Source organism: Pezoporus wallicus, unplaced genomic scaffold, assembly GCF_028554395.1.
Source record: "Pezoporus wallicus isolate ANWC-B61680 ecotype Strahan unplaced genomic scaffold, APGP_CSIRO_Pwel_v1 contig_3017, whole genome shotgun sequence".
NCBI classification, from domain to species: domain Eukaryota; kingdom Metazoa; phylum Chordata; class Aves; order Psittaciformes; family Psittacidae; genus Pezoporus; species Pezoporus wallicus.
The window spans coordinates 1,202,956-1,347,134 of NW_026638957.1; the positions used below are offsets into that span (position 1 = coordinate 1,202,956).

Below are 144,179 nucleotides of genomic sequence, written 5' to 3' on the forward strand. Positions count from 1 at the left end.
AGAAAATTCTATGCACTGTTCAGAACTCCTCCCAATTCAGCCTTTGGCTTGTAACAATTTCAGAGTTTGAAAAAAGGCACAAAAATTTGTTCAGATACAGAATTTATCAATGTTTTGGCATAAACCACATCAATTTAAGACAATAGTAATGGTTCTGCTATAAACAGACAAAGACAGGACATCTGAATTCTTGTTTTATTACTGTGTTAAAGAAAACAGATGCTTAGATAATAATTTTGCATACATTTGCATTAATCTGCCTGGCAAATGCCAGTGCCCAGGCGAACATGGGTTTTGCTGGTCTCCATTCAGAAAATAAAACCTATCCTTTTGTCTACTAGATTTCACCTGCAGTACTCAAATAGAGATTGAATCAGAAAGCACATAAGCATAGGGTTGGCTTTGAGCATATTTATTAAACCCTGTTTAAAAAAATTATAATGTTTTAAAATCTTCTAGCATTTTCTAACTGGAAATACTTTGCCAAATCAAAGATGTAGTTATCTTCATCATAGGTATTAGTTGTCAATACTAAAAATATACCCAAAGTAACATGGCTAGTAAGTATGGGAGGAGAGATTTATGTGTGAGAATAAGTCTGTGAACAGCCATTAGCAGAGTTCAATATTTTCTTTTTCATAGCTCAAATAGTCTCTCTGTTTTAGAATCCTGCCTGCAAAACAAGCACAACAATACTGTTCCACTTAGGGTGATGTGAGACTAAAACATTCATGAGGCACTTTCAGAACCTAAAATGAAAGGCACTATAAAATCACAAAGTGTTACGGCTGTATATTGGAAAGCACACACATTTAAAACTCTCAGACACTCTCCATTAAAGTTATTATTTTGAAAACAAAATACTAGTCTCATTAAGTAAAGCCAAGTAATTTTCACCCAAAGTGAGAACTGAACTTAAATTTCATTCAGTACCCACAGAGACTTTTAAATTTCAGAAAAAGTTCAAGAACATATTTTTATTAATTTCAGATGAGCCAGATGTAACCAGACTGAGGGCTTCCTCTGCAGATGCTTATATGTGTTCTCAGGTTTAGGAGGGTTTCTAGCAAGACTAGCTGCTTATAAAAATTTAAGCAAGTACATCCCTCTTTGCTAGATTCAGAGTCTAAAAAGTCATTTTTTACCATTTCTCTGAAACATTGCTCCAAACCTGTTAATGATAACAAACTCATGCTGACTTTAAAGCAAACAACTCATTCTCACTAGGGTTATGAATTATTTTCCTGCTGAAAAAATATTTCTAAATGCCCAAGATATTTTAGTTTCATAAGAATTCATCAAAAATTGTTTTTTCCAAAACATCAGAACAGGTATACTGAGGCAGCCAAGACAGACTATAAGACTGAAAAAGTGTGAAATTTACACTAGGTATCTGACTAATGTAAATTTTCATTAGGTGTCATGCTATCCAATCATTGTGAAATAATAAAAAATACCCAAAGAGTCCTACACTTTTTATCTCTGGGCTCTGATGACATGAACAAGCTGTTGGAGAAATACTGTCACCAGCAGCCCTTAGTAAAAAATTAGTTTTATTTAATACAGTTGGGTGCAGTTCACTCTATTGTAAATATAATGCAGAATATCACATGAGAGTCACTAAATTATATAACTGCTGATGCAAACCTGTACAGTACCCCTCATGGCCCCTCATAAATCTAGAATGTTTTGCTATTTCTTCCCCTTCTCAAGCATCCAAACTTGGATGTATTTCTTTTCAAATACTTTATTTAGTTGTATAGATCTTTTTCTCCACTGCTGTCAGTCAAGTTACCATTGGGTGAAGGCTCAGTTATGATCACTGTGATAGCAGGAAAGCAAAACCTGCAGACAATATTTGCCATCAGCAAGAGGTAGAGTTGAGCTGCCTGCTTGACAAGTGCTTCTTAAACATAGAAAAGGCAAAAAAGAACAAACACCATGTTTCAGACAATGTCTGTGTAGCTTAGATTTGAAAATAAAATGTGGGAGGCCATCACTCTCAACTGAAAACAGTTAAAGTTTTGTTATTTTTAATAAATGGCAATAAAACACATCATTAAATCCCTACCATGCAAAAAAAAAAAGAAAAATTTCCCACAAGGGTTGATGGCACATTCTGGAAAAAATTAATTGGGTTTTTCCCATCAAAAAATGTCAGTCCATCAAAAAATTCCAGAAATATTTCAATTTCCATGAACTTTGACCAAAAACACATGGAAGATTATAATGAATCAAGGCAAGGCAAAGGCTGCTAATAGCTCCATATTCTCATTGCAGAAACTTATTATGCCATCTCTTTTTCTCAAAGCAATGTTTTTCTTAGAATTTCTTCTTTTCTGATTGTTCTGGTACCCCATAGTCGCAGAGAACCCTCCTTAAGAGCTTGCTTCCCCTGACTCCTGAATGACTGCTTCATGATAAGGACCAGTCAGAGACCTCCTGCGAGGGGTAAGAGAAAGACATGGTTTCATTTCTCCGAGCTGTACAGTTCAGCCTAACAAATGTTTTGCAATGCGGGCCTGATCTGTTCTTGAGAGATTTTGTGACTCTGGCTCCTACAGATCCTAGCAGGTGACTCTGGGGCTTTGTTGGAAAGACACAGGGATTAACTGCAGTTGCATCAAAAGTAGATGAGTTCGGTGGTGGCACACAGCTGGGTCACAGATTCATGTCTTAGTGCTCCCAAAAACTACCTCTAGACCTCTGAACTTGGCTTTTTGTTCAAAGTATCTGAATGAGATGAATTTGGTTTTCAATACAGGCTCTGTTTAGTCATTCTCTCTCTATGTGGATCACCCCTGGTGTATCCCACAGAGCATTCCCTGTGGAAAATACCAGCAAGACTGAAATCTTACCCCTTTATTCTCAACTTTCTGTCTCTCTTTTTTGTCTGTTTATCTGTCACTTTGATCCTAATATACAACTGTGCTTAGACATCTTTTTTAGCAATTTGCCCAGGTTCTGCACTGTCTTGTCTCAGAAATTAAATCAGTAGAGGGAGAAAAAACATTTCTAAACAGATCTGTCTCTAATTACTGCATGACCACCTACTGCTTTCTTTGCATCTTCCCAATATTTTCAGGTTCAAGAAATGTACTGTCTTCTTCCCTATCTGTTGTGTTTTCAAAGGTATTAAAAACTTGTCATACAGTACCATATAACATTGCTGAAACTCTTATAGAAAACTTAATATGTTTAGTATTGAGAATTACAAGCAGATAATAAAATCAACAAAAATGAGCCCTCCAAACAACTGCCTTGCCACCTTAACAGGATTTCCAAGTACATGAGTAGGTATATTTCACCATAATTTTGTAAAATTGCACAAAATAGACATGGAAGAACATGAAACCATCTAATCTCTTCTTACATCAGTATCAACTATATCTAAACCATCCATCACCTTTTATTTGAGTACCTTACATTCCAGTTGTACCAATTTCATGTCACCTGAAACATACATTGATATAAAAATGCCAGTTCACTTTCTGGGTTTCTTCCCCTAACCCGCTTTCTCATTTGTTACTATTAAAGTAAATTCACAGCTGTTTGCCCTAAGTGCAGGGATATGATACCAGGTACTTTTAGTCAGCTGTGGTAAATTAAGGTATTTTTCTATGACACTCTAGATGACTGGGTTAGCAGAGTTGAATTGCCAGTTAAGAAACTGCTTTCTTGAAGACAAAAGAAGTTAATGCCTTGGAAAGCATTCTGCTTGGCTGAAAAACCTTGCTTATGAAAAGCAATTCTCCTTTTTGCTATGACTTAGAAGAGAGAAGCCTGAATTTAAGCTATGCTCTTTGAGAAGTATGTCAGTATTTTGACCGTATGTGAAACCTACTCATAAAATCTCTTGATCTCACAACCTTTACCAACATTTGATCAATGCTTATTCATCCTATCAAGACAGAATGAGACTCTCTCTCATCTTTCTCTCTGTACAAAAGATTTACATGTAGCCCTGTACAACTGTACTGTTTCCCAATTAATTTTGGGTTCTATTCCAAAACTGTCCTTTGGTAATGGTACTGTTGTGGAAAGAAAGAGGGGAAGTTTAGTAACGTAATTTCTAGTTTTTTAAATTACTTTTAGTAAAGTAATTTCTCCATCTGAGAAATGACCACTCTGCTTACTGCCTCTTACCTTTGTTCTGCTGTGATAAAATCCCAAAATGAAGCAATCTGCATCTTCATCAAAATTCCCTTCTGTTCTCAGCATCACTCTGCAAAACATTATTTTTTTTTGTTTTCAATCATTAGAGTTTGTCTTGATCTCTTATATTTTATTTGTTAGAAATGGTTGCTCTGTGAAGAGGGATGGATCCCACCTTTATACAAGATCAATCTGCCCTTACTCTTACCAATGTATCACATTCTGGCACCCTCATCATCCTTAAACCCAGTCCCAGTTGTCTGGGACTTACAGTGAAGCTCCCCAGCAGAGAAGAAAATAGCTACATGGAGTCTGAAAATGTTACTTAATTTATCTGTTTATGTGCATTTGTTAAATGAGGTAGTCACATAGCATATAAAGCTGCTTATGTATCTAGTCTATTGTCTGCCGTCAAGGGAGCATTTATTCCTCAGTGCTTGGCTTTTCAGTTAACTTTTATTGGGTTTTTTGCTAACATGCCCTTTTCCTGTATCTACCTCAGCCCCAAAACTTGCTTCGCTGAACTACCTCCGTAGCTGATGATGGAAAAAAGCTAATGGCAGACTTACCAGAAACAAATCTGAGACAGCGCTAGCAAGCAAACAAGACATGAAGCAAACAAACCAACCTTCCCCCTACATCCCCCCCCCCCCAAAAAAACAGAAAACAAACCCACCAAACTAAACCCAAACTAAACAAACCCAAAACCTTAAGAAACATCATTTCAGTCACTGGATGACACAACTTTGGTGAGCTGCTGGCTGCAGCTCTGCTCTATGCCAAAATACACATATTTCTTTCCTTGTTTATTAGTTCTGCTTTTTTTTTTTTCTGTGACAGTTTAAGACCAATTAAGGTCATATATTTTAATAATGACGATTTTAAAATCAATATACAATGCATGAATTCAGGTGGCCAAACCCAAATGCACTCTCAAAATGCTAACACTTAGGGAAATAGTCCAGAGGGGGGTTTTGCCATAATATTTATTATAGTAATACCGTAGATTCTGTTGGCAAAACCACTGCAGTGTCAGCATGTTCTGGAAAAAATAATAAAAAGAACTATAAATAAAATACATAAATTTAATTAAGGATTAAATCTTTAGGCAGAAAATCCTCCATAAAAGGGACTACAAATGTTTTTTTTTTGTTTTTTATCTCTGTAATGTATCCTACTTTTCCCTGCCATTTATATTTTATAAATCTTACTACTTATTTAGAAACATAGTAATGATTCAAAAGATGAAGAGATGGGTTTACAAACTTACTGTATACACAGCTATTCATCAAATAAGTAATCCAGTCCCTGCTATAATTCTACACAAAAGCACCACACAGTCAGTTAGGTCACAAAAGTGAATCCCCTACATTTTTTTTGGTTGCTGCTTTAGAAAGGATTATTTTATTTATTTTGAACACAAGATAACTTGTTATTCTTGGCATATACAAAGCATAATATTTAATAAACAAGATAGAAACACTTTAACATATATTATTGTTTTAATATGACTGCTTATAATTTTGAAATATTCCCCATTTGCCTGGACTGCCTTGTTTCAGTGTCAGTTTGTGTTGAGATAATTCTATTCTTTCATGCAAATTCCTGTGTAAGGCCTGTATGTACGTTTAGAACAGAGATACATGATCAAAGCTGTTGTTCCTACAGATATCCTTAAGTACCAAAATAGAGCTTTCGGATACATGGTGGAAAACTTTTAGGTTACTGTATTCCAATTTGAAACGTTTACTTTTCAGAAGTCAGCCTGTACTGCAGGCAGATCAACACAGAAGAGATATGTTTGGTGTCTCTGAACAGCATGGTCTATGAACCCAAGGTGAGTACAGGTTATATTTTTACCTAAGGCAGACAAAACACATTGCCCTCCAGAGATGTCTCTTTAGGCACGAAGGCTGTAGAGGACACAGAAATAATCATGGGCTGAGAGAGTAGCCCCAATTGTCAGTTTAAAAAAAAAAAACAAATAAAAAGACAGAGCAATTTATATTCTTATCCCAGTGTCAAAAGAGAGGTCAAGAGCAGCCTAAGAGAGACATGTATGATGCATATTTGCAACACCAGCCCACTGATGGATATTGACTTTGCTGTGGAAAATCTGAACCTGAGATTACCAGCTGAACAATAACAGTCATTCAGTGGTCTGGATTCACATTCTGATATCCATGGTGAGGTTAATCGTAGAATCATAGAATGGTTTGGCTTGGAAGTGACCTTAAAGGTCATCTGGTTCCAATCCCCCCTGCTATGGGCAGGGACACCCTCCACTACACCAGGTTGCTCAAAGCCCCACCCAACCTGACTTTGAACACTTCCAGTGATGGGGCATCCGCAGCTTCTCTGGGCAACCTGTTGCATTGTCTCACCACCCTCACAGTGAAGACTTTTTTCCCTAATATCTAATCCAAATCTACCTTCTTTTAGCTTGAAACCATTCCCCCTTGTCCTTTCCCTACATGCTCTTGTAAGAAATCCCTCTGCAAATTTCTTGTCGGCCCCTTAACGTATTGAAAGGCTGCAATAAGGTATCCCCAGAGCTCAGCATCCTCTAAGCATCAAGTAACACAGAGATTCCAGGGGGGCATTGCCTCACTGAGACTAGTCAGTAGGCAAGTTCTGGCAGCAGCAAGTGAACCTTATTTCATTGCTTGCCCTGAGGGAGATGACTAGTAATGTAAAAGCCCTGTGAAGTCATCATCTATTTCTCATAATCCATACTGATGGCTAGAGTCCAGAAGGACAACTGTGCATCTGAGACTGGTACTTTGTCATCAGGGCTGAAGCCTATGCTAGTGTGAGCTTGTCATGGTCCAGACACAGCTGAACATAAGAGCCTGGTATATGACAAGGCCAAATATTTGGCATAAGAGTCATCTTGAAGCGAGGCCTGGGCACAGGTTATACTTAGGCATGCAGGTGTGAGCATGATGTGTGTGAAAAATTTCACCTGTGTGAAAGGAGGCCATTAACTTTAGGGACTTTTGAAATCTTGATGGACACAGAATAAAAAAAAATGTTATAGATATGTCAAATAACTGATGGGTACTTGATTGCATAAGCAAAATAAAATGTCTAAAACAGGAGATGAATCCCAGCTATGAATCTTGGTCATATGAATCCCAATCTTATCACTGTAAATAAAAGACCAATTACTTCCTGAAAGGCCTATCTTAAGAGTTTTGTGGGTTTATACAAAAGAATTAAATATAAGACTTTAATATAAAAGAGTTTATAGTATTATTAATGAGATAATAAAAAAATAAAATGAGTAATGTGTTAATATGCACAGACAAGGTAATAAAGGTGTTTAAGTAGCCAATGTTCTTAAAAGATAGTGCAATCAGATTTTTGACATCATACATTTTGAAACAGGTCAAGTTTTATGCTAATGCATTGTGTTAATTTTAAAATGAAATTTACTATCTGACAGATAAAATAAGGTATCTTAAGTATATTATGGACTGCATAACCTTATATGACTAAGAACTGAATAACGGCACTTGATGTTTTTAGGAGCTAACAGTGCATTTTTGCAGGACAGGGAAGGAGCTAAGAGCAGTTTTCCCGAAATAAAGCTTCTGATATCTATCATTGCCCCAGCTCCTGCCAAGTCAAGGAGATTTGACGCATAAGAATCTGAAAAATTCAAATTATTACTTGATTTTCTCAACAGAGTGGGAAATTTTACATTATTTATTTCTCTTGTCCAAGTACACAGAACTTGCTCTACTAATTGCAATAAATTTAATAACTTCAGTTTAAATGTTTAGAGAGGCATACAAGTATTTAATGAATGTGTCGTTGACATTTTCCACCTAGCGGTCAACTGATCCTGTTCTCACTTGGTGAGAGAACGTACCCTGCAGTATATTTCTTGATGTTAGTCACTGCACTATGGCCAAGCTTCCCATAAATTAGTTCAGGAGCTGGAAGCAGCTTGCCAGCAACAGTGTGGAGCTCAGCACTAGCATACAGCCCAAACATTTGCCCTGCAGGGATGTTTTCCAGGTAAGATCCAGGCTGTCACAGCTCTTAGTATTGGAGCTAGTTAGCTGAAAATTAATCACTGCAGCTGTACTGTACCAGTGTTACTGGACACCTGTCCTGTTAGGAGGAGGTCCCTCTGTTCTTTTAGGAAGTACACAAATTGCATTAGTTCTGTGAAGAACTTCATTTTGGGAAAAGAATAAATAAAATTCTTCTGTGCTTTCACTCTGCTAATTTAGGGAGGTATGAGAGGAACATCCCATGTTAAAGGCTGAAGTAGAAAAAGTTGCAGGGGATGGTAGCTTCTCCCTCTGTTATTACATCCCCCTGTCTAGGCACTCTCCCTGACTACACTTCTATCTCCCCAGTCTTAACAATCCTTTGTGCTACCCCATGCCTGCTGTGCATAACATGCTCTCCTCCCTCCAAGCAATCAGCCCTCTCACACCAACTTCTCTGGCACTTGCCACCACTTTGCTCAGAATCTCTCATCAGCGAGCAGTAAGAAAGTGTCAAGTACAGCCAGATCCTTCAGACTGTTGCCCAGAGAAAGTGGCATTAGTTTTAGAACCAGTAAGTCCCATATCTTTAGTATCATTCTGATGCACAAACACATCATCCTTCACAAGAATATCTAGAGCACTGACCCTCTCATACTTTACCTTCACTCTTTGTTGTGCTATTCGGAGCTGTAAATATTTTATTTCTCAATAGAGCAAAAACATATCTTTGTCTCTGGCTAGGCTTTGTATAAAAGCAGTGTGTAATACCACACCTTGTGCAGAGCCTGGGCTAGTAAGCGCAGCATGAGAGTACCACTCATACATGATAAGAGGGAGCACCAGCAGGTGCTGAGGGCAGGCTGACACCGTACTGCCACATTTCACCAACACAGAAAAGCATCTGAGCAGGCATAGCTCTCAATGCTGATGTGCTACAGACAAATATCATAAACTTCAGTTAGATACTCTAAAGATAGGCTGCAGCTGAAGCAGAGATTTAAAATGCATAATTTTGTCTAACAGACCTAAATTGCATTCAGTAAGTACATTAGATACCTAGACCTGGACTTTAAAAGAACTCTCTCAACTAGTTTAGATTACTTTGTGTCCCCGGCACTGAGTTTTGCAGTTTGCATTCTGAAGTGCCTAACAGTTAGTAACAGCAATATTTGCCACAGATCATGCCATGTATGCTTGCACTATTACTGTTGTTTTCCTAATGAAGGCCTCGAGGAATGTGAGACCCCTATCTTTAGGCAGTCCATTCCAGTGCTTCACTACCTGTACTGTTTTGTTTTGATGGGTTTGGTTGTGGGTTTGTTTGGTGGTTTTTTTTTTCCTAATGGCTAACCTGGATTGTTCTTGTTGAAGTTTAGTACTTATCCCATGTATAGTGATGTTTATACCTTTTTGGATCTGATTTGCTTTGATTTTCTTTATCAGCAAAACCAAAATACCATATGAACTTGTGAAAAGTAGCAAATGCTTTTACATTTACAATCAGATATCTGAAAAACAAACAAACAAACCACTTTTGGCAGCATATAGGAGGTTTTAAATTTTCTGTGATGTCTGTAAAGGAATGTGTTTTCAACCCTGTTATCTCCCAGAAAAATCCCATACTTACAATCAGCTCTGCAGAAGCTGAACAGTGCACAATCTCTACAGGGGAGGTCTTTGCTCACTTTCTCTCTATCTACTGTTGGCAGAGCACAGACTGAAAAAGTCTTTCATATTTATAGTCATAGTCTTGGAAAAAAAAAAAAAAAAGCTATTTCACCTTTTATCCTAACAAAACAGAAATGCAAGTTATCACAACTGCTTTACACTCTTGCTTCTAGTCTAATGAGCTGCTGAAAAACATAGATGTGAATGATTAAGGAAAGAGGTAAATAGCTGATTGAAATAAGCACAGTATTGTTAAATTATATGTTGATACTCACCCAGTGACTAAAACCCACAGTTTTCTACTGTGTGGAAGAACACATTGAAGAAATTCAACTTAAAGTTCGTAAATATCTCTCTACTATGATTAAATGGCATGGATCAAGGAAATGTCATTTTATCAGACATGAGATGGACTGCATTCAATACAATTAAGTATTTACCTTTTCCTTCACCTTCATCATTAATATAACTCTCTGCCATGCTGAAATGGCAAGGTTATAAACATGCAATGGTAGAGTAACATGAGATGCATATATTTATCAAAGATATAGCACAGAAATCAATAGCATAGAGGATGAGGATCCTGGGAATTCTATGAGTGGATGCCGGAAACAGATTATCTGCAGCTATGCCAACATCCTCATGTCTGTTCTGTGACAGATTGTTTCAACACCGCTAAAGTGCTCCCTTTATTGCTTTTCCTCCTATAGCTATAATATAGGCATCTCTCAGGAGACCTTGTACACGTTCCACTTAAATATTTGAGTTTGTATCTATTGGAAAATATGTTTCCCACCCACTTGAAGTCACTTGGTTTTCAGATATGAGAACATCTGTTCTTCAGGAGATATGAACTCTCTCACCTCAAAGTCATTGCCAGTAATCTAATTCACTGGAGTACTCTGGCTATTAATTACCCCGTTAGGAAAAAGTACAACATTATGCATCTGAGAAAGCAAGCGAAGTAGTTGTGACTTATGTCATTCCTAAGACAAAAATAGTTCAAAGACTGAAAAATGAGAAACTGTCTTATCATTTCTGTGCAGTCAGAGAGTTATAGTCCTGTGAGTAATTAGGAAGAATTTAGTTCTTAGTATTTCTAAAATGCATAATAATAAAAATACTTTCTATTTAATTATTCTAAAATTGGAAACGCTACGCAAATTTTGCAATCAGGTGATGTGGTAAAACTTAAATTGCATCAACTCAATTTTTTTAAAAAAGAATAATTTTAAAGGTTTTGCTCAGTCTGGAATTTTTAAGATTTACTACTTTTTACATTAACTGAAAATTTCAAAGAAATGTTATTTTGACGAAAAACCTTGGATTTCTTCATTTTAAAAAACAATGAACATAGAGGCTGGGGCTATTTCAGAACTGTGTTTTTCTGGGCAAGAACAGTTAATTCATGAAAATGGCATTTCTTAAAAAGCAGCTTAAGTAAAACTAATTAACAATTTCAAAAAATAAAAATTATTCTCATTTAGCCATATCCCAGATGTATAAAAATCATAAAACCAAACCTGAAACTCTGCCAGGCACCCCAAAAGAACCATACAAAGGTAGTATGGGCAAACAAAGCACTTTAAGTATGACAACTGAAAACAAGACAAAAGACTGGAACAGTGAAAGCCAGCTTGGTGAACAAGCACATGAATTAGGTTAGCTGTTAAACCCACAGAGCACCCTAATCTATACTATTTTGGTGCTGTATAAAACTTATTTATTCAAAACATTCATGTAACTCCCCCATCTTTATGCAGAGTTTTGGAAAAAGATCCTTACTACTGAACTAAGAATGGGGAAACCTAGGCAAATGCTTTAAAAAATGTCAACCACAAGAGAGTAGTAAATATGCTTCTACTAAAAAGACGTCCATTAATTTTAATATGATTTTCTCATATGAAATGTTTACAGGATTCAGTCCAATGACTAAAGTGTAGCAAGTACAACCGTTGGTAATAATACTAAATTTGTTCTCTAATGTTATTGCACTATAAAGTAATTATTGGTGCATTTGATGTGGAAATGATTACTTACCTACCTTATCCAAAGTGTGTTCAAGTTTAGCTGGCCCAGTGGGCAGGTGTGGCTGTCCACATCAGCTACTGGAGCTGATGGGGTGCATCTAGGATTTTATATGCACCTGATTCCTCCGCCCGAATGGTCCACTTACAGTTGAGTGAACTGGGGATAATTCCAGCCTTATGCTGGAATTTTTACCACTGGATCAACATCATTCATACTTCTTGTAATCTCTAATTCTTCTTTTCTATGAACCAACATAAGTTTAGACTAATTGCTTGGGGGAGATGAATGACAAAAGAGGTTCAATGCTGTTTATTGGAAGGTTGGAGAACTAATGTATTGTTCTCTTGGTACTTTGGAACACAGCAAACCACTAAAAGCAAAATATTAGCTGTCTCCCCTTGTCTTCTGAGCCTTCAAACAAAAAAAAACACCACATAACTGATAACCAGACAGAAAGATCCAGATCTCTTTTTGCGTAGAGGCCAAGATAGCTTCAAGGCTCTACTTCAGCAGAAAGATACTGTGTTATCACCCAGGCCTGACTACACTCTTACTTAGTAAAACTAGAGATAATCCTATTGCCAGATACGGTCTGAGCAGTTAAGGATCTTCTGACAGGCCCAGAGGCATGAATTTGAATGCATCCAAGTTTTCTGATAAGTAAAATTTCTCATTCTTCTATGCACTTTCTCTTGGTTTCTGTGTGATAATATGATCATATTGTGATAAGTTACAGGCTCCAGAAGTACACTTAACAGAGTGGTTAGACAAGTAAAGAAACGGGTAACTGGTGTGCTTAGGAAGCAAGGGGAATGTGCAAAGTTTGGAAGTCCAAGGAAATAGTCCTGTTAACATCTTTCTTCGTCTTTCTATTAGGAACAGACAAAGGTCATGACATTGACCACTTCCAAAATCCCAGCTTTATAATCAAAACTTTGCAGAGAGTTATAGAGATAGAAATAATATATTCCTGTAAGTATAATGAACTTTGGGTTTTAATATTATTTGACCTACGATGTCTGCTCACTAGCATGAAGGATTAAATGGAAAGTTATTTTTTTCACCACAGTCTGTTTAAATGTTTGATCAGGCTTAATTTACCTCTTCACTTGATTGCACTTTCATAGCCCTTTCCCATCCACTTGTCAGCTCTGTGAAAGGTACTTCTCAGATTGCTAACATGAATGCAATTAAATCATATGGGGGAAAAATAAAAAAAAAAAAAAAACTCAACAAAAGAAAAGACCTTTCTATCATGCAATTGTGATTTAAATTTGTATGTCTCCAAATAGTTCCTTTGGTAAAGCTTTTTACAGTCCCCTGTGCAAGGCAGCTATCAGCTGTTAACAGGAGATAAATTAAAGAATGGAAAATTATAACACACGTTCCACCTGCACATTGGCTTTAACACAAACATCAATCATTCTCCAAGGTAATTAGTATGGTGCTGGCCTGCAGGGACCAGGCGAATGAAAAGGGTAAGATTTAATGCTCTATGCAACATGCATAAACACATGCACATCCACACACATGCACACACCCACAGCAAAGAATTTTTTCACTGCTAAAGAGCTTGCTGTAAAAGCTTCCTGTGAATGTGACAAATCTCTTGAGACAAATCTAAAAACTAAAGAGCAATATACTGATCACATTTATACAAAGCCAATCCCAGAATAACACTACTAATGTCCACACCATTCCTCAAAGTCCACACAGAAATAAATGAAATCTGAATCTGGCTTAAAGTCCTTGCCAAGTTCTCGGGTAACAATACTTTCTTGATTAAGCAACAGGCTGTGAAGAACAAGGAGCTATTGTCCAAGCAGCTGGCAGCAGACTGATTAATAATAGCAATAGTAGACATCTGAGACATGCTAAAAGTTATTGAATTAATTAAGCTAAATTCTGTTGCAACTTGAAATCACTAGGAGTCTTGCCACTGATCACTGTTTAGGCCAGCCTGCCATTGTTTCCCAAATAAAACAGGCAATAAAGCAGCAGTGCCAAAAAAACATTGAAAACCAAAATTGGACAGAACCTTAGGAAATACACTAGTTGTGAAACCATTTCATTTTAGAAGCTGAGGATTGATAGTAAAAATCCTAGTAGAAATCAGTGAAAAGACTTATTCCACAGTTCATCAGATACCCTTAACCTTAATACACCATTAGCTAATACAGTAATACATTAGTAACTGATGGGGTTTTGTCTTTGCAAACTGTTTTTGTTTGTTTTCAGCACACGTGCACCAAGAGTCAAACAAACAACTCTGTAATTCCACAGTCACAAAGGAAAAATAAAATAACTCTCATTATTGTAATTAAGCTTAAAACTTCTGAAAAATAGGTGCAGGCCATCACTTGGTAGCACATAAATGATTAAGAGGACATCAAGTAAATATTTTTCTACAGTTTTATTTCCTGTTCCCTCTTTTTTTTTTTCTTTCCTTTTTTTGTCATTCAACTGGATTCATAGATGGTTTCTGACCCTAAAACCCTATGATGCAGGGAACTTAACACACTTGAGATTATTATTGACATATTACTGTCTTTTAGCTTGCATCCTATGCTAATTCAGAAGAAAGATTAATGTAGCCATAAGGAAACTTGCAGTCAGCATACCCAGCACTTACAACTTGCAGCATGTGTGACAGCAGCACTAGAAATGCGTCTCTATGACCAGTGTTACAAGCTCATACTTGTGTGTTATTATTCAGCACTCAGTACAGAAAGCAGTAAGCGGAGTAGAGGACAAGGAAACTGGGACTGGAAAGTGCATGAAGGACAAGAGCTTGAAAAAGATTGGGTAAGATCAGTGTGAGTGTTGGCATGAAGAGGAAAATAGAGGTTTGACCTGTGTTTCAGACATGCATTGGCCTCGCTTGAGACCTGACTGCTGGAAAGGGTGAAACTGCACAAGGAGTTTGAAGCCTGGGACTGAGAAACATCATTGGCAAGGGTGCAACAGCAGTCCAGAGGACATAGCAACTGGATAAGGAGCTAGGAAAAAAGATAAGTGGGAACAGCTAAGCAGGAGCCTGGTTATAGTAACAGAGCAGGGAGAATGTGAATTATGATCACACACGTTGTTCTTCCTGGTTTCCTTCTTGTGGGAGCCAACAGCTTTGCAATTTATGCATCCTTTTAACCCCCTTGGAGGTCTAGTGAAAAGGAAACTGCATAAATGAGGTCAGCTTTGCCCTTCCTCCAGACCATAGGCTGTTACTAGTTTATTTTTTCCCCCATGCTGTGGATGACCCAGAAGAAATTACACCTATCCAAGAGTGGAGAACAGTGTCTAGCCTTTGCTGTTGGGCTTGATCATTTTTGCAAAGACATCGGTGATAAATTCAGAGATTCTAAGAGACATCAGACACAGTACATCTATACAGAAGTAGACTTTCTTGTTTAAAAGTAAAGCACAGGTGATAAGGAGACTGTGTAGGGATTTTTGTTTGTATTCCCTTTCAATTTTATGTTTCTGTTCTTGAAGAAAACTTTGGAAAATAGGAATTTATTCAGAGCCTGTCACAGAGCTGACAGTCTGCTGCTGCTATCAGGAGATACATCTTATTTTTGTTGAGCTGGTTTGACAGACACTTGTAAGGTTTCTCTGTTTTGTGTCTCAGCTCCAGGAGACATCCTTACAGAAACAGAGTGTTCTATATATTCCACTTGGGGCTCACAGATTATTACTATTTGTTTCTTATCCCAAACCATCAATACTTGGCAGTCTGTCCTGAGCCACACTGCTTACACTGCTTTCTCCTGTTTTCTAGCTGAGCTTTGCCCTATTATTAACTTCATTTTCCTTCACATAAAGCTGACTGGTGAGGCTCTTTGGGACACTGCTGTCAAAATGATTTTTCAGTAGAAAACACTGTTTCTGCAAAATTGAAAATTTTTGCTGGGAAATGGAATGAGTGCCCAGCACTCAGCAGACCTCAAGGGCCAAGGTAACTCATGGGATATATCACTCCAGAAATATATATCTGCATCCTAACTCAAGGCATCACTATTGCAAGAAGGCAAACACACAAAACCAAGGACCTACAGATGCGCAGATTATATTTCCGTGGGACTCTGCTGCATTCTCTGAACATGCAGCTCCAAGTAAAACCTTCATTAAGGTGAGACTTCCACACTTTTTAACAGAAGTTTTGGGGATGAATGAAAGGAATCTGCAATCGGACTTCAGTCCATTTGATTATATTTAAATAGCAGCAATACTGTGCCACTAAGCCTTGATATGTCCAAGGTGTGATAGCTCAAACTGTGTACTATGCAAGCATGGTCATATGACTTCAAATCAAAGCATGGCTTTGTCTTCCTTAGGTATCTTTTGTGAAACAAAACAACATTCACTAGTTAATTTTTTTAACCTGTTTTATGGTTAAACCAAATCCTTCAGTTTTTTCTGCAGGCATAAATTATCACTTTGTATGTCTGATTGGAGTCTGAAACATATTATGATATGTAGAGGGTCTCAAGCTCCAGGACCCTGTAAGAACTTGTTGTGGTTTATGTGCTTCAGAGGGTCAAACAGGGTCAAGGATAACCCAAGCAAAACCCTTCACTGCAGCCTCACTTCTGCTGACTCCCCTCTGACAGCACTGAATGTCACAGCAAGAAAGAGAATTACAGTCAACCTCCAGGACGTCCATGCCCTTTTGTAATCAAATCCTTAATTTCCACTGGTTTAACAGTGACCAAGGAGCCTCAGTCTATGTGCATGGAGACAGGCAGACAAGAGCCCATCTACAAAGGCAGCCAAGCCCCACGAGGGTGGCATGTTATTTTGTGCACAGCAGATAATCAAAGGAGATCATCCTATTTATTTCTCTTTCCCTGTTTAGACTGAGAGGTTTTCATAGCAGGGAGGTATTTTATTCATGTTGCATAAGCACAGGGTGTATTCAAGTCACTTTTCCTGCGTGTTACAGCAGTCATTTCATCCTCAAAGTTTCAGTCCTAAAGGAGGTCCTGTCAGGCTCAGGGACAAACCGCTATGTCAAGGAAGTTTGAACAACAGCTTCTCTTTTCTTATTACGGGCTGTTGCTGTATTTAATTCACAGGCGTGTTTTAAATAAATTATTAAAAAAAAAAAAAAGAGAGAGAAAAACAGTTTTGTTTCCAAAGGGTTAAAGAATTACATGATTTTCAGACTTTCATTCATTTGCTTTTGGTAAAATATAGAAACTTAGCTGATGGTTTCCTTGAGGGTATTTTCAAAGGCTAAGGCACCAGAATATTCCCCTGACACAGTCTGAGGAACATAAAAAGGAACAAAACCATGGCTGGAGCTGCCTGTTAGAACTATATGTCAAAAAATCTCCTTCAGCATCAAAAGTGTCCACCTCTTAATACTTCTCTTGGGTCGGACTGCACTCCCAAGCAGCCAGTCACATACAGCCTCTAGTTTTAGGAAGTGTATGACATTAGCAATGCAATCATATTTGCACTGAATTCAGGTTTACTGAGGAGGTCAGCTGGCAGTGCAGCTGCCCCTACACACTACCCCTACACACACGGGGGGACATACACTCTCTCTTGCATTCCCAGTGTGTCACACAACATAGTGATCACATGCACTGTTTCACCCAGCCTAGGCTAAACATAACTAACCCAACCACCAGAAGAAACAGAATTAACATTAAACAAAAAGTTACTCAAAGCCACTCCACCCAACTGGAAATGCTGCTGAACCTCCATTTTCCAAAAATGCAGGGTTTGCACAGTAGAAAGGTTGAGAAAGGCTTGGTCAAAGTGTTGTGGCACACCTATTGCTCCCCACCTTCTATACCTATGCCAAACACATGGCTTTTTTTACCTTTTGAACCTGAATTCAAAGTTTCTGTTGCCTTTCATGTTGTGGTTTTGGTTTGGGTTATTTTGGGGGGTTTGTATTCTTTTTTTCTTTCCTTTTTTTTTTGTGGGGTTTTTTTTGCTTGTTTGTTTTGTTTTTAGTTTGTTGGGTTTTTTTTATGAGACTGTATTTATGTCATTCATTTCCCAAAAATAAATTGTAGGCATGAATAAGATCTCTGTGTGGTGTGGGGTGGAAGAGCTCTTGCTAAACTTACGTCAGAAGCTGAAAGTGCTGTCAGGCAGGGAATGCTGGAAGAGATGTTATGTGCTGTCCTTCCTAAGAGCTGTTGAAATCCAGCCTGGTCCATCAGAGTCCTTCTCTGCCATGCCACAGATTTTCCACCCCACCCTATGAGAGGGGATGTGGTGCACTGGTCAGCAGCTGGTGATTCACAGTAGTCTCATCTCCTGTCCCTGAAAAAAACGAGCCTTGAGTTTCTCATATCCCCTGCACATATTCACAGATACTTTGATCATAATCTCATTGTACCTCTCCTTCACTGTAAACCACTCCATCTGTGAAAAGGGGATAACAATAAACCTTCACATTAGAGAATCGCTTAGAAACAAATTAATGATTATCTATGAAAAGTATGGTCAACATAAAGATGAACTGCCTTTAAAAAAACATTTAAAAATGAGTTTTTTCATTACTAGAGCAGAATGTAAATGAGTTTCAGGATTATGAAGAAAATGACACATAATGTTACATGACAAACAAGGAAGTAAAGTACTGAAAAGTACCCAGCATCACTCCATGGACTGAATGAGGCAGGGTTCCCACAGGAAAAAAGATACACTTCCATACATTAAAAAAGCATATTGTACTGCTCATACACACAAATGCGATATCTGGAGTACCCTGCTTCTGACTTCATAATTTTAAATCAGTACTTGTATATGGCAACCCTCTATAGCTTGCTAAAAAGCAAAAGAGGGAGAACTGCTTCTAAATATATTAAGAGCTTAAACATAGAGGAAAGAAAAACATCATGCATGGAACTGCAAAACAGAGCAGGACGTGGACTTTGTGAAGACAATGAACCTAAGGAAACCTCACAAACAGCTTCACAAGTAAATCAACCTTGTAATGATAGTCCATATATCATATCTGAGACTAAACCATTGTCATCAATAAGAAACTTTGCATTGACTTCAGAAGACCAGCCCTGAAAGTAGAGTAATAATCAGAAACTGAGTAAAAGCTGAAGAAAATTTCCTGCCAATGAGATCTACCAAGATAGAGATGATTAAAATTGTAGTGCTCCTTTGCTGAGGTTCTTGCACAAGTCACCCAATTCTTGTTCCACAAAACCATCATTCCTCTATAATTTAAAAACAATTGAAAATCTGCACAAGTCAGATCAGTTTGTATTAGTCAGAAGATGTACACAGTGAGACAGCAATATATCATAAATCCATTTAGTAGAGCACCCTTCAGGATGAGCTTTCTGCTCACTTCCACAAAATACAGTGTTGACAAGAACCTTAAAAATACAACTTACAGCTCTATTATAAGACATTGATTTTCAACTAGAGTCCTCAGAAATACCACTCAAATGTACTTTAAACTAGTTCATTATTGAAATGATGCACTGGCTACAACATTCCCTTAGATAGCTATTGTCATTAGTGGAACTGCTCTGACAGTCTTTCATGTAACTCTCAAGCACAGTTATCTTCAAATTCAGTAATGTAATAGAGAAACTTACCTCTTCTATGAGAGACAGGTAGAAAGAAAGAGAAAATTCTTCTCTCCTCCAGTCATTTCATCACTACAGTTACCCATGGAAACATGCCTTGCTTGGAAAGTCTGTAAAGTGGGGAATCTGTGGTTAGGTAGGATACCACTGAATTTATTAACACCATTTATTAGCAGCATGAGCTCTAACATAACCCTGAGAAGGCATCTTCTGGCTTTACACTTTCACTTGCATTGTATAGTCCATGTCCTCTACAGAGAACATGGGAAATTTGTCTCCAAATGGAGACAAGTTTTTCAGGAACTGAACTGATAGAATCATAGAATCATAGAATAGTTAGGGTTGGAAAGGACCTTAAGATCATCTAGTTCCAACCCCCATGCCGTGGGCAGGGACACCTTACGCTAAATCGTATCACCCAATGCACATTTTCCTTTCCACAATCCAATTCCTACAACTATGTAAATACAAAAAGTGGGAGACGGCAAGGTAACTGTACTTTCCGAATAAGAAATTAAATTACCATGTCATTGCATTGTAGGTCACTTTATGATGAAAGGCACAGATTTCCTCACAGATTCTTTGCATAACAAAGCTACAACATCCTAATTCCTTGTGTTTCTCTCACTGAAAGCGTCCACATCATTGTCTAAAGATAAAACATTTCTGACTAATTCTACCTCTCACCTTCATGGATGTAAAATACACAGTCCCTGAAGCTTACAATTGATTGGAGAATTAGGTCCTAAATCTGTAAGTCCTAAATCTGTATTCCTACACATACCGGCTGTGTAGGAATACCCGAATAGAAGGAAACAACAAATAGATTTTTCAGAATTATAACCCATATTGTCATGACCATAAAAGTTGGATTTACAGGGGGAAAAAGCAGCAAGAGGGATGGCAGGGCCTTATACATATAGTGCAGCCATCAACTCTATACCTGGCATTTGAACACATGCACAAATGCTTCCCATAATAAATAGGGGAAAAAATGCAAGTTCTTATTTAAGTCTCTGAATACCTAGTGGTCAATGTCTTTTAGATTGAGCAACCTGTTTCATTTTTACAACTGAAATGTGAGACTTCTACACCAAATATCTCCAGGAGCTTCCAAACATCCTCACTGTCCCATAAAGATAACACTGAACTTCCGTGGTGGCTTCCTTGTTGCTGCATCTATCTGTCAGCCTGGTCCTCAAAGCCCAAGTTTATCCTGTCAACAAATAAAGAAGAAAGAAGTAAAACAATTAGTAGGAGAGTTGTTTATGCATCATAGTCCAGAATTAAAAAGCAGGGGGAAATATTTCCTTCTCTTTCCCAACACGACACATATAGTAGAGTGTTTTGATGCCGCTCTGTACGTGCAGCTGTGTTCAATAGAGTGAAGCTCAATTCACTGAGATCAGGAACTGCTGCAGATCATGATTGAAGAGGCTGGCATGTGAAGATCTTAAATGTCAGACAGAAGCTAGCAGTCAGTCATCAAAAATGAGTACAAAAAATCATACCTTGAATTGCCTCTTACCCAGTAAGGCTTTGTATCAATCGAAAAACCAAATTTGTATCAATTTGTATCCCTCTTCCCAAAGCAATCCGATAATAGCCATCTAAATTGGACTCAGATAACATGATGGTATAAACACAGACACCTTCAGAACTGTGTCAATAGAAAGTCAACTGTCCTACCAGAACTATTATTCCCACAGACAGACACAAACATTAACTCCTAAAAGAAAAGCTACAGACAAACTTCAGCATCTAATTCATACTAAATTCACTGAATTGCTGATAGAAACTAGAAACCTTCTAGAAAGAAGGTTTACCTTTTAGTAAGACTTTCAACATTTTTTGACCCACCATGCTTGGTGCATTTGTATATGCACATGCATAAGCTCTGCAACTAAGTGTTTGCGTCACTTTTAGCTCTGGGAATCCAGAAAAAGGAGACTAGGCTTGCTTGGAAGCAATGTGTGGTCAAAGCGAGTCCACACACACATATAAATGTATTACACGCATCCACTGCTAACCCAAGAAGCCTTGTGCCACTAGCTATGTCAGTCATATGTCAATCATGCTGTTGTTAACAGAGCTTCTTCAACTGTGATGCTGAAATAGGTTAGCAAAGAATGCACCAACACCTTCATTACTTGGTTGCTTTAAATCAAGATTGCCTCTAGGAAGGGGAAAGAAAAAGCACACTGTAGTTTAAGTGCAGGTATCAATATTAAAATAGAAATTACTGGCTAAAATTTTGTGGCCTCCTACAGGTCAGATTAGATTATCATAAATGATCCCTTCTGGCCTTAAAAATCTATTAATTTTCAATTAAAATTAATTTAAATCAAACTCTGTCTTGTCCCTTTTATGCTGCTGCTTTTAAATGAGTTATCAGGATCTGTTGTGTAAAATATTCCAATAAGATCTTACAGAGTAACTTCTGAAGAGGGTGATATCTGTGGACAGGCCTAGAAACACCCTTTGTTTTTAAATTGTATTCACCTTATAAAAACTTTCCTGATTTAAGCCTCAATACTCATAAATCAGTAATCCTAATATTGCAACTATATACATGAAAGTGTCGAAGAAAAAATAAGCTGCTATGTGAAATTTCCCAGACCAGTTGCTACCAGAGGTTTCCAGTTTACTTGGCAGTGTACATTATTTCCTACTACTTGTCAATATCATAAGCAGAGAAAGGGTACTTCCTTGACTCTGAAGCCAAGCAAATCTCTTAGATTGTCTGTGGATTTGCTAAATAATACAAGGTTCCCAAAATCTCTTATCTGTGAAGTTAAACAAAGGCATATTTCTTAAACTAACACAAAGGCTACATTCCGTGTCACAGCAGAATAATAAGGCCAAAGAAATTGCAGGAACAATCATTTTGTACAGTATAGTGGAAATATCTCTTAGCATTTTGCCCTTTTTCCCACCCATCCTTCTCTATCCACAGTCATATTCAACTTTTTTGCACTTCCCACCCTGTCATCAGTTTTCCATGCCATCTGTAACTCGGCTTTCCCCTCAGATTTTCCCTCTGCTCTTTCTCATGATAGCTGACACAGGTCGAAACAGGAAGCCAATAAATTCTGGGGTTCTATCAGACTGTCAAACCCTCAGTACTTAACTGAATTTTAAATTGATTGACCACAGAATGGACAAAAAATCCATTAACATGTGCATAGTCCTTCTGGAAACAATGCTTCATCTAATCAGCTTTTTAGCAATTCAACTTACAACTGAATGACAGCCATTATGATAGCCACTGTGTAGTGAAAGAGCATTAGTAGCATTTACATTTATATTTTCTGATGCACTAGAGAATTTTTTAATTTCATTTCAATTCTCATTGTATGAGGTCTGATCAAAAGTAACAAACCTAAAAGAAAAGTGATTTAACTGTAGTGCTTGGTTATACTTCATTTTTAAAGGTTGTTTTCACTTTATTTTATATAACCGTTGTTTTGTTTGGGTTTTTTTAATGACAAATAGTAAGAGGGTTTCATTCAAAATCCTACTCAGCAACTTGATATGACTCACTACCAGTAAGTGAAGGAATTATGGGCTGCATTTATCTTTCCCTTTTTATCAGCCATGTGTTATGTTAAGAAACTCACTTATTCTGAGTGCTGTTGGCTCAACTTCTTTAGGAGCTGGCAATATTACATTCCAGTGATTGATCATTGTGTACTGCTGCAGTGCTACGACAAGGGGATGAATAGCGAATGAAGAAGTGTCTCTGGGAGAAGAAGTCCAAGATATATCCAGTTTAAGACTAATTACAATAGTGTTTCTCGCTGAAGACTCATGAAATATAGGCCAAGAGCATAAGGACCAGCAATCTGGTTGTTACAGATCACACAATACTGTCACTCACAAAAATGACATAAACCTCAACATCTATATAAAGTGGGTAAAATTATGTTAATTTTGTAACCAATTTAAGAAACAGAGATTAAGTAACTCAAGCAGGGTAATGCAGGAAGTCAATGGCTAATGCCAGGGTCCTCATTCTATGCTAAGTGCTCTTGGCCTAAAACACTATGAAGGCTCCAACCTAGTAGGAAATAAGACCTCCCATACCTTCTGCTCGCAAGCATGGTTTGAAGCAGCTTGTAACATGCATTCAGGTGTAAGAGTTGGTTCATATCAATTCCTTCCCCTGCTCCATAGCCAATGCAGAGGTCATGACCACTCCTTTCCTCTCAGTTCATTTTTCAGCTTCATAGTGATCTTCTTAGGAATTATTAAGTATAGTGGTACTATACATTTCAGAAGGGAGAAAGCTCATGGCTTTTTTCCACTGAAGGAACGTTGCACAGTCAAAAAACAAAGATAAGATTTCTGCAAGTTCTTGAACAAAACTTTACCGTTACACAGCAAAGCATTCTTGTCTGGTGAGGTAGAATCATGGAAAAAAAAGAATTAGTACTAGTGATCTACCAGTGGGAAGAGGGAACAGTTAGCAAATGGATTTAAAAGCTTACATCCAACACTTCGTGAGAAGTGAAATGTAAAAACAAGCAATAATGGATAACTGAACAGATGTGTTATTATCTTCATTAAAATACAACATTTCTCCAGGCGAATGGCTTTACTGGTTGATCAAGATAGGCACTTTGCTGTCAGAAGTGTGGTTGAAAACAAAACCTTCCAAACTAAGCTCATTTTAAGCTCAGTTCAGATTAAAGTCATCAGCAGGCTCAGAAGTTAACATAAACAGGATCCTCTGCTGCGAAAAAAAAACATCAAAATCTAAGGAGAGCAAATGCAGAGAAAACAAGCACTGGAGGAGGTGGTCCTAAGCCAGTAATTCTGAAGGAAGAATTTTACCTATTATCTCCATATAGGCACAGCATAAGTCTTCTAGGAGGATCCTCTGAAAGAAAATTTTTTCCAGTCAGCTCCAGTTTTACCTCTTGCAGCCCAGATGAGAGATTTGCAGTCAGGCTGTGGGGAATGAAAGCCAGGAAAAAAAAAATAAATACTTTGATTAAAAAAATATACTAGAATGTGGGAATTCTTTTCTAAAGGTTATCTCATTCCCAGAAACACGCTGATCCAACTGGATGTATTTACCCTCAGATTTTTCAAGAATTTGGACATGGACTGAAATTTTGGGCCATAGCTCATTTTGATTTCTAACCTGACCAAGGAATAATTTCAATCATTTTGTATTTCTCCACATTGCAAAAAGTTTCAGTAATAAGTTTTGAATGAGTTTTATCCACTTAATGATGTTTGCACTGTAACAGCATCCCAGGGCCAAACCTATCACTTCCCACTGAGTTATTAAGGGTGGGTAATGTTTCATCAAGACATCTTGTGTAACGTAACTATTTTTTCCTATTTATGTACACAGAAGGAGTCAGCTCATGGAGCTGTTAAATTGGATTTTAAATGCTTTGACAGATGTTACATTTTAAATGGGATTAACCTCTCTCTTCAACCTCAAAAGTCTGAACAAATTATTAAATATATCCTACACTGATACTGACAACAAACAGTTAGAATCCACCAGGTGAAAGCTTCAGTGCCGTAGCCTTAAGCAATGCACAGCTAGATGGAGCAGAGAAGAAAAATGGCATGGATAATTATAAAATATATTGATAGACTCAGCCAGGAACACTTAATGCTCCATTAAGAAGATACAAAGGCACACAGCAGCAAGCTCTGATGCACCAGGTGTAGCATGGGAAAACCAGAAAAGGGGTATTTCTCCAAGAGCAGAACCCCCAGGAAAGAAATCATCTTCTTCTCCCATAAGCTTGCGTTAAACTCCCAGACAGTCCTTTGGGAAATTTGTCTTTCCTACTCATCTAATTTTTCTCTCTAGTGACAGCAAAAGGAAACTCTGTGGAGGCAGCTTGTATTTAACATTGATATGAAAACAATACTACTTCTCTGCCAAACAGCCAAGGTTTCAAAGAGTTTTCATTGCACATAGAGAGAAGCTGTGGATATTTAATTATTTTAGATGGATCAAAGTTACATTTTACATTATCTTGTTGATGGGTTTTTGATGTAAAACAGTGCACTTCTCCAAAACATCCAGGTATTTATAGGATAGCTCAGCTGCATGGATTTGTGAGAACTTCCAAACTTAGGTTTATGTCGTAAGCAACAAGATACCGGTCACGCTGACAGTGACAAAAAGAATTGGCTGGATGGCTGCATACAGAGAGTTACAGTTAATGTTACAGTCCAAATGTAACAAGGGTAACAAGGGATGCCCCTCAGGAGTTCGTGTTATGACTGACCCTGTTTGACATCTTTGTTGGTGACATGGACAGTGGGATGTTTTGCCGATGACACCAAGCTGTGTGGTTCAGTTGATATGCTGGAGGGAAGGAATGCCATCCAGAGGGACCTTGACACACTTGCGAGATGGGCCAATGGCAACCTCATGAAGTTCAACAATGTGGAGTGCAAGGTCCTACACCTGGGCCAGAGCAATCCCAGGCACAGCTACAGGTTGGGCAGAGAAAAGATTCAGAGCAGGCCTGCAGAGAAGGACTTGGGGGTGTAGGTCAATGAGAAAATGAACATGAGCAGGCAGTGTGCGCTTGCAGCCCAGAAAGCCAACCGTATCCTGGGCTGCATCAAAAGGAGCGTGACCAGCAGGTCGAAGGAGGTGATCCTGCCCCTCTACTCTGCTCTTGTGAGACCTCACCTGGAGTATTGTGTGCAGTTCTGGTGTCCTCAACATAAAAAGGACATGGAACTGTTGGAACAAGTCCAGAGGAGGGCCACGAGGATGATCAGGGGACTGGAGCACCTCCTGTATGAAGACAGGCTGAGAAAGTTGGGGCTGTTCAGCCTGGAGAAGAGAAGGCTGCGTGGAGCCCTCATAGCAGCCTTCCAGTATCTGAAGGGGATCTGAACAAGGATGCTGGGGAGGACTGTAGCAATAGAACAAGGGGCAATCGGTTTAAACTTACTTAAACAGGGGAAGTTTAGATTGGATATAAGGAGGAAATTCTTTTCTGTTAGGGTGGTGAGGCACTGGATTGGGTTGCCCAGGGAGGCTGTGAATGCTCCATTCCTGGCAGTGTTCAAGACCAGGTTGGACGAGGCCTTGGGTGATATGGTTTAGTGTGAGGTGTCCCTGCCCACGGCAGGGGCGTTGGAACTTGATGATCTTAAGGTCCTTTCCAACCCTAACCATTCTATGAGTCCATGATTCTATGACAAGGGTTGATAGTTCACTCTTCTGCTGTGGTCTGACTCAAATTCCACATCAGAAATTTTCTTGAGAAAACAATTCAGTAAAACTTCATGTATTTGTATTAAGAACTTCAATTTTTCACTGAGTTCTCTAACAAAAGATATTTTGCTGAAAATGTTCTGCTCAGGTCTTCCCATAGGCTGAAAATATCTTCATTTATAATAGCCACAAGAATAATCTCTGCCCTCACTAACATCCATGCCTCTGCCATTTCCAGACAAGTTAGTACAAAGCAGGGCAAAGGCTATCACAGCCTTCAAAATCCTGCTCCATGCCTGCCTGCCTTTCTTTCTACTGCTGCTAAAGAGAATTGTATTTCAAGAGCTGTGTTTCTTTAAAGTATGTTGAAATTCCCTTCTTAAAAACAACAGAATAACCTTTGAGAGAAATAAATGCAGAACATAACCTCTGTGTCACTGCTGTTAGCATCCTATTTTATTTTGAGCTTCTCAAGCTTTGTCCTCTCTTCCCTCCTCCTGCCTAGAAAAGGTGCTGCACTTTTCCCACCCTTACTGACAGCCTCACAAGAGGTGGTCTGTGTTTATCTCTGTTTTAAAAATGGCAAGCAGGCAGGCACAGGGAAAAAAAAAACCAAACCAAACCAAACACAAAACAACCATAAAGCCAGCATTCCTGAAATACCCAGGCACAACACAGGTCCTTTCATAGCTAGCTTCACTAGCAACATCCTCCTTATGAGAAGGGTGTAGGATAAGCTCAGAAAACAAATGTCCACAAGCACAAAAGCTGCACACACTGCATGGCCCCACCACTGGAAGTCTCAGAAGATCAGGAGGTGCCTGAGCCCGGCAGATTTGACTGGCACCCCTACCAGGAGGGCCATTAGGCAGAAAGCAGAAAAGGAGAGAGGTCCTTATCTACCAGTGCAAGGAAGGAAAGAGCTGGAAAAGATACAGGGTTACCCTGGATCCAGCAGAATGCAGGAACAACAGGAGTCCCCTGAGCATGGGTGCATTTGTCACGCCTACCTGCCTGCCAATATCCAGGTAGTAAGACCCTGTCACTTCAAATCTGCCCACAATTTCATATCTGTGAGCAATGTTCTTTAGCAACAGTGGCTTTTGGCTTTAGAGACAGCCTTCACGGCTGGGTGAAAATCAGGCAAGAGGCATCAAAATACTGCAAGTGGAGATCTTGTCTTTGAGCATGAAAACTACACATCCAGCCAAGAATTTCTTTCATGTCTTTTGCTAGCACTCAGAAAATAAAGTAACTTGCAGTGAGAGGATGCAGTCACTCCACTAGCTCAAAGTAGTCCATCCCTATGATCTACAACAAGACATTTATGCAAGTTTTATAGAAACCAGGTGATATCAAATATTAACTGCTCAACATTGTGAAAAATGAAAACAACTATTTCACACTGTTTCAGGAACTTCTCATCAGAAATTCTTCTGGTGATGTTCACATTCCTCTTGGCAGTCTGCCACAATAGGTGATACAGTGGAGGATATTCATGAATGTCTGGAGAAAAAAAAAAGCAAATCTTAACTTCAAAATGTATTTGATTGCAAAACTGAATTTGTTTCATGTTCAAACTTCCTAGTAGTGTTTTCTGTGAAGAGCATAGCATTAGCTATTAAAATGCCACATTTTGAAAATATCTACAGGTGATATAGAAAGGGATGAAATATTTTTTTTCTGATGGAAGAAAAAGTTAAGGTTATCTAATTAAAAAAAAAAAATCATATCTGATTGTATCATAGTGTAGATGACTTACTAGCCAATTTGGATTTTAAGATTCAGCTCCAGCCTAGGAGTAAAAATTCCCAGTGAGTAGTCACAAGCTATTTATGCGTAGATATTTGTTTTTATGAAAGATTTAAGAAATCCTAATAGTCAAATCCATTTAAAGTAGCAGTCGCCTATAAAAAATATATGAGACAGGAAAAGGGTCTTAATTTGGAAAATAAACTGTTCATTGTGAACTGTTTCTCCAGACGAAATTTCCATTTTGAATAACTGATTTCATTCTTTCCCACTCTCCCATGCTCTTTTCTTCTCCCCCTGCAAAGAAGAAATGTTTTATTCCTTTTTGCACAAGAAAATATATGACAAGACCGTTTATTACCTGACATGTACCAATTTGAAAATAAAACAAAGGAATGTACTCTTAAAACAATAAATTTCCACTATGTTTACCCTGTGCATAAACAAACAGAGCTGGAGTTTGCAAGAAATATTAAAGTTAATTTAAATTGCAAATCTGACCTTATTAAAATGGCGTTTCAGAGAGCTATAAACAGTGTGTGAGCTAGTAATGCAGCCAAAATAACAGAACACATTCTCAACTAACATTATAATTAAAGTATAAAAATATTGGTTTTGCAGTTCTGAAAATCTCGGAAGGGGAGGAGAAATGGGGAAAATGTCTTACAGAAAGCTCAAGGATTTTGGAAAAAGATTGTTCCTATTGGATGTTTCCTTTAAGAATTCTTGGGACATTTACTCTTTCAAACTCAAAATAGATTTTGATGAACATCTTGAAAACTTTATTAAGCACTTACTAATTTAATGTCTTTTGAATAATTTTCTCCTACAGCTACTACATCGCCTCTTAATGTCTGAAGCACAACTATTAAGATTAACTGCATTTTCTGTGAGAATAAAAATGAAGCAATTAAGACTGTGCTTGTATATGCAATGTATGTGGAGAGCTAATAAATTTCAAAATTAAAAGCCAACAGATAAGCTGGGCTGGTTGTTTGGTTTACAGAAAATCTATACCTGAAGGTCTATTTAAACCAGTGTATTGTTAGCAAGCAAATTGTTTCCTATTACTTAGGAAAATAGTACAGGCTGTAGAAGACCAGGGAAATTAGATGGAGCTAAGGTGATGTTCAACAGGTTACTTCAACCCCCCAGAAATCTTATATGATTATGGTACAGCATGCATGGCTCTCAGTAAGTATAAAGTATATATACTGGAGACCAGTAATGAGTAGCGTCCCTCAGAGATCAGTGTTGGGACAGGTCTTGTTCAACATCTTTGTCGCTGACATGGACAGTGGGATTGAGTGCACCCTCAGCAAGTTTGCCGATGACACCAAGCTGTGTGGTTCGGTTGATACCCTGGAGTGAAGGAATGCCATCCAGAGGGACCTTGACACACTTGTGAGGTGGGCTGATGCCAACATCATGAAGTTTAACCATGACAAGTGCAAGGTCCTACACCTGGGTCGGAGCAATCCCAGGCACAGCTACAGGTTGGGCAAAGAAGAGATTCAGAGCAGCCCTGCGGAGAAGGACTTGGGGGTGTTGGTTGATGAGAAAATGAACATGAGCCGGCTTCAGTGTGCACTTGCAGCCCAGAAAGCCAACCGTATCCTGGGCTGCATCAAAAGGAGTGTGACCAGCAGGTTGAAGGAGGTGATCCTGCCCCTCTACTCTGCTCTTGTGAGACCTCACCTGGAGTAATGCGTGCAGTTCTGGTGTCCTCAACATAAAAAGGACATGGAACTGTTGGAACACGTCCAGAGGAGGGCCACGAGAAGGATCAGGGGACTGGAGCAGCTCCTGTAGGAAGAGAGCCTGAGGAAGTTGGGTCTGTTCAGCCTGGAGAAGGCTGCGTGGAGACCTCATAGCAGCCTTCCAGTATCTGAAGGGGCCTATAGGGATGCTGGGGAGGGACTCTTCATTAGAGACTGTAGTGCTAGGACAAGGGGTAACGGGTTAAAACTTAAACAGGGGAAGTTTAGATTGGATATAAGGAGGAAATTCTTTCCTGTTAGGGTGGTGAGGCACTGGAATGGGTTGCCCAGGGAGGTTGTGAATGCTCCATCCCTGGCAGTGTTCAAGACCAGGTTGGATGAGGCCTTGGGTGATACGGTTTTGTGTGAGGTGTCTCTGCTGACGGCAGGGGGGTTGGAACTTGATGATCTGAAGGTCCTTTCCAACCCTAACTATTCTATAATTCTACAAAGGAGTGACACCTCTCTGTGTGTAGGTGATCTCTGATTACAAATGTATTTTTTCACTCATGCCCATGTCAGAATGGTTTGTTTGTAAATTTATTTTGTTGAAGTTGGTTTAAGATAAATTTATGTTAATATAATTACTTATGTGTATTGTGAAGAGTACATTTTCATTTGGACTCAGTGTATCCAAAGAGAAAATTGTCAAGGACTATTCTGCTGGTAGAAAAGGAGTAAGCCAAATACTAAAATGGACAGTGATCATCTAAGGTTACTTTAGGCAGTGTTACAAAGCAGAGGTTCTGTTTCTTTGAGTACCTATGTGGGGACTGTTAATATTTTGTAAGACCAGATTTCATTGTCAGTTGCTTTCCCATTTAAATGGAGCATGCAGAGAGTGAATAGCAGTATACAGAGTCAAGGTGCTGTTTCTTGTGGCTTCTCAAGCACAAAACCTCCTAAAACTTTCCAAAAACCTCCTAAAACTCTCCAACAAGCAGACACACACATTTCTTCAGTGTCTAGAGTTGTGCCTGAAGAGCACTACTTAGCTTCTGATAAAAACTTCTTTGGTCCTTCCTTACAGTAGCAAGAGCAGCACAGCAACTCTTTGCAGGGCTTTCGTGTCAGACTGGTGCCTAGTATGAGCATACATGGGTACTCATGCCCACTTCTGGGCTTTGAGCCAGTTTCTGGATCTCCAGGGAGGAGGACTTGTATGAGACTTCTCCCTTTCACTGCCTCTGCTTGCAATGAAAATGTCAGTGCTTTCCACACCAGCACAGACTAAGTGCCAATGCAAAACAGGAAAAGATGAAACAGAAAAAGATAACCAAACTATTGTGTATCTTGAAATAAGTTATCAGACCTAGCACAGATTCTGGATTAGATTTGTGGCAGGTCTATCTGTTTGCAAAGGAAGTTCCAAAATACTTTATGTGCTGCAGGAATCTGAACAACAGGAATCTGAACAACAGTAACCAAAATTATTCTTGTGGATTATTCTTTTTACAGGGTACTTATTCCGGCTAAAACCATCCCTGCTTCAATCATCAGCTCTGTTTACCACTGAACTAGAAAATGAGACATTTCTCTCTAAAACAAAGAGGCAGAATAGAGCAGGAAGGCACACATGCCTTAGCTATAGGACTGCAAAGGTATTAAGTAAAACTAAGGTGTTGTTTTCCCCAGGATGCTTCTGGGTTTAAGCTTCCAATCCCCCATCAACCACGTGCAAAACCTGGAAACTTGGGGTTTTAAGATTATATGGATATGATGAAGGTGTATTTGCTTTCTCAAGTTCCTGTATACAGAACTTGGATCTATTTCAACTGAGACTGGAGCCTGATTTCTCAGCATGAGGCTCCAACTGAATCATGAGCTGCAGAGCACAGGCCTGTAGTCAATACTGCCCTATGGTTCCTCTGGCCTGCTTTTCAGACCCCTTAACCTACACCCTCTTCTACCTCAACTATAATTATGCAACAAAGTGTTGGCCTAAAGACCAATGGGCTATCAGGCTGCAACAACCTTTTGGTTAATTCTGGGATAAAATCAGCAGGGATCACAATTTGGTGAAATGCATCATCTGCATAACTATAATAAGATCAAACGAAGTTACTGAGTGCTAGCAGTGAATTCAAAAATCCAAGTAACCACTGCGTGACAAAGAAGCTAAGACTCCTGGCCTAGTTCTTTATGCTATAAAGTCTGCTTGGGTATTCCTTCCTGTCTGGAAGAGTCTTCAATTTCCATTGGCATCTGAACAAATACAGCCTCCTTTTTAGAACAAGGATAAAGCAAAAGAAATGATAATTTAAAACAGACACCTCCCTTCCCCCAACCCTTTGGCTGAGAAAAGAGAGAGCAGCAGATGCACACCAGTGCCAGACATGCAGGATTGCAAGCCATGTGGGGATAGATCCAGGGACTGACATGGAGAGGAACTGAAAAGGGAGCCGAAGCCTCAGCCAAGGAAAAACTACCTGCATCATTATTATGGGGGAAATGCAGCCTAAGAGAGTATTTTCTATACTACAGCAGATGGAATGACTGTTATGGAAGATCCTGTGGTTTGGAGGATGACATTTATATGAGAAGCAGTCATACATCTTTAGCTCCCTTTCGTTTATACATTTTGGTTTTTGCTGTGTGTTACTGAATGAATGTGAAGCCCAAGCAGGACCATTAAACATACACCCAGCATTAATGCCACCTTTTTAAATGGAGAAAAAAAAAACAAAATTCGAAATCAGGACTGTAGGTGTGGCAGATATGACTACATAAATCAGCCTGTAGTCTGTCACACCAAGTAGGTTCTCAGAGACTTAAAGTGATATCAGCATTATCCAGACAGCTCTGATTACAAGTCTTGGAATCTGTATGAAGTAGATCTGCCTTAGTGACAGCAACACTCAGCTTCTGCATTCATGGCACACTGTAAATATGATGAGGTCTGAGAAGAAAGACCACCTTTTTAATGCTAATATCTAAATTCTAGTTCAGCTTAGCGATAGAGTTGATCTTATTCTAGGCTGGGGAATTTTTCACGTGGGAAAAAGTGAAGATAGACTTTCCTGGGCTGGTAACTTCCATTGATTGTTTCCATTAGTCAGTGTGAAAAAGTCAGCCAAACAGCAACAAAAGATTTCCTTTTCATGGTTTTCCTGCAGCTGAAAAATTACTCCTCCTTCCAAGCAGGATGTCCAGCAGATTGAAAAACCGTATAAGGTTTCCCTCAATCACAGATAACATTTGTGTAACTATCAGAGCAGACAGCCCAACAGTTTTCTGACTCACTACAGACTATGGAATAGGAGTACTCACATCATGAGTTGGGTCATGTGAGTTAGGCCATATGATGGTTATCAGTGAGGTCATGAAGAAGGAAAAGGGAAGATGCTGAAGTCAGGCTCTCAGAGGTAAGAGACTCCTGAACAGTGATTTCATTTGCAGGCTCACATCTGCCCCTCTTCCATATGAGTGTCTTCCCTGATTCCCAGATCTAAGGTTCTTCCCAGGCTCTGTTGCCCAGCTCCATGCTGAACCTACACCAGATTTTTGCCCCACCTTCATTTAAAGCAGAGAGCTGCCCCACAGCACCACTGTCTGGAGAGTAACAGTGCTCACACATGCCAATCGCACTGCATAGCGATGACTAGAGCACAGTTTATGAGAATAGCAAATAGGTGACTAATCAGTCACTTGAAAGAAATACAAGGCAATGGAGAATGCTCAGAGAGACTCAGAACTGAAGCTTAAAACCATAACTGCTTGTGCCCTGGGCATGGAAAATGAATTATTGCCTTCCTCTTTGCAGAAATCTTTTATGTATATTAAAAGATCAAACAGGCACACATTCATTTTTTTCCTCACAACCCATGTTTCTCTAGGCTGTTGATTATTCCCATTGCTCTTCCCTTCAATTACATCTACATATTTCTTTGCAAACATACAACTTACACTAATAATAGTCATTATATGGCATGACTGAACCCTCCAAAATGAAGACAGTATAGCTCTCAAAACAGACTGAATTTGTAACTTAGACTTCAACTTTTAAGGGAGGGAATTGCTTCTACTGTCAATAACTATAATAATATGTAACAAACCTGTCTGGACTTGTTTCTAGAGCCATAATATAAAATGATTTATCTGAAGCAGAGAGACATGAGAACTCCGAAAAGAAGGAAAAATGTGAAATATAACTCAAAGCCAGATTAGAACAGAATATTTCAGTTGGAAGGGACATACAACAATCATCAAGTCCAACTGTCTGCCCACTTCAGGGCTGACCAAAAGTTAAAGCAAATTATTAAGGACACTGTCAAAATACCTCTTACACACTGACAGGCTTGGGACATCAACGACCTGAATTACAGGACCAATGGCACCCATAGTTTAGACAGATGATACAAGATCTGTCTGCAAGAAGAAATGCCCCCCTAAAACAGGATGTCTGTACAGCCACTGGGCTGGGTGGGCTCACCACTCTGGAAATAAAGGAGCTCATTGTCTGAATCCGAAGTGGTACAAGGCTGGCATACAGATGTCCCTGAAGATACATTTAAATTCTGTCTTCAATGCATAAGGCTGTTACGACATCCTCTATTCAAAACATTTCCACAGAAGGCACTGACTGGCTCAGAGGCAAGATGAGTGAAACCTGCTGTATGCTTTGCCTTGCATACTAACACTGCTTCTGAGACAAAACACTGCAAGCACTGTAACTATCAAAACAGATATCTCTAGGCACTTCTCACAGCATGTGCTGTCTGTCCTACTAGCTTGTTTGTATTTGCAGAGACCCAGAGGAGAAAGGGAAATGCTGTGTTTCCCTCCCTCCTAGATTTTATAATAATAGTAATTCACTATGAGTATGTACAAGCACACAGGCTAGAAAAACTCTGCATGTTAATCCCTGCAGAGAATTTAATTTTTCATTTATATTATAAATTGAACTATACTCTTGATTCTTATTAAGTTACAAATCATCTACTGACACACTTCTTCCCAATTCTCCCAACTCCTTCATGCTGCTCGAGACTGACTGATGCCAGAACTGAAGGGGAAGACAAAAATCAAACTTCCAAAATGAACTCAGAAATTATATTGCATTGCTGCAAAGCACATTCTGCAAAGAGCACTGAAAGTAATTTCAAGCACTAGCAACAACAACAAAAAAATACTAAATCGCAAGCCCTGTGACTAGCAAAGCAAAATGTGATAGTTCAAGGATGGTTTGGGGTAAGAAAAGTGCTGGAAGAGTAATGGAAGTTGACTTAGACAAGTGCTAACAATAGGCAAATAGAGTTACTGTTTGATTAATAAAGCAATAGCTCAGACCCTGAAATAAAGCCAAGCTGCCACACACTCATTTTGTGGAGAAAAACTGACTCAGGTAATAGCCTCAGGTGGCTGGAGAGTTCAGTGAGGAGTAGGACTCCAGGACGGACTAACCTGGAGGGCTACCTAGAAATGATCCCTCAGAGTCAGCTCAGATTTGGTGGTCAACAAGAGGATGAGTAGGACATGGGGTTTGTCTTCATAAGAACTAGGCAACGAAAGGTTAGTATTACTGCTTTAACAGAGGGAGAGGTAACAGCTGGGGGGTTGACATTTCTTAGTATAGGGCCAGACAGAAAGCTTCCTTTGGTAGAACCACTGGGAATTTAAAGCATCAAGAGCTGAATGTCTTACAAGACCACGAGGCAAATATTTGAAAGAATAATGATACAATAAACATGGCATTTTATAGCCTCAGCTAATGAGCAGGCTTCAGCACCTACAGCTCTAACATAATTGAAAAGCAGAGCATTACTTAACCTATTTCTCATCAATGTAGGTGTTTCATCCTCAAGGCTCAGTTCAATCTCCTTCACCAGTGATCTGCCAAGAGTATTTCCCCCTTTGCTAGGGTGGTGAATTCTGCCTTCTGTAAAAAGCAGGACTATTAATTGGAACAGCTCTCTCTGGAATTTGCTTCTGTTCTTTGTTTCGATGGGTAAACACCAGGTCCCACTGCCTTTTTCCTCTCTCTTCTGTGGCAATGTCAAATGCATGCACTTTTTTTACAAGATCTAACAAAAGTAAAAAATATTTTCATGCAAGTTTTGCAGTAATCCTCTTTAGAATAAAAATAGATAAAAAGGTAGAATAGGCAGGTTAAAGAAGATGCCAGAAGAACAAGGAGTCAGTCTGATGCAATATACTTGCTACAGCTTGATATGATCTCATTCTGAAGTGCTGTTCATCTCAAAACTCTTCCTCAAGTCTGCTTGAGTTGCCGATGCTCGACCTATCTTTTTGATTAATTCTACAAATAGCTCATTAATCAAAGCTGACCTAATTTTCCAAAGTACTCAAGATTTCCCTATTACTGATATCACAGGGCAGAACAGAAGCTGCTGGCTGCTCTGTTCATGTAAAAGGGGCTTCAACAACACTCTTGAGAAAGTGTCCTGGAAGTCAAAATCCTGAAAATGAGGAACTCTTCATTAGAGAATCATACCTTACCACCTCAGTTCTGCCTGTTCTTAGGACTGTTTGAACTCCTCTCATCCCTTCCTTATCCTCCAGGGGAATCTCCAATCAAACCAGAAAACCTAATTTTGACATTCCCAGCATTGACAGAGGTGGAAAAGAAATGTAGGGGAATTTTTATTTATTTATTTTTTTCTTGATAAAAGCCTTCTGAGTTGTTTCTGCCCTTAAAGATAGGGAAAAGAGGAGAAATCTGATTCTGCAGGTCACCCTTACAGTGCTGACTAAATAGTAGGCACAAGGGTGTCAGTGACCATTTTATGAAGATGGTTTTCTGCTGACCACCTCAGCATAAGTTGTGCTAGCACAGAACTAGTGTTTACAGCTCTAAGTCCATTACAAAGGCTGAAGGGGCTTAGATGAAGGAAGAAAGGAACACATTTTCTTGGATTCATGTCTACAGGGGGGCAGTGGTTTAAAGATTCCTGCGGTAAACAGAAGTCAAACTCTAATCCTCTTTCACTTGTCTCTGTAGCAGGAGTAGAAGGCTCTGCAGGCAGCAGAAGTGCTTACATGGGAAAGGCAGGCAATGAGGCTGACAGCCCTCGGCTGTATCTGTGCATCCCAGGCAGGGAGCCAGGACATTCACAAAGGAAAATCAAGGCAGCAAATAACAGATCTGTTGCTCCAGGCTGGACAGACCTAGTTCTGTTCTGCAGAAACCTTGCCTCCAGCTCCTATGGCAACAGGATAAGAAGGATGCAGAAGTGGACACTGTTTTTTTCCTCTGTGTTCCATCACCTGCAATGCCATGAAGAAAGCAAGTGAGATTGTTTCATCCTGAAATGGGTGGGTTGTTTCTGTAGTTTGGAACAAAACATCATAAAGCAGTTACTGCATATCACACCTGTAATCCAAGTACTCCGTATGAAATAGTTCCTGCTTCACTACATCTGCTGCTGAAACAGTCACACCACAGAGGAACAGCAATACAGACGACGACTGTGTATCAGTAATCAGAAGCCAGTACATGTAGGCAGAGCACAGTGCACATTATTACAGGTTATAGGGCTGACTGCCTTAGTGTTGCAAAGCCTGACACTGCCTAATTAAGTACTATGAATAATCAGGCCTTACCTCATACCACATCTAAAAGCAGTTATTGAGGAAGCACCATGCACCCTAACATCACTGTGTACCTTTGGCTGATACATGGGCCAGTGAGTAAAATCTCCACCTGAGTGGCCTGCAGCATCCTGGGTTTCCCTCAGAGGTTTCCTGGCCAAGTTCTGGCTTGCTTATTGTTGTGGTTTAAACCCAGTCAGCCACATAGTTTCTACTTCACCCCCCACCTCTTTTTTTCCTTCCCACCCCCGCCCCCTCCACCCTCCCAGAGGGATGGGGAGGAGAATAGAAAGAATGTAACTCCCACAGGTTGAGATAAGAACAGTCCAGTAACTAAGGTATAACACAAATCACTACTGCTGCTACCACCAATAATAATGATAAGGGAAATAACAAGGGAAGAGAATACAACACCACCCACCGAAACGAGCCTGGCCCAGAAGAGAGCCAATGCCCTTCCGGGTAACTCCCAGTTACCTCCCCAGGCATGACATGCTGTGGTATGGAATGCCTCTTTGGCTAGTTTGGGTCAGGTGTCCTGTCTCTGCTTCCTCCCGGCTTCCCCTCCTCCCTGGCAGAGCATGAGACTCAGGAAGTCCTTGGTCAGAGTAAACATTACTGAGCAACAACTAAAAACATTGGTGTTATCAGCACTGTTCCCAGGCTGAAAGTCAAAACCACAGCACTGCACCAGCTACTAAGAAGGAGAAAAATTGACTGCTATTGCTGAACCCAGGACACTTAGGAAGACTGACAAGCTCAGGGTTCCTGGGTGCTGCTGCTCAGGGCATACTCTGAGATAATCAAAGACACTTGGCTTCACCCTCAGCTGCGTCCATAAGCTGTTGCAGGAGGAACTGTTTGTGTAGTACTATGCAAGGAAAGTTGTATTATTGCCATCTAGGGAAAAATTACAGTCTCTTAAATATACATTGTTATTTTGGGAGGGTTTGGGTTTTTTTGTGATTAGCATAGTGGCCCAAAGAGCCCAGCCACCTGCACTGAGCAAAGTGCACTCCAGGAAGCATACTGCCCCAAAGAACCAGTTCCTAGGAAAGTAAAGATGAAGACGAGGTGCTGAAAATACAGCTACATCTGCAGAACTGAGGCAAAAGGGGGTTACTAACTCTCATTCAGGAAGCCTGGCCAAGACCAGCTGCTTTGAGACCTCAGTCTAACAGCTAAAACACAACACGTTCTTCCATTGTAAGCCCAGCCCTGACTAACTTTTAGATTGATTTTGAGCCTTTCATTTCCCTTCACTTTCAGTGCTAAAAGTAATACTGATTATCCCAGGAGGAGGAGAACATTTCTTTTTCTCTCTGAGGTGCCATGGCAATTAACATGGGTATAACTTTTTAGGAAGCTACAGAAATGGAAGGCACTGTAGAAGTTCAAAGCAATATTATTATATGGTTCAGAAAATGATGCAATATGCTGACAGAAATTACTCAGTATAGTGCTTAATAAACTTACAGCCAGCATAATAAAAATTCTGTCAGTAATAAACTCCTTTCCCAGGTGACTGCAGGCCCGTGTTGCCAAAAATTATCACCCAATTGCAGATCCTATATCACTCCACATTTATAGTCAATAAAATGGTACCCCAATGACATTGGCAGACATTTTATTTATTTCCTAGAGTAATGAAATATACAAATAATTGACCTTAGAATTCTTGGGCTTACTCCTAAATTGACATGTTAAAAAAGTAATAAGACTTTATGCACACTTAGATGGATGCATTTGTATCCAAGCGAGTAAGCCATCAAGCTGTGGACCTACTTGAACAATATCTTAGAGGTAACTTTCATTCCCCTTTACAGTTCTCTTCCTTGCTGCCCCAGATGTTACTTACACTATGCCTCATTGCAAAATCATCTGGGCAACCTGTTCTTATGTGCCTGTTTGGCTTGCAAGCCAACCAACACTCGTCCAGAGGCCTTAAATGTAGTACAAAACAACAATAAAGTATTAGTGGATATTTGTTCATTTCTAGCATGATGTCAGCTTTTCCTATTACTTTAACGAGTAGCCATGAGTGATGCATTTGTGCATGCAAGTGATTGCGGAAAATAATCATGCCACCACAATGCCAATGGCCAGTAATGTCCGTAGGACCATTTGGAAAGGCCTTTGATTTATTTCTTGTTAGGCATAAATGACCTGGTCATCGATTATCTGGTCAAAAACATCATCTTGTCCACTCAGCTGTGAGCGCTTTCCAAAAGGAGAACAACACAGCAGAGAATGATTTGTAAATAACAGAGTGAAAGCTGTTCACGTAAACAGATCAATGGACAAATGCATAGAGAAAACAGGGCCTATTGACAGATTAGGCATATAAAGAAGTGATTAGAATTCATTAAATGAGTATTACCAGTTTACCAGCTTTAAATATCACGCACAGCAGATGCTGAATTTCAGAAGACATGCCTCAGTAATCTGAACACAGTGTGTTTGAAATATTTGCATGCCCTGATTTGAATCCAGGCATCCACACAACCTTTTGTCCCTTTATGGATGATAGGCCACATATCGGGATGTTTACTGATGATAAGATTTAGAAAGCAGACTTCCCTGACAGGGCGATAGCGATCACATATTAGCTTTTCATTAAAGGAAAAGAATTTGTCAACAGTGTCCTTGGTCAATCTTCTCAAGTCCTGCATGCTATGCATGACTCGCCTTTCTGTTTGTTGCAAAGCTGTGGATGGTGACATTTATTTTATGCTTACCACATATTTCTGTTTCTGTGCAGTCCCTTGTCTTCTCATGCTGATCTGAAATCTTAGTGCAGAACCATGAAAGTTACAGATTCTGCATTTCCCTTTCATTTACCAGACTACACTATAACTAAACACCACTAACAAAGTGTCAGCTTGTCTTTCCCTTATGAACTGAAAAACAACCCATAAGCATGTTCATCTGAACTCTAAAATACAACCCATGGTCAAAACAACGGAAGTTTTAGGGATGGAGGAGTGGGAAGGGGAGAGGGGAACCCCTAGGACTGCCTTATGCCAGGGTTAGGTTTTCTAGTCTCTTCAATTAATTTCTATTCCAAAGGCTGCTGAAGCTGTGTGACTTCCAGAAAGATCACCGCAGGGCATGACAATAGACAGCTCATCACATCGATGGGTGGGACATCCAGATTTAAGAGAAAACTGCTGTCTGCACCAGAAGATTCAAGCACAATGGGGTAGATGGTGCTGACACTACCCATAACTAGCCAAAGCTTAGTGACAGAGTGTTTCTGGTCAAACAGTATCAGCAGGAAGTGCAGCTCATTACAGAATGCCAACTGTGCATCTAGAAAGATGCTATCATCAATGCTACAGCTCTCGATCTTTACCTGAATCCTACAGAAAGATTTAAGCATCATCCTGATGAGATTCTTGTCTTTGCATATGTTATGAGAGAGCACTCACAACTTGGAACTGATTCAGAAAAAAATTGTTGCATAAAATATACCAAGTCTAAGGCCAGCCTGGTTCCTTTTGCACTAAACATTTGCTTATGGATTCTTAAAAAAAAAAAAAAAAGCACACAAAGAAAAAGAGCACTGAGCAAGTCATTTGGCAAAGGAAATGAAAAAGCACTTCCTTCTTCATCAACACAATAATGTCTCAAGAATGATGCAGGTTTATTGTACTGTGGGAAATGTCAAAATTCTTTTGATATATTTACAGTGTATTACCCTGTGTTATGTCTTCTAAGGATGTGATGACTAAATGCTACAAGGTCTTCTCAGAAATGTAGCATAGACCTAATAAATACATATAAAATCCAGCATTTCTTTGACATTTATTGACTTTCAGAGGCTCATGGAATATGAAAGACAGGAATTTAAAGCAATATTGCCTTGTGTAGTTGAAAGGTAAAAGATGGAAGGACTTTTTGTACCCGTAGTCTAAGATACAAAGATAATACAAAAAGCTGAAGGTGGGAGAAAAGGAAGTAGCTGACCATGCTCTGAAGCCAGAGATAATATGGGTACCGATCTCCTATTCAGAGAGCCCATCAGTTAAACGTTATTTGTCAGAGTGAACTGGGATTGGTGTTTAACAGTCGCCATAAAAGAAATTAGAATTTAAGGTTGAGCACAGTTCAAGATGCCTTATGTCACAGTGCCTTTGCTGAGATTTCTCCCTTGTCCACTCTGCTGGGATATGGATACTGCTAGAAGCATTCAACACAGAACCAGGAAAAAGAGTTTCACTCCAACATTACTCCACCCCTGTGCCCTCAGACAGTGGTGAATTGGAAACAGATTTTGTCATTATTCAAGTATTTAGTCTTTTTACAAGATGCTTCAAGATGTGGTTTATAAAGATAATCAGTTTGGACAAGAAGGAATGTATTGAAGAAGATTTGATGAAGCAAAACTAACATTATTGGTGATGGCTGGCCCAATGTTGTGAAGATATCAAAATCTGTGCTGTTTTCTTAAAATGTATTGTGGCTCTAAGCAACACATTGAATTGAAAAACTATAAATGTAAATATTTTATATGCCTGTGTATGTACATGTCAGGAAAGCAGCAGAATATAAAGACAATGGAATAGGTCAAACTTCAATTCAGCTATCATGCATGCAGAGCTTGATTTACTGTTTTTAATAGGGTGTCTTCTCTATGCTGGAGCTGTCTTAAGCATCATTAAATTACTGAAATTTGTTGCAAGCTAAGAACGTACATATGTTTTTACAACAGTTTACCTCAAATACCATAACTCATCTGACAGCAATTGTAAAACACTATAAGATGAGGCTGAGTCCAGAGTGAACCATCATGTACGCCCCCACCCCAAAATAGCAAACAACCTTCACATTAGGGAAAAACAGAATGACAGTTTAATTTCCAGGATTAAATCAGAGAGAACAAAGGTCTGAATATTTTTATTTCAAATTCAGACCCACCAACCTGGCTGCCAGACTGCGTGTTGCTCTGAAGTATGAACTCCTCTTTCCTCTATCTGAAAAATGCTGATTTGCTCTGGGGTGGTAATATATCCTTTTAAGATCAGCATTAGGAAGGACTGCCCATATCTACTGTAAGCCATGACGTATGCACAGGAAGCACTGAAGTCAAGCTTGAAATCACTTGTTTTGATGCTTTTGGTTGAATCAAAGACAAGGAGACATGCCAGATACACCAAGTGGATTCAAGAAAGGAACATACTGAAAAAGGCTCTTCTTTTTCCAGGAAAGTTATTAGACCTCTTATCCCATTTTTGCATATTTTTTGTGAACAGTAGGTCTAGTGTGGCTTCTCAGTCTTAATTCCCTTAGAGTTAAAATCCTGATTTGTATGTAATCAATGGAATCTCAGAGAAAGATGTCACTCAAGCAACAATTGATACATTTCTTTTCCTTATAACCGTAATTACGAACATCACTGCCTTGATATTTTTTCTCCTCCCCTTGAAACCACAGGCACAGGTGACAGATACCCTGTCTCACGCACTGAGCACAAGACAATGAGATGGCTTTGAAAGTTGCCCATCGGTGGGACTTTCTCTATTCTTGCAGACGTAATTTTGAAAACATCACAAGGAAGATATTGCCATCCCTTTTGCTACCTCAAAAGTGCTGGTTCAATGCCATCATTTATTTATGAGAAGCTGACTGTGGTTTCCTCAGCATCCTCATTTTCCCAGAGATCTGGCTTCCTTGATAGAAGCTAGGAAGAAATCTGAACAATTGTCATTGTTCTCTCCAAGTGGAATTTTCCCCCAGAATTTTCCAAGATTAATTTTTTTCACCATACCAAAGACATCTTTTGCCACAGGATGGAAATTCCATTTTTCCATGACAGTTATAAAAAGATGAATAAATAAAATATGAAAAGAAAGCCTTATCATTTCATTCATCCAAAAGAAGTTAAATATTTAGGCATACTTTACACAACAGACGAATGCCTCTTAGGTCTTGGTCACAATTCCCGGCCTGAAGCAAGTCCCAGTGTCCCAGCTTAAACCATTTTTGTGTGTGTAGCAACTCATCTTTCATTTCTCAGTTGTTGTGTTGCCATCACCTAACTACAGTCCAAGTTTTAGTGTTCCAGTTCTCCAGAGTAAATTCCATTACATGATGCTGACTTCCTGTAATGGAAGCTATCATTTCCAGAGGATAAGAAAAGAAATTTTAAAAGGGAAAAGATTTAATTCTTTTATTTATTGCCTGAGTTATACTCTTGGGATTTGTGATATCATTTTTATGAATAAGTTTCAATGGTGGAAGAATAGAATAATCTCACTGGCACACCATTTTGCAGACAGGGAATTTCAGATACAAGAAACTCACATCAGCAGCAAAAGACTACAAAACCTTGACTCCAGAACTCTGTCAAGACTAGGTATTTTTTCAATAATTCACAATCACCCCAATTTCAGGTACAGAAGGGTTTCTTTTCTCCAGTCCTAGAACTCTACCAATGGGCTGTCAACGTCTGGCCTATCGGTCTACAGCAGTATCAGCAGTACTAAAAGCCAGTAGCAGATTAAGATGATGGCACTCTTTCCACTTGGTCTGAAGGTGAAATCCTACCTCCTAAACTTCCATAATTATCTGAGTAGCTTTCTTGTCATTTCACCCAGTGAGTTTTAAGGACAGACTGAACGAATGAAGCCTAATCGAAAAACATCATGGATCTAATCTTCACTTTCTCTGGGAGTTAGGTCCATTCCCTCACTTAAAATATCTCATAACTAACAGAGGGTTGCTCCTCAGACAGCTCTTCCCAAATACCCTACCTTACTCTGCTGGTCTAGAGCCCAGTGTGAGCCTTTTGTTTGATGTGGCATTTTCCACATTAAGGCTCTCAGAAGACTGTACTGTGCTGAGCATTATATATGGCTCTCTGAGGCATCAGCTTATAGCTCAGTGCTGTTATTAGAACTCCTCCTTATTAACTTTACTGCTCTATGCTATGTATTACAGCATGAAGCAGCCCAAGCGCCCACCAGCACTGCAGCACTGGGGCTAAACAGGTGGTTTGTCATCAGGGGCAGGAAAGCCAGAAACAGGAGCTTTTGCCAGTGACTGGCAAGCACAGATTTACAGCAGCAACTTCTCTGGGCTCTTCCTTCTCTCCCAGGAGCTGAAGGCTCTGTCTTCAGTAAATTCATTCACTAAATAATCCAGAAGAAATTTTTCAAAATTACTCAAAACCTTGCTAACAGGCTGCCAAGCTGCATGCCTGCACTGACTACACAAAACACAGTCCTCCTGGTGTTATCTTGCTGGCTGAGACAGGGCCATATCTCACCTGCTCCAAAGACACTTGTAAATAGCCACTGTCCTCTACAGGCCATACGATATATTGGGATCTCTCTTCCACTTTTCTGTATATCCTTCACTTATCCAAGCACATGTTTAGTAACCAATTTATTTTCAAAGTACTGTGGGTGAAAGGGAAAAACTATCAAGGTTTAATGATTGCATTTCGGTCCATCAGCACTTCATGGAAAGGTGCAAGGAAAGGGAAAATGAAAACCTGCAATGTTCCTGAAGATCATGTTCTGTCAGAGTAAACTTCAAGAAAAAGAGCTGTGACCCAGAGAGCACAGAGCACCAAGGGACCTGTAAGGATAAAAAACAGCACTCAGAGGAATTTCATCAAGAAAATGGACAAAAAAAAAAATACACAGACAGTATTAAGGTTATAAACCAATAAGCAAATTTTCATCAAAAAAAAAAACTTTTCTTCTCATTATAGACAGAGGGGAATGACACTCCTAAAGAAACCATTATCTTCCTCCTCCACAGAAACTCATATGAAATGCTGGCTGGAAGAACCACTTCAGACAAATGAACACCAAGTTCCCTGCCTTGTGCCTTTTACCCACCACACAAATGATGTACCCACCCTTTAGAGAAGCAAACCTCATGGATGCCTTACATTAAAGAAGGACTAAAGAACAGTTCCCACTTCAGTTTCACACACCTCTGGGTACTGCCACAATCTCCATCAAAATCAGAAACATTTCTCACATTACTTTCCAGGATGCAAGGCACAGCAATGCCTTGGATCCATGCCAGGATCTTGTATCTTCCTTTAAAATTCCACAAAGCCCTTCTGTCTCCCAGTCCCTACACACATCTGGGTAGTCCCTTTCTGTGTCAGTGCAAAGGACACAGAAAAAAAACAAAAAACAAAACAAACAAACCCACAAAAAACTAACTTACTGATCCCATAGCTAAGGATTTCCTTAAACAAGGTGTTACCAGAGGGGCTGCTCTGAGAGAGCCCATGCTTATGCCCAGTGCTGAGCAGCCTGACACTGGGGCCTGTGAGGGACAGGGAAGGACATCACCTCAGGAAATCTGGGGCTTAATCCACAGTAAAAGCAAATAGCTGGCTATTAACCCATGGCACATAAAGCTTTTGAAAACCTGGCATGAGGGAGTGAATTGCTTTCCCAGTAATCACTGCTCATTTACCTCTCCCATATTTCTGATTATGCTGTTCTGAGACACTTGATAATGGCCAAAACCATCCTCCCTTTCTGCTTCACACTGTTGACCCCTTTGTTTTTATAAGTTGCTTAATCACCCCAAAGTCATCCACGTCCAGTTTCTGATGTGCTCTTTCTGTCCTCCCTTCACATGTATTTAGAAGGCTGCTGCCCTTCCTTGTCTCCAGACCTCTCTGAGCAAAGAGCTGACTTGTTCAAGGGTAAGCTGGATGACTATAGAAACTGGGGGCAGCTACCCAGAAGGGTGAGATCACTGCTCGGGTCGGGCTGGGTATTGGTCAGCAAGTGGTGAGCAGTTGTATTCTCTTCTGTCGTGGTTTAAACCCAGTCAGGTAATTCGTTCGCTCACTTCCCCCCCTTTCTTGCCCTCCCCCTGCTCTCGGAGGGACGGAGAGGAGAATCAAAAGAATGCAACTCCCACGGGTTGAGATAAGAACAGTTTAGTAACTGAGGTATAACACAAATCACTACTGCTACCACCAATGATAATAATGATAAAGGAAATAACAAGGGAACAGAATACAACACCTCACCACCCGCTGACCGATAACTCACCCCCCAAGCCCGACCAAGCTCCGACCGATACCTCCTCCAACCCTGCAGTCTCTCAGCCCTTCCAGCTAACTCCCAGTTACATCCTGGGCATGACATGCTGTGGTATGGAATACCTCTTTGGTCAGTTTGGGTCAGGTGTCCTGTCTCTGCTTCCTCCCGGCTTCCCCTCCTCCCTGGCAGAGCATGAGGCTCACAAAGTCCTTGGCCAAACCAAAACATCTCTATCAGCTCTGTTCCCGAGCCGAAAGTCAAAACACTGCACTGCACCAGCTACCAAGGAGGAGAAACATGACTGCTACTGCTGAACCCAGGACATCTTCCCTTGTTATTTCCTTGTCATTATTATTATTGGTGGTAGCAGCAGTAGTGATTTGTGTTATACCTTAATTACTGGACTGTTTTTATCTCAACCTGTGGGAGTTACATTCTTTTGATTCTCCTCCCCATCCCTTCGGGAGCACGGAGATGAAGGGGGGGGAGTGAGAGTGCATGGTTCTGAGTTACGGCTGGGCTTAAACCATGACACACATCTAGGCTGGGGCTTCACCCCAGGATCATGTCTGTGCATGTATGTGTGCTGCTCTCCTGTACAGTCTCAGCAGAGCACATACAGCTGCATATTCAGCAATACACATGTGCATGCTCGCAGGGAGACCTTCCAATATTAGGGCTGTCATGTATAAGAGACTTTTAGGACATGGGCTGTTACAGCATAATTATCAGTGAAGAGCAAACTCATTGTTCACTAGAAATCATCATTGCAGATCCTTTCATAGCTTGAACACACAAGTTAAAGATTACTGAGACACCCGCCCCCCCCAAAAAAACAAAACAAAACAAAAAACAAAAAAAACCTATGCCACTGGCAGCAATTGCACATTTGGGGCTTTTTCTTCTTCCAATGACTTTGATCCAGGCAAACCACTGGAGGTAATAGATGCTTTACAAAGCATCTGTTGTTTGGGATTTTGGGTTTTGTTTCTGAGGGTGTTTTTTATAGGTTAATCTGCTTAAAGCAGATGCAAAATTACTTAGAGATAAATTAGTACTCCTTGTAAGTGAAACATTGGGTTTTGTGTGCAGAAGGCCATCCGTAGTCTCAACCTTATCTTTTTCTCAAGTAAAGCTGCCTTCACTCCTTTTTGTGGCTCAGAGGCTGGACCCAAACCCCTCAAGATGGCTGTTTTCTTAGTCGTACTTCCACTGCCATCTAGTGCCTCCAGCACAGACTGCAAGGTTCTCTTTCTGTGTGAACTTGCCATAAAAGATTAAAAGTGCTGAGGTTCACGTCAAACCTCAATTTTTCATTGGGAAACCAATCTTTGTGATACCACTACAGATTTTTTTTCCTGAGTAGAGTTCAGACTTGCTGTAATGAGGCAGGTTTTCTTGCAGCCTAAAGTACAAGCTACCCTCCCTGACTGTCTGGGCTGAGCGGCAGTTTCAAATACCGTGTCAGTCACGCTCAGTGAACTGCAACAGCATTGCCGTTTATCTGATTTTGGTTAGGAATGAGAGACTTTTCACAGGGAATTAGGGGTCTGGAGGAAAAGAAGAAACCATGGTTAAGCAATAACATGAGCAGCGTTCATTAGCTTCAGGAATACAACATTGAGAAAAAGTGACTGCGGATGTAACAAGTAGACTTGGCCATAGTGTGACTATCATTAGAGGCAGAGCATCGTCACCACCGTATGCACTGTAGCTGACATGAAGAATAGAAAAGGCAGCATGTTCAGTGGCAGATTCAAAAGGAAATAGTCACCACTCCCAATCCCCCACCGTCACTAATGCAGAGAGCTGACAACTGCTGAGCAGAGAAGCCCGCAGTGGCCTGTTCTTAGAGCACTGTCATTTTCCCACTTACACATTTGATAGCAGGCTGCACCAAGCTTTTAATCAGCGCTTTTCCCTGCTAACACTTTCAGCTTTGTAGGAAAGAAGTTAAAGCAGCAGCTCCATTTCACGTCTATTAAGCAAGAGTGCTCAGTGCCACTATATCCCTGTGTTGTGTCCACTTCCTAATGAGGAAACTGAGGCATGGAGTGAACCCAGAATGCCATATTAGGAATAAATACCATACTATGACATCCAAGACTTGTTTGAATCTTTAAACTGATTGTATTCACTCTGGGTTGCATAGGCACTTTGAACAACAGTTGCAGTTTTCTGTCCTTTGGTTCACACCAAATCTTCATCCACCACTCACTTAAAGCTCTGGTAAGTGTAGTGAATTTAAATGCTATTAAAAAATCCAGGACTGCACACAGTGCTCCATCATCACCTAAAAACAGAGCAGTACATTTTGAAAAGTCAATACAACTTCACAGGTAAGTTCATTATATTCTGCTTTCAGAGCACTGTCTGCAAGAGAAATAAACTTAAGAGAATCTGGAGATCATCAGAAACACAGAGCATGCAATATGCTCTTCTCTTTTATCTGCAGTAGAGGGCACAGGTAATATTTAATTGGTACTGAGCTGCTTGCAGGATTCAAGATGTGGGATGGGGTCCACAATCTTTTGAAATAAGCAACACTGGCAGAAACTACATTTCAGTTCAGCTAACTACATTTCAGTTAGACAATGTACAGCTAAAACCTCACATCACCACACTTAACATTACTCTAGTGGAAGCTAGCAACTTCTTCAGAGAAACTGCGTTCTTAAATGACCCGGTATGGATAACTACCTCCAGCAGAAGACTTCAAAGGCATCTGAGGATGCAGTATATACGCACGTGTAGCTTGTTAAGCACATAATTACTGTAATCAGGTTTTGATGTAACAAAAGCAAGCCAGCACCCCTTCTGCATCAGGCTTCTGAGGGAAAAAAATAAAAGAAAGTGTCAAATGTGAACATTTTGGTGGTAAAAGGAGGAATGATAAATGGACTCCTGACACTCCAATGCTTGAGTGTACAACAAAAGTGATCAAAACCCTACCTGAGTTCTAGGACATCGACTTCTACAAAGAAGGTGCAGAAGACTGGCATTTACCCAATTAGTAGATCATTCCTAATTCACCATTGTAACACAAGTAAAACACTCACCTTCAATCCTTATTGCTACCACTGAGGATGTTACGCTGGTAGCGATCCTATATGGGTGGCACTGAGGAGTATGTGGGGCAATAAAGGTAGGGAAGAAAAAATACAGGTGAGATGACCTGTGGTTTGGCAGCTAAGATGCCAGAAGAAAGTTCAGTAGTCTACAGGGTCCTGCTGATGCCTCCTTGCAGACCTTGGTTCAAATGAATTCTATTTATTACAAAAATCAGGTTCCAGTGAAAATGTATTCAATTTCATTAACCACAGACAATGTGGCAAAATCCAGCGAAGGGACAATACTCAGATTCAGTGCAAGAAAAAAATTAATTACCTTTAATGCAGAGCTAAAAAGTTTGAATTGCACAAAGGATGAGGACTGCCGCATTTTCACCTGGGTAACTATTTGAGTGGGAAGGGCAACAGATATCTATGAGTATTTACCATTTTAAAAGTGAAAACAGGGAGGGAAAATGAAATCAAGGGATGTAAATAATGTACTTACATTTGGGGAAAGTAAGATTTTTGTTGCACAGATCTACTAGAACCACCATGAAGAAAAAATATTTACATCTTTCAAATTATGGCATTTGAAAGGAGTCTCCCACATTGGTTCAGTAACACTGTAACAGAAACTCCTATTGGCTTAGGAAGTTGGTATTCATAGTCAACGCATCTATGTGAGAGCATTCGTCTAATCCAAGCTTTTGTGCCTCAAGGTAGAAGCACAGGTGTTTAATGAAGAACTCAAGCCACCCTACGAGTAAATAGTAGAGCTCAATAAATAAACACATTCTGCAGTACCAACCTTGCTTTTATTATGAATAGGGAAGAAAAACTGAAATATCTCCCTCCCCCCTTTACACAAATCATAAATGAAAATAATGATGCTGGGTTTTTTAAATCAATAGCAGAATAGCCGTCTACAAAAGAGCAGCGGAAGCTCTTCCACCCTTTTGCCTCAGCACTCAAGCAAGGCAGGCCCTCAAAAATATACAACATAAAAAAAACTGTTTTGGCAAAGAGAGGGCCTGAATGATCAACAGGGTATTCTCACCCTCCTCCTTCTGGGATAGAATTGCCCTGCTGTGTTGAGCACATTTCCTATAATGCTGGCAAAACATTTTTTTTTTTTTAGGATAAAGTATCAGATGAGCAGTGAGGAAAAAAAAAAAAAGGAAGTTGAACCATTAAACAGCAATCATAGACTGAAAGGAAATAGGCAGCTTATGCTAGAGACACTGCATCCCAATGCAGCTTTACAGATCTCTGCACCGAGACACTTGCATGCACCTCAGCTCAGCACAAAACCTGTCTGATCTCTTGCCAGCGAACACTACCATTTATTGCTTTCACTACAAGAGCAATCACATCAGAAGGGAATACAGACATCCTTAATAGGATTTGCTGTTCATCAATGCCACATGCTCTTTCAAGTCACTCGGTTAACTCTCTATAATCAAGCTAAGAGGTTACAGAGCTACTCCTGTGAAATCTCACATTGACTGATGTAAGTGGAACTTCCCAAAATCTTGGAAGGAGTGTGGCAGTAACAGAGAAACATCTTCCCTTTTCTTATAGCTCTGCTGTTATGCTATTAGAGAAGAAACCTTCTGCAACCAGGAACAGGGTTGATTCCCACATCACAGGCATGCCTGTCAGCCACATAACCTGTTGACATGTTTTCTAACCTTTTCTAATCCTAATGTCATTGGAAAATGGCAGTGTCTATAATTAGCTGAGCAACATTTGCTTTTTAGCAACAATAAAGTCTTGTATTCTCTATATGCACTTAAGTTATTGTTCATGGAAAACAGCATGGAAGACAACTGCATTTCCCAGCAGAATCTGAACAATGGTTCAAGTTAAACCTGGAGTGTTCTTTGACTTTCTCCATATTTTTTGGGTACATGTGCCCAGAGCTTGTTTTGGGAGTTTTGTTATTTTTGTGGTTTGGCTTTCTTTTTTTAAAGAATAATCACGTTGGTGTTACCTTCTCTGTCTTAGACCATCAAGGGTTCTCGGACCATAACTGCACAGAGTAGCCTAGTGCACCAGGTTCCATTTTCTTTTGCAAACTCTCGAGTTAGTACCACACTGAGCCATCATCTACTACAGTTCTGCATTTTGTCTTCATTTCCCAGACATACATCCAGGCTTGCCTGGGGTGTACCAAAGTAAAGGACAGGGTTAACACACTAGTTGCAAAGCTACTTCAAGCCCCCTGGCAAAACTGATGTTTGGGTTCTGTATCTGTTTCTAACCTTATCAAAATATAATTCCTTGAGGGTAAAAATACTGTTTCACAATTGTTTGTCTAAATCACTATGAAAACAACACAGAGTATCTTGGCACATAGTGAAAGCTTTGGCAACACAGATGCAACACACGTTTTCCTCTGCTCAATTGCTAGTAGGTAATTGGTTTTTTTTTAAAGCACAAGTTGTAGAAACAACACCTCTATTGTTTCAGTGATACTTGAGCATAAATGGAAGGAGCATATCTAGTGGCAAGGAACTTACACTAAATTTTTATGCATTACTAATATGTGCAGGATGATTACTACGGTTCCAGCCACACTAAAAAGCATTTAACCTTTACCCAAGATATCTTTGTTGGCACATGATATTTCTTCTCATCAAGTATCAAAGTATAATACGCTCCAGGCTTCCTGATGATTCTGCTACAAGCCTAGCAAGTCTTTAAAAATTAGGGTTTGGTTTTTTTGACAACCTCACCCCTACTCCCAGCATGTGCCAGACTCGTATGTACTTACAAAGCAGTTTAAAAATCCAACACCCCAAAAAAAACTCAGAACCTCAAAGTGAGGATGATAAGGTCTCTGAGCACTGTCCCTCTTTTGCCATGCTGCTGAAACAGTCAAAACCAGCAATAATTATGGTGCTGTTTTCATAATATATACACAGAAAAATGGATTCTGGATAGGAACTTTAGCTAAACCAATGAAAAAATGAGTGAAAACAACCAACGTGCTGCTACCACCCAATAAAACTGATTCAATCAGGAAAGAGCAAACCAATACCACTCCTAATCAAGTGCTGAACTAGAAATTTACTTTTGATACAGTGAAATCAGGAAGCAGCTGCAAAAGGAACCATCATCAGTAGCCTAAAGTAAGAGAGTCTCCCATAGTTTTAAAGCAAAGGACTCCTGGTGTTTTGCAGGAATTTGAAATTCCCAAGAACTGCTCATCATGTCCAACCTCAAAGGCAGAGTGGCAGACAAGGGACAGAATTGATTTTGATGTAGTGCTTGTATAGGTGGTAGCACATACCCAGCTACTGGAGAACAGTATTTCCAGGGTAATTCAAATCTACTCCCATGAGAGCCTTGAAAACATGGCTAGCCCTATGGAATTTCTTCCTCCCCTTTTAAAGTTAAACCTTAAGTTTAGGGTAATTAATAAATAATTTTTTTTAAAAAAAAGCAATTAAAAAAACCCACCACATTTTAAGATAGATTCAAAAAGATACTCACAGTAAAGAAGCCTCATTTAAACTTTAAAAGTACATCTGTACAGCACTGTTTGTTTCCATACACAGAAACAGATTTTCAGCTAAATCTCACAAGACCGTAGTACTCTGTAGCTTTCTGTGACTGGCCCTCAAATATAATTTAATTCCCTCAACTAAATTAAAAAATATAAACAAGTAAAATGTATATTGAACGCTAAAAAATAACATTTTATCAACAGCACAAGCCCTAATGCATATGGATTTTGAGATATTTGTTAATGAGCGCTGTCTGGCTATTCAGTGTCAGAAAAACTCTTCCAAACCAATTAATGCCAGACATCTTTATCAAGAATCACAATGGAAAAACTGTCAGCTTTCATACTGGGGAAAACCAAGACCCATTTACAGAAGCATTCGGCACAAATAAAGACATTTTAAGTGTTTTATTTGTCCATCTGGAATGATTAGTATTTATAACCAACAACATAAATCTACCCCTCAGTGAAAGACCCGACAGCTTGTTATTGCCAAACATATTACAGCCTGCTGAAGGGTGAAGAATTACAGACATTAAAAGATGAGTAACATTATATCACCATTAAATTACTTACTCTGTTCATAACAGTTTAATCATCAAACAGTATAAATTAAGATTAGGGAAAAAAAAAAAATAATCAACACTTCCAGTGATAAAATACATTCTGTTTAGTACACAATGTAACAGTACAGTTTCTTACACTAGTGCATTAAAAGGTAAAAAAAACAGGACAGGTGCTCTGGAATAACTGCATCATTGCTGATCTCTCTCCTACACAAACACTGCCTGGCAGCCACACAAGTTACCAGGAAGTCTCCAAGAAGTATCCCACTAGGAAAATCCATCACAGATAAAAAGTTCAACAAGAACTACTTCTCCTCTACTCATATTACTTGAATATGAGGACATAAAATTAGATTCCTTCACATCTGGAGTTACCAGTGACATCCCTTCTGAAATAAACAAGTAATGAACAGATTTGCATCCAAACTTCAACCATCAAATGAAACTGAAGTGGAAAAACAGCTTTCATTTTTCACCCAGTTAAGTTATTTAATACTTGGAAGCCACGTACAGAGTTTAAGTTTAGTGGTTTGAACCATTTTTCAAGGTTACTAGCATGTATGAAAGTTGCATGTATGAATTATTTGTAACCAATCAATAGCAGTGTAACAGCTAAAAAATTTTTACTTATTAGAGATGGAATTTTAAGAACTCTTCTCCAAAGGCTAATCTGGAAAATAATCTCTATAAAAGTTTTTCAGTAATGATTTCTATTTTGATTATGATTGATACTATGATTAATTCTGCATTAGATGACAACTTTGAAGACTAAAGTTAACACTTACTGGAATCGGCCTTCTAAATAAAGCGGATCAGAATATTAACCCATATAAATCAAAGTATACTGCAAATCTGTTTATCAAGATATTGCCTGCTATGGACAGCCTCATACAGTTATTAACATCCTGTCAAGCATGTGGAACTACTTGCTTGTAGATGACACAGGATATGAATTGGAAAAGCAGAGGGACATAGGTGGCATATTTATTACCTTCATACAAACTGACCAACACCAGAAAAAATTCAGAAGCCAACTGAATTTCAAGTGTGTGTGATGAAAATCTCATTCAATACCTCACTATGTTCTCAATAGTATCAATCCTTTTTTTTTTCCCTGCTGTTGTAGCACAGAAACGTGGGGAAAAAAAACAAACAAAAAAAAACAACACACAAAAAACACCAAACAACAAAACAAAAACAACCACCACCGAAACAAAACAAAAAAAAAAAAACAAAAAAAACCACACAAACCAAACAACAAACCCCCCAAAACCAAAACCCAAGCCCACAAACAATGAAGCAACAGCAAAACAGAATCCCTTATTTCCCAAGGATCTGAAATTTCCGCTGAACTTCATGATGCCCAGGAGAAGTTTAAAACCAGACACTATTGTGTTGATCTGACTGCCTGCCACACTAAAAAATTCTGTCTATATCCACCTGCTGTCACTTACCTTATTAATAAATTGCAAGCTTTTATAGGCAAAGCCTGGGGTTTTAGTTTTCTTTTATACCAGGATGTGATAGTATCCATATCTTCTCTGTGCTATGGTAATTTATCTTAAGCTAAATAAAATTATTATGCCTTTATTTTCTGCTTTAACATTCAAATGCATCAAAAGTGAGAGATGGTCGCCCATCTTACTAGGAAAAAAAGGCCACTTTTTCCACACACAATCTAACATGAAAGTAAGCAGTCTGCTTGCCAGCATCCATGATGCAAACTTATGATTCTTTGCACGATGCAAAAAACCCCACAAGGCTATCATTAACAAACTGCATGTTATGATTTCTTTTCATCCATTTCAACCATTTCACTGGAAAGAGGAGGTAGTTGAGAAGTAAGGCACATCCTGCTCTGCCTGATCAGCCATACGGCACATTTCTATTCCACTAAAAATATGATATATTTTATTGCTGGCAATGAAAGTTAGAAGAAGTAATCAGGAAAAACTAATCAAATGCACTTGGAGTATTGTACTGTCTAGCCTCAGACAGCAGCAGAAAATCAGGCAAAACATCTTTTTGTTTTTTACTATAGAAAAAATAGGTACTTACATCCAAATTTGAGAAAGACACACCTACAAAAGTATAGGGTGACTGGCTCATAAGGCTTACTGGCATTTAACTTTCTTTCAGAGTGAAAGGAATGGACACAATCATATAAGTTAAAAATGTTCTCTTCTATTAACTTCTAAAGTTATCTTAAAAGTGAGCTAGGAAGTTACGATGTGGTTATTGAGAAAGATTTAAATCTATCATTTTGTTTTCATCATTACCATGAACTAAAATTTACCCCCAAAAAATCAAAGGGCAAAATCCCCACAGCAACCAGGGGGAAAAGTTACAGTCATGTTGATACCTACTCAAATAAACCTTTAGCAAATAATAAAGACAGAATTCAGATTCCTTGCCAACAGTTCAATCTCAGCATAGCATTAAGTTGTCCTCAAAGTTTGAACTGGCTCTTATCCAAAGTAATACAAGAATTGGGCTCCCTAAATGCAAAAGCCACTTCAGCTAGCTTCAACATGAAAGTTGTCAAACTGTGCAAACTCAAAGGAGCGAGTTCCAATAGCAGCCCAGCCGTTACTTGGTTGAGAAATGGTGACATTCTCCCAAAGAGGATAACCATTTAGCAGTCCTGAGGCAGAAGTGCCCTGTCAAAAAAAAAAAGTTAGCTTTGTAAAATCCAATGACTGTGTTGACACTGAGCCTACTCACATGGGAGAAGAGACAAGGCAGAAAGATGTCAACTTTCAACATTTCACACATTTTCCATGCAGAGTTGCTTCTGACTATTGCATGGAATCCTCCAGTGCCTATCAGCTCTGTGAAACAGATCTAATGTCTTTAGAATGAATATATAAAAGGCTTGTCTTCCCCTAGCTCTCGACTTTGTAAACTCACTGTGCAATCTGAAAGGTAAACTGGTTTTACGCTTCCATATTTGTCAGGCTCCCCCAGACAGCCCAACTGCCTTAAGTGGATATGATATACCTGGCACCAATTCTGCAGAATTACACAAAAGTCAAAAGGAAAGACACATGTACTTTAGTCATTAAGCTGAGAAGAAGAGAGGCAGTAGAACTTTCAGGTATTATTCAAGCCGTTTGGAGCCATTAAAATTGAAAACAGTTTCAGGAAAAGGTACAATTTATCTTGCCAGGGTTCCACTAAACAGCATTTAGGGAAAAAATAAAAAGTTCAGTTTACTTGTATTTCTTAACCTAAAAGACAATTACAGACATGGGTAAAAGCAAAGAAACATTTCAAGGAGTCAGCATAACAATTCTTTAAAGTGGATCCCACACTTCTGTCATTACACAAAAGACTTATTTGGTAAAAAATACACAGATAGAAATTTGCAGCATCATCATTTTAAATTTACCATCACTGTTTTGTGTTTTAAATGACTTATGTTCATCTTCAGTCCTCCATTCAAGTTAGCAAAAATCCCATTTTACAGACAGCAATCGCTGTCATAAGTGTGGGTGTACAAAACCCCAAACTAAACTAGAGTAATTCCAGTAAATGCCTCAAGTACAACCATGTTTCTGTCTCCCAGTGTGAAAGCATAAAAGATGAAAAACAGCTTCTAGTGCTTACTGACATTTTAGGATGAGGGGAAGACTCAATGCATAATTTTAAAAGAGAGTTGGCTTCAGTAGACAATCTCTCCACCTAGGATTTAAGATTCCCCATGTTTCAGGCCACACTGCAGTTGCAAAGGTTATATTGGGCAAATGAGACATTCAGCAGAAGGACCTTAAAGCCTTTTATATTCTTGCACCAATGCCACACCCAGCTAAGCACACAGGTATATGTAAAGGAGAGCCTGGGACTACTTTCCTCACCAAGTGACTATGGCCAAAAGGGGTGGAGTGAGGGGAAGGGAAAAACTGTGGACAGGCTTCTCATTAATGGTGGCCCTTTCTTACAGCCCATGCTTTTTCAGTACAGGAAAGAATGATGGCAGCTCAATTGAGTTTGCAAGTGGTTAACTAGTTCCACAATCAAGGCCTTATCATTTTGTTTTTAAATTCATGCAAAGGGATTTGGTGGGAACTAGATTCATAAAACGGACTAGTTTAGTAGCTTAATGATGAGCCTTCAGAACAAAGCCAGATCATGATCTTTTCATTAAACAAAAGATTGGTCTCTCTAGTACTGCTATCTCCAGCTTTGAACTCATTTTTCCAGTTATTTTCTATACCCTCTCCATTTTCTCAAGATCTCTAAAAATACTGGCAACAGAACTTGATTGACTTAAAATAACAGAGATACTGTGTTTTAGATGTGGCAAACTAATCACAGATTCATAGAAGAATTTGGGTTGGAAGGGAACTTCAAAGGCCATCTAATACACAGTCAACAGTATAGCACAGTTATGTCTAAACCATTTAGGACTGCAAGTTTCATAACTGGTTTTCTAGCTTTTTGCCTTTGTCCTTACCTGAATGTTGAGAGTAAGTGTATGCCACGCATTATCCCGGACACCAGAAAGTCCTTTCATTAATATTTCTTCTCCGGCTGTAAAACATGCTTAAGGTCAGCAAAGTGATATTTCACCCTTTTGCCAAGATTGACAAAAAACAAGCTAGCAAAAGCAAAATACCTATTTTTCAGAAGCATTCAGAGCCGACATCTTAACAATTTCACCTGCAGCATGGAAGGTTTTACATGCAAATGTGGATTCTGCATTATCAGTGCATTCTCCTGTTTTGACAGGACCTTTTTTCCACTGAAATATCCAATGTTCTTGGGAATTCAGCCTGAGACAAGGATTTCCTCTGCTGAGGGTATGGGTCCATGAAGTGTGACAGTAGCTACTGCTTTGCTTGTTCTGTAGATCTCCTTGTTTATGTATTGGAACTTTTTTTAACTTGAAGGGTCTCAATTGCCACATGATACGATTTAGTTCTACTAAAAATTTAAGCTAAACAAACATTAGGTGTGACTGACACCTTGAGGGAAGACCTGAAAAAAATTAAGTGCTACAAGTAGAATCTTGAATTATTCATTGGACAGTTTCAGCTGCAATTTAACATCCAGGCTCCTTTCTTGAAACATAAAGATTACTGAAAATAGCTATACAGGAAAAAATTACCACATTGTGTAACAAGTGTCTCAGTTTGAAATAATGAGATGGCTAATCAAATTCCTCTCATTTCATCTAGGAAAAATGATTTTTGATGGCCAGAGAACCTAACTGGGTAATGTTATGTCTTATTAAAAATAAATCCTAGAGTCGATTCTAAACATGTGTAGTTTTTCACATACGGCCAAAGCTTAAGTTGCTATGGAGTTAGACATTGCAGGTTTCCTAGGAGCACTAGTATATTAAAAGAAGCTAATGTAAAGCCTTCTTTACGCTACCCATCCATGGCAAAAAAGAGAACAAAAAAACCCACCCATCCAAAACTAAAAAAAAAAACAAAAAAAATCAAACAAAAAATATAAGAAAAATAATAAAATGAGGCGAAATGAGAAACTACAGCTACCAAATAGAAGATGAGACTACTTTTAAGGTCGAGTACCATGTCATTATAGGCTGTCTTTATACCAAATAAACTGCAGATCTAGAAGTTCCCATTGACTTATGAGAAACTATTGAAAATTTTAATTTACACTCATGAAGTGATGGGAAATGCACTTAAACAGCAAAGCCTGCCACTATTTCAAAGCAAATTAAAGAGAACTTTTGGTTACTGATGAAGTATTATGATATACACTCTTTCATATGCCCATCAAGTGCTCTACAGATGAACACAGGTAGAATATGCTCTCACTACACTGAGCTAGAATAACAGTAGAAGGTATAATTTGTGGAAACAGTAAGGCACCCACCATCACCTAAGCCAGATGTAGGCACATTGTCTTGCACGGGTCTACAAAACAGGCATTTCAAGCAGGATTTTCTTTTTAGGCGTAGTACAAGAATATAGATCAAACCTTTCTGTATTTAATATTTTATCAGTATTTATCTGTATTTTATATGTATTTATAATTTTATTATAAATTTGTATGATAATTTTTTTTATAATTTTTCAAATTTTTATTATAAAATTATTCATGATAAGCAAAATAAGTTACAATTGCTAGTGTAAAATAGGCTTTGTTAGCAGAAAAAAAAATTTGAAAAAACAGAAAGCTGAGGCTGAGATGTGGACCAGCCAATAAATGCTTTCTACGCATACAAACTGTGGCCATTATTAGAGCACAATAGGTTAAATTCTTAAGTGATGACAACTGAATTATGAAATCTGAATGTTAGTAATTTTTATCAAGGCTATCAAAATGACATGTCCATACAAAAGCATTCACCTTAGCAAAGAGCTGCTTACCTAGGTCACCAGTGACTCGGTAGGTGCCATCTGCAAAAACCCAGAAGAAAACTCCTTTGGTACGTCGAACATATATCCCACCATTATCAACTCTTCCTGCAATAAATACGCCCCCATCACGTTGTTTTTCTATGTAGATGTCACAAGTGACTGTCATATTTACCCTGGAAGAAAAGTTTAGTGTTTTAAGAAGCAATAAATTGATTATTTTTTTTTAAAGTAGGCAGCAAGTAGAAGAGCATTCCCTACATTGTACAGCAAACTGTTTGAGGAAAGATTTAGTAATCCTAATTGTGACAAACCTTTTTAAACAGAATGTTCAAATATGTTGAGATTATTTGGTTTTCCTGAGGTGACACTTCAGACATTTGAGGGATCAATGACTGAATCAAACGAAATAAAAAAAACCCAGACAGAATAGCCTTTTAAAGAAACATATGAAAAGAATTCCAAATAGAAGAAAAAGTTTTAAGCATAAAGTTTATTACTGTTTAGTATTAGTAAACCAATTAGTTAACAGGCTCTTTCCCAAAGGCTTTTTAATTTTAAATAAACATTATTCTAAAATATGCTGCTTGATTCCTCAATCATAATCATACTCTGATCAAGCCAGTAAATCTCAGTCATGTTTACCCACAACTAAAACGTTTAAGCAGCAGCTGAATCAAATCCACACAATTCTAGGAACTGCTCAGAAGATGGCAGCCTGCAACAGGTAACCAAATGAATACCAAAGCTATTCATTGATATGAGATTGATCAAATTGTGAACAATCAAGCAAGAAAACTCAAAATTAACTAATTTAAACTGAATCAAATTTTCGTCCATTTAAAAACATATTGAAACTCAGTGCACACTTCAAATCAGGATTTTGATTTGGTCTTTTTAGTTTGCCTACCCAGACCCATTATTCTGAAAAATCAGCTTGAAGAAATATGCCCAGCAGGACATTAGTTAAAAATATTCCAAGACAGTGCAGCAGTGGGCCAAGCTATCATGAGACAAGGTGGACTCTCCATCTTTGCGTATTTTTAAGAATCATTTAGACAAAGACTCAGCTGATCTCTTAGAGTTAGCAATAGCCCTGATCAGGGCTCAATGACTTTTTAAAGTCCCTTTAAGTCATCATTTCTACATTGTACAGAAAGTCTGAATGCAAAAGCCTGCTATCCAAGAGAAATGAGGCTTGTGACACATTAACTCATCATAATTCACATTGGTAAGAAGGACATTTCCCCAGATGTCACAAGAATATAGTATATTTACATACCACTTAAAATTTCCTATGAGGCTGATGGTCTGATCTGCATCAGAAGCCCAAGTGATGGGTCGCTGGACCACCACCTGGCGGAGCGTGAACACATGATCTCCTGGGTCAGAAGCATTTATGAAGTATTCAAATACACCTGTCTGATCTGCAAAATTTGGGGCTTCACTGAAAGGTGGATTACCTATTGAGAAAATAAAACACACATTAACACCAAAACATTATTTTTCTTCTCTGTACTCTTGTTTTCTGAAAACATTTTCTAGAATTATGACTGACTTTATCAAAGCACAGGCTCCAAAGCTGTCGTTTTGAAGGGGATTTTAGTTTTGGTTTTGTTTTAAAGCAGACCCCAGTTTTTCAAATACATGAACAAAGTAAATTATCATGTTCTCTATCTTCCTGCCAAAAACTAGCTCACTATTGTGATGAGCTATATGATTTGCATCAAGAATTTTAAAACTATTAGTGACCTCCTGGTTAAGACACAGAATTAAATACACCTCATTGCAAGTGAAGAATACAGGTGTAAGCTCGTTAGAGAATCAGGTATAAACAAAAACAAAACAGACATTCAGACCATTCCATTAGGGGACTCAACATAATTATTATTGCCTTTATACATAAGACATATCTGTGTGTGAATTAAGTTTTTGGATAAGAGAATTCTGACTTACGAATATTGAAATCATCTTTGTAATTCGAAGGGAAGGGCTGAGGTGGTGGAGGCTCTGGGTAACCACATTTCTGCCCAGTTTTGAGTGTGGTTAATGTATAAACTTCATCCACATTTAAATCTAAAGAAAAACTTCCCTTCCACACCTGGAATTAAAGAAAGCTCAAGCTGCAAAAAAAAAAATCAAACTAAATAACAAAATACCCAAGCTCCTGAATTAAAGGAGACCTTTTAAAGTCCTGATTTAAGGCAAAAATCCTGTATTCTTGCCTCAGCATTTAATATCTCTGAGCTATTTTGAAAATCCCTTTTCCCCCAAATTCTTTATTAACTCCAGGTAAGCTTACATACAGCTAGTAAAATTGTCATCAAAAGAGCTAATAAAACATGCCCTAATTATGCAGTTTAGGCTTGAAAGTCAAGGAGTTCCAGCAAAGGGGGAAGAAACACCTGAAACTGCAGAGAAACTGTAATTAAAACTGACAGACTTACCTTTACAGGATGGAGTTTCTGGAAAAGACTAGAGCTTCCAGATTCAAAATCAAGTCTAGAATGCCACACTTGAAGGGTTTTTACCATGTACTATAATGAAACACAATATTTAAAAAAATAAAGAAAAAATAAACAAAGAAAAAAAACAATAAACAAATTAAAAAAAACAAGCAAATCAGCACAACAGAGCACCCACCCTTGGAATAAATCCTAAAGAAAAATCCAATTGCATTTCGGTTCTGGGGAATTTCTTCTTCAATACATAGATGATTAGGCAGGGAGGCAATAATTCTACAAATTCAGTTATGATGTTACATCTCAGGGTAAAAAGCAGAACCAGAATACTTAACACTTTTCCAGGTTTGCTACAGCCTCTGGTACTGGAGGTAAAGAACTCCAGTTTCTTGCTAACCTGAAATATTGTTTTGCATTTATTTGATTATGGATAGTAATTCATTCTACAAGACTGACCAAACGTATTCAAGATATACTTACAAATGACCCTTTGAGGTAGAAAGTTGCTCTCTGAGGCTTCACAGTGAAATGAGGCAGTGGAGGCCTGATACATTGTGAGTGATTATAAGTCTGAACAAAAAATAATGCAACAAAGTAACATACATTAGCGGAATGCATCACTTGGCAATGTTCATGAAAAACATATGGCATAAACTGAAATTAAAACAGCAACGTAGGACCAATTTGCAGCCATTTATTTCATTATTATCTTCATAACTACAACTATACCAGTGTAATATTGAGTACTCCTTTAAAAAAAAGGCATGATTTAATTTCCTCCCAGGGCATGTCATGAAATTAAAGCTAATTTGTGCTAAAAAGATGATATATACATCAGTCTTCAGGAAGATTCAACTAGCTTTTCTAGCTTAGATACAAGTTTAGATAGAAAAAATGACCTTTAGTGTTCTCACTGACAAAGCTACAAGCATTAGAGAAGATATTTCAGATAATGAACTACATAAATCAGGACAGGTTCTTAATAAGAAGACATTTCCTTTGTCTTTTCTAGTTTATCAGAATTGTTGATACACATACCATAGTTTCAATTATGATGGTAAGGTTTCCTAGGCCATCTGTCAGGGCTACAAAACTGCCACCTCCTTCTAAGTGTCCATCCACTTGCAAGTACGACCAGCCTGGCTGAGTAAACTGTGTTGTGTGTGCTGAGACAAATCAGAACAAAAATCAGAAGAAAATAATTAAGTCTTAATAAAAAATAATACCATTTGTGATCTGAATTAAAATTTCTCTCATACACGCTTACAGAACAAAAACTTGATTTTGGGAAGAAAGTAATGGAAGTTGCAAAACAACTTTTACCTATAGAAGAACAAAGATTAATGAATATACACTCAAGCACAATTAAAAACAAAATAAACTCTGTGGCAGACAAAACAGTAAAAATTATACCAATTATTTAGACAGAAAGAAAACACTACACCACTGTGTAAGTCAATCATGTACATGCAATACGAATATTTATCAAAATTTGTAGATTTTCCCAAATCTCTCTTATATTTTAAAATGCTTTTACATATGCAGGTAACTAGCTGAAGACTGAAAATGAAGGCTTTTGCCTTGTTTCTCCTTTATGGCATTGCACATGCTACTTGCTCTACTGAACTGTGGCAAAGACCCTAAGATATTACAGAAGGACTACAAAGTAGCCAGTGAATCCATGTGGCTATAGACATACTCCCCTTTCCCCAAGCACAAGGAAATGCTAATTTACACAAGCCAAGAATCTCCAGCAGGACAAGAATACAGAGATTCTTTTTATTTTCCTAAATTGATAGACATAAAATGTCTTCTTAGGGATTAAAAAAAGGAGGAAAGGAACTAGGAGAGCACACTACCTTTGTGGGCACTTCAGATCAAAATATTTTAACAGCTATAAAAGGCAGTAGTGTATTAATTTCTTAGGTACCTAGTGGTCACATATTAAGATTTCCTTTGCTATAAGATCTTTCTGCTGTCTATTAAAGGAGATTTTCTCTTCTTCTTCTTTTTTAAAGTATTCACAAGGCTTTCCACAAATCTACTTTTACGAGTATAATTTTTTGTACCAAATTAAACGCACTAAATAAATAAAGGCCTCAGAAAATATCATTATGCCCTGTGTTAGAACAGCAAACTTTTGACTGCAAATTTTTTACCTGTAATCCAGATAGGAGCTTCTACTTTGTAGTGGCCACTCCATGGCTCTTGCGCTGTCATTAATCCACATCGACCAAAGGGCAATTCTTCATAATAGCTAGCCACCAAATTCCATGCAATGGTTCTAGAAGAAAAACAGGTTTTTTTGCTCCATTCATATGGACAATATTAGATGAATTTAATACAAGAATTTAATCTTCTTTTATTTTCTCCTCCAGCATACAACAAAAAGAAGCTTAAGGGGAAAAATCCCAACCTTTCCAACCTTAGTGCTTTCTGCTGTGCTCTATTTCAAGCATTTCAGACAGAAAAACTTATTTTTATTGTTCCAAAATGAAGTTACAAAAAAAAATTAAAAGCTTTGAATAATTTTGCTTAGATTTTTATGCCTACATTTTCTTTTGGCCTTTTTTTTTTTTTTTAGATTAGTAGCGGTTGCACAGGAAACATCAAAGTATGTTTTCTATAACTTCAAGTTATGCATTTTCCTACTAAATAGAACAGCTTTCTTCTAGATTTCAGTTTGGAAAGAAAACATCTGGGAAATTGTAAACATAACAAAAGACTACAGCCTGTTTTAGAATGAATTCTGAGAAAGAAGTTGCATGGAAAAACTAGATAATTATATCTGTACCTACTACTTTTAACTGAAGACAACCTGATAAAGACCTCCAGAAAAATACAGATAAATTAGCTTTAGCACTATTTTCTTCCAAAGTTTTTAAGTTGTTGGCTCTTCTTAAGAACATTCTCTTTTTAAACAAATATTATCAGTCTCAAAGGCATCTGAACTCACCTGCATACGCTATTGGATACTGTGGAACAGTAACTTAAGAATACATTAAAACTTGTGTGACTTCTACCCCAGAAAGAGGTAAGGACTGTAGACTTCATACCTTACTAGATTAAAATTCAGACCGAGAGTGGAGAGTTTCAGTTTACCTACTATCTTACCATAGCAGATGAATGTGTTATATAGTACTTTAAACAATCCTTACATATGAAGTTGAGAAAGCAAACAACAGTGAACAACACTTACGAGGTCATGTTTCCATTCACATAGTTTTGGTTCAGGATCCGAGCCCAGCAGCCGGCACCAACTTCATCATTGAAAGTACTGTAATCTTCTGAAGACCACAGTTTCTTCTTAGTTAACAAGGCATTCAGCACTGTTTTTGTTCCAGGATAGTGAGCCCTACACAATATTTTAAGAAGAAAAAGCACTTAGCAAAAAACAGAAAATGAAAGTCTGGAAGTTTGTTCAGCAGCAATGCTACACCTACTCCAAACTGAAATGAAAGAACAAATTTTCTTTGGAATAATACAAATGGAATAAAAGGAAATGGATTGAGAGAGAAGTGTAATATTCAGTAGCTTATTGTATTTACATCAGTAGATGATTATCTCTTCTGACATATGTCAGCATGTAAGTAAACCTCATTTTAAATACATCATGCAAATTCTGCAAATTGCTAAAGCAAAGCTGTACCCTGAAATGGAGCTTGAAGATTTTCATAACTGCTCTGTGCTAAATAGACAAAATACATGCTACCTTGTACTACCTTAAACAAACCCATAAATGATTAGAAAATCAACAGTAGGATACAGTGCTAAGAACTTAAGTGTATGAATGTCTAGGGACCTAAACATGAACCTGGCTAGTTCTACACACCTTTTTAATAAACTCAGCCTTAAAAAGGGATGCTCATTAGACTATGAAAGTTACAGAGGTATAAACTGAAAATAGTTGAAGTATATAATGAAAGCTAATGCTCTTTCCAAAATACTTCTTAGTATGAGGAGAGATGCTTTCTCCCAAATGAAGACTACTGGTTAAACTCAATCACAACATAGATCCAGTGTGCCACATTAGTCTGACTGAAATAAAATCTTTAAAATCGCTGCCAGAAAACAGGATTCTTATTTTCCCTGCAGTTAGCACACTCATTGAACACATTACATACATACACTAAAATGAAACTATCAGCACTGAGAAGGAAAGGATAAATATTTCCTTTACTATTAGCCTGAAATTTGACAAATCAATACATCTGTGACAGGGACATGAAAAACACCATTTTTTTCTAGACTGACTGTTGGGGCTTTTTTCCATTAATTTCACCTACTGCCCTTCATACACAGCTTCACTGATGATAAGGCAACAGATAGTAGAGATTTTTATCTACATTCCTCTCTGTTTTACAGATTATTGTATTTCCCCTTTGGCATGGAAACACAAGTATTACTTAAATACCAAGCAAACTTCTTTGTAATGGCATAAATATGTAGCTTGCAAAGGCAAGGCAAAGAAAGAATAATTTGTCTTTCTACACTCCATATCTTAAAGAGCTATTTCTTAAATATGAAGAGTCAACATTTCTGTGAATACAAGCTGGACTTTACAAAAAGAAAACAAAACAAAAGCAAGGTATAGAGTGCTTTACATAAATAAGATTACACAGGAACACCGACACAAGAGAAGAAAAATCAATGTAAACACACTAAAGCCATGGAAATAAACTGGTAAGCAGTGTCAAAGTTACAGGGAGAATAAAGAAGTTCTAGAGGCAGACTCCTTCAGCGTATCTTTATTGGCAGCTTTGCTCCACTTAAAACACACACACTTACAACATTCTTATTTTGTACCGCTGATACACAATCAGGTAAGACAGTTCCATCACCAGTTAAGAAATGAATCATTTTTCTCTGCTCTTAGATGCAATTTCTATTACTGTTAATGAATAAAATTTATACTGTACTGCTTTTCACTTACACTGATGTTAAGCCAAAAGGTGGCGGTGTTTTTTTTTCTTTCATTACTATCTAAACTGGTCCTTAAAAAGTATAGGACAAGACTAAAGCGTGTGTAACTTACACCGTATGAAAACTAATCTTTTTTTCTTTTAATAAGTGCACCAATTTATTATTTTTAACTTCTAACACCACTGGAAGTGTATCCTTTAAAAAGACGCACTCAAATGCACAAAAAGAACACCTGCAATGAGATTGGTTATGTTGAACTTTGTGATTTATATTTAAAGAAAACACTAGATCATGCTACAGCCCTCTTTTAGACATTTTATGTCACTCTACAGCCTCAACAACTAACACAAGCTGAACAGCAAAGGACAGCAGAGTAGCTGTTTCCAGAACAGCATGCTCTGCTCCTTCAGTAGCGAAAATAATCTTTTTACTTCACTGGAAATGAAAACTCGTACAAAACAGAAACTATATTCCAATTACTCTCAGGCAGTAATTGGTCCACTCAAGGACATCTACCATTTGGAGACTTGAGTATCCACATTAATGTTTCAGAAAAACCAGACTCCTAAACACCTACCCCTCTTAATGCCTGAAAAGATGGGACTTTATGCATCATTCTTATGATGCTTCATCAGAAGCAGCAGGATTTTAGATTCTCTGCTCAAAAGAGCAGAGATTCAAGCCACAAAAAAACATGAAAAGAGAGAGGAAAAATTGATTTATATCATGAAAAAGGGAAAAAGACTGGATCTTGGTGGAGAAAAGGCAACGAAAATAGTAGCTGGAAGAGAATTACAATTAATCTCCCATCCAGATTGTCTGAGACACCTCACAGATCACAAATCACATTGCTAGTCCAAAACTGATTTTATGTACATTCATTTAAAATCCCAGTTATCTGAAATACTTTTTATATTTTCAAGTAAAAAAAAAGAAAGCCAACCACCAGTTTTTTTCTGGTTTTTTGTTTTGGCTGTTTCATTGTTTGGGATTTTTTTGGTTTGGGTCTGTTTTGTTTTTTTTAAGATACCATGATGTGCACCACTAAATGTCCAGCAGGCAACTGATTATCTACTACACAAGAGAGTATTTAATCTCCCTGCTAAGACTGAATCAGAGTAGGGATGTAAAATACTTCCAAAGAGTTAAGCAACTACAGTTTACTGAGACTGATTAAAAATAGTTGAGCTTCAGGAACTGACTCTGGGTGCATACTTGTAGCTGCCAAAAACCAGAAAAGAAGCATACCTACTACACTGGGACCACAGTAATTACAGCAGATTTGTATCCAGTTAAAGGGAGTTCACAATTCCTTTTACTTGTTGATCCACACATGATCCAAGACTCCATTGGCAAAATACTGCCAGGATACTTTTTGTTGTTCAAAAGTAGGGGTGGGGAATTCATTTGAGGGGACACTAACTGCCTATCTGTATTTGGAGTTAAAGCCCTCATATCTACAACTCCTATGGGTCAGGTATATAACGATGAATGGAAAAGACTCAAGATGAAGCAAGGAAAAGACACATTTGATGTATGTGATTGGATCAGGTGAGTTTAAGGAACATAATTAAAATTTAGAGCCAGTATAAAAAGTTAATAAGCAAGTCTTACACATGTTTCCATTCAGCCGACAAGTCAGTAATCAATCTCAAATTTAGTCACAAAATATTAGCATCATACAGTGAAACCCAGAACTAGCAAAACAAGTCAGCTGGCTACATGCTTTCCAAACACAACCTTCCCATCAAGCAAAATGGGAATTAAAAATCAAGACATTATTGCAACTGAAAAATGATTCAGAAGTTCACTTCTGGCTCACACCCATTTCTGTGACAGACCAGGAAGACAGTAATGCAAAGCTGTTTAAAAAGCTGTACAGCTGAAGAACCTTTTGCTTACCAAATAAAGGAACCAAAACAACCCTCAGAATAAACAGGACTGTCCAGAAAAACTTCAAGCTGTCAAAGGTGTGACACAGACCACACAAGAGAAGACTCATGATGCAATTAAAGGGTTAAGGCTGTTACCAGGACAACATTCCATGTGCTTTGATGTGGGTTAGTAAGAAAGATTATAGTATCAATCCTTTCATTGCAGGTGAGAGTATAGAGAGGTAAATCTTTGGCTGTGCTAGTTATAAATAAGCACGATGAAGACAAACTATGAACAAGCTACCAAGAAAAAAAAGAGAGAACCCCCTACCCAATTGCATCGACCACTCCATGGAGCTCAGAGTCAAGCAGCAAGACAAAGGAAATGGGCTCCCACAGTCTATCGCTGGCTATGATCCTCACCTGCTGCAGACCATGCTTATCCAATGTGTATCTTAAGAGCTTGGGGAAAAAAAAAAGAAAAAAAGAGAGAGGGCAAAGAATAGAGAAGAGACAAAAATATTTTTCATATCATCAAAAATTTCTATTGGAAAAGGCAGCATCTTCTTCAGCACCACTTGAACATATTTTAAAAAAAATGTTTCAATTCTTATTTTTACAACTTGGACAGCAACTGCTACATCAAACAAAATGTAATAGATTGTCAAGCACAAAGTGCCTTCAAAGGACATCTTCCTCTACTATGCGAAACCTCAAAGCACATGATGAACAGAAAAATTAAAAACACTTGACTCATTTTCTGACACACAAAAACTGCAGATGAAGTTAGACAAAGCATATCACATCTCAAGCAAGACACTATTTGCAGATCAACCACTTCAATTTTACAGTGCTGAGGATTAGGCTACAAGGACTACAGTACAGGGTCCTGTATTATACAGGGCAACTGAATTATAAGATATAAACTTTGTGAAAGCACAGTAAACATTTAATTAAGAGAAGGATTTGATTCCCCATATTCTCCCTGCTAATCAACTATTTCAGTTTAACAGTGAAGCAACACAAACAAGAGCAGCTCTTCTTAAACAATACCAATGAGAAAAAAAACGGACACATAAAAACCTTCCTACTCAACTGTGTTTTATTTCAAGTTTTCAAATTGCAACCACTTTGCACCTCCCCAGAGACATTTTAAGGCCTTGAAAATCAACGAAACAAATCTGAAACATCAGGTAAGATCGAGTCTAAGGATGTAGTTTCTTAAAGTGGAGAGGTCCCTTAAACAGCGCTTGCTGTACTTGTAAACTCAAATAACATCAAACACCTAACAACTTCCAAGTCATTCTGTAGATTTCTACCATACATAATGTTCTCTAACAGGGAACATTACCTGCAGGAAACAGTGCTGCACATTTTTTTTTTTCCCCACAGATGAGAATCTAAACTAGCTTATATGCAGTCTGACAGTAGCCTGAAACTGCAAGATTTCCAGCCCAAAGCGTTAACTTTGGCTGAACACAGCATTGCATTTATTACATAGAAAATATGCAGTTTGTAGGCTAGTCTGGGTCAAGTGTGCTGTCTCCACTTCCTCCCAGCTTCCCCTCCTCCCTGGCAGAGCATGAGACTCAGAAAGTCCTTGGTCAGAGTAAACATTACTGAGCAACAGCTAAGAACATCGGTGTTATCAGCGCTGTTCCAAGGCTGAAAGTCAAAACCACAGCGCTGCACCAGCTACTAAGAGGGAGAAAAATGACTGCTATTGCTGAACCCAGGACACTGTTACATCTTGCATTAGAATAACGCAGTATTTGATTTGCAGACTTAACATACATACAAAGGCTAAAGCATTCAGACATTAGGAGAGGTTCCTGATGATTAGAGAAAAAGAGTTTTAATGCCTGTCTTCCAAAAAGAGGATCTAAGAAACTACAGGCACATCAATCTATCCTCACTCCCCAGGAAGGTTAGGGAGCAAGTCTTCCTGAAAGCCACTTCCAAGCACAAAAATGACAGAAGGATGACTGGGAATGTCAACATGGATTTATCTGGGGAAAATTATGCCTGACAAAGAGGTCTGCTTTCTACAAGAAGATGACTACCTGTGAGGGCAAGGTAAAAATCAGTGGATGTCCTAGACCTTTAGCAAAGTCTCCCACAGTGGTTGACAGAAAAGTCCAACTAGGGTGCAGATGGCTAGTGATGTCACCATAAGCTTATATTAGGGATGATGCTGTTTGAGGTCTTTAATAAAACTCAGGAAGCTCACATTTTGCTTTGCTTGCACACAGCTTTTGCTTTGTTTAGTAAGGTGTCTATCTCACAAACCACCAGTTTTTTCACTTCCACCCTTCTGATTCTGTCCCCCCATCCCACTGGGGAGGAGTGAGCAAATGGCTATGTGTGGCTAAGCTGCCTACCAGGGTTAACCCACAACATTGCTTATATGTTGAAAAGGAGGGCTGATATTTAGAGGAAATAAACAGACTGGAAAAAAAAAAAGCTGACAGGAACCTCGTCAAGATCAACAGATGCAAAACACAAAGTCCTACACCTGAGACAGACTAATCCTTTGCAACAGTACAGGCTGTGGACTGATGAAAAATTCAGTCAGGAGTAAAAACTTTAAAAAAAAAAAAAGAAAAAAGAGCATGAGTATGGTTAAACGCTTGTAATAAGTTGCCTAAAAGGGTCATGACAATACTAAAGTTGAACAAGACCCAGCAATTATGATCTAATTGTACCTGCTTGATGAAGAGGTGTTCAACCAGATGACCTCCAGAGGTCCCATGTAAACCAACTTAGTCAATAATTCTACCTAATTACAGGTAACATCCCCTGAAATAAGGACCAAAAAAATTCCCCAACCAACCCAAACAAGGCTGTTCTACCAGTCAAATCTACTGTTTTAAATTGAGACAAACATACTGTCTTGAGATCAGTTACAGAAATCCAAAATTAAATTTCTAGCGTGTGATTTGAACTACGTAATACAAAGAATCCCTTTTAAAATTATGGCAAAAGCAGCATGGTCAAAATCCTAAAATAAATCCAGAAGCCAGTGTTTTCTATAACTAGTCCACCTGCTTAGTATAACTAGACAAGTCAATTCATCTCGCTTTATTAGAGCAAATATTTTTTTACCCCAGAAAGAACAAACAACAATGAACCGAGATTGTTCTTTGTACTAAACTGAGAAAGCATTCCTGGATCATAAGACTAATGATTCCTCTAAAGTTGAAACTGTATTAACTATGAATATCAACAGTACAAGAATCCTTTACATAGAAGCCACAGTCATTGACAAATAGCTTTTAAATACATCAATTAAAATTTATCACATCTTTTAGGTTTTGCTGGTTTTGTTTTGGTTTGGGTTCTTTTTAATGTCACTAGGAGACAGGAAAAAAAATACAAATTGAAACAGCAGCAATTGTTTCTGCTATTTGATGGTTGTATTAGAAAAGACTCATGCAACATTAACAAAACAATTTAAACCCAGGTTTTCATTCTGAAATGGAAAAGCCAAGAAAATGTCACAGAGAGGGTTATACTTGAAAAGAGATTACAGAACAATGTACAGGACAGGATTTCTGAGAAAATAATTTAAGACTCTTCAGGAAAACAGACTAGCAGATTTTGCAAACAACTACACGCAGTTATCTAAGACATACAGATACTGCATACTTTAAGCAACTTTCTGAACCCCAGTATTTGAAGGACAGACAGCTAAATACTATTATCTTTTTCTAGGTCAGCAAGAAGTCTGTCTGGTAGGTGGTGCCTTAAAGTCAACCTTGGCTGAGAAACACTATGTTCTTATTTTGCAACTAACCATTTCTTGACAGACAACACCACTCTTGCACAGTAAATATTCTCCTAACTCTTCATTTTTTGTAATCAGCAGGGTAGGGGCAGTTGGGGAAAAAACCAAATGACATTCAAGAAAAACCTATGACAAAAAGACCTTTCATCTTAAAGAACAACTAAAACATGTGTTGTCCTAAAGGCTATAAACAAAACCAGGCACTCCTAGACTTGATTCTGTCAAGCCATTAACGAATTAAGAACCATACACACTCAGTGCATTTATTCTGCAAGTGTCATTGCCATGAGAATCATAACTAAAACATTTCTTAATGCCCTATAACTTGGTGAGATGCAAGCCCTGCCTAAGCTAAAAAAGTTCTAAATTTTAAAATCAAATGAGTTACTCAATGCTGGCACTATAATTGGTATTTCTCAGGCAGCCACTTCCAGATGATCAGTGTTTACAAGCTCAACATACATGAAAGCAGTTTTGTTATAAAATCCCTGCTTAATTGACTTGCTATAACCTTTGAACCATGCATTAGTTTAATCAATTAGGAGCACATCACACACCTTTACATACAGATGAGTACACTAGTAACCACACCCATGTCTTTATCACAGTAAGGGTAACAGAGGTAAGCAAGTTAACAAATGTAACACAAGTGAACAATTTATACACACGTACAGGTAATTTCCACTGTGAACATGCTACAATTTTTTAAAGCCTTCTTACAGTTTTGAGAAATCAGAGATTACCAAAAAAGCAAGAGCAGCAAAATAAGCATCAAGCCAGTTGACAGAAACAACACAGTAAGAAAGTGTATTATGGAGCCAGAGTGCTGGCAAACAATCAATCTGTCATTTGCTACAACAGCAACAGTGGGCATTCCTGGCTGCTAAAATTGATAGGCTGTATTAGTTTAAAGACAAACTTTGGATGCTTGTTTTTACTTCTACTTCACTGTCTGTCTGCGAGCTTTTAACGCCATCAGATAAGCAACAAACTCCTAGCTTTAGGAAGTGACAGGAAACAGTGCAAGCATCAAATCCCAGGGTGACAAGTTCCAGAGTGAAAGTTCAAGTCCACCTGAAATTAAAACTGATTGCAGACCAACAGTTCAGTCCTAAGAGTTTTCTGATTTTGAAGATGCACATACAGAAGAGCTCCTCTCATTTGCTAGTGCTAAGATAAGAAGACTAAGACACAGCTCCTAACAGAACACTTGAAAGATCGTGGAAGAGTTGTAAGGTTACCCTACACAAGTACCAAACTGAAAGAAGAGATGAGGACAAGAAAGAGCAATCAGTCACCACTGTACATGATGGTGACAAATAGTGAATGGCTGGGAAGTATGAAATAAGAATATATGACTTCTCAAAAGGGAGATGAAAACTTACTGAAGTAATAAGCAATGGTTAAGATTCCTCCCTTCTCCCACACTTACCCGACTACCTCAACAGCATCATTAAGATAGGGATCAACTATCATCTCCTTTGAAACGTTCCAATCTCCATCTGCAGCGATGATGCCAATGTTCCTTAGACCCAGTCTGTCCAAAGATTGTCGAAGTACCTTAGTAACAGATAACACCACTTAAAGTACAGCCTTCATCAAGCAGGCAACATGAAAATTTAAGACTGAAAACAATTTAAGAACTCTAGGAGGAGTTGGTAGAAGCATTTGTCTCCAGACTAAGACAGGGAAGAATAGCTCTTACTCCTCAAAGGAGGACCATAATGACAAACTAAGACAAAGTTAATTATAAGTATTTTTAACACTGAAGGGTAATCTATGACATTCAGATAGTTGTTAAACAAAAACGGGCTTATCACTTGGATGACTTTTGACACCCAGCATGCATATGTATGTGTACTCCACTTGGACAATCTCAGCATACTGATTCTGGCCACTGCCTGCATGTAATGCATTTATTATAAAGTCAGTCACCTTAAGTTCATCCAAAAACAATGACTGGTTGGAAATGTTGAAATGGACATACCTCCACAACAATCAGAAGTGAAAGTTAAGCCGATTCCAAAAATAATATATTGAGAAAACAGGGACTGATGTTTTCAAATAGAAAAGACCTTGTAACTCTGCTGTTATCTACAACAGAAACCTTGCCAAACATCCGTCCTTTTCAAGGGAAGAGCACCTAAACATTTTTTCCAAAGGTTATTTTACTGAACAACAACAACAACAAATAATCCCTGAAGTCGCAAGTGTCAGACATTTAATTTTAGCCACTATTTGACTCTCATATGTCTCACTAATTTTCAGTAATGCAATGCATAAAACTGGAATTGCCTATTGACAACAAAACTGAAGGCAGTCAACTTTGAATTCAAACATGCCAACAGAAGGGAATTCCTGTTCCATATTCCTAGATTCTCCTTACTATTTTACTGTCAAAGATGATAAACCTCCCATATCTGACTGTGGAACTTCATAGAAAATACACTTATCTCTAACAGTTAAGAATGAACCAGGCTTACAGAGGGGTGGTATTATACAAAGATGTTTTATCTGAACACTCAATAAAAAATAAAGTTTCAAAAAGTATGTTCAGCAGCTTTCACATACAGCTGCACCTGAAAAGGGGCATTAGTCCACAGTCTAAAGCCCTTTTTTTCAATCTTGGATATAAAAGAATGATGTCCTACATGCTATATGTATCTATAAGAAAGCTTTTTCCCAACCATTTCAAGATCAGTAGGCATGAAACCTTGAAGCCCTCCAGCAATGTGAAAGAGAATAGGGAGCATATCTGTTTTGACATGTAACCAAATAAGAATACAAAGCAAAGTCCAAGTACTGGTGACAATGAAAGCCTAGATCTAAAGGACATAAACTTATTAAAAAGAAGAAAAGTAGCAATGAAGTTTTGTTCAGCCTTTGAAGTATAAAGTTTACCAGAAGAAAAATTCATCCTGGTAGAATACTTACAGTATGGTCCTTGCAATTTAAAGCCTTCTAGCTAGCTAGACATTCAGAAAAACTGCCAAACCATAGAGATAGTTCAGAAGAACAAAACTAGAAAGGCTGCAGAACTTCCATGTTTAAAGCTAAGTACCAAGGACACAGAACTGTAGGCACTCAAAATGCACCCCTTAGCAACATATACAGATGGCTCTTTGTCCTGGGTTCAGCAGCAGCAGTCATTTTTCTCCTCCTTGGTAGCTGGTGCAGTGCTGTGTTTTGACTTTCAGCCTGGGAACAGAGCTGATAACACCGATGTTTTGGTTTGGCCAAGGACTTTGTGAGCATCATGCTCTGCCAGGGAGGAAGGGAAGCCTGGAGGAAGCAGAGGTAGGACACCTGACCCAAACTGACCAAAGAGGTATTCCATACCACAGCACGTCATGCCCAGGATGTAACTGAGAGTTACCCAGAAGGGCTGGTAGTCTGCAGGGTTGGAGGAGGTATTGGTCGGTGCTCGGTCTGGTGGGGTGGGGAGAGTTATCAGTCAGCAGGTGCTGAGGTGTTGTATTCTCTTCCCTTGTTATTTCCTTTATCATTGTTATTATTGGTGGTAACAGTAGTGATTTGTGTTATACCTTAGTTACTAAACTGTTCTTATCTCAACCCGGGGGAGTTGCATTCTTTTCGGTTCTCCTCTCCATCCCTCCAGGAGTAGGGGGAGAGCAAGAAGGGGGGGGGAGTGAGTGAACGAGCTGTCTGGCTGGGTTTAAACCACTACACTTTCCCACGCCTAGTATTCATGTTTATATACAGATACTCCTTAAATTTCAAGGTTAAAGTTAACAGTATTTAAAAATACAATTGAAAGAATGGGATCTTGGATAAGAATTTATAAGCAATATCTACTTAATATGAAACACAATTAACGTCTTACTGGATGAAGTAACTAAAATACCTTCTTACAGGTAAAAGTTCAGCAAGATAACCAAGTGCTTATCTATGTCATGTATTTGTCAGACATTAAAGAAAATGCCTGGTGTGTAACAGTACATTACAATAAACAGACATTTTTAAAAATGACAGACTGCAAATAGAACTATTGTGTTGATTAGAGAAAAGATGTCATGCAACACTGCAGACTGTAAGAGAATGAATGGTAAAACAGGTGCTACTTAAGAAGCCTTGTATCAATTAACATACAGTGGGAGGAAGGCTACCACTTTTCAGCAAATATTTGAGTGATTTTAAGATCAAATTTTAACCTTAATATTGAGCTCTAGAAGCCAAAAGCTTAGCCCCTATTCAACAGCATTTAAAAAGCTAACAAGTAGAAAGCCACACCTACACTGGAAACTTTGTTCTCCACATTCACTCTCCCCACATTAGGAAGCCAAGACAAACAGATGTGAAAGCCTTCAGGTGACACAAGGCTTAGTAGCACAGAACATTTCTACTCCTTACAAGAAATACAGGAAGTCAGAAGAACAGTCATTAAAAAAGAGCCAATCAGCGATATAGTGGAATAAGTATTTGAATTATACAATCTGCCTTCTCTCTCTGATGATTCTTTTTACAAAGGGTTCAGTCTCATAGGAATTCCAAGCAATATAACATCTTGTCAGTGAAAAAAAATAAATAATAAATAAATAAAATCTCACTATTTATGTCCCCTCTTACTTGCACTGTTTTATTCCAGCCTGCAAATAAGTATTTTCATTTCTGTTGTGTTTGCTTCTGTAACATACATACTGAAGAGCTAGAGATTTCTACTTGAAGTATACACACACTATTTCCCCCTTCTTCCCTACTAGCATTACTTACCTATGATTAGGATTATCCGTTAGGAGATTACAGGTATCCTTAGTGATTCCTCCACTAGCCTACACCTGATAAGTTAAACACTTTTCTTTTTGAAAAAGAAAAGCCTGGAATCCACATTTTCTGAGGCTATCTATTACAAAAAAAAAAAAACCTTCTATTTCCTGAAGGGTTTCTGTCATAAAGACAGCACCCTATGAACTCATTTCCTAGCTTTAAAAAAAGGTAGGCTATGGTTTGAGCTGAAAACACACTGGGGTTGTATACTTCAGGAGGATTCCAAGCACACCCACTGAACAAGTTTAGACAGGGATTTAGGTACCTTCACTGGCAAAATCTGAAGCATCTACACAACCATCAAGGTTTTGCTACTTGACATGCCCAAAGAAACAAGACAACTTGATATAGAGGCCAAGATATCCTGCTGCGTCACACTTCGGTGTATTGGTCTTATCTCTGGAACAGATTTTGTTAGTCACTAGAAAACTCTAATGCCAAACCTTTCTATCTAAAAGTAACTAATTGCCTAAGCCTACAAAAGTGGGAACCTAGAATATACCTTTAATGAAATCAGTGGTGGAGTGAAGTATATGTAATAGGATTTCATAGAATCATAGAATAGTTAGGGTTGGAAAGGACCTTAAGATCATCTAGTTCCAACTCCCCTGACATGGGCAGGAACACCTCACACTAAACCATGTCACCCAAGGCTCTGTCCAACCTGACCCTGAACACCACCAGGGATGGAGCATTCACAACCTCCCTCGGCAACCCATTCCAGTGCCTCACACCATCACAGGAAAGAACTTCTTCCTTATATCCAATCTAAACTTCCCCTGTTTAAGTTTGAACCCGTTACCCCTTGTCCTATCACTACAGTCTCTAATGAAGAGTCCCTCCCCAGCATCCCTATAGCCCCCCTTCAGAAACTGGAAGGCTGCTATGAGGTCTCCACGCAGCCTTCCCTTCTCCAGGCTGAACAGACCCCAACTTTCTCAGCCTATCTTCATACAGGAGGTGCTCCAGCCCCTGATCATCCTCGTGGCCCTCCTCTGGACTTGTTCCAACAGTTCCATGTCCTTTTTACATTGAGGATACCAGAAATGTAAACAGTACTCCAAGTGACGTTTCACGAGACCAGAGTAGAGGGGATCTAAAAGGTGGTTAAGACTTGGAAACTAAGTTACTGTAGTGGCAGTGGACCCAGAAAACCAGTTTTAAAAACATATTGATTAATATATTTGTTAACAAAAAAACCATAAAGCTGGATATAAGGTATTCCTCTTTCTTTGCACAAGGTATACAGCCAACAGAGAGCTTTCTGCCAGTGCTTCCTGCCCTCCTTCAGTCAAAGCACTGCAAAAATAATAGGAAACAGCTATAAGAATAATCATCTAAATCTGCATTCTATGAAACATAATTTTAAAAATAAAAGTTTTATAGGAGATCATTTGCAGTTTTCCAGAGTAGGTGGAATTTTACAGATGCCAGCCTCATGAAAAGATACTTAAAGATACTTTTTTTTTTGCTCTTACTGTAATGTCAAGTTTAACAGTTGCACACCATTTTCCCTATCATTCTCCTAAAACTAATCTTTAAACAAAATAACTACAGAAGTTGCCAGGACAAATGTGACTAACCTCATCCACTGTACACAAACCATAGGAAGTGAAACTCTTCTAAAAGCCACTAATTGACTAATTCTAAGTAGATCGGATTCAATCCCTGCCAAATTCTGGAAAAAAGAAAATCAACAGTCTTTCTGCACATTCAATTTGACTCTCAATTTTAAGAAGTAAAGTTATTGCTTCTTAGCCTCAAAGCAGCAACAAGGAAATGAAAAAAGCAGAAGCTCGTACTTAAGATTCCACTTCAACATAATGTAACATAACAAACAGAAGTGAGTTTTTGAAGAAGTGCAGGGAGGCAGCAGGTAGCAGCATTAAGAGATATGTCAAGGTTGTTTAAGTGAAATACTATGTTCTTCCAATGCTTCAAGAACAGGACGTACTTAATTTTGCACAGCTAAAAACACGGAGCCTTTATTATGTTTTCCATAAAATAAGAACCTGGAGTTCTGTAGCAATAATTTAAGGGCATTATATTGACTGGTACTTTGCTACAGAATTTTGAATAATTCTAGATCTTGGACTTATAACTATATCCAAGCCAGTATAAAGATGAAGAATTTGTATGACTTCAGTAGCATCAACTGCAGCTTTCATCAAAATGTGGAGGTCCTAAACATTTAGCATACACTGACACCCTTCAAGTCCCAAATAACAGTTTCAGACACACACACACAAAAAATAAAATCTAGAAATCTGATCCTGTTAGCATTCCATGCCTGCAACTACAAGAAACAGAGCCCAGTAAATGAAGTAGTTGTAGCACTGAGGTCCCTTTTCTAAGTAAAAGGGAAAAGGACAGAAAAGCTATTTGTTTACATATAGAAGCGTAGACCATAGAATCATAGAATCATTAGGGTTGGAAAGGACCTTCAGATCATCTAGTTCCAACCCCCCTGCCGTGGGCAGGGACACCTTATGCTAAATCATATCACCCAAGGCCTCGTCCAACCTGGTCTTGAACACTGGCAGAGATGGAGCATTCACAACCTCCCTGGGCAACCCATTCCAGTGCCTCACCACCCTAACAGGAAAGAATTTCCTTCTTATATCCAATCTAAACTTCCCCTGTTTAAGTTTTAATCTGTTACCCCTTGTCCTACCACTACAGTCCCTAATGAAGAGTCCCTCTCCAGCATCCCTATAGGCCCCTTCAGATACTGGAAGGCTGTTATGAGGTCTCCACGCAGCCTTCTCTTCTCCAGGCTGAACAGCCCCAACTTTCTCAGCCTATCTTCATACGGTAGGTGCTCCAGTCCCCTGATCATCCTCGTGGCCCTCCTCTGGACTTGTTCCAACAGTTCCATGTCCTTTCTACATTGAGGACACCAGAACTGCACACAATACTCCAGGTGAGGTCTCACGAGAGCAGAGTAGAGGGGCAGGATCACCTCCTTCGACCTGCTGGTCACGCTCCTTTTGATGCAGCCCAGGATACGATAACAAACATTTCACTTTAGAGAAATAAGAAAAAATACATACCTTAATATATTTGCTATTAAATGCCCTTTCGTTCCATATCTAAAATGGAAAAGTAAAAAGTCATTTAGAAAAAAATCAGGATATGTCATGATTAATGAAAGATTTATGTACACATAAGATTACACAATCTATTAATGAACTCTGTGGTTTCCATTTGCTACAGGAAAGCACTCTCGTTGGTTTTATTATCAGCTCTTCAGGGGAAAATTTTGTATGAAAGCTCAAAATGGCTGCTTATTTATCTGTCTCTGAGGTCTACTGATTGCCTTTTTGCTGAAAAGAACTTCAGACCTACTTGAGCTCAACGGTGGCAGCAAAGTTACATTTCTTACTGAGGCGTCTACAGTTTTATAAGTCTCTGAAAAACACATTGTGGATTCAATGTGGTCCTATGAATGGGCCCTGCTGCCATACACTCACAGAGCTAGAATAAGTTACATATTGAGCAACCGCCTACAGCCTCAGTGGGGTTATTCAATGGCACAGTTCTTTCTAATTTACATAGGACTGTACCCATACTTGAACACAAGACAGATCCAGCATAGTTTAAGTAAACAGACACAAAATGATCTAATTTCTGTTGGTCTGGATTTTCCATCTTTTATAGAAAGAGTGTTTAAGCTAAACACAGCTCAAAATTCAAAAGGAGAAATGATGGTCTTCCTTTCTACCAAATATCCGGAGCAATAAATGCATAATCAGAAACCTTTCTTTTTTCTAACCACAACATGAACACTGCAACTCACATTCACCTGTAAAGATGAAAGTATCCCCCCCATAGTTGTAGATTACCCAATCATGTAAAAGCAGTTTCTCACAGATGGCATATGTCCATTTGATTTTTGTATTTCTAGATTTTTCAATGCATGAGCACTAACACGACTTCAGAAATGAGCCAATCATAAAGTTACTTACTGAAAGGCACATTTCATCATAAAGCAAATAGTGACATAATATATACTATAAAGCAAAAGAGCAGTAAAGACTAACAATGTAGAACCAGAACAGCATTAAAATTGTTGACAGTTTCTGAGCTTCCATAGGCCTCACTGCTTTCCCATATTTCAGATTATACCCACAAAGAAATCAGACAATATGCAACGTCACCACATTGCCTGTAGAACCAGAAATTCCCTTTTCTTAGAAGTATAGAATTCAGAAGGCCAACCACCGTGAAGTAACAACACAGAAACCAGACATTACTGAAATATGTAAAGTACGGAACTTCCCATCTACTCTCAGAGCACAGTAAGGAGAACAAACAACAGCAGTTGCTTTCCCTGTCCCCCCTCAAGCCGAATTGCTGCAGTGCCACTGTGTTAGCCAAAGTGCAAGACTGACTCATCTGAAATGAATCAACACCAAGGGAGATGCATTCCAGAGGAGATACACATCAGATATACCTTCCCACATTACAGCAGAAAGGTCAGACTTCCTTTGAGCTATGAGAATCACAGTTTCAGAAGCTTTGTTCTGGACTGTTGAAATGATTTCCAGCTTTTCTGCACTTAAACAACTGCCTATCAAAACACTTAGAAGTCTAAAATAGTGTTTCAGTAATTATAGGACTGATTTTAGAAGAATCCTAGCCACATATTTTCTTAATCAGAAGAAAAAAATAAAAAGTTGAATCTCAGTCAAATAATGACCTTGAAAAGTGTTTCTCCATGGTCTGGTTCTGTCTCATCTCCAAATTATGAGATTTTTCTCAGACATGTATTCTTCCGTATATTCCACATATATAGTGCAATACACTTCCATATATTGCACTATAACATAGTACAGTAGTTACAGTACTGTAACATATGCACCTTTATCTACTATAAATAATGCAGTTAAAAATGGAAGAAGTTGTAAAGGATTGTCCTGTGGAAAAACAGCAACCATATTTTATGCCAAGAAGCAATTTTAACTATCACAGTCTCTGACTGAACATTTTTGTTAGCTAGTAACCACCAAAACCCAAGCAGAACAAACAAGGCAGAAAAATATAAGCCCAAGACTCAAACAGATTTCAGAATTCTCAAGTTCTCTGATAACTGTTCTAGAACTGGAAAGGCAGGTGACTAGCCATGTTACACTGGTTCTGCTTTAATGGCCATTACTGCAGAAAGACTGTAAACTAACATAACTTCTGCCTTTCACCCTGCAACAGAAAAAGCCAAAACTGCAATTACAAAACAATTTCTCTCCCCATCTCCCTCCTCCAGTAATCAACAGAGACAAGACCAAGATCTTAGGAATGAAGATATATACAGGAGATTTTGCTTTACTAACCCCAACATAATCAATGTCCAAATCATGGTAGTGTTTAGCTCCTAATATCCAAGAAACAATATAGTAAGCAGTGACATCTGGATAGTCATAGGGCCAGTTTTCACCCTTCCCTATCCATGCTGGAAATGTCCAAGGTAATCCTGGAAAGAGAAAAAAAAAACAAATTAATAAGTCATTGGTCTACATTACTCAGTATGCTTCAATAGCAAGCTGTAATTTGCTCTACCTAAAAAGTAGTGGATATGCACTTCAAATTCACATAGCTCCAGTGAAGACAATGAAATATAACTTAAATCGAGAGTATGCTCTAATATAAATTGTGATTAAACATTTATAGCTGCCTTTTTTTTTTTTAGCTAGAAAACCTTCATTACTAGAGGACAACACTTAAAAGTCCAACTTCAGGAAAAAAATTTTCAAAGTTATAGACAAAGGAATCAATACTGAACACCAAAAATTGTTAATCTGAATTTCAGAAGAAGTGATGATCTGATCATAATAGAGGAAGAAAGATTAGGATCATGAAAAAGCACTGCCAAGTCTCAGCTGTTACTGGATCTTGTAGTAAATAGGAACACCAAATTAAGCTAAGCAACTCCTGCTAAGTTTTCAGCTGACTTCGTATAAGACACCATAAGCTAATGGAAATGCCAACTCTCTTTCTTTTATGAGAGCTTGATATGAGGGGAAAAAAGAGGTTAATAATAGAGATTAGTCCTAGATGGTAAGCTTACTGCTTGTCATAGCACCTGTCTAACAAAACCTGACTAGCAAATCCTACACCAAGTCATGCAGGACTTCACAAATCCTGGATCCCTGAAACAGAGGGAATTAGATACTTTTTAATTGATAGATTTCTTACCTTGTTTCACTTGAAATACATTTTGTAAAGCCTTTCAGTTAAAATCTAGGGTTCCACATTTGTAGCACCACAGCACATACACAACCCATGATCAAAACAGGAAGACAGGAAAGTCCTTTTACAACTCAACTACGTATATAAGACAAACCAGAAGACAAGAACCACTGTAGTGGGGATGGGGTGATGGGTTTATTTTGAGAACATGTAATTTAGTGTGTATAGGAATTACAGATTTATACTTCCTGTAAGTTTATTTTATCCCTCCTTTTTTTTCTCTATTATTCAGAAATTCAGCTCTCATGATATATCACTAAAACCCATTCCTGTGATAGTCTAAGCATTAATGCTACTTGATACAAGCAAATGATAAGTCATTTCTTATCCTATGCTACCTGTTACAGTGGCACAGCATAAGAACATTGTGGTTCTCTAACAAAGTAAAACACAGTAAGTTTAAGCAAAGCATCAAGGCAAGCTTATCAAACACCAGAGATTCTACTTTATCTACTACAACATCAAAACATCTGTCCATTAAAATAAATATCCTAATTAAGTGTCTGATATGTAATTTATTTTGCAGGAAAAAGGCAGTAATATGCTGAAACTTGAAGCAATTTACCAATAAGTTTAATTTTGGGGTTCCTCTTTTTAGCTTCTTTCATTAGCCACCATTCATAGCCCCGGAAGTAGTTCTCATCATTTTCATAGTGCATATGGGAGGGTTCAGTACCATCTAGGAAGGAAAGAGACAGGTAGCTCACAATTATCTTCTGTGTCATAGGCTGTTACACATTATAAAGCTTTCTGTATTGCTCACTGCCATGGTATGCAAGCACATATCTCCAACATGGTTCACATATTCTTTGGTATGTATTTCAAAGCAAAAGGAATAGTGGGAGGGAACACAAAAGACTTGCCACCCTTCTTAGTATATTAAATTAGCAAAAAAAAAATAATTTTTTTTGTTCTTAAGGGACTGCTTTCAACATCAGAATGTGATTAACTATTGGGCATTTTCTATCCCTAGCTATGATAATACTAAATCATTCATGATTATCTTGGATCCAACAACCAGTAGGAAAGTTACAGCATTAAGATCAGGAATGAAAAAAACAAACAGATGCAGAATCAGGTTGTATCTAAACCAAAAGGCAAACTAAATAAGGCTGTAACTTGCTGCTTCTGTGCAAGGCAAGCACAGGGAGAGAAAAGAACTGTCGTGAAGTTTTTTCAGTGACAGGGAAGAGGTTTTTCTGTATTTATAGTAAAGATCTAGTTTCTATTTCAATGGTGTTCTGTGACTACAGGAAAAGCTTCTGGAATGCACTGAATTCTCTCAGACAAAAGGTATGGAAGCAAACTAGAAAGCTGCAAAAAAATCAGCGTTGCATGGGCAGTCATCACACAGAGAAGTTGATAACTTGTTTAGACAAGTTACAGTTGCAATTCCATGCACTATATGCCTAATTGTTACAGATTTCTTCCAATGATACTTCCTCCCCCTCCCTCTAGAACTGTACATTTCATTACAGATAAGAGGATTGACTTTTTTTAATTCGACACTTGACTATTTGGAAGTCCTATTCGTCAGAGTCACAGAAGAGCAATTAGATTCCAAATTTAAACTCCTGATCACACCTCTGAGGTCAGAATAAGAGCTGCAGTCTAGTGCGTTAATACATATGATTCTTGCTGATCTCCTAAAATCTAGAAAGTCATCGCAGAAGTATGTAACATTCTCCTTAGCCAACAGCAAAAGTATTTGAAGAGAAGGTCTGTGCATGCAGAAAGACAACTCCATCCTCCTCTAACCAGCAATTTATTGTCCAATTACAGAGATCTTAAACCCAATATAATACTTTTTTCCATGTTAACTTTTCTTAAGGAAAGTAAACCAAAGAATGAAAAAGAATATCTAATGACACAAGCATTAAAAAAATATAAATAAAATGCTACAAAGACAGATGCTATGCCTTCTATTTATTAACTGAATCTGCTTTAATTCTAAATTTAATTTGGGTGGGCAGGGTAGGGGGAGAGAAAAAAAAAAAAAATGAACTGTAGTCTAGTTGCTGCATCCAAGCATCTGATCACAAGCAGTTACTAAACAGTTTCTCTTATATGTAAATGTAGTAGGCCAGGCAAATTACACCAAGACATTTTCATCTGCAACTGTGGCGAGGCAAAAAAAAAAAACAGCCAAACAATAGTGGTTTTATTGTCAGAAAATGCAACTCCAGTGAAACATAGCAGCTCATTAAATGAAAGAAAAATAACTGCTTCTGACAAACTGTCTTCGCATTTTCATGCTTTTAAGATATAAACCACCTAGTCCTACATAAGTGTTACAATTTGTATTGCAAAACTGGTGTTTGAGAAATGCCCTGAAATTCAGAAAATTACTAAACCTTCCTTATCTTAGGGAGGAAAAAAAGGAACTTGCTTGCTCTAGAATGCAACCTTGAAATCACGGGAGAGAGAGAAGTGTTCCCTTCTACAAGTTAGCAAACACTGCTTTTCTGCAACTTCACTACCACTACAGAATGCACCTCCTTGCTTCAGCTGCAGTGACACATGCAGGACATGTTACTGCATCACTGCAACCAAAAATTAAACCCTGATCATGCTAAATACATACCTGTTGACTGTCCATCACCTCCAATCTCTACTTTGAGGATATGTAAAGAAGCACCAAAATTTGGCTAAAAAAGAGAGACAGAAAAGCAAACAGAATCCTACTGTTAATAAGAAAAATGCAATAAATAACGGTACATTGAGGATGCTAAAAAGTCAATAATTTATTATTAAAAACCCCACCCATTATAAATGCAATGAGAGATAATACAAGATTCTGCTTCACAAGGAAATTGAGCAAGATAAATAGTACTTATCTTTAGTCAGTTTCACTGACTCATGCATCATTAACAAGGCTTCTCCCCAACTCTGCAGATTTTAAATTGATTATGCTCAAAAACACAGAAGCACTCTTTAAATAGAACAAGGGCTGTATGAGGAACACAACAGTATTTTTACTGTCATTATGGTCAAGTTTGTTTTCTCAAAAAAAAAAAAAAGAAATAATTGAAGTTAATATTTCTGTAATTCTCTGATGAATAGGGATGCTTATGTGAAACAGCATACACATGGGTCAAAAATATCTACTAGATACAGGCAGAAAGGCAAGAGAGAAAAACCCACCACACTGGGAAACAAATGGCTACTTAGTCCACTGCTGTCTTTCGCTGGCATCTGACTAGTGGAGCAGTACACAAAATTCAAGCTCATACAGGTGATCCTACTCCTAGTATGTTCTTCCAGCCATTAGTGGCTTAAGAGTTGCTCAAGCCAGAACTGCAGTTAATCATTATTTTAATAACCACTGGCCTCCTCAGTGGAATTGCCCAAGTATAATTTTGGCACCTAAAAAAAAGTTTTAAGAGGTCAGAGTGCAGTTTGATTAAAAAAATTTGCTGCATAGACAATATTTTGCTTGGCTTACAAGTTTTGGATTTATTTGTTTGTAAATAAGAAGCAAATACTCCCAATTTACCATTTCTCTTCCTGACATTTTTGATTTTAAACTTCTAACATATTTGGTCTCCTATCCCCATCACAAAAGTTGACTGACATTAAAAGACAAGGGAGAACGAGGCAAGGTATACTCCTCCCAGGTATCTCATGACAGCTTAAGAAGTTTTGGTGAAAGAACATGTCAAAAAGTCTTTGAAAATCATGATCTCAGGTAGATTTTTATTTTACCACATGTATTGATTCCTTCAGTAAACCCATATTTATAACACATAGGTTTGATCCCCCAGTCACACATTATGCCTAACCTTACCCTTTAAAATCAATTCTTTAAACTACACAGTAAACTATTCCCCTCCAGCCATCTGAATTACACTACTTGAAAGTGACATGGCATCCTCTTCCAGCAGAATAATTTATAGTGCCAAAGCAAAACAAGTTATTACTGTCCAGTGCAATAATTTTATCATATAAGCTGGGTAACTCCAAGGTTACAAAGCTCTTAAAGGTTACTTAAAGCTCTTACAAACCAGTAACATTCACACACCTTCTAGAGTAACTAACTGCACTTATACTGGAAACTAGTTTGGAATAGATATGGTACTGAAATGTTGCAGGCCGCACAGCTGTTTTCACATTACATGAATCTGTACTCCAAAGTAATAAAGAAAACTGTCTCAATGATTGCACACCCTGCAATTGCTATGAACAGCTAAACCCTTCATTTTAGCCACAAAAATAATTTCATCCTTGTTAAGCCCAAATGAATGATCAAAATATCTTGAAAACATGTTTTCTAAAACATACTGTGAAAACATAAAAGGACTTTTCATAATAATCAGAACAAATAGGCTCCTGAACCATATGCTGGTTGTCAAAAACAAAAGCTAATATTAAAGGAGATGCTTTATAAAATGGAACTTTGTCCAATTTCAAGTAGTACTGAATATGCTATAGGAGTCTAACGTTATGCAATAAGAAATTCTGGATGAAATTAGACATTATTGTATCAGTGAAACCAACTTTACCTTGAACAGATAATCCAAAATCTGGGAGCGATAAGGTTCTTGGTAGTTCACCAGGAGTCTAGATGTGGCCTAAAATGGAAACAAAACAAAAATATGAAAATTTAACTTTCAAACATATAAGTACATTCCAGTCTGTCAGTTGAGGACTTTCACATAGCTAACAAAATAACAAAAGTAATTCTAGCACCAGGAACTCAGCTAAATCCCTACAAGAAGTCTTTTTTAATCCTTCAATAGTGCATTTCTGGTTTCATAGATTACAATTGCCTTCTACTTCAGCTCCTGCAATTTAATGCGAAGAGAATCCAGAGAGCAGAATTGGTGCAAGCAAAATGCAGTCCCCTCCCAGCACCTTTTATCCTCTTCTACTCGTATCTCTCTGCTTTGGTGCACTTTATACCAAAAGCAATGGGAGTTCACTGGCCACACAGGCAGGAGGTGAAGGGAAGCAAATCAGCACGTCCAAGAGCAGGTAAGAACTTGCAAGAGCTCCCGACTCTGTTTGCTGGACCACAGGAAAGCATACGACTGGCTATTGTTTCATCCAACACTTTAAAGCTCACACAGACAAGTAGTGAGGAAGAGCCTCTACAGATAAAAAAAAAAACGCCCTTGTTAGCTCTCCTCCAACAGCACTGAGGAAGTGGCTGGTCCTCGGCTACCCAAGCAGCCTGGTGAGAAAGAGCCACTGTACATCTGACAGCAAGAAAGGCACAAAGCAGGGCCCGGCTCCAGCCAACTGTCCCCGCTGCCACTACCACTGCCCGCACGGCTCCCATCGGGACCTTCAGGGCAGAGCTCCCCTTCAGAGCTCCACTCACGTCCTCTCATCTCCACCACCTTCCCTTTCATACATCCCCACTTCCTCACGGCTCCCTCACAGACACATCAAGGGGCTCCACCGAAGCCACCGAATGTTCACACTGACGGAATTCCCCGCCTAAGCGCCCTTGAAAACCGCCGCCTCTAGGAGCAGCACAGCAGCACCGCAGGCAGCAGCTAGGCAGGACCTCCGCGCCCAGCCCGCCGCTGCCGCTCACCCCGCCGCCGCTGACAGCGCCGATCCCGTCGAACTCCCTCCCCAGCCCGTAGGCATCGTCCAGCTCGTAGGTGGCCGTGGAGAGCACAGCAGCACCGACCCCAGGGGGGCCCGGGCCCCAGCTGCAGCCAAGCAGGAGCCAGCTCCACAACAGAAGAGCACACTGTTCCATCACACACACTCCGCGCCGCCCCACCCCTGCAGCAACTCGCCACTGTCCAACTCCGCTTGTCACGTGACAGCACAACCTGGCAATCACCTGAGGGGCGGGGCGTGAGAGCTCTTCCCCGCCATTTTGGTAAAGGGAAAGGCTCAGGGAGGGGAAGGCTGTCCGCCCTTACGACACACACGAACGCCGGGGTTGAAGTTAGCGGCTGCCATTTTGAGAAAGGGCAAGCAAATTCGGGCTAGTGGGAAGCTTACCGCCATGCTGGAATTGGGCACTGAATGCCGAGTGAAGCTATTGTGGAGCCATCTTGGATGCGGCGGGGAGGGTGGTGGGCATCACGGCTACGCAGGGTTTCTCTGCGGGTACACAGCGAATTCGGGTTTAGTGGAGCTTGAGCAGCGATGTTAGGGTAACACCGAAGTGACCTTTATTGGGGGGGCCTTTGGCAAGGCATGTCAGTTTTCTAGAGAGAGGAACGGTGATTCCCAGTGAACCTGATTTCCAAGCCCTCGCCAGCACCTAGTTAACTGGTTTTGCCGCACTCTCAGGCTGCCACTAAATCCCTTGTAAAGTAGGCAAAACTGGTCACTTTGAAGGAGAAAACTGCAGCACGTTGTGAGGAAGACCTTTGACTGCTTGCACAGGAACAGGCAGGGAGCGGCCCCGGGACACAGGGCCAGGCGTGGCGAGGGCCAGCCCGGGAGAGGGGTGCTGGCAGCCTGTGGGCTTCCCGGGGAACCTCAGTTGGATCAGCAGCTGTGTCCTCAGGGAGGGATCCTGGGCGTGGGTTCTGTTTTACAGCCTTCACGAGGCACACGGCAGGGCAGCCACATGGAAGTGCGGCCAGCTGAGATAGTGCAGTGCCACATGCTAAAAGCTTCCGTGAGAATAACCAGGGTGTTCGCTCAGACTCCAGCTCATCAAAGCATTTGACTCAGAGTAGAATAAAAAGGAGATTGGTGATCGGCTTGATTATGCTATAAAAATACCCTTTAAAGGGGAAGTGTCTGTCTGCTGATTTAAGTGTTCTACAGAGGCGATGCTCCGTGTGCTTGAGGAGTGAGGAGATGCAATAGCTGACATCCTGTGTGCAGTGTCAGAGCCATGGAAAAGCCGAGGTTTTACACATTTCTGTCTATCAAGGATGCTGTTATTCGAGCCACTGCCTCTCTTGGCCATGTCATTGAGGGATCTAATGTCTCAGTGATGACATTACCTGACTGACGTTTCCTGTTTGTTTCATTTTTAATAACAATTCTAAACACAAAGCATTTTGCACTTTACAGCCATATCAATAGCAAACTAATGAATCTGCTCACACCCAAATGAGCTATACGATGTCATTACTGCATGCAAGGACAGAGTGACTTCCTCAAGGCTACAGTGAGTCAGTGACAAAGGTAGAATTATGTTCATGGTCCTAATTCACATTCATTCCAGCAGACCATACAGCTCTGCACACCTGGAAGGTTTGCAAAATCATCAGGAATTATGGGCTAATTTTGATAATATCTAAATTTAATGCATAAATTTATTCCAGGTAGAAGGCTTCAGCTGTGAAATTCAGTCTTTTATTCACTCATAGGTGCCTTAAAGTGTCAGCTTTCAAAACTCATATTTGCATCCTATGGTGTGCTGAGTGCCTTCCCTTTTCAGAAAGAAAAGGTGTAGAAAAACATTCTTAGTATCTGTCTTGGTGGAAAGAAGAGAATATTTCGGTGGGACTCTGAGGACTTTTATTCTGCATTAAGAATCCCAGCCTTACTGCTACCTTGTTTTTTACCTGTTTTACCTTTCTCTGTGATCCAAAGATAATATGATCTGGACCCTATGTAAGCCCCAGTATAGCCAACAAAATTATTGAGGACTTACTCATTGCTTCTTTTGTAGATAAAATAATTTTGCACTGTTAATATTTTTCTATTTCAGTTGTTCCTTCTTGATAGTGCATTAATCTCAGCCAACCTGAAGAACACCTTTTGTTCCGAGATGACTGATTTGAGATACTGTGCATGTCTGGATCTCAAAAAAAAAAAAACAAAACAACCAACCAAACTTGGAAAACTGTTCTGCTTGCATCAGAAATTAAATGCCTTTTCTTCAGTGAAGTATAGGAACCCACAACTGAACAGCAGAACCAGCTCAGCCGGACACTGTTCTTAGTAGGTACCATGTTACGAAAAGGCTGGTGAAAAGTGATAAATCAGGTCTTTGTACAATGACCTTTCTTTCAGTGAAAACAGAGGTTTGACAAAAATTTAATTTAGAGATTGATCTAACCAAGTGGCTTGGAAGTCTCCCTCTTACCAAACTGGAGAGGGCTATGATATCAGTTGAGGAAGGAACACAAGTATAGAGCGTTTTGATAATTCAGGCTTCATATTAAAGCGAATTAGTAGAAAAACTGGATGAGAAAGTCATGCTCTGGTTGGAAAAGAGGAACCAAATCTCTGCATCCAGTGGTAAATATTATAGAGCTGCCTGGTATTGTTCTCAAGAATGTCAGGATGTCCTATTTTAGAGCTTTTAAATTTCCTCCTCTGTTTCATTTCTCCTCTGCATCTTAATCATCAAACAGGCCAGTTTTGATATTACCCCATAGATGTAATTTCACTTTTTAAAGTGAAATTGTACCCATTTTTGTATTGAATTGTTCCAAACAGAATTAAATAAAAAAACAACAAATCAGAGCATACAATAAATTACTATCACATAGTGAAAAGAGAAAGTGTGCTTATGTAAAAACTTTCCAGCTGTTTAACTGAATAAAATTATCTGTTAAAAGAATCACTCCTGTGCAAGCTGCATCCAACCTCAGATTCAGTTCATATAAAAATATATAAATATGCAACTTATTGCAGTGTATAAATTCTGTTATCTTTGTTAACTAGAACTGTTCACAAACTTCCTCCCCTCAGTAGGCAAACAAACAAAAAAAAATAATACAAATTCTGAAAATAATTAATTCTTCTTGTACGACCTCCTAAAGTCACTGTGGGGTATTTTTGTGGACTCTTCTTTGGTGGAGTCTTAGATGTTTCTGTGATAAATTTGTTGGGAAAGGCAAGTGACAAGCCCTTCAGTCAAGAAAAAGACCCTATGTTTTGAACATTAATAAGAGGTTTGTAATATACTCCACTTACATAATTAGGCAATATTTTCAATAAAACTTTGATCAACTTACTGAAAGTATTCCTAGATTTACCAAGGTTGCTACATCCTTTGTGGATACTTCTGCACAACTATGTTGCTTTTTTTTTCCCATGGGTAAGTTAACAAGATATTTAAAAATGAAAAAAAAAAAAAAAAGAGGAAAAAAATAATTAAGAGACATGTGAGCTGTTGCCTCATTGGTGTATTCAAGAGCAGCTTCCTGTTGCTTTATCTGATGAAACAGTTCTCTTTTCAGAAGCAGACATGGGTTACGCTACCGATGGCATCACAGTGATTCTGCTCCATGGGTGAAACGTCTGCTTAGGTAAGTCTTCAAAATCCAAGAAGTCAGATACAGATGTTATTTCCTGGTAGAGGTTTTGGCCTGGCTCTCTGTTAGTGTGATGTTGACATCCTGCAACAAAAAGAAGGGACACAAAAGGGACTGAACAGATTGCTTTGGGAGGAGTATTTCACTCCCAGCACAAGCAAAACATGAGACAAATGGCAAATGGCATCAAACGACTGAATTAGGAAATACATGCCAGCTTGATTTATTGTTGTAATGGTATTGCCATGATCAGAATACTTGTTGCTTAGGAGAGGGGAAAGGATGGAGAAAGGCAGTATTTGGGAGTGAGTTTTCAGTATTCTGAATTGTCCTGTCTTCACTGCAAAAAAATGCCGCAAGCCCCACAGGTGATTCCAGTAGCCCTTCTGTTACTGTTCTTTCGTATTTTATGGCACTAATAAGATACTCAGCACTATTTATATGAATATACACAATGCTTAAAACTTAGCAGAAATATAAGCTATGCTAAAAAAGTAGCTTCTTAGAATACCAAGTGGCATGAAAATATTTTGTACAGCATCTTTCTGTATACAGATATGAAAACATGATGCACATAAGCATATAGCAAAATATTACTTGCCTACATCCTAACAAAACATAGCTTTTATTTTTCTATTTGCTCATTTTAACAGAATTTTTATGCTGTATGAAACAGTCATAGAACCATAGAATCATAGTTAGGGTTGGAAAGGACCTTAAGATCATCTAAAGGGGTCCATAAAGTCTATCTCAAAGCTAAAGACTGAGAGCTCTTTTAGACCTGTTGAAGTCTCTACAGAATCTTATGGAGACATTTGAGTGAAATTTAGTGTTGCATGAGAAAGCAAATGCATTTAGTATTGCATTTTAAGCAAATCGTCCATGTTACAGGAAGGCATGTATCAGATCTCCCAAACTGTGAAGCTTTTCAGAACTGAGTTTTGAGATCTGCTCATGAAGAAAAAAGATCCAGCTGTGAAAGGTCCTTGTGCTTGAGGAAATCAGCTTGGCACTATAACTTTTTTGAGAGCACAAAGCAATATCTACTTTGTTGAGATTGCTTTGAGAGAAAAAATAAATTAAGAAAACCATATGCCCTTCCATCTCATGGCTGATATACAGTAGCACCAGTACAGCAGCTACTGCTCTAGTTCACACAGCATTTTTTTCTTCCCCTGAAGCTTACCTAAAAAGCAAAGTACCTGCAAAAACTTAGCACATTATAATGAGTATTGCTTACAGCAATTTGCCCTTTGATGAACTTGAATTTGAAATAAAGGGTGAAATGTTGCAGATGTTTCCAAAATTGCTGGTGTTTATTAGCTTATAAAAGATTGTTTATTTTTTTTAGTGTCTAATCTTTTCTGTTAATAACACAAAATTGTTGCAGTCTTCTGTCTGTTCCAGTTCCCCAAGCTATAGTAGACTTCTGTATTCAGAATTATCTGAAAAATAAAAAGACTCTTCCATTCTTCCCTTAGAAAGTTGTTTAGAGATAAGAATATGGAATATTATTTTGTATTTGTGTTTATGAAAGTACAACTTTATACTTACACTGTTACATACAAAATGTCATAAATGCAAAGACCGCACGAAGCTCTCTTTGAATCTGAAAAAGATACTGTAGGAATGCATCAATACAAATATAGTATGTAATGAGTACTTGCCTCCAAAAACTTTCCCAAGGTTCCTTTGCAGGCTTGTTTGCATACATTACTCAAAGCATAGCATTTGCTAGTCCATTTCTCTGAATTTTTTGTCTGACTGACTTTTGTCAGAGTTCTTGTACAGCAGGTGTTCTGTGGCAAAATGACAGGGACAATGATAATCATTGAATAATGTGGCTAAAAGAAAATATTGCTGTTGTTTGGTTGGGTTTGTTGGTGTTTTGTTTTGTTTCATGTGAAACAAATCTGATCCTAAAACCTATAAAATAAGTAACAAGTCTACAGAATTAGTCATAGTGAGTTTGGTACATGAAAGTCAAACCATTATATTACATATCAATAAACAGAAATTCCTCGATAGTTTTTTTAGAAAAAATCCATTAAAAAATAAATCAATAAAAAATAAATCCATTTAAAAATCAGTGGTAAAAATTATCAAACATTGTGTTTTAGGAAAGCTGTAAGCCAATAACATCCTCCTGGGCAAAACCAGCAGGTATGCTCAGCAGCTGAGAGAAAACCTGGTAATGCTTCAAATGTTGCATTCAGGTAAGACAAATCATTTTGCATTGCAGTCATCATATTTCAGTTGTAATTATAAAAGAAAACCTAAGCAAAGAGGTATGAGACAGACCACTTTCCCCTAGTAACTGTAATGAGATGTGTCGTAATTGGGGCAGAACAGTGCTTTCTGCTTTTATATTTCTGTGCAAGAAACTGCTGCATGCTCTGTGGTATAATTCATTTGCTGGTTCTTTAACACACTTCAGTATAGGTCACTGATACGTGCCAGTATGACACACTTCTTGTTACTATTATCATTGAAAGCATGTCGTCATATAAGTAGCATCCATATGTCATCAACGCTGGGACATTACCTGGGGGATTTCAGACAGCCTCCAGGGCTTCATTCCTAGACACTGTTGATGATACTGGTTAAAGATAAAATTAAAGCCACTGGCTACAGTGACCTGTGAAAAATGGACAGAAAAAAATTGCCGAGGTGGCAAATTCCATGTGGTCTCAACTCTGAATCCCATCTTCAGCATCCTGGCCTGCCATTAGCTGATTATATCTTAAGACACTGGTTCCTTAATGCAGATGGCAACAGACCAAAGCAAAGTCTTGTCTCAAAAAAAAAGGGGATTTATTCAGACAAGTCCAATATGAGGACAAGTTTGCACCTTACGATCAGTAAGATCAACAGACACAACTTCTAGAAGCAATGAGGTAAAAAGAGAAAGCTGAAGGAAAAATATGGGTGTTATCAAGAAATTGGCATGCTGGGCTGTGAGTACAAATGAAAGAGCTGGTAAAGCTAACTGTGAGAGAAGCAATTGTGAGTAACATGGAGACAAGTTGGGATCTTATAAGGATGATGAGTCTGTAATGTAACAACTCGACTAACAATGGAGAAAGAGGTTGTGGGGGAGGGAGAAGGAATTCCAGTTTCTCAGTCACACGACTAGTAGACACTGCCTCATACATTTGCTACATTACACACATGCTTCTGAAGGCATGTTTCCCTCTTAGACACGAAGAGACCTGTCATAGGAAAAGAGATGCTAAAATGTGATTAGAAGAAGAGGTAGGTATTCTATCTTTTACTCATCTGGTCAGTCTGCATATGTTTGCTTTGCTTTTGGTGAGAAGTGGGTCAGCAAAACCCTGGGATCCAATTTGTAGAGCTAGATTTTTGATTCATGATACTTATCTATACTGGTAAGCTTACAATGCCCTATTTACTGTGTGGTTTTACTAAACCACACTGAAAAGCAGACATCTGGAGTTTTAACTAGTTATCATGTAAGTAAAGCTGGCCAGTGGACCAGATTGGCAAGTCCTTCTCAAGAATTTTCCCTGTCTTTCAAGCATGTGAATGTATTTAGCTGTAACTGTGAAAAGTTAGCCAACTTGATCAAATAAAGCAGTGGCTGGTAACATTAAATATGTGCTTTCTGACTAGTTCTGTCATTGCTCCTTTTTTTCTGAATGCACAGTGAAGTGTTTTTTTTTCTGGAAAAGGGATCCATATAATAATCTTTCAACAGAGGCAATAAACCTATTTGGGTTTCTCTGATAAACACACAGACCTACACACACGCATACACACATGCATCAAACCAATAATAGGCAGAATTAATTTGCCTGCTACATGGGAAGATCCCTGCACCCAAGTTTTCTTCAGCCTGTGCTGTTTCCTATGTGGGAACACTTGTAGGTAGTGCTGTCTTGCAACCTACTTGTTCTGCCACTTTTTCACCTGCTCTGCTGGCAGTCTAGGTTCAAACCACAGGTAAGTTATCACAGGCAGTCTCTGAAGTAGTATTTTTGTCAGTAGAACTGAACTACAACAAATGTTCCCCATTCTCGAATTCCCTTAACAGTTAGATCTTTGGAGAGCAGAATTACTGAGCGTCAGAGCTGTGATACAATCAGTGGGTACCAGCTGTCTCATAGTTATGGTTGTTGTCCTGGGTTCAGCAGTAGCAGTCATGTTTCTCCTTCTTGGTAGCTGGTGAAGTGCAGTGTTTTGACTTTCGGCCTGGGAACAGAACTGATAGCGATGTTTTGGTTTGGCCAAGGACTTTGTGAGCCTCATGCTCTGCCAGGGAGGAGGGGAAGCCAGGAGGAAGCAGAGACAGGACACCTGACCCAAACTGACCAAAGAGGTATTCCATACCACAGCACGTCATGCCCAGGATGTAACTGGGAGTTAGCTAGAAGGGCTGGGAGACTGCAGGGTTGGAGGAGGTATGGGTCAGAGCTTGGTCGGGCTGGGGGGGTGAGTTATCGGTTGGCTGGTGGTGAGGTGTTGTATTCTCTTCCCTTGTTATTTCCTTTATCATTGTTATTATTGGTGGTAGCAGTAGTGATCTGTGTTATACCTTAGTTACTAAACTGTTCTTATCTGTGTTATACCTTAGTTACTAAACTGTTCTTATCTCAACCTGGGGGAGTTGCATTCTTTTTGACTCTCCCCTCCGTCCCTCTGGGAGCAGGGGGAGGGCAAGAAGGGGGGGAAGTGAGTGAACGAGTTACCTGACGGGGTTTAAACCACTACAGTTTTGGCGCCCAACGTGGGGCACGAGGGGTTGAGATAACGACAGATTTGACTGGACTAATAGTCACTCGTCACAATGCTGATTTATTGGCTCTCAGAGTTGTTCTCGTTGATATCACAGCTTCAGACCGTTGTAACTTACTTAGAGCCGGTATTTGCTGTGTTAGTGTTTATCAAGTGTGGGGCCTGGGCTAAGGTTCTTGTCTCACTGTGCTTTATGGCAATGGCTTGTAATACGGGCGGGCTCCAGCAGCAGGGCGGGACGGACGTGGCCGTGGACTTGTACCTGGCCGTCCGGCTGCTCTTCACCGTCCTGGCCCTCAGCCTCGCCTCCGTCTTGGTGAGGCTGCGGGGAGCCGAGGGGGAGCGGCCCCGGGAGCCGGCGGCTGCTGAAGCAGCCCGGGAGAGCGGCCCCGGGGACCAAGCGGCGGCGGGAGCGGGGCCGGAGGCCGCGAGGGGACGGCTGCTGGTGGAGGAGGTCGGGGCGGTCGAGGAGAGGAGGGAAGCGGCTGCCGAGCAGCGGGAGAAGGCGGCGGAGGAGCCGAGCCCCGCGGAGGTGCCGAGCCCCGCGGCCGAGCCCAGCCCCGCGACGGCCGAGAGCATTTCCCGGAAGCCGCCCGCCGAGCCTCAGGAGGATGCAGGAGACCAGGCAGCATTTCCCAGCAAGGCAGAGGAGGAGGAGCTCGACTCAGGAAAAGAGAAGCCGGTGGTGGGAGAGCCGGCAAGCACAGCAGCTACACCAGCCCCAGTGACAAGTACAGCAGCATCAACTGAGAGTTCTGAAGGTTTTGAATGGCCTTTGGGTATCCTTGGGACCTGCCTGCTGATCGTGATGGGGATCAGCACGTTGGCACACACACAGAATGTGTTCTACCCACCACCATTTTGTCTGATCTCAGAAGTTAAGCAGAGTCAGGTTTGGGTCTTGTCTGGGATTAGATGACGATATAGGGGGACCAAGAGGTTTTCTCCAAGGCTGGACAGTCATGAGTGGCAGGGTGTGTGGGACAGTATGGGCAAGTATCTAGTCCACTGGGCCCCTCCAGTGCTTTGGAAGCATCGGAGATGGAAGGCAGCTGTATGGAGTCCCCAGCAACAAGCTGCAGAAACTGCTGAAGGGGACAGTGAATTATTTTGAGCCTTGTGGGCCCATGGCACTTCAGGCCATCAGAGCAGAAATGCAACATAGAGATGGACTCATGATCGAGGGGTGGACTTAGCAATGGACACTATTGCCCAGGTTATTCACAAGTGTGAACACTGCACACAGTCTCTCCTGCTCTGGAAGACTGTTACAAGAGAGGGAGCCTGGCATCATGGACCAGGTGGACACAGCAGCTTTATAGCTGCTGGTCCATGCACTTAGATAAGAGCGATGGTATATTGAAAATGTGGGATCTGAGCATGACGTGAATGGTATGGAATAAGGGGTGGATAATGTCCTGGGTTCAGCAGTAGCAGTCATGTTTCTCCTTCTTGGTAGCTGGTGCAGTGCAGTGTTTTGACTTTCGGCCTGGGAACAGAGCTGATAGCGATGTTTTGGTTTGGCCAAGGACTTTGTGAGCCTCATGCTCTGCCAGGGAGGAGGGGAAGCCAGGAGGAAGCAGAGACAGGACACCTGACCCAAACTGACCAAAGAGGTATTCCATACCACAGCACGTCATGCCCAGGATGTAACTGGGAGTTAGCCAGAAGGGCTGGGAGACTGCAGGGTTGGAGGAGGTATGGGTTGGTGCTTGGTTGGGCCTGGGGGGTGAGTTATCGATTGGCTGGTGCTGAGGTGTTGTATTCTCTTCCCTTGTTATTTCCTTTATCATTGTTATTATTGGTGGTAGCAGTAGTGATCTGTGTTATACCTTAGTTACTAAACTGTTCTTATCTCAACCTGGGGGAGTTGCATTCTTTTTGACTCTCCCCTCCGTCCCTCTGGGAGCAGGGGGAGGGCAAGAAGCGGGGGAAGTGAGTGAACAAGTTACCTGACTGGGTTTAAACCACGACAGTTGTACACCCTTTCTTTTTTAAAGGTCGGCTTTGTTGACTGCTTCTAAGGCTAATGCACACAATTCCTCCAGCCCCACTGCTTTAGTCAGGGCTGCCATTCAACTGATATTTACATGTTGAAACTCTCAACACCACAGCTCTGGCAGTGGCTCAGATAACCTTAATTGCTGATGGTTTGGTAAACTCATACGTGGCAACTGCCATTTTTACAGGAAAGAAGTGTAAATGAAAAATTGCACTCAGAAGGTCTCCACCTCATATGAGCCTGAGTGACACACCAACGGATTCTCCTCTGCATGCAGGAACCCAGTAGCTTGACAGGTTTCACTTGAGGGTTTCTGGAACATGGAGTAAGCTTTGCTAGAATAGCACAGTTGATGGCAAGTTCTTGGGGGATCACATACAAAGGAGGAGGGGAGCAGGGAAGCATGAGGATGCAACAAGATAAGAGAGGGATTTGCACACAAGCCACACGTTCTCTGAGCAGATCCCAACATCTAGTGGTACCTGAATCTGTGTCATTCTATCCTTGTCTCTGCATTGACTTACAGGGGAAGATGTTGGGGAGAGGGACCTGGGGGTCCTAGTGGACGACAGGATGACCATGAGCCAACACTCTGCCCTTGTGGCTAAGAAGGCCAATGGCATCCTGGGGTGTATTAGAAGGGGGGTCGAGAGAGGTCCTCCTTCCCCTCTACTCTGCCCTGGTGAGACCGCATCTGGAATATTGTGTCCAGTTCTGGGCCCCTCAGTTCAAGAAGGACAGGGAGCTGCTAGAGAGAGTCCAGCGCAGGGCAACGAAGATGATTCAGGGAGTGGAGCATCTCCCTTATGAGGAAAGACTGAGGGAGCTGGGTCTCTATAGTTTGGAGAAGAGGAGACTGAGGGGTGACCTTATTAGTGTATATAAATATATAAAGGGGGAGTGTCACGAGGATGGAGGCAGGCTCTACTCAGTGGCAAACAATGATAGGACAAGGGGTAATGGGTACAAACTGGAACACGAGAGCTTCCACTTAAACTTGAGAAGAAACTTCTTCTCGGTGAGGGTGACGGAACACTGGAACAGGCTGCCCAGGGAGGTTGTGGAGTCTCCTTCCCTGGAGACATTCAAAACCCACCTGGACACGTTCCTGTGTAACATTATCTAGGTGTTCCTGCTCCAGCAGGGGGATTGGACTAGATGATCTTTTGAGGTCCCTTCCAATCTCTAGCATACTGTGATACTGTGATGTTAGTTGGGATAAGAAATCTGCCATATTTGTTTGGCCAAAACCATGTTCTGCTCATCAGAATAGTATTTTATTTGTGGTGCACTTTTTGATCTCTTTCAACTGTCACGCAGGAGAGATCTGGAATTGCAGGACCCTACCCCTCTGGAAGTGTCTTTACTCATTCTGCTTCTGCTATAGAAGCTTGAATCTAACCTTGATCACTTTAGATATTTGGGTTCCCCTTACTATTTACTCCTAACTAGAAGTGTTTAAAAACCTCATACAACAGTTTCTTTCTTCTAAAAAAGATACCCTCCAAGAAGCCCATAAAAAAAAAAAAATTGTTGTTATAGCTGATCTTTTTCCTTTTTGGTAACAGAAGGCTGGAATCTTACCAACCAGATCCTGAAGAACTAATAGATGACCACCTGTCAGACTACAGAGGGGTTTTTATTGCATCCAGGCTGGAATTAGCCCAAAGACACTACTCAGAGTGGACAATGAACAGCACTGCTGAGTGCCATGATGATCACACCCTGGATAAGTATTTATTTCCACTTGTGTACAGTGTTGTGATGATCATCAGTATTCCTATCAACTGCATAAGCCTCTATGCGTCTTGCATTCAGGTGAGGAAGAAGAATGAGTTAGCAGTCTACATCTTCAGCCTATCCGTGGCTGACCTTTTGTACTCTCTAATTCTGCCTATGTGGATTGATTATGCCTGGAATGGAGATAACTGGAGACTCTCTGCCTTGCTTTGTCAGATTTCTGCCTTCCTTATGTATATGAATTTCTACACTGGTACTGCGTTCCTTACTTGCATCTCTGTTGACAGGTATCTGGCATTAGTTCACCCCCTGAAGCTCCAGCACTTGCGCACAAGAAGATTTTCATTGATTGTCAGCATAATTGTTTGGCTTCTGGAAAGCACCTTCAATTCAGTCATATTGGTATACAAAGAAGTGTTCCATGATCCTTGCAATTTCACTAATCATACATTATGCTATGACAAATACCCCCTGGAATGGTGGCAGGCACAGATAAATTTATTCCGGATATGCTCAGGGTACCTGCTCCCTTTGGTAGTCATTGTGTTTTGCTACCATAAAATCTACCAAGTAGTAAGGTGTAATCAAGCCACAATAGATGAAGAAAAGAAAAAAGTAAGGAAACTTATTCTAAATATCACAGTTACTTTTGTTGTTTGCTTTACTCCTTATCATGTTATGTTGTTTATTCGCAGCATCAAAGAACCTTACACCAGTGACCCACAGCTTTTGCAGTTGATGTATAAGGTTTACAGAGTCACACAGGCCTTAACAAGTTTGAATTGCATTGCTGATCCCATTCTTTACTGCTTTGTGAGTGAAACTGCACGAACAGACATACTGAATTTGCTCAGGTGTTGCTTGTGCCTACAAAAGCATGAGGGAGAGCAAGTGAAAGATCATGCCCTGTGCAGTTCTGCTATAAAGAGCAGTGAACTGATCATCTCCAGAACTTTCTGTGAAACGGAGTCTGTCAAAAATTCCTGAACAAGAAAATTTGCATGATGTAAATAGCAAAGAAAGAAAAATTCTCCCCCAGTTTCTACCTAGGAAATACTCCAAAAATCACTGACACTAATCTAAGTGAAACCAATAGCTGGAGCTGATAAGAACTTGTTATAGTGGCAATGAAATAAATGCAGCATCAACACTTATCTTTAAATCAGACCCGGTACATAAATCCATGTTGACAAGCGCACAGTCAAGATGACCATGACACACTGATAAAATTACTGAGGATCTCTCACAAAAATACTTCCTGTCACAGCTTGCTAGCTAGCCCACATGCTGGGCATACACATACTGAGCTGGAGGAAGCTAAAGTCCTCTTAACCTAGTAATTTGGTTTCAAGTTTTAGTTGAAATCTAAGCTTAGCTGGGAAGGAGTCCCAAAAGGGATTTTGTTTATTTATTTTTTTTAATCAGCACTGTGATAGAAGTGAATAAAGCACACACACATGAAAATCATTCTAATGATTGATCAAAGAGCATACAGAGGTAGGATGGTAAATGTTCTCTCTAATGTCATGCTGTTATTTATGCTGCTATGGTGGTTCCTGTGTTTCAGTAATGACTTGAGTTCTCCTTCAGCATACCCCTGAGATTAGCCATTTCTTAAAATTGTTTACCTCATGCGGACAGGTAGTTACCTGCTCTTAAGCTTTTCAGCTTCTGTTTTCTTTGGAAAATATATGTTCTAATGTATAACCATATGTCATGTAGTTTCATTACAATATCAATACCAAGTTTCAGACAGTTGAGTATTCATTACTTCAAGTTCCTATATAGAACCAAATTTTAGACACCAGTCTCTTAACTCAGATTAAATTTTTGCCAATATATTCAGGAAGGAAAGAGAAAGATTGAAAAGATTGAAGAGAAAGACTGAAAAGTTTCACATCTACACAACATAAAGGATCAGTCTTTAACCTTGCTTATTATGACTGAAATCTAGAATGTGATTATGTTTATAGAGTCAGTAGATCAAGAAGGTTTATATCCATTTGCATAACTGTACATGGAAGCCTTGGCTGGACATTCCTGGGCTTTCAGTCTGCCAGTTCTGAAAAATCAGACACAAACCAACAAGCAGTACTGACAAACCAGCAAAGCACATGAATGTACCAACAAACATTAAGAGTGCGGCTAAAGTACCCACATTTTTAAAAGTTTGAAGTTGGCACAAATAAAAGTACAGCTGTCAATTCAGGGGCCTGTTAGTTGCACAGGCCCCTGCAACTGCTGTGGGGTTCCCTGGTAGCAGCAGGCACTGAACCCTCTGAAAAGAGTTAAAATACCATGGAAAGTCTGCTTTCTCTCTTCTCACAACCTTTTCACTTTTGTTCAGCTGCCAGGAAGAATGTTTGGTTATGGCGGTTGCCCATTTTCATAGGGAAATTTTTTTTTCTTAAAAAAGGCCTCCTGTAGCAAGTCCATGTAGCTGAAAGAGTGTGAGGATTTTGACAAGCACTTTTTTCAGTACACTTCTAGGTCTGACATTATACTTGGAGGCTAAGCATAAGGTGGTTACAAGCAATATGGAAATTCTTATGAGAAGATCCCTCTGTGTGTAAATCATAAATTTCTCTATTACAAAGAGCCACTTTCATTGTTTTCATGAGTTCATGTTTGTATCTATTTATACTTTTGATTAATTTCACATTCTGCAAAGGGACCTTGAGAGGCTGAGGAGGTTGGGCTTGTTCAGCCTGGAGAAGACTTTGTGGACCTAGTGGCAGCCTTGCAATACCTGCAGGGAGGGTATTGAGAAGAAGGAACCAATCTTTTCAGAAGAGTGCATAGCAGGAGGACAATAAATCATGTGCGTAACTTGAGGCAAGAAGGGTAAGAGTTGATATAAGGAAAAACTTTTGAACTACAGTGACTGACAAGCAGTGGAGCAGGTTGCACCATGATGTTCTACATGCTCCATCCTGACAGATTTTCTAGACTGAGCTGAACAAAGCCCTGAGCAACACAGTCTGACCTCATAGCTGACCTTCTTTGAGCACAAGGTTGGACTACAGACTTCCTGAAGTGCCCTCCAGCATGAATTGTCATCTGATCCTATGAACTGTGTATATCAGTATTCTGGCTGTTGATGCATCTCTAAAAAACTATGTTCCCTTCTTTTCTTTGTTTCCATTTGCTGGATTTTGTTTTGATGTGAGGGTTTTTTTTTCCTGTAATACTTTCTTATATGTTATGAAGGAAAAAGTATGCAAGCAGCAGTGCAAGTTACTTCACCACAGATTTCCTGTGCTTATTATATATGTATTTTGCAACACAGTGGGAAATTTCACTGCAGCACTCTAAAAAAAAAAAAAAAAAAAAGCAGAACCAAGCTTCACTGTAACTCCATGGAAAAAATAACTCAGTGGTTCATTTCTAGACCTTCCAGAAGCCAAAAAGGTTGGAAAGCTAATTCTATTGAGGCTTTTTATTTATTTTGAATAAAGAATAATGCAAACTAAAACTAAGTAACAAAACTGAGCCAATTTTTGTCTTCTCTGCAAGGGACAGGGAGCCAGGCAGGCTGGGCAACACCCTGAGAAGCCACAGAGTCGCACAGCGCACAGAGCAGATCTGTCCATGGTAACCAGCATTGGCCAACAGCTCTATAGTCACCAGGCAAATCTGTAATAACAAGGCAGGTCTGAGGTCAATCTGGGAGGACATGTCAGGAAGGCATGGTCAGGATCAGCAGAGCACAAGGCTGGTCTTGGCTGTGAGCCATGTGAGCCCTGATATCTGCACAGGCAGCTAAACCCTAAAGAGGCAGAAGAGACCACAGACTCTGTGGTAAACATAGGGCACTCACCCTGTGAAAAGAGCTTAATTTCCACAAAATTTATACGTTTTAATATTCCACGAATGCTTGTGAAAGCCATAGCTTGGACCAGTTTACTTCAGTCTGTGTGGATATTTTTCATAGCATCATTTCCTTTAGTACCTCCCTGCATTGCTGAAAATTCACATCAAGGTAAAGGAAGATGATGATAATGAAGGCCTATAGGCTGGGCTTCCTGAAAAACCTCAGGTAAGTTCAGGGTACTGTCACTTTATGATAACAAAATGTAGGTACCTAATCGCTTAGATTGTTCTGAGATGTTCTGAAGTGTTCAAATCATAGTCCTCTGGAGAAAAGAGGAAACTTAGATGTAAAGACTATAGTGTCCTATATTTCAATCATTTGTGTGTTTACCTCTTTATTCTTACATACCTAATAATGTACACTTTTTTCAGTCCCTCTCCGAATTTGTTTGTTCCAGCTGGACCAAAACATCCTGCCATGTTAAAAAGAACATCTGTATTCTTTTTAACTTTTCAGGTTACCAGACAGGCACTTTTCACTATACAGAAATGGCTTCATCCAGGCTCCAGTCCACAATGTGTAATATTGGTTTTGAATGTTCCACTTAGAATTCCTGATGGCTCTGCAGGGAAAAAAACAGGTGCAAATCCACAGGAACACTTCCCAAAGCAAGGACTTTCCTTACAGAGACAAGTTTATAAAATCCAAATATTTCTTTATTGGCAAGAAGAAATGCATGCATTTAAATTCCACTTTTCTCACAGACAATGCCTAAAAGCATTGATGTATGTATGCCTTTGGTGAGTCACTGTATTTCCTATCCTCAGTTCCTGATCTATACAATAAGAATATGGATAATTAAAAGGGCTGTGATGGTGATTTAGTTAATATCCACAGCATATGAAATGTCAGTGCCAAATTGTATTGTTGTCAGCATAATAAAGGAGAGGTTAATTTATGTCAATAATTCCCTTAAAGCAGAATCCATCTGCCATAAATGCAGCAGAGCTATAGCTTAGCTTGTAAGTTGGGAGTTTTTCAGTGAACAGTGATGACCTAGCAGGTGGAATTTCAGACTTCATTTAATATGTCTTTCCCAGAATCTTAGCCACAACCTGCATCAGTGCCATCATGATGCATATCATTATTCTTTTCTGATGTAGCTACATATCAGCTTTGCTTTTTTAATGTCATTGGGGTCATGACTCACATGGTTGTAGGCTGACAGAGACTCTTGCCTACCCTTTTCCTTTTTTTGAGTCTCTAACACTTCTAACTTCAGAGCCCCTAAGATGAAGGGAAGTGTGAATTTGAGTTATATTCCACTTCCTGTTTCCATTCACAGAGAATGACGCTACTAAAATTATTCTGGTAAGTATAGTGACAATATAATAGCGACAATTTAATACCAGTAAAGGGAGCATAAGGGCATATTTTAGACACTCATATTACTTAAGAGTTTCATCACTGTCATCATCAGTCTAGATCTCTATTCTAAGGTGGTAAAGGAACAAACTGTTCATTTTTTCCCATGCCTCCACACAGCACAGTGAGAACATGGGTAGGTTAGGGCACTTGGGACCAGCACTGCTGCACCTGCAGGCCAGTGCTGCCAATTGCCAGGGCATGAGACAGCAGCTCTTCATGGTCCCAGAGCCCAGCGAGATGGCAGCTTGCCCCCACCTAAAGCTGTCTGTTCCACTGCACCTGCAGGGACCCCAGCGGCACTGATCCAAGGCAGCATCTGAGAAGTGATGCTCTGGTGCTTATAAGGGGAAAGAGAATGAAACACCTTGTGCATCACATAAAGGTTTTTCTTTTACTGCTGCACCACAATGGCCATGTTACGGATAAACTGCAAAGCCTAAGCTGGCATAGAGAATTTTTGGCTGCTCAGCAATGAATTTAAAGTAACCAACCTTGTAATATCCTAGAAAGCAATAAAGTCTGTTCTGGACTAGGGCCTTAGGAAACAAACTAAAAACAACCAAAAAAAAAAACAAAACAACCCAAACAGAAAACAGAAAAGGGTGTATCAAATGAAATGTAAAGCCTGATCCAGGTGAATTTCAAAGACACTGCCTAAGACACCATGAGATCCTCTTCTGTGCCAACACAAAGGCACTGACAGCAGGGTATATCACCTACAGTCTCTATCCAGCCTGTGTACAGCAGAGCAAGAATGCATGTCCCATAGCATCTCTCACTGAACATCAGAGTGTACACGTATATCCTAATCACATCACTGATGGGGAATGGGAATGCTAAAACAGTGGAGGTGGGAAAATAGGTCCATTCCTTTTTTGTTCTGTTTCTAAAATTAACTTTGACTATTTTTGTGACTATGTGGCACATTGCTTTTCAGATGAGATACTGGAGTTAATTTACCATAGACAATAACTTTCACAAGCTTTTCCCAAGAGCTGGTCCTAATATCACCAAATCTGTGCTGTATTCCTTCCCAGCTGAAGCTTTGATTTTGATTTCTTGTGGAAACTCAACCTTACTTGTCATTTCTCACTGTTTAAATGCTTCTTCCCTTTTAACATCAGATGTGCAAAGTAATGTCTGCTTTTCCAACCCCAAATGAAGAACTACACCCAGGAGCAACCTTGCTTCAAATTTCTTTGTGTCTTGATCCCAGCCCTATCTTAGAATTATACTGTGCTACTGGAAAAAATTGTTGCCTCAGTTGCCTTCATCTGATAGCTGGTACTGTAGCAGATGTTATGGCAAGTACTAAATCCAGAAAGCTACAGTTAAAGGGGAGGTTCATAAATTGTCTTCTGTTTCACATACTTAATTACACACGTGAGGAAACGCTGTAAGGAAAATGCAGTTAGTTCATCCTGTAAATGCAGCATGGGCAGAATCCCTCAGGCTCACATCCTTAAATGGAATGAACTGATGAGACTGAGGCATGACTGATGAGATTGTCTCTTCTGGGTTGCGGAAATTAGCAGCTTCATTCCAGTGGACACAAGGTAGGGCTGGAAAAGACAGCTCCGGTGAAAATGCATCCTCCCCTTGTGTTTCCCTGAACAGACTACTTCTGGATGCCTGATGAAAAACTGAGACAAAGCAGTCCACCTCAGGTCACAGCAGGCTCCACAGCTATTACAGTCTCTTCCATTTCAGCTTTCCACAGTCCATCCAGACACACAACAGATGATTACTAGATGTGAGAGTGTGCAGTCAGTGGCCTCAGGACACAGCTCTTTTCCATTGTTTTCCCTTCCCTTGACACCTCATTGTTCCTATTAGTATCCTAGTTTGAGCTACCAGATCTCAAGCATGACACCTCTAGGGTCTCACAAAGTGGGCTGGCTTATGGCAACTCACCTTCTGAGGTATCATCTTTTCACATTAGGAGATCCAGGGACTGCTGAGTGAGAAAAAACGTAAGAAGCTGTGACTCTTAGAGGGCAAGAGGGCAAGAGAAACTCTGTTCCAAATGAAGCAATTCCTGAGATTCTCAGAATGAGGGAATGAGCACATGGCTTCACCCATCATCTTGCTTATCCTCATGGACTGCAACACAATGAATAATCCTCAGCAAAGTTTGCTGCTGCTTCTGACGGTACAGTGCAGCAAAAAACCCTCAAAAAACCAACAGAAAAAGTCAAACTCAGTGACTGCTGAGACATTCATGGTAACCCCATGCAGGCAGAAGTGAGCTCTCCTTGGCATGCAGAGAATGAGCCGTATCACTGGCAGCTTAGTTAGTGCATGTGAACTGAGATGTTGTACAGGAAAACAATATTGCATTTGCGTTTGTTACAGTTAGTGACAGAAATGTGTGAAATATAGGGTGTAATTTTTTGGACACCTGTTTTGACATGACCAGTGCCAGTCTTCCTTCCCCAGCCATATGACTGTTGCTGCACAGCACAGTGTTTGAAGCCAGCCTACATATCACTATAGAATCTCATAATATAGCAGAAATAGTAAGATACTACAGAGTATTCTGAAGGCATTGCCACTGACTCAACATTTAACCTCGTATTGAAATTTCAAGCCGGTTGTAACTCCCCATGTTCTGTTTGAGCAGCACATTTCGTCACTAAGTCTAGTGTTCACACTTAGAGAGTAATTTATCTTTATGGAAAGCAAGAAATAAAGGTAGGCAGTAGCATTTAGCAGTTTAAAATTAACTCCTTTTGGAAAGGAAAAAATTCAGTCACAGAGTGGTTTTAGATCCCTGTTACATCACTTTAGATAAGCCTGGCAAATGCAGTTTTGTCATGGTATAAACCCAGTCAGGTAACCCGTTCACTCACTCCCTCCTTTCTTTCCCTCCCCCCCAGTCCCAGAGGGACGGAGAGGAGAATCGAAAAGAATGCAACTCCCATGGGTTGAGATAAGAACAGTTTAGTAACTAAGGTATAACACAAATCACTGCTGCTACCACCAATAATAACAATGATAAAGGAAATAACAAGGGAAGAGAATACAACACCTCAGCACCAGCCAACCGATAACTCACCCCCCAGGCCCAACCAAGCACCAACCCATACCTCCTCCAACCCTGCAGTCTCCCAGCCCTTCCGGCTAACTCCCAGTTATATCCTGGGCATGACGTGCTGTGGTATGGAATACCTCTTTGGTCAGTTTGGGTCAGGTGTCCTGTCTCTGCTTCCTCCTGGCTTCCCCTCCTCCCTGGCAGAGCATGAGGCTCACAAAGTCCTTGGCCAAACCAAAACATCGCTATCAGCTCTGTTCCCAGGCCGAAAGTCAAAACACTGCACTGCACCAGCTACCAAGAAGGAGAAAAATGACTGCTACTGCTGAACCCAGGACATTATCCACCCCTTATTCCATACCATTCACATCATGCTCAGATCCCACATTTTCAATATACCATCACTCTTATCTTAGTGCATGGACCAGTCCCTATAAAGCTGCTGAATCCATCTGGTCCATGATGCCAGGCTCCATCTCCTGTAGCAGTCTTCCAGAGCAGGAGAGACTGTGTGCAGTGTTCACACCTGGGCAATAGTGTCCATTGTTAAGTCCACCCCTCGATCATGAGTCCATCTCTGTGTTGCATCTCTGCTCTGATGGCCTGAAGTGCCATGGGCCCACAAGGCTCAAAATAATTCACTGTCCCCTTCAGCAGTTTCTGCAGCTTGTTGCTGGGGACTCCATACAGCTGCCTTCTATCTCCTATACTTCCAAAGCACTGGAGGGGCCCAGTGGACTAGATACTTGCCCATACTGTCCCACACACCCTGCCACTCATGACTGTTATAGTATGTTTTAAATGTCAGAATTTTTTTAATAAAATCTTCACTGTCATGTGCTATATGTTTTTTTAAAGCTTAATGTTCAGTTAACTGTAACAGGAAGCAACCCACAAAGAGTGCCAGGGTAGAAACACTGGAAAAGTGTAAAGTTCAAGAATGTTTTGGTAGGTTTGGAAAGTTTTACAGACTACAGATGCCTGTTCAATCACTCAGGTCAAGCCAAAGGAACCTGCAAAATGATTTAGCTAGAAGCCTTTGCAAAAATTGCAAACTTGGTACAGGTACGTTTATCTTTTATTTGTTGTGCATTCATTTTAATTCATTACAGACATATTACAAGTGAAATCACTTCTGTGGTTTCTAGCCAATATACAATCTACTTACTATTGACCATTCAGAGAAACCAGGACCAAGTCTGAGACCTTTTGAAGCACTACTTATGAAGGAGGCATAAGACACCCAGTACAGACTTTAAATCTGGCTCTTTACTCAATACCCCTGTAAATACACTGCAAAGACATTAAAATAAGCACCATCATGATTACAGTGAGAAGTGGTAGGAATCCCTATGCTTGGATACAAATTATTTTCTGGAAAATGCCTGCTTTCCTGTCACCTCAGCAAATTATTTTTACCTTCAGTGCATGATTTGCTCTTGCAAAGTATTATGTACTATTTTCACTCAAAGAAATGCAGCAAAATATTGCATAGAGACAATTGTCTCAATTGTGTTTACAGCAGACTTGTGTGAAATGTGTGAGCTGAGAGATTGTCTTCGCTAGATGGCGATTTTGGTCTGCCCAGACAGGCTTTATAGACGAGCAGGGAAAAAAATCCTAGCTTAGAGATGCATTTCTTATACAGAAGAAAAGGGAGTCTGGGAACAGAGCTGGCTGCTGCATCCCGAGTTCCCGTGAAGCTAGGGTGAGCTGTCGTGATCCTTTCAGCCTCTGCAAGCTGTCAGGCCATGAATCATCAAACCCAGGAGCTTGAAACAAAAAGCCTATCACCAACACCTGTATAGTTTTTTTTTCAGCCTGGATTTATTAGCAACTGATTTGTTCTTGCTTTTCTTTGTAATAACCTTTTTGCTCAATTGTGTCTCCTTTCTTCCCAGTATTTATTCCAGTATAAATATGTACATACATTCACAAGCAACAGCCATCTACACTGCTAAACAAAGCAGGCTTTTCCAGCCTCTAGCCTGATAAGCTCCCGATTCCCAAACTCATCCCACTAGCCTTTTATTCTAGTGTCCTAGCCGAGCTCTCTTCTTGGGACTGGCATGGGTTCCAGCATATCACCAGTGCTCACTCAGAGCAGCTATAAAGCTCTCCTGTGTCTGCTAAAACACCCTATTTGATATGTCACACCAGCACATGTATGACACATTTCACCAGCAGTTCAAACTCATCCTGCAATCGGTCAGCTCCTCTCCTTGGGCATTTATAGCAGATGAGTTCTCAAGGCTACAGCTCTGTTATTGTCAGCCTCCAAATCCATCAGAATATACTTTATACTGCTGAATAACAATGCTGCTGCCACCACACCCTGCAAAGACATTCATGCCTTACCTTTTTATTTCTTTGCAGACATTCCTTTCCCAGAAGTACAATAAAACATTTTCATCTGCACGCTTTCTCAATGATCAGACCTTTCGGCTCCTGCATTAGAGTCATGTTCCTCCACATCACTTCTTAAACTATGCAGTATCCAACTTCATGACCTGAGCCCTCTCAACATTCCCCCTGCCTTCTTCCCTCAGCTTTTATTGTTATGTATGATGTCACAGAGTTTGGGATATCCCCTGGGTCAGCTGGGGTTGGCTGTCCTGGCTCTGTCCACTCCTAACTCCTTGTTCATCCTCAGCCTGCTCATTGGTGGGGTGGTTTGAGAGGCAGAAAAGGCCTTGACTCTGTAAGCCCTACTCAGCAGTTACATCCCTGTGTTGTCATCACTGTTTCAGCACAAAGCCAAAACACAGCCCATACAAGCTTCTAAGAAGAAAATGACCTCTATCCCAGCCAAAACCAGAACACCAGGCCAGTTACAGTTTTAGCTGATACCACTGCTTTCTTTTCTTCTCTGTAACTGCAATTAGTATTCCTTCCTCCTTTGCTATACTCATGGTTTTCTTCTCTCTGTGTATTATGACCAGAAAGAACAACTGCACAAGATTCTTTCATTACTTCAGTGACACCTTCTCAAACCTAGAACTCAAAATACCCATTAATAGTTTTCGGAACAATTTTCATCTTCAAAGTGATTTACATGTTTCAGGAAACGGTATGGAATGAATTCAGTCCTTAGCATTTATTAGCGTTGCTCCTGTGTGGTCAGTTTTTATTCTAAGCTATATTATTCTTATGAAAAAAAAAGACATTTCAATAATGTGATTCTCAAACACAATTCCAAATGTCTGTAACTAGAACAAGGAATTAAAGCTAATAAGGAATTAAACCCTGTGCTGAGCTATAGGTACTTCTTTTTTTTACCGTCAGGACATACCTGGACACTAAAATGTAAATAATGACCTGTCATACACCATCAACTCTCATTTTGCTGGTTCAATCATATGTATTTAAATACTAAATTTAACAAAGAAATATATAAATATTATGTTGTGCAACTCTATCCAATGTGAAGCATTAGGTTGCTCTTCTTTTTACTTCTGCCTCCATTTCACCAGTCCTTGCCATCCATTCTCTTTTTTCTTTTGTCTTTTTCCCCTATTTCATTCTTCTGTATTGCTCCACCTTGCTGTCTTATATGTCCAGAAGAATATTTGTACCATAATCTCTGCTCACATCCTTACATCCTTATTACTAAATGTATGAAACCTTGTTCCACTGCACAGTACAGGGAAGTGTCATGTTGTTGGCAAAGAAAAGGTGTATGTCACTAGGTATCAGTGTTTTGGCTGGGTCAGAAAGGGAGCATTTACCATAATAACAGCCACAAGCTCTCAATCTGCTTTCATATCTAAATGAAAATGAAGACTCTTGGGCATAATGAGAAGATACTTTCAGTGGAGCAAGGCAGCTTTACCTCTATTACAAAGTTAGCCTTTGGATAGTAAAGTTTCCTGTTGCTGCCATGTGGAGCTCTGGTTCTTTCCATCAGCTCATGTCAGGCTTTTATTTCAGGAAAGCTTCCAACTTGTAAATGCTGGGTGTCACTCAGCACTCTGCTGGATGCACACTCACTGGAAAATTGCCATACTCAACCTCAGAGGGCCCCCAGGACAGATCCTTAACCTTTTAGCACCATACTGATCTCCCACACAGTGCTTTAGCTCTTGGTATCTCACTGCTAGTTCATTTTCCTCTCATATGGGAAGGATAATGAGAAGAATCTTGCTGAGCCCTTACATCATATTAACAATTATATGGGAATAAACACAGAATAACTGTAGGGTGCTATATTGCGCAGGAATAACAGCTACCTATTTAAAACAGGATGCTTTTTCCTCTGTGCAATGAAAGGCAAAGAAAAGAAAAATTACCAGAAAATGAGATGGGTTTGTGTTAGTTAAATTAAAAAAGAATATTTTCTTTGTCCTGCACCATCTACTGAGTGCAGTTTTTGTGGGCTGAGAGTCTTCCACCAGCCTTGTTGACTCAGCAGATACTGACATATAGTTCACAAGCTATTTTAAGGAAATCCATCAATGCAGTGTTAGTTAAGGTAAAAAACATTTATTAAAAGCTGGGGTACCAAATGAAGCCACGTTTTAGAAATTCAGCCATGAATCAGGCTGTGGGGACACCAGAATAAATTAATTATGCATGAGCTAAATTCACTAGCAAAACTCCTGTTAATCCTTTGAAAGCCTAATTAAGGAGTCAGTAATGGTTTTCTAATATGTGAGTATGAAATCTAACATCAAGACTCTTAAAAATAAAATTAATATCCACATTTCAGAACTTGAATTACAGTAGCAGTAATTAATAATGTCATGACTCCATCATCCCCTTTCTCCTATGGAAATGTGAAGAAATTTCTATCATTGTCAGCTAATCAGCTTTCATTGTTGAAAAAATCTCTTCATATTCTCAGATGTGAGTAGCAATGAGGAAAGTATTAAATGTATTTATTTGCTTTGAAATGCTTTCATAGATATGCAGGCATTGCAATGGGGTGCTCAAAGGATTAGATGAGCTATACCTAATTAAAAGTGCTCTGAGCTGTTCGCAGTGGAGCTTGATGCAAGATCAACAAAAAGCTTTTCCAGTTCCCCCAGGAGTCAGCACGTTGTCACTTGCCAAGGAAGTAGTTAAAAGGACAGTCCAGCTATTGTGGGATGGGCACGTGAACAGCACTGCACACACAGCAGAAAAGCTTCCTAGGGTGAGTAGTGAAGGCATTTACAGGAAGCTTTGGGAATGCCTAATAGTTGCCATTTCTGAGGGTGCTTCATCTGCTGACACATCGGTGACATCTGCCCCTGACCTGTTCTGTTTCCATGCTGTGGTTTCAAATACTGAGTTGTGACAGCACTTGTCTGAGCCATGACAGAATTTGTGCTTTGATGACAGGAGAGTACGTAGGTAGCAAAGGTGAAAGATGCACTGGCTGTAGCTCTTTATCACATTGTTAGTATTAAATATTTGGCTTACAGTCTTTGTCAGAGGGTCTCAGAGCACCACCAGAAACACACAAGAATTTCCAGAATTGGTTTGTATGCCTATAGCCTGTTACCACTGTCTAAAGCTTTATTTAATTAAAGTAGCCAGATTATCTGAGAATGAAAAACTTGAAACTCAGTATTTTCCCTGGCCAGTACAATACATGAGAGAAGCACGCTTCCCATCTATTGCTAATAGCCCCTAGTTCAGTACCCCACATGTTTGTGTGTCCTCAGACTGCTTCAATGCACCTGCTCCTTGTGGGTGTTTGTGTTTTCCGTAAAGCATGTAATTGCTTTAAAAATGTATACACAATTTTGTTCTATTGCTTTGTCATTCCTACCCACAGAGTAAATATATTTTCACATTATCAGACAAATTAAGGAAATCAAGAATTAAAACAAAGAAATTGAGGCTCTTTCAGTTCTTCTATTTATACTCCCATGCCAAGAACCTTGAAAAATGTCCTTCATTCTTCCCTTTTGCAATCTAGGAATAGTATTTTGTGCCAGAGCTGAACGCACGGAGGATGCATGCTCTTATCTCAATTAGTATTGACTCTATCATGGTCTGTAGTTATAAACAAAGCTAACAACACTTACAGCAACAAAAATAGACCTAATCAATAATGAGCCAGGAGGACCAGTGGTACATTTAGCTTCTGGGAATATAAATTCTTGGCAAGAAATCACGATTTCAGCTTCAGACTCTAACTAATTGCAAGTCTTTGCAGTGTTGGAACCAAGTTCAGTTTTTAATCTCAGAATATATTTTGATAATTGTCGTGGTTTAAACCCAGTCAGGTAACTCGTTCACTCACTTCCCCCCCCTTTCTTGCCCTCCCCCTGCTCTCGGAGGGACGGAGAGGAGAATCGAAAAGAATGCAACTCCCACGGGTTGAGATAAGAACAGTTTAGTAACTAAGGTATAACACAAATCACTACTGTTACCACCAATGATAATAATGATAAAGGAAATAACAAGGGAAGAGAATATAACACCTCAGCACCAGCTGACCGATAACTCACCCCCCAAGCCCGACCAAGCTCCGACCGATACCTCCTCCAACCCTGCAGTCTCCCAGCCCTTCCAGCTAACTCCCAGTTACATCCTGGGCATGACATGCTGTGGTGTGGAATACCTCTTTGGTCAGTTTGGGTCAGGTGTCCTGTCTCTGCTTCCTCCTGGCTTCCCCTCCTCCCTGGCAGAGCATGAGGCTCACAAAGTCCTTGGCCAAACCAAAACATCACTATCAGCTCTGTTCCCGAGCTGAAAGTCAAAACACAGCACTGCACCAGCTACCAAGAAGGAGAAAAATGACTGCTACTGCTGAACCCAGGACAATAATTTTCTCAATAGCTCCCACTAACATAATAATGATGATAATAAAAATAATAATAACTACTACTACTAGCATTATTATTATTATTATTTCCTACTAGCACAATCAAGAACAAGTAGTTGTATAATTCGCAAAAAAAAAATCATGGAGTCATCATAGAATAGTTAAGAGTTGGAAAGGACCTTAAAATCATCGAGTTCCAACCCCCCTGCCATGGACAGGGACACCTCATTTTTACTCTATGCCATTCAAGGCAAATGAGAGAATACATGCCAGAAAGGTTTGTCAGTAAGGACGATATCTAAATTTTCTGGCCTTCTGCTAACGTGATCAAATGAAACAGATACTGAAGGAACATACAGGCCTGATCCTGTGCAGAGCTGTCTGTTTATGTAATTATTATTAGTAATAGCCATACTTGCCATTCATACTAAGCCACATACAAGGCTTTTGATTGAGGTAGAGGCTTGTCTGCTGGGCCAGAGTCACTATGCCCACACTACCCTCTCCTATCATGCTGTCATTCTGGGATGTTGCTTTGCTCTTTTCTCGTGTCAGACACTACTTCTCCTTGAGGATGCACTGCACGTGTTAGCAGCATGCTTGCAGGTGTACATGCACAGTTGCAGACCCCTAAGACTGCTGTAACGTGGCTTTGCAGAAAATCAATGTAGCCAAGAAAATTCCCTTTCTGAATTATGGGAAACCATGACAAGACAACCATTCTGTATCACATGGCAACTCCTACCTAGCCAGTATTATATCATCTTAAACACAGGTCACCAGCATAGTCTGTATTTTCTAATGAATATAAAAACATAGATTTTAATGGGCACTCTCTCCCACATAACCATTTTTCTTTTACATTTATTATTAGCAAGCTGCTGTTGCCAGTAGCATTTGCATTACCAGTGACTGCACCAGAAGGTTAAAAAAGTCTGTGGCTGTGCTGGTCAGTCACCACACATAAACCTCCTAAAGCAAAGATATAAATCGTTATAGAAAACTGGTGCCAAACAGACAATACAGAGCTCTGAAAATAACCTCTTTGTCCTGAGATCATTGTATTCCTTCCTTGCTGTCAGCCATTTGTGTTTGAAAAGTATTAGGTTTAGTTTGAGGTGCTAAACCATGAAGATTCTTATAAAAAAGTTTTCATCTCAGAAGCACAGAATAGGAGAATCCCATTGTCTTCAACCTGGCTTTCATTTTTCTATCTATGGCACTTGAGAATTCACACAAAAAGTTGCAGCCATTAGAAATTATGTGTACATAGTGACCTTTAAGTCTAAACGTGCCCCACTTTGATAAATTAATTCAGTGAAGTGTAAAAATAAAATTGTGTTTCCCTTGGATATGGCAACGGTGCTTGCCTTGCAGGGGTTCATCTGTCTGTAATAACACCCTGTTCAAAGCTGCAGATGAATATACTGCCTTTTTTAAATAAAGCAACTGCACATTTTTATTCTTAAAAGACCTTAACCCCCTTGCTGATTGCTGTGTCTTGTGAAAAAATAGCAGGGTGCCTGATCAAGCCAATTGAAGACACAAATTATTGGATGAGAGAAAATCAATATTGTATTAGAAGCACAAGGCTTACCATGATGAACGTTGCAGACATCTGCCTTTCTGTTTATAGGTAAATCATTAGATTTCCTAAAATAGACAAGGCTGCTAGACAGCTGATGCCTTCAGCTCAGGGCCATGAGAATTGTAATACAGATAAAGAAAGAAGGTACAGAATGGGAAATGTAGCTATAAAAATCCTCTTGAAGCGAAAGGAGAGGGAGCAAGGTACCAAATGTGACTGTACAACCAACATGCATCTGCCTCCTGCTTTCAGAGCTTCTCCTGAACCTTATACTACTGTTAGCAGTGTGCAAAATTATTAAATAGAGCATATTTTACCGTGCTGTTTTTTTTTTTTGTTTATAAGCCAATGCTGAGTGGTTCTGAGCATCTGAGACTCCAGCCGAAGTCCATTTACCAAGATCCTGAGGGGTCCTCGAAATCCTATTATGTCATTAATTATAGCTTATCCAGAAGCTTCAAAGAGCAGGATCCAAGACACCCTGGTGCTAACAGGAGCAGAGGCTGCTGAGCATCCAACAGTCGCTTGAGACCTTGCAGGAGCTGGCTCTTGCTTACCTGCACTGAGAAAAAACACGTGAGCTCCTCTTGTGCATGTTAAAGAGAGAGCTGTCAAACATGCACAAGGCCCTTGCAAAGTTATGTCTCCTAAATCATAGTGTACCCTTGAGCCCCAACACAGGTTTTGCGGACATCCTTCGGGGGCAGGTATCTTTCTGGCGTATTTCAACTATATTTTTCTCTTCCCTCAAGCAGTCTCTTTGCAGGTAGGTATGGTGGTGAAGAAATAACCTCACAGGGCTCCAGAAGGCTGTTGAAATGTCCATTCACTTACTTATATTTCCAAACCCCACTATTAATTAAAATATACTTGATGAATTCTGACAGTTCCTACCTGAAGATCAAAGGAAAGCAAGAAAATGTAGTTCTAAGTAGAAAGACTCAATTAAATGGGCTTACTGGAAACTTATGCCATTACCAAGAACTCTTTTTTGTCTGAAACCCCCTGCAGAGGGTACATACGGAATATACCCTTCTCAAGTCCAGACTTTGTACAGTTTGTGAGTTGAACAGAAATCAGGTTAGAGAAGTGATTAATGATAACTATAGTAAGGTATATTACTCATTTCTCTCTCTTATCATCTTATTTCAGATTTTAATTTTTTTTTTTCATGAGCAATTTCCTTCACAAAACCAATTTCAGTGTAAAAAAGACATAAGCTACCTCCCATCAGACTATTAGGACCACAAAGATTAGGGGCCCTGAAGCACCTCTCTTATGGGGAGAGACTGTGGGAGCTGGGCCTGTTTAGTCTAGAAAAGACTGAGAGGGGATCTCATTAATGCATACAAATATCTCAAAGGCAGGTGCCACAAGGATGGTGCCAGACTCTTTTCAGTGGTGCCCAGTGACAGGACGAGGAGCAATGGCCATAAAGTAAAACGCAAGAAGTTTAACCTCAACATGAGGAAGAACTTTTTTATGTTGAGGGTGCAGAGCACCTAGAACAGGCTGCTCAAGGAGCTTGTGGGTTCTCACCCTCTGGAACATTCAAAACTCACCTAGACAAGTTCCTGTATAACCTGCTCTAGGTGGCCCTGCCTTGGCAAGGGGAGGTTGGACGAGATGATCTCCAGAGGTCCCTTCCAACCCTAATGATTCTGTGATGAGAGATTTTTAGTGACTTTGGTGAGACCTGGGCTATATCCTATTTCATGGAATTAGTAGTACTTGTGATATTAGTAACAAGTTCAAATTTTAAACAGAAAATAGTATTTAATCAGTGTGATTCACTTTTCCAGAACAGTGTCATCACTAATGGTTTCATTTGATTAGGCTACTTTTTTGAGTATCATCTCCTGTATTACTACATTGTTTTGAAAACACTGTATTGCAAGTCTAACCTTAATCTTGAGTGTTAACAAAAGCTGCCTTCTTCATGCAATTCTGGCATTCCTGTACTAATCACAATTTCAGTAGATGATACAGTACATTCTGCCATCAGTGTGCTTGTCACCTCACTGTCACTACAGAGTTACTTTTTTTAACTAGTAACTGTGGGTGTCTGAAAAGCCCTATCACTCGATCCAGAACAAAACTAAACACCATCAGCACTCATACCTCAACACATTATGTAGTTCGTTGCTCTGGCATACTATTTATGGAAGTAAAATACTGCCCTTGGCTCTACCAGTGCAGCTCCCTGCCAGTGCTTGGACTGGGACAGGCAGCCCTGTGAGCATATCTGACTTCTCAGCTGAATTAATGTGGTAATCACTGGTGATCGCTCTGAGTGCCGCACTACAGGCTGTTCCTGCTGGTGGGAAATGAGCCCGGTGCTCTGCCCCAGTCTAAACTGGTATGTGTGTCATGAACCACACCCAGGTTCATCTGCTCAGATCCATCTTTTTCCATCTGCCTTCATACTGCATGTTATCCATAGGACATTGCCTCAGAATTATGAATCATCCTCACTAGGCTCTCCTTATCCTACTGTAACAGATGGGCATAACATATATTCCATAATCACTATTCTGGTTACAGCTGCCCTTTTTTATGTTAATGAATTTATAAGAAAAGAGCCAACTAGCTGACATGACTAAATTACTGACCTTTCAGGTAAAAAAGGCTAAAGTCTGAGTCTGCATTAGTAACATAAGTGAAGGCATACCTGTGAAATAATGCATTTCCTCTTGGTTTGACTGGAAATCCACATATGAGGTATAGTCCAAATTTTTGTTAGTACCGCTAACTGTGGCAGAGTAATTCCTAGAGAGAGCAAGCCTTATGAACACCAAAGCTAAAGAAATGAGATGTTCAACAGCTATGACATTTTGGCAATACACCAGTGAACAGACAGATTTTGATTTATTAGTAGCTAAGCATAGATGAGCCCACAATAAGAGAGAAGCATCTCTCTGCTGCTTGTTTTGTATGATAAAATCTGAAATGCTTGTCAAATTTTAAAAGATGTGAATTGCTTTCTGCTGCACAGTCTAAATTTCACCAAAAAATTTCCAGGAGCTAGAAAACCATATTGCATGTCACAAGGATTCAATATATTTGACTACACAAAAAGAAAGCTGAGAAGTCATTTGATCACTTCCTTATGCTTTTAGTCATTGAAAACGTGTGTGTGACAGGAGGCAGCTTCTCTGCTTGGCTAGCCAGAAAGGCACCACATGACCAAGTGGCTCAGAAGGTGCAGTTTAACAGTTAAACAGGCAAAGTTTCCTTGTAACAGAGGTATTTAAACATTGGTAATTTTCCTAGGCAGTAGCAGCATCACTTTGAGTCTCTAAAATCGTAGAATCATAGAATAGTTAGGGCTGGAAAGGACCTTCAGATCATCAAGTTCCAACCCCCCTGCCGTGGGCAGGGACACCTCACACTAAACCATCTCACCCAAGCCTCTGTCCAACCTGGCCTTGAACACCGGCAGGGATGGAGCATTCACAACCTCCCTGGGCAACCTATTCCAGTGCCTCACCACCCTAACAGGAAAGAATTTCCTCCTTGTATCCAATCTAAACTTCTCCTGTTTAAGTTTGAACCCGTTACCCCTTGTCCTAGCACTACAATCCCTAGTGAAGAGTCCCTCCCCAGCATCCCTATAGGCCCCCTTCAGATACTGGAAGGCTGTTATGAGGTCTCCATGCAGCCTTCTCTTCTCCAGGCTGAACAGCCCGAACTTTCTCAGCCTGTCTTCATACAGGAGGTGCTCCAGTCCCCTGATCATCCTCGTGGCCCTCCTCTGCACTTGTTCCAACAGTTCCATGTCCTTTTTATGTTGAGGACACCAGAACTGCACACAATACTCCAGGTGAGGTCTCACAAGAGCAGAGTAGAGGGGCACGATCACCTCCTTCGACCTGCTGGTCATGCTCCTTGATGCAAGATAGTTTAAAAAAAAATAAACTATAAACCACTTTTTCTAATGAATATTCTGTGTACAAGGCTCCAAACTAGATAAGCAGGATAGGCTGTGCTGGCCCTTGAGTCGGTGAATCCTCACCACTTATCCTGAATGAAAGCAGAAATTTCTTAGGGTGGCTGTAGGAGCTAAAGCTATCCCTTCTCCTGCACAGCTACTATGGGAGTGTGTTTTATCAGCTCTGTGCAACATGAAGGGGGGAACAGGCTGTGCCTTGGAGAAGTTTCATTCGTGCTGCTCTCTCAGTATCGCATCTACATCCACTACTGCTGAAATTCAGTAATCAGAGTCAAAGAGCACAGGGCACCTCCAGGCCTCTCACACATTCTCTGAGTTTCCAGTTGTCCCACAGTACTGGCAGCTGCTGGTTCCCCTTTGGCTTTCAGTTTTTCTCTTAGACTAGTTGTTTCCACTGGATCTGAGAAGTGGAGTGTGTGCTGGTATCCAGATAGGTGCCCTGAACATAGCAATTGGTTTCCAGTTCTGTTGAGGATGAACATTTCTTCAGTTACTTTGCTGATCTCTGTTGGTGATGGGATTTTTCTCATCAAACCCCCCAAACTTTCAAAGGATCCAGTTACTGTGTATTTAATTTACTTGGTGGTGTATAGAACACTTCAGTGCTGAAAGTGGCAAAGCTAGTCTGCATTTTACATAAGCAAATTATTTTTGAAGATACTTGCCCATTAACTTCAGAGGATGTAGGACATTGCCAAACCCACAGCTTCCTTGCCTTATATATATTGATGGCACCTCCATAAGAATCTACATTCATAGGTCCTTGCTTCCATGAAAATAAAAGTCAACTTGCTTTGAATATTGAAAACCAGGACTAAAATATGCTTTTTTAATATGGCTGTGGTACAACCTAAAGTCAGCTAATTTATTATTCTTGGTAAGAGAGATAATTCATTCTCATAATTTAACAGATCTTATCTAAAAGTTCTATTTTGTTTTCTGTAATCTCTTATTTGCTTTCAATTCCACAGTGGCTAATAAAGATTTGTAAGCAAATCCATAAATGAGACAAATTCAGCAGAACTAACTGATATCATAATGCATATTTTTATAATGCAGCTTTCCAGTATGAATATTCCTTAGACTGTGAAATTCCAGGCTATTAAAAAAGTGCTTGCCCTGCAATTAAGATTTGTACTAATGGCTCTAAGCCATTATAACATTAACAACAATAATAATTAGATCCATGAATCATTAAAGGAATCACTTCTGCAGCAGTTCATGCTGTTCCTTCACCTGTAAAAATCTCTTCTTCTCCTACAGTGCTGCAGGGAGGGCCCTGACTGAATCTCCCTGTGCTTTGCCACTACTGGTAATTAGCAGTCCTTGCTGAGAAAGCAAACCCAAGGTACAGCTTTCAGCTGATCTATCAGAGAAAGATTGCTCTGTTGCAGAAACCTAGCTAGTGAGGGGCCTTCCTTGTTTTTGAGATTGCTTTATGTGGCACACAGGCCCAGACAATCATGGAATCATAGAATCGACTAGGTTGGAAAAGATCTTTAAGATCATCAATCATTTGCCCTGGGGGAGGTGGTTAGGGGCTCTGGAGCTCAGGTGGTCTTTTCATCAATTCTCCAGGGTACAGGGGAGGACCTAAAAAAGCTAGGAGGATTGGCCAGGTTAATAGATGGTCAAAAGGGTGGTGTCATAGTCAGGGGTTTGGGTGTCTTGAACACGGGACCCGAGCTTGTAGGCCAGGTCTAGTGGGGGCTGGTGGAGCTGGTCTGATAAAGAAGGGAAAGAGCAGTTTTGGTAGGAGGCTTGCCAGATTGGTCAAGGAGGCTTTAAACTAGATGTGTTGGGGGAGGGGGGCATCATTCCATTCCAACACACCCAGTCAGTTGCCAGCACCTATAATAAATGCTTGGAGCAATGTAGAGATATCCCAGCTGCTCCATCCAATGAGCCGGCTTCATTTGGAGCTCGGCTCAGATGCCTCTATACAAATGCCCGTAACATGGGGAACAAACAAGAGGAATTACAGGTGTGTGCACGTCTACGGGGGTATAATATAATAGGTATCACAGAAACATGGTGGGATGGCTCCTAAGACTGGAGTGTTGGAATGGAAGGTTACAGGCTCTTTAGGAAGGACAGGCCTGGCAGGCGGGGAGGGGGAGTTGCCCTTTATGTTAGGGATAGGCTGGAGAGTATGGAACTCTGTCTGGGGACAGGTGAGCAGTCCACAGAGAGTTTGTGGGTCAGGGTTAAAGGGAGAACAGCTATGGGAGACATTACTGTGGGGATCTGTTACAGACCGCCTGATCACTGCCCTGGACTTCAAGAGAGCAGACTTTGGCCTCTTCAGGAACCTGCTTAGTAAGGTTCCATGGGATACAGCCCTAGAGGGCAGGGGTCCCAAGACTCTTGGTTGATATTCAGGGATCACCTGCTACAAGCTCAGGAGTGTTGCATCCCAACCAGAAGGAAGTGCAGCAGGAGGGCCAGGAGACCTCCTTGAATGGATAAGGAGCTGCTGAGGAAACTTCAAATGAAAAAAGAGGCTTATAATAAGTGGAAGAAAGGACAGGTGGCATGGGAAGAATACAGGGATGTTGTCCGAGTAGCTAGGGACCAGGTTAGGAAAGCTAAGGCTCAGTTAGAATTAAAATTAGCTAGAGGTATTAAAGATAACAGGAAGGGATTCTAGAAGTACATAGCAAATTAAAAACAGACTAGGGAGAATGTAGGTCCCCTCAGGAAGCTCTCAGGAGAGCTGGGTACCCTGGATTTGCAGAAGGCTGAGGTTCTGAATGACTTCTTTGCCTCGGTCTTCACTGGCAAAGGCTCTGACCAAACCACCCAAGTCTTGGAAGGCAGACACAGCGACTGTGAGAATGAAGACCTTGGGCCCACTGTAGGAGAGGAACTGGTTCGAGACCATCTTAGGAACCTGAATGTACACAAGTCCATGGGACCTGATGAAATCCATCCGTGGGTCCTGAAGGAACTGTCAAATGAAGTTGCGAAGCCACTGGCCATCATATTTGAGAAATCATGGCAGTCAGGTGAAGTTCCTGATGACTGGAAAAAGGGAAATATAACCCCCATTTTCAAGAAGGGGAAAATGGATGACCTGGAAAATTACAGACCAGTCAGTCTCACCTCCGTGCCTGGCAAAATCTTGGAGCAGATTCTCCTGAAAGGCATGCTAAGGCACATGAAAAACAACAAGGTGGTTGGTGATAGCCAGCATGGCTTCACTAAGGGGAAATCCTGTCTGACCAATTTGGTGGCCTTCTATGATGGGGCTACAGAGCTGATGGACAGGGGTAGAGCAGTTGATGTCATCTACCTGGACTTGTGTAAAGCCTTCAACACTGTCCCACACGACATCCTTGTCTCTAAATTGGAGAGACATCAAGTTGATGGATGGACCACTTGGTGGATAAAGACCTGGATGGATGGCCACACACAAAGAGTTGTGTGTTGCTCAATGTCCGGCTGGAGACCAGTAACGAGTGGTGTCCCTCAGGGGTCGGTGTTGGGACCAGTCTTGTTCAACACCTTCGTCGCTGACATGGACAGCGGGATTGAGTGCGCCCTCAGCAAGTTTGCCGATGACACCAAGCTGTGTGGTTCGGTTGATACCCTGGAGGGACGGAATGTCATCCAGAGGGACCTTGACACGCTTGTGAGGTGGGCTGATGCCAACATCATGAAGTTTAACCATGACAAGTGCAAGGTCGGAGCAATCCCAGGCACAGCTACAGGTTGAGCAGAGAAGAGATTCAGAGCAGCCTTGCGGAGAAGGACTTGGGGGTGTTGGTCAATGAGAAAATGAACATGAGCCGGCTTCAGTGTGCACTGGCAGCCCAGAAAGCCAACCATATCCTGGGCTGCATCAAAAGGAGCGTGACCAGCAGGTCGAAGGAGGTGATCCTGCCTCTCTACTCTGCTCTTGTGAGACCTCACCTGGAGTATTGTGTGCAGTTCTGGTGTCCTCAACATAAAAAGGACATGGAACTGTTGGAACAAGTGCAGAGGAGGGCCACGAGGATGATCAGGGGACTGGAGCACCTCCCGTATGAAGACAGGCTGAGAAAGTTGGGTCTGTTCAGCCTGGAGAAGAGAAGCTTGCGTGGAGACCTCATAGCAGCCTTCCAGTATCTGAAGGGGGCCTATGGGGATGCTGGAGAGGAACTCTTCATTAGAGACTGTAGTGCTAGGACAAGGGGTAATGGATTAAAACTTAAGCAGGGGAAGTTTAGATTGGATATGAGGAGGAAATTCTTTCCTGTTAGGGTGGTGAGGCACTGGAATGGGTTGCCCAGGGAGGTTGTGAATGCTCCATCCCTGGCAGTGTTCAAGACCAGGTTGGACGAGGCCTTGAGGTGAGATGGTTTAGTGTGAGGTGTCCCTGCCCATGGCAGGGGGTTGGAACTAGATGATCTTAAGGTCCTTTCCAACCCTAACTATTCTATGATTCTATTCTATGATTCTATTACGCCAGGACTGCCAAGATCACCACTAAACTATACCACTGAGACCCTCATCTACTCGGGTTTTGAACATTTCCAGGGATGGTGATTCTGCCACTTCCCTTGGGAGCCTGTTCCAATGCCTGAGCACCCTCTCTATGAAGGATTTTTTTCTAATATCGAATCTAAACCTGGCACAGCTTGAGGTTACCTCTTGTCTTATCACTGGTACTTGGGAGAGACCAACACCCTCATCTCACTGCATCCTCCTTTCAGGTAGTTGTAGAGAGCGATAAGGTCCTCCCTGAGCCTTCTCTCCTCCAGACTAAACAACCCCAGTTCCCTTATTTGTTCCTTATCAGACTTGTGCTCCAGACCTTTAACCAGCTCCTTTGCCCTTCTCTGGACCCACTCCACGACCTCAATGTCTTTCCTGTAGTGAGGGGCCCAGAACTGAGCACAGGATTCAAGGTGTGGCCTCACCAGTGCCATATATAGGGGGATGATCACTGCCTTGTTCCTGCTGGCCACACTAGTTCTGACACAGGCCAGGATGCCATTGTCCTCCTTGGCTGCCTGGGCACACGCTGGCTCATGTTCAGTTGGCCAACAGTCACCACCCCCATGTCCTTTTTTTGCCAAGCAGCTTTCAAGCCACCCTTCCCCAAGCCTGCAGCGTTGCATGGGGTTGTTGTGGCCCAAATGCAGAAGCCGGCATTTTGCCTTGTTGAACCTTATACCACTGGCCACAGCCCATTGATCCAGCCTGTCCAGAACCCACTGCCAGAGCCTTTCTATCCTCCAGCAGGTCAATACTCCCAGCCAAGTTGGTGTTGTCTGCAAATTTAGCGAGGGTGCATTCGATCCAAATCATCGATGAAGATATTAAGGAACACTGGCCATAACACCAAGCACTGAGGGACACCACTAGTGACTGGTCGCCAACTAGATGTGATACCATTTACCACCACTCGTTGACCTCAGCCATCCAGCTAGTTTCCAAGCCAATCCTCCTATCAGGCCATGAGCCTTCTCCTTCTGAATTTCTCCAGGAGAATGCTGTGGGAGACAGTGTCAAATGCTTTACTGAAGCCCAAATAGAAAATTTCCCCAGCCTTTCCCTCATCAGCCAGGTGGGTCACCTTGTCACAGAAGGAGATCAGGTTGGTCAAGCAGGACCTGCCCTCCATAACTCATGCTGACTGGGCCTGATCCCTCCATCTTCTCACACGTGCTTTATGATCTCACTTAGGATTGTCTGCTCCATAACCTGCCCCAGCACTGAGGTCAGGCTGATGGGCTTGTAGTTTCCAGGGCCTTCCTTCCTGCCCTTTTTATAGAGAGGCGTCACGTTGGCCAGCCTCCAATCCTCTGGGACCTGCCCACTAGACCAGGACTGCTGACAGATGAAGCAGAGTGGCTTAGCAAGACTCCTCTGCCAGCTCCTTCAGCATCCTATAGTGAGGGCAAGGCAACATCTCTCCTTGTATTCAAAGCACTTTCTCCTCATAATTTATCTTTTATGACACAGAAAGAAGCAGCTGATTACTGCGACTGATACACTGAAGGAGAAAAAAAACCTTTCATTGCCATTATTTTCATTACATGCAGTTGCCATCTTCTAAACACATGGAGGTGGTAGGAGATAATTGGTCTTCATTGAGTTTCTAGTTAATAGCTTTCAAATTTTCTCTGGAGACAGCACTATCATGATGGATTCATTCATTGAACAACCATGAGATGCTTAACATGTTTCCATTTAAAAAAGATTCCCCTCAACTTGAAGTTCTTCACTTATCTTTAAAAATTCAATGAAATCTTTTTTGATAGAAAATACATAGTTTTATACACATATACCTGTACACACACATCCATCCAACATTTACTGCAGATGACCATTAGTTAAACTGTGCTGGATACTAAAGAAGTGTAAGAGAGAGTTTCAGACTTGCTGTAATAAGATGTAAATCCACATACTGTTTATTCATTATTTGAATTTGTCTTGAATACTTCAAGGTTTACTGCCAGTTATTTCAAGGATTAATTTGGAGATATTCCACTATTGGGAAAGAATGTTAAGGATTGTTATATTTTACTATGTTTAGGTTTATAGAAGGAAAAATAATAGTTTATATTAACCTTAAAATGTCCAAAGGGACAGAGTTATTTTAAAGTTGTAGAGGCCAAAAAATATTAGCACAGAAGTATGTAATTCTAAGGTAGCTGAGGATAAAGGCACCCTGGCAGCATATATCAAATTCAGCTGCAGTTTGAAGACAACTCTCATAGCAAGAAACATTGCAAGACAAGATAGCAATTTTAAAAAGGGACTTCATTCTAACAAGAAATATTTTCGTACATATTTTCCATATTTTCACACTGACAGACTTGAGCCACATTCAGCTTTTTTTTGTCCTAGACACTACAGTATGAATGGATCAAAATACTTTATGAAAAACAATTATACTATCACTTCCATAAAGTAGATCTTATGCACTATAGACAGACAGATTAAGATTTCAGAACTGAAAAGACTGAGAACCAGAGTAATTTGGGGTAACTCCTTCATTATCCATATTCAGGAATTTGATCCATAACTCACGTAGATAGACTTACCCTGATGCTCTCAGGTGATGGCATAGAATGGAGAGCCCTCCCTCCAGGCTTGATGCTGCCATAACCTCCACAGCTGCACAGCTGTCTCCCTATACGCTCAAAGAGGTGGTGACTTGGTGACATGGTTATGGGTCTGTTACAGAATCTGTACAAAATCTGTAAACAAAATGAAAGCTCATGATTCTGAAAAGGGAATAATTGCCAGATTGAATGGGAAAACAGATTGTTATAATTAATTCACTTGGGTGACACTTCAGTCTCTATCAGCATGACACAGTGACTCTTCATTCAGGAACACAAATGTGGCTGTGTCTTTCAATTCTTTATCTATTCCACCATAATTGAGCATGAATTATGTGTACTGAAAGCCAAACATCACCCAAACTAATGCCATTAAGAATGAACATCTATCTATGTAGCTGAACTATTGCTGAACCTGCAGACTTATGCAATTCTTGTTACTAAGAAGCCCATCAGCATTGTATAATGACATGCAAATAGTAAGAGTTGCCCTGAATGAGAAATAGTAGGAAAAAAAAAAAAAGAAAAAAAAAGAAAAGCGTAACAAATCAAAATACATATGTAGAAAACTGTTCTAGAAAAAGGTTCTCAGCCATATGGTTCTGCAAATCACTTTATGCACCCGTGCCTTTCTCCCTTTTCTGTTTAGGAAAATTATTCTCACCTGTAGGTTAACAATATACATATATTTATCTAATGATTTTATAATAATTAGATAATAATGCCTACTAAGATGAACAAGACTAACTTAAAGATAATAGACTTGGTCAAAATTAATCTTTGCATTTTTGTATCAACGGAAGAAAATAACAGCAGCTAGCCAGAATCCCTGTTCTGCCTGTCCCTCCTTGTCTGGAACAAATATTTAATGACCTCAGAATGCTCCACAGAATTAATTAGTTGTATCCATTCCGAAGAAAGAGAAACTTAAACCACACTAGGCAATTCATATAAAGTCATATGGTCAATCATGTATTTCAGTAATTTTCTTTCAAGCATCATATCCTTCTTAGGTTCTAACTCTCAGCCCTGTACCCAGCCCTGTGGCTCACATTGGCTTTTGGTCCACAGTGACGCTTGTACATTCTTCCTTTTGTGTCCACTCATATCCACACACAAATGTATATTTATATACACTTTCTTTCTCCATCATTATGCATACAGAGAATACTTAGGATTGGCCAGAAAACAAGAATTTTATCGTGTGAAACATTTTGAATTTTCAAATAGATAGTCAGAAAATTATTCATAAAAGCTCCTGACTCTTTTTAATTAAATATTGAAATGTAGAGTTACAGTAATAGTACTGTATAACCTATACAACTAAAACAACTATGGAAAATCCTCTTTTAAAACTTTACTACTTACCCTTCTTATCAATAGGAGTTGATTAGTAATTTTAATTAAACCAGTGAAAGGGAAAATACAGAGCCAAGACATGCTGCTATCAGCCTCTTTACACTAACGGCTTGGAAGATGCTGTTAGTATGCTTATACCCTTCTGCTGAAGAATCAAATCATTTCAGCTTTTATACAGACAGCATTCAAGTAAATTACCACTTGGTGCATCGCCAATTACCAAATGACATTACTTTCAAATACAATGAAATGTTTTGATACCACAAGGTTAAAGAGAAGACCTATTTGGAATGAATGAAAGGGCAGAAAATGTCACATAGAGAAACAGAAAGACAGATTGAATAGTTACAGCAGAAGTCAGAGGTCCAAAGCGTAGGTGAGCTGGTTTCCCCAGCAGGATTGCTGGTGTGAATTAAATGGGGTATTCACCTGAGATTTAGGAGAACTTGCACAGTAAAAGATTTTGAAATATATGCTAATGCTTTATGGAAGCCCCTGTGAAGGAAACAAAAGTTTAAGTATTTCATTTTATGTGACACTGTGTTTAAAATATGTCAAAGAATAAAACTTTCAGTGGAAAGCGCTGTGCTGTGTCAGATCAGCCTTTCTATATCTAAATAATGCCATTAAATTGTGTCGCTGGTTTGGGGATTTGAATACTGCAACCTTGAATTACCTCTGAGGAAAAGTTTACCTTCTGTTACTTCGTGTTCCCTTATCATAAAAGGCATTTTGCAATCTAAACTGAATCAATTTCAGATTAAAAGCAGTCCAGAAAGTCTGGAGTCCAGTTTCCTTGACAAAGAGTCCCAGCTTGAAGTACAGGTGTAAGTCTGGAGTGGAAAAAAGTTGAATCTACTGCAAAATAGCCAGTGTCTTCTATAGAATGAAATCATTACATGTATATAAAATAGCGATGGCTATGCAGGTATACACATTGCCTACGAAATCCAAGAAACTACACTGTTCTTAGAAGAGCCTTTCCAAATATGTTCCACACTGCCCACGGTCATGAGTAACCACTAGCAAAATAAAAGTGACAAGCCTGTAGTAAGAAATCAGCAGTTCAAATATCCAAATCAATAAAAATAAGTAAATCACAACACCTTATTTCTTTCCACCCACAAAATGTGGTTCTGTAGAACAGCTATGGATTTTATCTTTTGTTGTTATTGTTGTCATTTTAGCTGTACTAGTGCCTAGTTCCCAGCGCTTCCATCCTTTTGTCATTTCATTTTCCCAGCTAGTGATTTATGCCTTCCCTTCTGGCTAATAGTGTCTGATTTCAATTACTTCACTTCCTTGGAAGTCCAGTTCCTACAATGAATTGAGAAATTGCCGATTTCTTTAGTACCCCAGGCACTTTATTTTAACACAAGCATCCCCTGTATCTTGGCATCTCATAAAGGCCTGTGCCTGCTGTCTAAAATTGCCTGAGCTATACATTTCACTATTTACATTCATTTTCTATTTGTTTTCTTCCTTTTAGACTCCTGAAACCCCTTTAAAAACTCTGCTTTTAAAACCAGATTTCTTTGACACATAAACACATGACAATCTTTCCATGTCAGTTACAAAGGTACTGGGACAGAGGAATATAAGACCAGAAGAGAGCATACAAGCTCTAAAAACTTGACTGCACAGTGGGAGGCACATAAAGATTCACTCTTACTCACACACACCATAAAACATCTCCCTAAGCCCCTCTAAAAAACTTAAACCTTTAATAAATTACCTACAGGCACAACTCAAAAAGAAAAAGAAGATGGAGAAAGCAGGTGAACTGAAGGACATTGTTCATGCTCCACATCCTTTCCTTAGCAGGGAAACTGTAAGGCAAAAGAGATCCAAGGCTGTGATCCCATCCTATGCAGCTGTGGAGGAAACCATGAAGACATGAAGCGTAGACTGGCTATCTACTGCCACTCTTAACTGGAGAAAACTTTCCACCAAGATCCAGCCATAAGAAAGATTTTTCAATCAGTTTATTTTCCAGGTTCACTTTCTATTTCTAATTGTGTGTATGAAATGTACTAACTAGAAAACTTCATTAGCTTATGCACAGTATCATATAAAGTCTAATTACCCTGCAGGGAGTGCTGGGCATTATTTATCTCTGTCAGTGCTGAAAGTCTGCTTTATTAATATACAGTTAAATAGTTAAGTCTCCCTTGGAATAAACTTTAATCCCTTGGCACAGGAAAACCTGTGACCCATGTCAGGAAGTGCTCTGTATTCAGGCTAATTTACTTGACTAAGGGAGTATGTTCAAGCAACGCCGCAGGGCTACTTACCTACAATGCAAACAATTCATAAGGCTGCTTTCATTCAGAACTGGCTCACTTTGCAGAAATCATGAAAGTAAGCTGACTGAATGGTTGAAGTCCTTCACTGTCCATCCCCCAGTTTCTCCCTGAATGATAGTGTTTCTACCAAATAACACAACTGGCTATGGGAGAATAGTTCAGCATGGAGAAGCAGGTAGAATTACAGGGCCATGGTAACTGAGCGGTTTGCACTGCAGGTATTCAAGGAAGAATGACATGAGGCTAATCCAACCTTTCTCTCCAGTTAAACATGTAATGAGAGTATATCTGTTCAAGTAAATCCTGCTTACTAACACATCACTTAAGAGAGCAAGCTAAGGGCTTATTTTTTTAAGCCTTGTACAGTGGCTCTCACAACTGAAGAAGAGGGTCAAGTACTCAGTGGCATGAGTGACTAAAGGAGTGGAAAAAGATTAATATACGAAAGAGCTAGGATGAGTCTCAGTTTCAAACGTCCTAGCAAGTCTGCCATACATGCCATCACCTGAGCTGACTGACAGCTCAGTGGCCAGCCTACCAAGCTATGAAGAAACTGAAACAAAAATAGTCTTGTATAAAACCTCAGATGTATAGGTAAAAAGGGTTAAAACAGGAGGCAAGCATTTAAAAGTTCAATTATTTGTGCTCCCTAATCCTTTATTTTTGAGGGAGATTTTGACAATCTCCCCCAAAAGACATTTTGTATTTCCGGAATGAGATTTATGTACATCTTATAGGTAAGGGTATAGGAGCAACTAGTATTTTGAAACTGGAACTGAAGAAAAATAAAATTAAAAAAATAATTACTAACCTTATCCCCACCTTTCTGGAAGGAAAAAGAGAGAAAGCCAATGTAGTGCAAACTGTGCATGTTGGAATTTCTCTCTCCCCATGTACTGTAACCAAAGTTACTTGTGCAGAAGGCTGTGCTTCATCCCTCTCATATATATGATATATATTCTGTGCTTATTGTTGTTAATTATCTACACACTAAACATAGGCTTTATGTGATTAAGACTGAAAAACAGAACCAAGCAGAAAGTTAAGACTGACAGTAAGATGCAGATTTGTTATTAAGAGCTCCTGATTTGCCGGCTGTACCTCTAGCCCCACCCTGTCATTCCCAGCCACTCCTCCTTTCCCAGTGTTGTAAATAAGGAATACTCTCCTGAAATCAGGGAAACAAAGTCTCCTTTACAAAACAGTTTCAAAGGATGGGGAAAGCACCTGTAAGTGGACCAGAGCTTTGAACTAAATATCAAAACCAGAAGATATAACAAGTTCCTTACACATACAGCAATCATTAAAGGGAAGAGAGTTTGATTACAGGAAGACAGCTGATACTGGGTTTGCTCAGAATTATGTTTTTCAAAGAATAAGAACTTGTTCCATTTGCTAGATCAAAAAAGAGACATCCTATAATACAACTTTTCTGCAGCTATTCAAACTTGAAATCTATTTAACCCAGTGAGAATTTAAGAAGAAAGAAGTTCAGTATAAATCTCTGAGCCTTTTCTTTCCATACTCCCTGTTGGTATTGCTGACCATTATATATAATAATTCTTCCTAACTTTCAAATAGTTTAAAAAAAATTCAAAGGGGCATTTCTACTGGTATCTTTTAATAGGGGAGAGAGATCATAGTGCATGGGGAAATATCTCTTTAAGTAACCAGGAAAACAAGCACACCTAGCTAGACGTCCGTTTATCAATGGGAATATATCTGTAATTGTTTCACAGTAATTCACTTAATTTCAATTGTTTCTTTCCAGCCTTTATGAGAAGAGCAGCTAATCAATCTGACAAGCCGAGTATATTAACTGATGCCCCTGGAAGCCCCATGATCTAAGGGCTGTGGTACAGAGAGCTGAGACCATTAGGCCTTATTTTTATACTATATCACATAAACCTACAGCTCTTCTATTACCAGATCACTTCAGCTCCCTGTGTATTTATTTATACAATAATTATGGGAGCAAAACGGGAGTAAAATATCTCACAAGGGTGCATTGAAACTTAATTCATTGGGATTTATAAAACCATTTGAGACATGCAGGTGAAAGCTTATACATTAAGTGCATAGTTATTATTTTAATAACCATTTGTAAGGACTGATTTCCTTCTGCCTCTTCTATTATGCTTGTATTTCAGCTGCTTTGCTAATATTTCTCAGCAGATGCAATCACAGACTGGTTGCCTGGTTCCCATGTGTGCCAGGAGAGACACTTAAATACGGAATGTTTTTCCATGGCCACTAGGAGCTGTCCGTTTCTTGATGCATCATATTACTGCCATGGAAGTAGATGTTTGATGTTATTATTTTAATATTTCTGCCAACCACTGATTGACAGCAACAGGGGTTGGGTTCAATTTAAAGGGATCACTAACAAAATGCTACCTGGAATATCTGCTCAGAAACCCAGGGAAAACTAAACTCAGTTTTCTGCCTTGATTTTCTCTTAGGCAAGCCAATCAACCATCTTCACAATATTACCTTGAAGGGGATAACAAAGGAGATAGATAAAGAGAGCAATGCACAACATCTGATTCCTGAAGTACAACAATATTAGGCACCCCTTCCCACAAGGCAGGAATTGGCCCAGCCCAATGCTTTACCCCTGTAGCAGTGCTGTAACTCCGGCTATATTCACAACTTTTTTCTTTCTGCAGCTTTCATGGGCATGGATAGCTCAGGGTAAGGCATTTTTTGGCACTCATGTTAGGATTGTATTTTAGTTTACCCATCTCCCAGACAAGTACAGGTTAAGGGAAGCTTTAGCTCCCTATAACAAAGAGCCTACTTTCCATGTCCTACTATTTTCACAACCTTTCTGCTAAGATAGCTAATGTAAATGCCCAAATCTATTCTTACTCAGTAGAACATCATTTGCAGGCTGGGGGAGATCTTGATATATATTTGTCTAATGGTGAGTTTTGTGTCACCCCACGCCCCAGAATGTTAATACATTCAGTTAAAGAATGGGAAAGAGCAAATGATGGACAGAGCTAGTATACATAATCCTTCTACAAATAATTTCATCTACCTCAATTTGATTTTGAATCTGTCCGGAGGTTCACTCTGTTGATTCTTTTCTCATTCTCCCACACTTACTCACAAAGTGCCACAACAGCCAAAATAATATGACCAAGCTTATTCTGTACAGTACCTGGAGAATTAGTTGGGCCTGGTTTCTGGTCCATCATTGCTCAAGTTGCATTTGAATCAATGAACTGGAAGCCAAAGGCTTGTTTTCTAGGCATTACTAGTCTTTTGAGTCATCCACCTCCTGGTTTATCATGGAAAATAATTATTCATTGTCACTGTAACTGTTCTGATCCATAATCAAGGAAAAAATACCCTAGCAGATGGTCTGGGACTGTCTAGGTACAGGTAAACACCACACAAGATTATAAAACTTCCTGCGCTGTAACCTTTAGTATTATGAAAGTATTATGTATAATACTCCAATAAATAAGAAAATGGGACTCACCTTTGGCAGCATGAACTGCTGCCAAAAGAATACATTAAAGATAGAGCTAAAAAATTCTGAAATTACTGAAAAATACTATGCCTTTCTGGACCAGTACTCTTCAGAATAAGGGGGGATTATTTCTTAACACAGCAAAAACTCATCAAGAAAAAAGAAACATGAAAGTTCTCCCCAGTGCAATAGAGGGGTTTATGGACTATGAGGGGGTGAGGGGTCTCAGTCCACCTTCAAGAAGACCAAACATGCTTATGACAGAGCACATGGCATCATTCAGAACTGTTAGGACCAAGATGAAAGAATGAGCTTTTCATTACTGCAAGCATTCTGCTTCAAGAGTAAGGCAAGTGGAAGAAAGCTGATGTTTGTGCTGTTTACCATGTTTACCTGTATCTGTGCTGCTTGTACTACAGGTATCTGGTAGTAGAGCTAGTATTAGGTCTCAGGTCTATTGACTTCTGTGTCACCTCCCAAGAAAGCTATCTCAAAAGTTTTACAGACAAAAATGCTTACACAGGTCTCCTTGCTCACTTCCCAAGGGCTGAATACTGCAGCTGTCACTGAAACCAGGCATTCACGAGTTTAGTATTTCCTATTTGTATGAACTTTAGCCTTAATTTTATTGCATATCACTTCTCAGTTTTGCATCTCAAAGATGTTGCCCTTTTGCAAAATGGAGACCTTGAGGAAATTTCAAATGTTTTAAAAGGCACAGGCTTTTGGGTTCTAAGAAATCTAGAACTATTGAAATCATTTGAGCTGCATCACAAAATACCTGATTGGCCAAACAGCAAAATTCAATAAAATTTACTCCTCAGTTTCACCCATGCCTAAGGACTGTTTTCCTGAGAATTCAATTAAGGTATTATTGATACTATATTGCAGAAACAGTATGAAGTGGGAAGATGGAAATTTCATCCATTACCTGCTTTTGTGGTGTTTCACCCAGCTCTTCTTTCAGAAAACCAATGCGTTGCTAAAAAGGTCGAACAGGACCCAGAAAAATAGTGGATTAAATATAGGGGGGAAAAAAACTCTTCTGCATTCAAGCATTTTAAACAGGATCATTCTTACTGCTTCATAGCCCAAGGATTAAGTAACTTATGTATCCTTTATATTTATTTTCATCTCATGCAATTTCTAAATAATAAAGCTGTGATTACTGATAATGCTATGAAAACAGTTACTAGTTTGATATTCTATATAGAAATCTGCTAAATAGTTTCATGTCAGATAATCAGATTTGCCAAGTCATTTGATAAGTATTTCAATTTTAACCTAAACAACATTTTTTCCTTTCCTACAGAAAGAGAACTTTAAGAATTTTTCCTTTTTCATTCTGAAGTGACATCTTTAAAAAGTACCTAGCTCAAGTCATGTACCATTAAAGTTTTGATCTTATGCCTGTTAAAGTTAATACATGCCATACTACTGATTTCAATGAGATTTACCTCTGACTGTTAATCTATTATGATTGTTAGTAGCTAATTCTTTACCAGCTTTTTTAAAATCATAAGGTGCCATATTGCTAAAATTATCATTAAATGCAAAATAAACTTGATTTCACTACTATTAATGCCAAAAAGCCTCCCTGTAACCTAGTAGTCATTACACACAAATCATTCAGATGTTCATTTCCATTTATCACATTCATTGTGCTTGAATAGAGACAAAGAGAAGGAGAGACAAGGTGATGCCTATGATGATTTTTAGTCTTTCTGCAAATTCACTGCTACAGCGCTTAAATAATTGAGTTCTGTGTCCCAGACCTCATGAAAATCTCCTGTTAAAGTCCATTGGATATTTCGCCATGGATGTGAAATACTGTCTGGAACTTCACAGCTGTAAGTGAGGATGCTGTTATTCATTATTCTTCAACGAAGCCCAGAAGCACTGAAGTTGCTGGGAAATTTGCTATCCAATTCAAGTGGGCAGCTTCATCCCAATGGTTTCATAAACCTCCTTGCAGAAGTAGGGTCTATTACAGCTCAACAAGAGCAATTTACATGCAACTCATTTGTAATTGTGTAGAGAACTTCTATCTTCAAGTCTGCCAGACACTTCATCCCTTAACAGCATTTTCCCCTCAATTTAAATAGAGGCAATTTGAAAATTTCGTTAACTCTCTATTTTATCTTTTTTTTTTAATGACTGCTGGTTTTAGGCAAAGAAAACTGAATTTTAGTCTATGGAGCCCAGACAATTGAGTCATCTGACAATTTGTGTAGCAAAAACTTGATGAACTAATGCTATGCGGCAGATTATTCAGCCAGAACCACAGAATGTATAGTGCAGCATTCAGATTTAAGGATTATTCTTGTCTTTACAACACTGCTAAATGTACTGCCAGGAGTAAACTGCCTATTGTCCGTTTACTGCCAGGAGTCTGCCTATGAGTAGTACCCATTTCTACTTTCCTTTAAACCTGTCTTGCTGGCTTCTTGTGCTGGCAGAAGACAAACATATTCAAGATTTGAATGAAGATAAGAAGGGAGCAGGAAAAACACTAAGGAATGATTGTAATTTTCATAGCAAAAAATAATTACTTGCATGTATCTACAAAAAATATATTCCTGCTCTTGCTTACATTACTTAGTTCCCTGTCATCTGAGTTTTAAATTAAAAACATTTCAGCTGATGTATTTTACCATAAACAAACAGTCACCATGACAACCATGTTACTTATTGTAATGCTTTCAACTTTTAGTGATGGGCAAGGAAAGCTTCCTTTGCCTTCTACAATTTACTTAATCCTTCTGCTATTCAGTTTTGCAGCCAGTGAATCAAATTTTTGTGGCCATTTTCATTTCAGTCCAACTTCACTGCAATGACCCTGGTTCTACCAAAAATTAAAACCCGTCCTTTGTTTTCAATGTGCAAAACCAAAGCAAAATATTACAAAGTAGGAGACATGCCATAGATGCATTTAGCTAGTAGATAGTTATTCTAAATTAATATCTTTGATTCTCCAGCTTTAAGCAGTATTCTGGTGCTGTGGCTGTGATTCAGAGGCAGCTCCCATAGTGAGCAGCCTTGGGATGGGTCACTGTTTGATCCAGCTCCAAGGAACACCTACACACTCCAGGAAATGGTGAGTCAGATGTCAGCAGCTTCCCCTCTAAAACACCACAAAACAAATGCCTTAGTATGGTGCAAGGCTGACAGATTAAAAATTCAGTTAAAGGCTGAGCTAGATCATTCCAGATCATATAGCTATTATAACCATGGCAGCCTGAGGTTATAACCTGCCTGTACTGTAAGCTGTTATATAGCACTTGGCTCAATAGAAGGTTACTTCTTGCTAACAGTACTCTAAAGCCTTTTGGCCAATGAGGGTCTCCACTGGGGTACTGTGTGGGCACCATGTATTTGGTGCCTTGGTGTGATACGGTTAGGTACTAGCCTGTGTGGCATCAGCACACAGCACAGGAGGGAAACAGGATTTCAGAATTTCAAACTGGAGGTTTGCAAAGCTCCGGTGGTGGTGGGCCCCACCATACCCAAGGTATAAGGTGATTTTGAGGTACGAGAGCCTTGTTTTGAACCAAAGATTGTTTTGCCTAATCTTGCAATTTTTCACACAGACATGGGTCCACCCACAGACATGTCCATCCTCTGCATAAGTAGGAATAAGAAGCTCAAAGCCTGGAGCACACTCTCTCTCTAACGACTATGTTATTCCTCAGATTCCTCCTTGCAGTCTCAAACAGTTGTCTCTTTCCTCACAGCCTGCTCTTGTTGGGCCACATGGCCGTTCTTCCCAACTACAACCATAAAAATGGGTCCAACGTGAAACTCAGTTGCAGGGCTTTGACACACCACATTTCACAACATCCTCTGCCATTACAGCTATGGAAGAGCCATGCACCTTGACTTCTGTCATGACCTTCATAGACTCCAAAAGTAAGGGTGGCAAGAAATAATATTCATCCATGTAAAAGAAATGGAGGCCCTGATTGTCTTTGACACTGAGGGTATAGGAGGCCCTGGGCCCCATCCTTCACGTTTCTGTTTACATTGCATGCAAACTGCAGCTGTGTTTACTGTAATGAAGTTATCACTGAGGCAGATCAGTTTCACACTTTACTGCAGTTAGGATGAGAGAAAGGAAGAAAAAAAGATCACGTTTAAGTGTTTGCATTAAATAATCTAGCTCTGTTTTAATTTGCTGCTTTATATATGCTTACTATTAGCTAGAACATTTTTGGTGATGAGCACTGCTTTGGACAGGCTATGGTCTTTACCTCTAGTAATGTTTGTAACATGTAAAAAGATCACTATTAACCCAAGTATTCTCCAAGGACATATTTCATATATTGCTGCTTTTGCTTGTATTCTGTGACAAGCTAAACTATAAATCTCACATTATGTACATAAGGACAGAACATTAATCCCATAACTAACCTCACACACTCAGCTGCTTATTTATTGCATTACACATAAATTGCCACCTAAGGATTATTCAGTAAGAAGACTCACAAATCTAGTAATTAACAGATCCAAGACTTTGCAATCTGTTAGTCAACAAATCAGGAGAAATGGAAATCCTCAAATTATTATTCATTGAAAATCCTGTTTCCTCCATTGCATACAGGAGTGTTTTGCATCACACAGCTTGCAAGGAGCAGTAGCTATCTTTACTCCTGGTCCTCTTACACAGACTCTTCTCATGTACATCTTCACCAGATACCTCTGTAAGCCAGTCTTCAAATGGCTGCAGGACAAATGCTTCTTCAATATCAATGTTTTTGCTGTAAGACTTTGCAAAAATGGTTTGGAGGTGACAGTGGGAGGGGCAGAGCAGAGCTAAAACAGCAAAAGCAGCATAGAAAAGAAAGAAAATATAAGTGCCTTTGTAAATAGAAACTATCCAAAGTAGTTCTTTTTCTACCAGTGTCTTCCATCAAGAAAAAAGATTCAATAAAAAAGCCTATAACCAAAATAAAAGCTTTTACAGGATCAACCTAACAACTGAATGTGCTTTGTTTTCTGTGGTGAGAACATGCATGAACAGTTCAGTGTGCCTGTCACAGACCATTTGACTATATGTTTAATGTACCTTTGAAACCCACTGTACAATTCGTTCACAAAGTCAACACACTCATATGCACTTTCTTCTGGGTCTTTTATTACCTGAATCCAGTACATCTTGTCTAAACACAAATGTTATGTGACACTTCCATTTAGAACTGAAGGTGAAAATCCTGCTTGCTGCATGAAAATCACCTTGTATTTCTGTCATAAAATAAACATAGCTTTCAGTTCACTGCCTCCTGACTTCAAGCAAGTCTTCCTCACGATTTCAAGGTAATGGAGTCTTGCTTTTGGTCTTGGCCTCCACAGAATGCCTGTCTATATCCAGTTGTGCAGTCGGAGCCAGTAAAGGGAATTCCTGCATGCTTATTTTTCTTTAATGACCTTTAATTCTTAAAATTAGTTTCCATCAGAATTTAGCCCTGCATCACAGACCATGCCATTACAACTGTTCATTTCAACCGTTCTGTCCATCGTTCAGTCTCTGAATACCAGGAGAGCACTGAATCTGGGAAGTATACAAAAAATGGAAAAAGACAATAGCATCTCTCATTGAGGTAAAAACGAAATTACGGAAACCAGAACTCATGTGTGACAAAGTGAGGAAGGAAAACCCTGCTTTTTCAATAGATCAAAAAAGAATTTCAGTTTCCCTTGGGTAGATTCTCCAGTTCTCTATTTGCTCAGCACCCAGCAGGCTTTCAAATGACTGCCTTCAAGCTGTCAGAAGCAGGTATGTGCAGGCTGTTTTCACACTGGTCTTCTGTAAAAGCAATTCTCACAATAAGCTTCCAATTAATCAAGATTTCATTATCTCAAAAGTCATACAAAATTGTCATCATTCTAGACACCAGACAGATTACTAATGATAGGGGATGTGAGTGGGCAGGATGGGGACAAAACAGCTAGAATAAAACAGAATGAACTTCACAAGCCAGAAATATTTGGCAACTGTACATTTGTGCATTTACTATTTGATAGGAACACAGTTCAGCCTTCTGCTAAATGTTGGCAATTTGGTATGTGGAGTCTCACAACAGCTTTAGTCATGACCCAAGTGCTTTAGTCATGCAGTAAGTTTAGATTCATGACTTCTGTTGCTTATTTCCTTTTCCTCTGACAGCGATGTAAGGAAAGTATACAGCCACAAAGATATCCTTCTCCTCTCACTGACTCTGCAGGCCTCAGAGTAGACATGGTTGATAGTCTGCTCTATTAGGTCTGTTGGAGAGAGACAGACAGCAATCAGCTTCATCTGAAGCAGACAAACGAGGCATGACCAAGTCCCAGAAAGTGCACATGATAGGAAACACAAGGTTGAATGGAACAGGCAGCAGTAGAATGAATGGAGGATACAACATTTGTGCATGGCTTGCAAACTCAAGTGCAGATACAGGCAGCGTTTGCTAAGTCAGTGTAGATACAGCTTCCAACACCCTCTAGAGCTCACAGAGTACCCAAAGCAAGTTAATTTTATTCTACATCAATTTCATTCTTCCTTGGCATTACAGTTTTCAAAGCTACAATTTTATGATTCATCTAGATTGACTGTTGCAATAGCAAATCTTTTAAATTTGTTCAGTCTGTTTGCACTGAAGTGGGAACAGTCATATGAAGGAACTTACCAGCACAGTGTGGGATTTTTCCTACGTTCATGCCAATTCAAACAGATATATCAGTCCTGTGCTACCCATTAACATTTTAAGTTACAGAAGATATCATTTGCTAACATACAGAGAATGTATAATTAAGCAGCTTAGTAAAAGAAACAGCTCACTGAAAAACATGTTGAAAGTAAACTGATAATAAATACATTTGGAAGCATATATTAGTATATTAAGTTATTTATGTGCTCCAGAGGGAATTATGATTTGCCACAATGAGATAACAGATTTTTATTTTGTTTCAGTTTACCTGGCACACTACTACAATCAAATGGCAGTAAGAGGGACTTCAGAATATAAACTCCTGACCAATCAAATAATGTTTAAATCACCAATTTAAACACAAATTTATTAAAGTTCTGTCTGCAGTGCCCCAGCCCTCTTATACGGTTTCTGCTGAGAGACTTTGAACACAATATTAGCGATTGGAGGGAGCCATGGGAATCAATGCTCTAAGAAATCCATGAATTTATTACGAGCAGAGAAACTAAGATCATTCATTATTTTTTTTTACACGGATGAATAACTTCATGGAAATAACTATTCCATTTGCAGTGTGTTCCAGTAGAAGGTCAGCATTTACCCTCAGATATTTCACAACACCTAGAGGAGCTGCTGTCAGATTCTGTAAGGGCAGAGGAGTTTATGATATAGGTAAGCATATTTTTATATTCTGGATAGCTGAGATAGGTTGTAGTATCTAATTCTGCAAAATATTAAGAATGTATGCTTAC

The 144,179-nt window shown here is 39.6% G+C and overlaps 2 protein-coding genes and 1 long non-coding RNA gene across 4 annotated transcripts; 1 reads left to right on the forward strand and 2 right to left on the reverse strand.

The window, feature by feature from the left end:
• Window positions 1-56,044: 56,044 nt before the first annotated feature.
• Window positions 56,045-89,986, reverse strand: GALC (galactosylceramidase). 2 transcript variants are annotated; one of them, XM_057413300.1, is made up of 17 exons: window positions 89,816-89,986; window positions 88,776-88,844; window positions 86,858-86,921; window positions 84,839-84,952; window positions 83,358-83,497; window positions 81,081-81,119; window positions 69,787-69,917; window positions 65,858-66,013; window positions 64,818-64,942; window positions 63,697-63,824; window positions 63,139-63,228; window positions 62,644-62,733; window positions 62,153-62,297; window positions 61,479-61,659; window positions 60,209-60,372; window positions 58,318-58,394; window positions 56,045-56,521 (listed from the first exon to the last, which is right to left on the reverse strand). In XM_057413300.1, the coding sequence occupies exons 1-17, from the start codon at window positions 89,984-89,986 to the stop codon at window positions 56,378-56,380; spliced, it is 2,028 nt and encodes a 675-aa protein (XP_057269283.1). In that variant the 3' UTR covers window positions 56,045-56,377. The 2 variants fall into 2 exon arrangements, with proteins under 2 accessions (XP_057269283.1, XP_057269284.1); XM_057413301.1 differs by lacking the exons at window positions 86,858-86,921; window positions 89,816-89,986.
• Window positions 89,987-93,302: 3,316 nt separating this feature from the next.
• GPR65 (G protein-coupled receptor 65) lies at window positions 93,303-103,826 on the forward strand. The gene is made up of 3 exons (XM_057413302.1): window positions 93,303-93,461; window positions 95,588-95,683; window positions 101,793-103,826. Exon 3 carries the CDS (start codon window positions 101,914-101,916, stop codon window positions 102,949-102,951), a length of 1,038 nt encoding a protein of 345 aa, XP_057269285.1. The 5' UTR covers window positions 93,303-93,461; window positions 95,588-95,683; window positions 101,793-101,913; the 3' UTR covers window positions 102,952-103,826.
• LOC130601341 (uncharacterized) lies at window positions 93,414-112,914 on the reverse strand. The gene is made up of 3 exons (XR_008972648.1): window positions 112,599-112,914; window positions 106,187-106,400; window positions 93,414-93,551 (listed from the first exon to the last, which is right to left on the reverse strand). It is a non-coding gene; the product is annotated as an uncharacterized LOC130601341 (long non-coding RNA).
• Window positions 112,915-144,179: the final 31,265 nt, after the last annotated feature.

Coding starts and splice junctions, on each gene's coding strand:
- GPR65 (XM_057413302.1), top strand. CDS start 101,914: ATGAACAGCACTGCTGAGTGCCATGATGATCACACCCTGGATAAGTAT.
- GALC (XM_057413300.1), bottom strand. CDS start 89,986: ATGGAACAGTGTGCTCTTCTGTTGTGGAGCTGGCTCCTGCTTGGCTGC. Junction 66,014..69,786: donor GGAGTGGTCGATGCAATTGG/GTAGGGGGTTCT, acceptor AATATTGTGTAG/GGCTCACTATCCTGGAACAA. Junction 63,229..63,696: donor CCATCATAATTGAAACTATG/GTATGTGTATCA, acceptor TTTTTTGTTCAG/ACTTATAATCACTCACAATG.